This window comes from Anabrus simplex, chromosome 8 (genome assembly GCF_040414725.1).
Source record: "Anabrus simplex isolate iqAnaSimp1 chromosome 8, ASM4041472v1, whole genome shotgun sequence".
Taxonomy (NCBI): domain Eukaryota; kingdom Metazoa; phylum Arthropoda; class Insecta; order Orthoptera; family Tettigoniidae; genus Anabrus; species Anabrus simplex.
In genome coordinates, this window is record NC_090272.1 from 231,730,189 (window position 1) to 231,874,367 (window position 144,179).

Sequence of the window (144,179 nt, forward strand, 5' to 3'; positions counted from 1 at the left end):
TATCAACTTCGATATCACAGAAGGGTAGTTCAGGTCAGCAAAATGTGGGAAAAACCTTTAAATGTAACATAGGTAACATAGGAAACTCGGTCGTGTCATTTTTGTAAGAAGCCAGGATATCTAAAAGAAAATTGCTTCCATTACGAACGCGAAATGGAGAAGAAGACAAATACAGAATCGGGAAAATCTTCAGTAACGGACACAAAGGATACAAAGAACTTCGAGGTGACGTTCAGAGTTGGAGAAACTACAGAGAGGGGTGAGTAATCAAAGTTGGTGCATAGATTCTGGTGCGTAAAACAAGATGGCACGTAACAGAGACAAACCAGTGAGAACAGTTTTGCTCGCAGATGGATCGTCGAAAAAGGCTGGTGTCGGAGATTGTTGGCTAAAATGTTCATTACCGAACAACTGCACCCAACAGGTAAAGTTGAAGCGGTTATTTCAACTTGTAGAGCGAACACGACTCTGTGTCACACCAGATAATGGTCGCACCGACACAGATATGACTTATGGCGACGATGGGATAGGAAAGGCCTAGGAATGGGAAGGAAGCGGCCGTGACATTTAATCGAGGTACATCCCCAACATTTGCCTGGTGTGAAAAAGGGAAACCACGGAAAACCATCTTTACGGCTGCCGACAGTGGTGTTCGAACCCACTATCTCCCGATTACTGGATACTGGCCGCACTTAAGCGACTGCAGCTACCGAGCTCGGTAATAATGTTTTTAACAATCGGTCCAAATCTACCAGCATAGCATATTTTAACATTACACTTTTAAAAGAAGTATCTCTCAATTATGTGGCCATATATATTCTTTGTACACATTTTATTAGGTGAAGCAAAAATATGCGTTATTCTTAACATTTACTTGTTTTTTTAATCATGTAATTTCCAGTGATGTTTGCAAAATAAAATGATGAAAGATTCTCAGTCAAATACGTAACTCAAGTTCAATGACGGTTTTCATGATGATATTAAAGAAAAAGTAACCGATGGCACAATACACAGTAATAATAATAATAATAATAATAATAATAATAATAATAATAATAATAATGGCGTGTGACCTCCGCAGACGCCTGCTGCAGGTCTTTTGATTTGACTCCCGTAGGCGACTTTCACGTCGTGACAAGGATGAAATGATAACGAAGACAGAGATGGAGCCACTGTTCTCCTTACAGGCACCATGAGCTGTGGACTCATTAAGGCACGCCCCTAGTGTACACACATCCCTCTCTCAATGAAGGTTGCATAACAGAACGAGCGGACATGTTTTTATCAGCGTCCCCCTTGTAGAATGATTCGTGTAATAACAATTGATAAGTCGACTGCTATCTCTCTGATACGGTAAATGATATAACAAATTTCGAAAATAGTGTGGACCTAACTTCAGTGGCGAGTCGTCGTAAAATGACCTGTGTATTAGAATTTTCCACTAAGAAACCGAACAAAGAAAGTTATGAATTGACAAAGATATATGAAGCCATATATGTTGCTCGCGTGTCAGTTTCGACGTTCTGTTTTGCTCCGCAAGATCGCAATAGTGAACCTCTGATGGGTGACCTACGGCTTAGTGTACCACTAGAGATCATACGACATGGAGTTTGAGGGCCGAGCCTTCGCAATCCGTCGCTGCTCAAGGCCACAACACGTTAAAGAAGCGACCATCAACAATGGCACAATGACTGGACACAGCCGCGGGTTGGCCAAATCAGGGGTAGACAGAGCCTGTACCCAGTAGACGAAGTGCAAAGCTGCGAAAGCCTCTAATATTGGTGAAGGATACAAGTTCCTACCAGAGGTCTTAACAATTATTTTTCCCTGAGGTCCGGTTTGATGATGATATTGGAATAAAGCAGGCTCTGGGATCCAAATAGTTCGTTGAGTAAGACAGGTGCTGGTCTTGCTTACTGTGACTGTTACTCCATACATTAATTACACAAAAAAAAATACGGTGTATATTAATATCAATTAGCACTGTATTTCCACGCAAACATTTCAGCCAGAGGATTGTTTATTTAAACAATACAATCACATACATACTAAAAACAGCTTCGCCCGGTGGGTTCGTCCGTTCTACCGTATTTTTTTGTGTGTGTGTAATTATTATACGGAGTAACCAGTCACAGTAAGCAAGACCAGCACCTGTCTTACTCAACGAACTATTTGCTTTATTTTTATTTAACTCTCTCCAGAATTGCTGCCGCTGAATCGCGAGGCATTGATACGTCTCTTTAAGTTCAGTCAACTTGCGGAGAGGTTTGGAATTTAACCCAGGTTTTTGGCACGCAGTCTTGCAGTGGGGAGGGAGTAACATGTAAAAATTAAAGAAAAGCGATCTACATTAGTGTTGATCCATTATTTTTGGAGTCGCTGAGATAGTGACACTCCGGATGACATTGAAGACCAAGTTCAGCGATCATCGACATGGGGTGGGGGTGAAAAACATATTGACCGAAATGACCGAGATTATGTATATTTGTGTGTATGTTCCAGTATAGCTCTCAGCCAGACTTGGTGCACATATTACTCACCATCATGTGAAAAACACGGTTGGGGTAAATCACCCCTAGCACCCCTCGGTTGGGGGTTGGAAAAAATGAAAATGAAAAACTCATCGAATACGACGAATATTGATGTGGAATCCACACCATTCGGGGTCGCTGAAATGAACTGTGACGCTCTGGATGGCGGATACGTCCGGCTTCACCGGCATGGGAGTCAGAAGGGTTGAAAAAAAGAAAATGTCCAAAATAACCGAATTAGAGTTAAATCCACAGTTTTGGGATTCGCTAGGCTCATTGGTGACACTCCCAATGGCAGTTGGATTTAGGCACATCATATCTACAGCGCGACGCTTGAATACATACTGTTATCACTTATTTTTACTATCTGAAAGGATCAACAACTTCCCAGACACTATGGGATGCTCCACGCGAAACACAATAATCTGAAATTAAAACTTTAAATTAAACACAGAATAGTTCACAATCAACGTCACTTCACGCACAATTAACAGGTAGTAGAAATGCTAAAAACTAAACATTCAGGAAAGTACCCGGGCAGCGCATGGAGCAATTTCATACTCACCTCTGTGGAACAGCACAGGTTCTCTAGTAACTCTCTTTAAATATCGTAACTTGTTCTCTTTCTTTCTTAGTCCTGACATCGTATAAACCGTGCAGGTCCGGGACCACTCTAGTCAATTATACAAAGGATTTCTTGATTTCCTATGAGCCCAATATTTTTTCACTCTGAGAGATGCTGCCTTCCCTTGTTCTGTTGAAAATACCCTCCCATTATACCTCTGTAGCCTAGTGTGTGTGTGTCTTGAAATATCTTAATTTTTTCTTTTTTGTTTTTAGACAGTCTATTGTTATTCGTAGTTCTTTAATATTCTCCTTAATTTCCTTGATCCATTTAATCTTGGTCATGCTATTCCATAATTTTTCAATTCTTCTTCTGCTAATTCTGGTGTCGGGTGTTCTCTGATAAGCTGTCCATAAAATTATACACGTTTTTTTTCCTAATCGTGCTCAATACTGGTTCATTTTCCTTATAAACTGTTTTATTTGATGCTATTCTCCATTGTCCATTAACTTGACACTGTTTATTTATGCATGTTCTAATTATTATTCTTTCTGTCTTAAGTATTTTGTCTGCTTCAGCTGCATTAGTAGTTTTAAAATTGGTTTCACTAGCATTAGTTATTTCTGGCTTTTTTTATTGTATGTAGTCTTGGTATATAATTTGCTTTGTTTAATTTATTTATTCTGTTATGCCAGGCTGGTTTCTCTTTCAGATTATAAGTTATGATTTCTCCTAAATAGTTAAATGTATCAACTATTTTGATTTCTTGCCCATCAATTATTGTTCTATTTACCAGTAAGGAATGTGTAAATATGATCTCAGTTTTTAAAGGATATTGTAAGAACTATTTTTTGTGCTATTTCGTGTCGATTTTCCTGAATATTGTTGGACGATAGAGCAAGGTGATCAGCAAATCCTAAACAGTTCAAACTTAAATTTTGTTTCGAGCTTCCAACTTTTATGTTCTTTGGGTTGACCGTGTACCATTCCCTTATTATAAATTCTCATGCACAATGATATAGTAATGGTGTTAAGCAGTCTCCTTGTCTTAAACCTATTTTATTAAAAAAATGGTTCAGAAACCTCTCGTCTAAACTTTACGTTTGATATGGTATTAGTTAAAGTGGGTTCTATCAGTTTAATTTATTGATATAAACTTAACCGAATACACCATCACTTGTACAGAGCATGTTAACTCAGGGATTGCCACGGCCCGACCAACACAGCACATCGCCGATGCTCAAATCTTCCGTTTTGTGCAAGTAAAATGACGGTGAAGTATTCTTAGGGAATCTTTAATGATGTTAACTGGGATCGTTTCGTAAATCGTGGCCACTGTGTTAAAGCAGCCGTAATATACACTGACTTAGCAAATGTCATGGGATAGTAACCTAATAGCGTGTGGGACTTCCTCTGACCATGCGAACTGCAGTGCGACGCCGTGGAAGTGAGTCGACAAGTCCCTGGTAGTCCTCTGGACGCAGCTGACACCAAATCGTTTGCAGAGCGGCCGCCAATGCTGGTCTGTTCGTGGGTGCAGGATCCATGGCATGGAGCCTGCGTTCCAGGACATCCCAGATATGCTCGATAGGGTTCATATCGGGGCTCCTGGGTGGCCATAGCAGTCGTTGGACCTCCGCTGCATGTTCCTAGAACCATTCCCAGGCGACGTGGGAGCGATGTGGCGGCGCGTTATCATCTTGAAACACCGCAGAACCGTCTGGGCGCTGGAAGGCCAAAAATGGGTGAAGATGGTCTCCGAGCAGCTCAACATACCGCGTACCATTCAAAGTCTCTTCCAGAACAACTAGGGGGCCCATTCCATGTCAGGAAAATGCACCCCAGACCATAACAGAGACACCAGCGCCCTGGACCACACCTTCGAGCCAGGCGGGATCCATCGCTTCATGTGGTCTGCGCCATACACGGTGCCTCCCATCGGCATGTGCAGTTGAAATTGTAATTCGTCCGACCATATCACGTTACGCCATTGTTCCAGTGTCCATCCCTGGTGACTGGCGACAAATGCACGTCGTTGTGCCCGATGACGTTGAGTTAACAGTGGCACCCGTGAGCTGCGCCGGCTCCCATACCCCATAGAACCCATGTTCCTAAGGATTGTCCACTGGGAGACGCGTCTAGCACGGCCTGTGTTGAATTGAGCCATGATTTGTTGCACGGTTGACCGTCTGTCACTATTGACAATCCGTCTCAGATGTCGCCGGTCACGGTCATCGAGGGTGGCTGGACGCCCGGTCGTTCGTCTGTTGTGGACGGTGACACCCGCATTCAACCATTCACGATACACCCTGGACACGGTTGATCGTGTGAAGCCGAATTCCCGCAACACTTCCGAAATCGCACTTCCCATCCGTCGGGCACCGACAAGCATACCCCGTTTGAACGGTGTCTGCTCACGACGACGTTCCATGTTACACCTGTCACATGCACAGCCACTGCTCACAAGGTATCCTATACAACTGCCGCTGGCACAGGGGGCGTGTGGTGCGCAGACAACACACCTGCGCATCAGTGCTCCACTATCCCATGACATTTGCTCAGTCAGTGTAAACCTACGTTATGCTTTTGGAGGCCACTGGAACATACTTCACCATACTGAGTCCAGATATAGCAGCTAATGGCAAGGAGCTTTCCAAACGAAAGTAAACAGAAATCATTGTTTAACTGTTTGATACTCAGACGCCACTTATATTCGCCAGACTGAGACATACACTGAAGAAAATGGAAATTGCAACACCCAGAAGGAGTGGTGCTACATTGTTGCAATTGAACATGCAGGACGAGTGTTCGGTTGTGATTCGATGGTTACACCTTCAGGTCCCCCTGACCGCAAGTTTGGACAACAATGAATACAGAATGTGCCCAACACGAGCTGCAATACATTGATGAATTCGTCGAGGCATGGAGTCAGTAAGGCCCTGGATCGCTTCCTGGTTAATTGTGGCCCATGCTTGCTACACTGCACGTTCCAGTTGTTCCAGAGTTGTAGGTGGCTGAGGACGGTTGGCCAGTTGTCGACTCATCATGTCCCACACATGCTCAATAGGACTGAGGTCCGGGGATCTGGCGGGCCATTCTAAGGTTGTGGTGTCGTGGAAAGCTTCTCTGGAGATGCGTGCAGTGTGAACCCGGGCATTGTCCTGCTGAAACATCCCATTAGCAATGTTCGCCATCATAGGGACAACCACTGGATTCAGTACCCTATCAACGTACTGTCGAGCAGTCATAGTGCCCTCAACAATCACTAATTGTGATTTCACATTAAAACCAATAGCCCCCCAGACCATAATGCTTGGTGTTGGCCCTGTGTGCCTCTCGACAATAAGATCTGGGCGGCCCCTCTCCCCGGTACGTCGGCGCACACGATTCCGGCGATCACTGCGGGCAAGACAGAAGCACGATTCATCAATAAAGACGACCCTGTGCCATTCGTCGACCCACGTCGATCTTTCTCGACACCAGGCCAGCCTTACACGTCGCTGCTGTGGGGTCAATGAAACACCTTCTACAGGGACACGGGCTCGTAAGCCAGCTGCACGCAGGCGATTACCAACTGTTTGTTGTGTAACGTGGGGTGCCACAGCTGCTCGAATTTGCGCTGCTGTTGCATGGGGTTCCATCCGGGCCATCCGAATGATGCGGCGATCCTCTCTCACAGTTGTCTGTCGCGCTGGGCCTGTCGGCCAACATGTGCAGCGACAGTTCTTAGCGATAATCCAGCCTCACACAGCCCAATTATCCGAGCCCTCTCAAACGGCGACAGTTGTTGATAGCGTGCTCTTCTCTTCTCTGTCGTCGAGGCATGTTTGACGGGGAACACTCCACTGCACAGACTGCAAGTCAACTACGCTACACCAGAGTCCGTATGCCGGAGTTGAATCCTCCGCGACCAATCACGTGGGGAGACTTGTAGCAACAATCCAATTGGTCTGAAACTTTTACATACCTACATGGCATCGTTCCATATCTTGAAAATCAACACAAACGACCAATGCCTTCATGGTGTTGCAATGTCCAGTTTCTTGAGTGTAATTTACTTTAACGGTTTTATTTTCGAATGAAATTGTTTTTGTGTATTCTTTGTCTTAGGCAGCCTCTGAGTGGAGGAAGATTTTGAAAATAAAAAAGGTAGCTTTAAAAATCTATTTTATATTAATTTACTGCTTAATTGTTGAATGTACTTGTACATTGCTCGTAAAATACAATACGTTTGACATGCTCCTACTTTCACGAGGTAGGGCGTGGATGTCAGAGCTTGCTCGCAGTAAACCCAGAGCCCTTGCTCTGTGCACGCGGCCGCAAGTCGCTTCCCCTCACTCGGCTTGTACTTCCCCACGGTGCTGACACAGAGCTGTGCACGCTCCAGTTACCTGGCAATGGGATAAAACATGCAGTTACACAGGCTGTAGTATAAGTGTTGACACAGGAATTTGTGAGCATGTGTTAGTATTTTATTTTACAAGTTTTTATGTCACACCGACACAGGTAGGTCTTATGGCGACCTATTTGTCATATTTGCCTGGTGTGAAAATAGTAAACCACAGAAAACCCTCCTAAGAGCTGCCGACAGTGGGGTTCCAACCAACTATCTCCCGAATGAAAGCTCACAGTTGCGCACCCCTAAGCGTACGGCCAACTCGCTCGGTGTTTGTATTTCTGTACTTTTGTATCAGCACGATTACATGAGGAGATGGTTCTTCTATCGAAGCATATTCTCCTTTCTTTAAGTTTATACATACACTGACTGACAGAGCAAATGCAACACCAAGAAGGAGTGGTCAGAACTTTATGCCAATTGCAGGGTAGACTGACGTCACTGAGGTATGCTCATGATGTGAAATGCGCCGCTGTGCTGCGCACGTAGCGAACGATAAATGGGACACGGCGTTGGCGAATGGCCCACTTCGTACCGTGATTTCTCAGCCGACAGTCATTGTAGAACGTGTTGTCGTGTGCCACAGGACACGTGTATAGCTAAGAATGTCAGGCCGCCGTCAACGGAGGCATTTCCAGCAGACAGACGAATTTACGAGGGGTATGGTGATCGGGCTGAGAAGGGCAGGTTGGTCGCTTCGTCAAATCGCAGCCGATACCCATAGGGATGTGTCCACGGTGCAGCGCCTGTGGCGAAGATGGTTGGCGCAGGGACATGTGGTACGTGCGAGGGGTCCAGGCGCAGCCCGAGTGAAGTCAGCACGCGAGGATCGGCGCATCCGCCGCCAAGCGGTGGCAGCCCCGCACGCCACGTCAACCGCCATTCTTCAGCATGTGCAAGACACCCTGGCTGTTCCAATATCGACCAGAACAATTTCCCGTCGATTGGTTGAAGGAGGCCTGCACTCCCGCCGTCCGCTCAGAAGACTACCATTGACTCCACAGCATAGACGTGCACGCTTGGCATGGTGCCGGGCTAGAGCGACTTGGATGAGGGAATGGCGGAACGTCGTGTTCTCCGATGAGTCACGCTTCTGTTCTGTCAGTGATAGTCACCGCAGACGAGTGTGGCGTCGGCGTGGAGAAAGGTCAAATCCGACAGTAACTGTGGAGCGCTCTACCGCTAGACAACGCGGCATCATGGTTTGGGGCGCTATTGCGTATGATTCCACGTCACCTCCAGTGCGTATTCAAGGCACGTTAAATGCCCACCACTACGTGCAGCATGTGCTGCGGCCGGTGGCACTCCCGTACCTTCAGGGGCTACCCAATGCTCTGTTTCAGCAGGATAATGCCCGCCCACACACTGCTCGCATCTCCCAACAGGCTCTACGAGGTGTACAGATGCTTCCGTGGCCAGCGTACTCTCCGGATCTCTCACCAATCGAACACGTGTGGGATCTCATTGGACGCCGTTTGCAAACTCTGCCCCAGCCTCGTACGGACGACCAACTGTGGCAAATGGTTGACAGAGAATGGAGAACCATCCCTCAGGACACCATCCGCACTCTTATTGACTCTGTACCTCGACGTGTTTTTGCGTGCATCACCGCTCGCGGTGGTCCTACATCCTACTGAGTCGATGCCGTGCGCATTGTGTAACCTGCATATCGGTTTAAAATAAACATCAATTATTCGTCCGTGCCGTCTCTGTTTTTTCCCCAACTTTCATCCCTTTCGAACCACTCCTCCTTGGTGTTGAATTTGCTCTCTCAGTCAGTGTAGATTCAACAGATCCGTTGATTTTATCTTTGTGAATGTTCAAAAGAGTTAACACCTTCAGTCAACTTTCACTTGTTTGTTGTCGCTTTCTGTTTATTTTCTTTTGTAAAAATTCCATGGGAGGGCTTCTAACTCTCAGTAACCCCCACCCCCTGGTTACACACCTGAGATAATGCTTCACCTAACCTAATTCTCTGCGTTCTATTTTTTAGAAATTTAGCCACCCATTCAACCACTCTTTTGCCTAGTCCTTGTTGCTTGTTGTTTTAAGGGGCCTAACATCGAAGGCAATCGGCCTCTTTGCCTAGTCCAGTAGTCGTCATTTTCATCAGTAATCTCCCATGATCTACCCTATGGAAAGCCTTAGATAGGTCAATAGCGATACAGTCCATTTGACCTCCTGAATCTAAAATTCTAAATGTCGAGCCTTACTGGAATAATTCCTGAAAAATCCAAACTGCCTCCTATCAAACCAGTTAGTAATTTTGCAAATGTGTCTAACTTAATCAGAAAGAAAGCTTTCCCAGAGCTCACAAACAACACATTTCAAGCCAACTGGCCTGTAATTATGAGCTTTATGTTTACCAACCTTTCCCTTGTACACAAGGGCTACTATAACAACTGTCCGTTCATTTGGTATTCATGTAGTCAGTAATAAGAATACATATTTCAGATATAGCACTATATCCCGACTCATTGCATATTTTTAGCATATCGCCAGAATTTTACCAATCCCAGCTGCTTTTCTAGCTTTCAACATCTGTATCTTTATGCAAATATATTTTTTATTGGTAAATTTCAGAACTTCCCTAATATTTATAACTTCCTCTATCCGGATATTATCTGCCGCCCTTCTTAAAATTACGTAGGCGACGGTTCAGAATGTGCTTTGACTGTGTGTGGGGTCTGCCATTTGCCTGTGTTGTCAGTGTTAGTACGAAGTATACCGAAACAGAATTTAGTGCAGATGGTATTCAGAGCAACGGGTCTGTTCTGACGTGCAATGGTTGTTATATATCCATAAGAATTTATTAAAATCACATTATAAAGCATATAGCTAGCTCAAAACATGTGAAGAAAAAGAACTAAAATGTAGCAAGGGTGCAGTGTGACAGAATTCATTGGCGAGCAATGGCTTCTTCAAATTCAAGAAATATATAGGCCCTATGTATGTATATTTACTGAAACAGCAAAGATATTTGTGGCATGTGGTATTCATCTTTCCCAGCTTACCAACCCTATTATGAAAAGGTATTTGCAGAAATATAGTGGGAAGTCTGTTCCAGATGAGAGCACATTAAGAAAATCAAATCATCAGAGTCAGCATGTAGAAAAATGACAGCAGATAAGGCAAGTAATAGATGAGCATCCATTATTTTCTATTTTTATGAAACTAGAGAAAGGCAAAACAGATATATTCTAGACCTTTTAATAGCGCCCCTAACTGGACTGCAAGTGAAATCCATGCTGTTCAAAATGTACTTTCTGAATTAAACCAATAATTCAAATGTGGTCCAAAGTTTTAATGATGCATGTATGGAGTGTGGCTAGCAATTACGGACCAATCATTTTACAAGTTATCGGCATTTGCGAACCTGAAACCTACATGTGACCTGCATTGTACTGAAATATGAATATTTATATGCACATACATTGCATCAAGAGGTTACTAACATGGCTCCTGCTAGGAAACAAACGTATGTTGAAAATACAGGACATCCTCTTCTAACTTATCTACCTGCGTAAAGGCTGAAGTGTTTATTTGTAATCATTTTAAGACTATGAAATGTCCTAAACAGGTTGTTGTGATGGGTGTGAAGGAATCACTGGAGGGTACTGCAAAGCAGATACTTTAACAGAGCTCACAAGAAATCCTTTCCATCTGCTAATCTCCGATCTGACTAAGATTGGATACAACGACTTCAGTAGGAATGTTGTATTCAGCCGTATCAAAATTAGATGACAAATCATATAGTCCTGACGCTCAAAGCATACCCACGCGGTATCCTCTGATCTCAAAACTTGGCCCACCCTGGTAATAATGAGGGTTGTCATTCTGCCAGTCCTAGTGATAATGAGGGTTGTCAGTCGGTTTCTTTCCTCTGGACACAAGAGGCGCGTGTCGTTTAAAAGGCAAGTGAGCTCTGTCAAAAGCAAGGTTGTCATATTTTGCGTCGATTATTTAAACATGTTAACATTTAATTTATTGTAAAGTCAAAATATAAATATAAAAACTTGATCATGAACCACAGCACACACCGATATAGCAGAATAATTTGTTTCGTGGTTAACATGTGCGGTGATCGCAGATGTTGAAAGAAAGAAAGAAAGAAAGAAAGAAAGAAAGAAAAAACAGGAAGAAGGAATTGGCAAATAAACTCGACAAAGACTAAACTTAAATTGATACCAAAGTAGGCCTATTAAAATAGTGTACGTAATTTCATGCTGCTAATATCAGTGTCTCGCTTTCAGTAAAGAAAGGAAAAGTACAACAATTATTTACAATTTGTTTTATGTCGCACCATCACAGATAGGTGTTATGGCGACGATGGGCTAGGAAAGGCCTAGGAGTGGGAAGGAAGTGCCCGTAGCCTTAATTAAGGTACTTCCCCAGCATTTTCCTGGTGTGAAAATGGGAAACCACGGAGAACCATCTTCAGAGCTGCCGACAGTGGGGCTTGAACCCATTATCTCCCCGATGCAAGCTCACAGCGGCGCGCCCCTAACCACACGGCCAACTCGCCCAGCAAAGGAAAAGTAAAATCACGAACTAGGGACTGGGATAATAATAATAATAATAATAATAATAATAATAATAATAATAATAATAATAATAATTGTCCGCCTCTGTAGTGTAGTGGTTAGTGAGATTAGCTGCCACCCCCGGAGGCCCGCATTCGGTTCTCAGCTCTGCCACGAAATTTGAAAAGTGGTACGAGGGCTGGAACCGGGTCCACACAACCTCGGGAGGTCAAGTGAGTAGAGGTAGGTTCGATTCCCACCTCAGCCATCCTGGAAGTGGTTTTCCGTGTTTTCCCCTTCTCCTCCAGGCAAATGCCGGGATGGTACCTAACTTAGGGCCACGGCCGCTTCCTTCCCTCTTCCCTGCCTATCCCTTCCAATCTTCCAATCCCCCACCAAGGCCCCTGTTCAGCATAGCAGGTGAGGCCGCCTGGGCGAGGTACTGGTCATTCTCCCCGGTTGTATAATTTCCATGTGTGATTCCCATGATCTCCACATCACTGCATGAAGTGAAATGAAAAGCAACACACTTCACAAATATTAATTAACGAAGCAAAGAAATAATCCAAAACTTTCAAACAGCGAACAAAGCAAGTGTGCATTGTCTGAGCTGAAAAAAGAGACTGACGTCTATTTAACACGAGGTGCATTGGCAACAGAGTTGTGAGGATTTCTGAAGGAGAATGCGAACTTCCGTTTTAAAGCCCACTGCCGTCATAAATCACCCCCTGCTAGGCAAGTGAGTGGCCAGGGAGATCAAACGTCTGCCGCTGGGTACGCTTTGCCCGTCTCAGCTGTATATTTAGTACATGCTTTGAGGTGTCAAGGTTCGTTCATTTAAGCACCGTATAGACAGGAGTGGAGCACCGTTGTCAATTCTCTGCTCCCGATCACAAAATGTACTGTAGTTACTTGCACACTGCTAAGGTTAAGGTCTGCAATAGACTGAAAAATATGGCAAGTTTTCTTCTAGCAAGTCTCGTCTCCAGAGTTATATTCCTGCTTTCTAGTCTGTCCTGATTCAAGAACACTGATGCTCAAGTTTTCAGTTTGGGTTGTTAAATATTCCGGGCAGAGTGGTGGGAATGTTTTTGTAGGAACAATAGTACAAGCGAGTGAATATTTCTTTAGAGCGAGTTTTTCATGTGCCAATAAACCTGCGCTCTCCTTTAAAAATACGATGTATTGTTTTATATAAACATAATAATAATAATAATAATAATAATAATAATAATAATAATAATGTTATTATCTTCATATCCCACTAACTACATTTATGGTTTTCGGAGACGCCGAGGTGCCGAAAGAAAGTGCCGCAGGAGTTCTTTTACGTGCCAGTAAATCTACCGACACGAGGCTGATGTATTTGAAGTTGTGACACTTGTACGGAGATGGAATGTGTTGACATTTGCACGGAAAGCCAAAAATTCCCGGAAATTACTAAGCATGGCTATTTCAAACAGTAACACTTGCACGGAGGCCCAGGGGGGGGGGGGGTGGAATGCAGAAACAGGGGAGGGAAAGGCCCACCCGGTAAGTGGAGTTCATTGTTACAGTTGATACACTGTAGAGATGAGAAGAATGCAAGAATGGGGAATGTGGCCTGCAAGCACGAACTTCCTGTTCTACCCAGACAGATCGGCACTTATCTGCTACACGAAAACATTGATTCACACTTTGGAGTTTGCTGGATTACAACTGACAAGAGCGAAGAGCTGTCAGTAGAAGATAATATAAAGTCGCCTGGGTAGTAGCGGAGTTGCTATGGTAACCATTGCGTCGCTGGCTCTGCTGGTGAAAACCCCTTCGCCCCGTGCCTCATCGGGCACGTGCATTCTTCTGATCTCCCAACAATAATTGTTCTGCAGCTATGGAGTTCACTAAGACCACCAAGGGAAAGCCTTTATTGATTTACGACGGTCATCAGTATATTGTGGACTATACCAATAAAGACCAACTGACTTATTGGATGTGCGTATATTTTAAGAAAAGTAAATGTAAAGGAAGAATGACAACGAAAGACAATACAGTTTTAGGCGAGACAAGTCATGTTTGCATTCTGGACGACGCGGCGAATGAAGTGAAAAAAGTGTAGTAAATGCAAAAAAAAAAAAAAAAAAAAATCATGCAAGGGAAACAGGCAGTACGATTTCAACAATTTACACCGTAGAAGTAGGCCAGATCTTCAATAGAGGCTATGACCTTGTGACATCGCTGCCATCACATAGAAGTGCCAAACAGTCATTACATCGCATTCGACGGAAAAGAATGGGACCTACAAAAGACCCGATCGATTCTGGGGGTGTAATAATACAGAAAAGAGACATAGCAATGAACGACGGTGGAAAATTCCTACTTGAAGACGACAACAGGGGGCCTAAAGACAGGATATTAGTGTTTGCCAGCGAGAAAGGAAAATCTGCTTTATCAAGTTGTTCTTCATTCTTTGTCGACGGGACCTTCAAAAGTTCAAGCAAGCAGTTTGGGCAGTTATTTATCATCCACGCCGATCTTGGAAGTTCTTGGGAAGAAACCAACACGATACCAGCTGTCTACGCGCTGTTACTAAACAAGAAACGGGAAACATATGTTCGTTTCTTCGAAGCTGTTAAAAACAACGTACCAGGATGGAACCCTGTGACACTTATTATGGACTTCGAAATCGCCATCGTTCAATCAGCTAAAACGCTGTTTCCTCAAGCTGAGATTTTTAGTTGCAACTATAATTTTAATTAGTGTCTATGGAGGAAAGTACAAGATTGTGGCCTTGTTACTGCGTACAGGGAAAATGAAGAAATTAGACTTCATATTCGAATGTATTCAACACTAGCGCACATTCCCCTAGAAATGATTGATGATGGTTGGCTATGTATTCAGGAGAGCTCGCCTGAAAATCAGAATCTACAGGTGTTTTACGACAATGTCGTCGATCAATGGCTGGATAACAAGTACATGCCAAGGAATATGTGGAACTGTTGTGGAAGGCGGCATCGGACCAATAATGTTTCTGAAGGTTGGAACCAAAGAATAAACAGTTTAATTTCGAAAGCGCACCCGAATGTATATTCGCTTATCAAGACTCTTCGAGATGACGCAGAGTACTACGGTCACTAATTTGATAGGATTGTTTTGAATATCGATGGGAAGAGAAGAAAGAAATCAGCAGTGAAGATCGATGAGAGGATTTCAAAGGTCTTGAAGTTGATGACAAACTAAGGTCATTCCTAGTCTGTGTTGCTTACGCTCAGAAACTGCACTGAAACTACCCTGGAATATTACAGGATTTGTAAATCATGTAAATATATAAATAATCTGAATCATAATTAATAAAGAAAAACGTGACAATGGAATATCACTGGATAATCATGCAAATACTGTATGTTGAATCAGCACTTAAAAATTAAAAACTTGACGAACTTGCATAAAGTGAAAGAAAATATATATGGGGAACGCAAAGAAACTACCTCCCCGTGGTGTTCCCTGGAAACGGCGCTAAGTCGGCTAAATGTCTCTTACAATGTATAAAATTAACCAGAAAAACAAACCCCACGGCACAACAGCCCATGAAGGGCCTTGGTCTACCAAGTGACCGCTGCTCAGCCCGAAGGCCTGTAGATTACGAGGTGACGTGTGGTCAGCACGACGAATCCTCACGGTAGTTGTTCTTGGCTCTCTAGACTAGCGCCGCTATCTCGCCATCAGATAGCTCCTCAATTCTAATCTAATCACCTTGAACCAGCACTCAGATTCAGGTAAAAATCCCTGACCTGGCCGGGAATCGAACCCGGGGCTTCCGGGTAAGAGGCAGGCACGCTATTCCTACACCATGGGGCCGGCATTTATAAAATTAACAGTTACTTTTAAATTCCATCTAAATTCACTGCCGTGATGATTTTTTATGACATGTCATGTCTAAATTGGTTCTAAATAGACATTGCTGACTCGTATAGAAATCCTTATCATAGTTCCCACGTTGTAGAAATGCTAATTAAAGAGCAAGTGGCCGTGCGGTTAGGGTCGCGCAGCTGTGAGCTTGCATTCAGTAGATAGTGGGTTTGAACCCCACTGTTGGCAGCCCTGAAGATGATTTTCCGTGGTTTCCCATTTTCACACCAGGCAAATGCTGGGGCTGTACCTTAATGAAGGCCACGGCCGCTACCTTCCCAATCCCCCACCCTTCTGTCGCCGAAAACCTTCCATGTGTTAGTGCGACGTTAAACAAATAGCAAAAACAAAAAAAGAAATGCTAATTTATTTGTCATTTTTTGCTATTTTCTATTGTTAGGTCATTTTATAAAGTTGTAAGTCATTATGTAGTCGTTTTATGGAACTTATTAACCGGCTCCAAGGCTAAATGGTTAGCGTGCTGGCCAATGGTCACAGGCGTCCCGGGTTCGAATCCCGGCAGGGTCGGGAAGTTTAACCATAATGGGTTATGGGTTCATTCCGCTGGCACGGGGGCTGGGTGTACGACCCGCAGGTCACCTACGGGAGTCAAATCAAAAAGACCTGCACCTGGCGAGCCGAAGACTATTTTGTAATTTTTGAGTCATTTTCTTACATGTTAAAGCATTTACGCATGTGGTATTGGATTTCCAGGAAGGCCAGTATTTATGTGCATCTTCGTCAATGTACCTATCTAATTAGATTAGGTATCCAAAATTTATGTCAGTATGACCATCCTACTTCTGGCTCATCAGGTGAGGTGAAAGTGTTCCAACCCCGATGTATTTGCTCACCTTCAAATACCACCGGACTGAGCCAGCATCGAACCTGCCAAGCTGGGGATCCCACTGTGACTGGGAAATCGTCCAGGGAGAAGAATGAAAAACTTAATAAAGTAATTTTGATTTCACTGGAAAATGATGAAGTGCAAATCTTTCACGAATGATGTGGATTACATGATGGGCTCCTGCGTATATAAGAAGTAAAAATATACAAATATTGTATATCACGAAGAATTAACGGTCTGTAACAGGCCTCTTTGCAATCCACGCTTTGATGGCAGGAATTGCGTACACCTTGTCGGCGACAGCTTGGAGGTGCGGATATTTCCCAACCACATTGTCCTCCGCATAGAAGTTGATAGTTTCGTGTAAGCCAGCGAAGTGAACATCTGCCCAGGTGAGCTGCAAACAAAAGAATAAAACACACACATTAAAAGTGCACATGAGCGGTTAAATTTACCCAACTAGCAATATGGACATATCGAAACCGACAATAAAATTTCGCTGAGAGGATATGGGGGCCATAAGAAGCAATGTACAATAATTTAGGAGCCGTTTCGAGCTGTAAGGTTCTGAAATAAACACAAAAACAGCTGGACGTGAACAGCCCTGGTGACCAGCTGAGGCGAGCATATTACCTTAAGCTGGCAGTTAACACATGTTCCTTTGAGAGAGCAGTCATGAATCTGGCTAATTTAGAAGAGTTTGTGCGAAAAAGGATTCTCTTCTTCCCGTGAAATAACTTCGGAAGAAAGGGAGATGAGTCGACATGTGATAGAACTAATTGAAAATGAAATGCTGTGTGGTTTCCGGAAAGGCCTGGTGCAGGTCTTTTGATGTGACTCCCGTAGGCGACCTGCGTGCCGCCATGAGGATGAAATGATTATGAAGACGAACCAGGGGAATAAACCAATTATGGTTAAAATTACCAAGCCTGCCGGTAATCGAACGCGAGATCCCTGTGACCAAAGGCCAGCACGCTAGCCATTTAGCCACGGAGCCGGAAGCGGTGCAGCTCTTTTCAGGCACAGGGGGTGAGCTGCATGTACATACCAGCCCACCTGCCATCCTTGAATTTCTGGTAGTACCGGGAATCGAACCCGGGCACCCGAGGACGGCAGCTAATAACACTAACCGTTACCCTACGGAGGCGGACAATTGAAAATCATCCCATTGGTTCCAGCGTTGTCTGGGAGTCAAGACTGGAGATAAATAGTGATATCGAAAGTGACAGTCGAAGCAGCAACACCTCATCTCCACACCAGTGCCAGGTACGAGAAGTGTTACGGGGGCCTCGAGTCTGATTCATGTCAATCGAGTGAAGCGACGTCGCAGTTACCTGACATACTACCAGTTACAGTCCACAGAAGAAAATGAAACACACCGTAGAGGATAGCTATATATTTGTGGTTCGCAAAATTTGCATGCTGAACCACTACGACAACATTCATGTAGAAGAACCATTTAGAATCTATGTCAGTAAGTCCCGTTGAACACAATAAATTGATGTACAAAAATCACTATTTTCGCTTTGCAGAAACAAGGAGGTTGAAGCGGAATGTTTGCGAAGAAGACCTGCAACTGTGCACCATGGAGAGATGAAGAGAGATCTCAATAGGGCAAAGTAATTTCAGCGCATCTACTGGTTGGTTGAGATGTTTCAGAAAAATAGTACCGAATGAAAAGTAGAAGAATCATGAAATTAGTACCCCGTACATATCTGAAAGAAGATAAAGTCGCCAAGAATTGCGAAGGAGCAGCTATAGAGTGATTTTTGGATCACACACCTTCTTCATTATACAATACAGATCAAAGTGGTTTCGAACTAAAAGCGAAAAGGACTCAATCAGTTAGTGCATTTACCCATTCGTACACATTTATGCCTACTGTTCGTATGACCGGTACACTTTTCCCGAAATTATTAATTGTACCACAGGAGACAACTGGAACTTCTGGTTCGAGAGTTTTGAAAGAAATGCTTCTTTCCGAAATTTTAATTACAACAGCCACAAAATTAGTGAAAATTTGGATAAAAGATCTAAAGTATTGGTTTAAAGAAGGTTTCTTCCCAATCGCAGAAGACAGGTGTTTGCTACTGCTAGATTCCCAGACTACTGATAGTAATAAATGCTGCCTTGAAGATATTCCCCCTCGCAAAAGTATACTGTAGAACGATGTTCTCCAGATGCCTCCCTGCACTACAGGGAAAATACAGCTGGTGAATGAGTTTTTCACCGTTTAACAGAAAGGCCTATTATACCATCTTGTGAAGACTTCCGGTGTTATGTTTATCGGAGAAACAGTATACTGTATTTAAAATGCAATCCTTCAATAATTTTCAATTTTCTTCCCCATGGTTCAAGGATATGATAAAAAAATCATGGTTCGCAACCAATTACACAACGGAGATATCTTCAAACAAGTAAGGTAAGCTGTGAAGAACAACGTGGCGTTAAAGTGCATATTCGTTGTGCATGGTGCCAGAAATAGTTGAGTTTTTATCATGCGATTAACACACCACATTTAGATTTCATATTCACTCCCTAACATTAAAGTGACCTTGGCGCGCTGTGACCTCCCAATTCGTTCTATCTCTCTGCAGAACAACTCCAACTCCACTCCGCTGTGCGCCACACCAGCAAGATATAAGGGTTGTCCAGTAGCTGCATTTTTAGTACGGAATTTGCAAGATTTCGACAACTTCCAGTTCGAAATGGCAGTTAAATTTTTGTAGGCTACATAGCCATGTTATGGTTTCCTCATCCTCTCAGGGAAAATGCATCATCAGTTTCTATATGACCTTATCGATAGTTCCCTTCTAAGGACTTAAGTTATTAATGGAGAACAAATTATTCACCAGAAGATTCAAAATCATTACCCATTTACATTACATATATAATTGATTATAATTGTTGTATTATACCACTACATAAAATTTTAAGAAAAGGAACATTAAGCCGGACGGTTATATCAGAAGACTAGACAACGGACTATGATTTGGAACACTGAACATTACGACATTAACGAACAAAGTGGACGAAATTGTGGATGTGATGGAGGAAAGGAAAAGGGATATATTATGTTTGGCTGTGATAAGATGGAGAGGAGAAAGTATTAAGGACTTAGAAATAGTTTCTGGCAGTACTGATGTGGAAAGGAAAAAGGAAGGGATAGTGGAGTAGGAGTAGTACTGAGAAAGGGACTGAAAGTGGAACGTAAGGGAATAAGTGACCGAATTATGAAAATAAAATTATTTGTAAAAGGAATGATCATGGAAGTTCTTCAAGTGTATGGCCCTCGGGTAGGCTGCACTCAGCAAGAGAAGAAAGATTTTGAGGAATTAATTGCAGAAAAAGCTAAATGGCCAGCACATTTTAGTCGCGGGAAATTTAAATGCCCAAGTAGGTATGGACAGGAGGGTATACGAGAATGTGCTGGGTCAAGAAGGTTGTGGAAAGAGGAATAATTAAGGAAGGTTATTGCTGGAGTTTTGCAAGAGGAGTGGGTTGATGGTAGGAAACTCATAGTTTAAGAAGGAGGGCCACAAGTAAACATGGTATTACAGGGATTGGTCACCGAAATCAGTTGTGGAATATTTGTTCTGAGATGAAGAGGAACATCACAGATGTGAAGACAATACGATCAGTGGCCTTAGAATATGGCCATCGGCTATTGGAAATGAATCTCCGAATACCGAAAGAAAGAAAAAGTACAGAAGCCCAGGAAAGGAAATGGAAACTCAAAGAGAAAGAAACCAAGAAAGAGTATCAAGAACTAATAAGGAAGAAATTACCAACAGACGAACCAAGGACAGGAGAGGAGGAAAGGGAAAGATCCAAAACTGCATTAGTAAAAGCTTTGGAAACAACATGTGGAAGGACATGCGAAAGGAAGAAATTGAATAAGACATCATTGTGGAATTACAGAGTGAAGGATGCAGCAGGGAAGAAAAAACAAGACCTTTCGGGTGTGGTTCAAAGAAAGAACACGGGAAGCTAAAAAAGCGGTTACAGAGGAGAGGAGGAAGTGGATGGAGAACTGGACACAGATGATGGAGGAAGATAGGAAAAGCAGTCGGAAAGTATTGTATGGAATTGTCAGAAATAAAAGGAAGTGCAGGCAGACTGAAGTGGACAGAATGGAGGATAAAAGCGGTAACCTAGTGGAGAAAAAGGAGGAAATTAAACTAATCTGGAAGGAATATTTTGATGACCCACTGAATGTGGTTGGATTAAGTGAAGTAGATTATATTGAAGAAATTGATGACAGGTGTGATGATAAAATGGAGGAGTTAATCTGGGCAAAAGTGGAGGAAGCTGTGAATAACATGAAACTGGGAAAAGCACCAGGAGCGGATGCGTTAAGTGTGGAGACGATAAGAGCTGCAGGGGAAGTGGGTATACATTGGCTATACAGGATGATGCGGGTAGTGTGGAATGAGAAAAAAAGTACCAGGAGATTGGAAGAAGGGTGTGATAGAACCCACTTTTAAGAAAGGAGACAGAAGAAAATGTCAAAACTACCGTGGTATAACCATGATGTCTCACTGTGCCAAGATATATGAAAAAGTACTAGGAAAGCGAATAAGAAAGGCAGTGGTAAATGAATTCTGAGAAGAATAGTATGGTTTTGGACAAGAAAGGTCAACTATTGACCTGATATTGACAGTGAGGGAGCTACGACACTATGAGTACGGGGAAGAATTTGTGATGGCATTCATGAACATAGAAAAGGGAGTGTCCGTAGAAACAAGGTATGGGGAGCCATGACAGTAAAAGTAGTAAATGATAATAATAATTTCGTGTGGTTATTTTTAGCCGAGTGCAGCCCTTGTAAGGAAGACCCTCCGATGAGGGTGGACGGCATCTGCCATGTGTACGTAACTGCGTGTTGTTGTGGTGGAGGATAGTGTTATGTGTGATGTGTGAGTTGCAGGGATGTTGGGGGCAGTACAAACACCCACCCCCCGGCGCCACTGGAGTTAACCAATGAAGTTTAAAATCCCCGACCCAGCAGGGAATCGAACCCGGGACCCTCTGAACCGAAGGCCAGTACGCTGACCATTCAGCCAACGAGTCGGACAAAGCAGTAATTGAACAGATAGTGACGTGGGTGAGAAATATGTATGACGGAAGAGAAAGCTGTGTCAAAGTCGGAAGTGAAAGAACTGGATGGTTTAAGTTAATAAATGATATAAAGCAAGGAAGTGCCCTCTCACCTCTACTATTTATAGTGGTGATGGATGATATAATATAGAAGTAGCACAGAGTATTGGGGAGAGAAGAATGAAAGCAGTGTTGATTGCAGATGATCTTCTAATATGGGGAAACAGTGAGAGTGGCGTGCAGGAAGAGTTAAACTTATGGGAGGAATGGAATGAAGTTCTCAGCACAAAAGAGTGACGTCCTGGTCACAAAACGAAACAAGAACTGAACGTACAATGCTATGGCATTAGTAGGGGAGTAGTTGAAAAGAGCTGAAAACTTCAAAAAGCTGGGAAATGTAATTGTAGAAAAGGCAGGAAATAGGATGGAAATAAATGAAAGAGGAAGGTGTGCAAATGGATTCTTTAAGTGTGTGGGAGGATGATGCGGAGATGTAAAGGAATTATCTAAAATAATTATTTTGTGTCGATTTTGACGTTTGGGTCAGAAACACGGGTGATGGGGAGGGATAAGAGTAGAATACAACCAGTGGAATTGAAGTTTCAGAGGTGTCGAGGAGGTTTAACAAGAATGGACAGAGTAAGAAATGAGAGAGTTCGGGAAATGGTAAATGAGGTACTCGTGCAGGAAAAGATAGAAAAATCAAGGATGCAGTGGTATGGACATGTTAAGAGAATGGGAGAAGAGATGATACCAAGAAATATGTTATAAATGGGTTGAAGGGAAGGAGACCTCGAGGAAGACCGATGCACAGCTGGCTGAAAGGTGTAAAGAAGAGCATCGAGGCAAGAAGAGAGAACTAGACGACAGTGAGAGAAGAGAAGTGGTGGATGGAGAGGCTTATGTTCCAAGCAGACCCAGCCTGTGGTTGGAAACTGCTCATGATGATGATGTCCACTACATGGTTCAGTATGGATGTGAAGGAAACTAGAGCTCTCTTCAATTAGTCTTTACAAACATGAGACAGCAAATGAAGTAATGTACTGGGTCAGTGTAGCAATGAATAGAAGAGATTCAAGCTGTATACCGTGTGGTGGGAAACAACGTGAACTGGTACATATATATGTAAGGAGACGATCTTGACGGTGATAAGTTAGTTATTGGGAAGAGTGATTTGAGAGTAACTGTTAAGTGAGTTGTTGGAAGAGAGTTGCTGGGTAGTAAACTGACAGCATCTCGTGTGCCTCTTTGTGGATACGTTACCTTCTACGTTCATATACAGAGTTCACGATGTTTTCCACCACCCTGTGTACGGACTCGGTTCAGTATGACTGAACCTCTCATATATTGAATTAAAAAAGGAAAATATCAATACAATAAAAAACGTACCTTGCCACCTACAAAATATCCTCCATTTTCCTTGACTCTAGCATCAAGTTTGCTGAGGTATTGTGGCACTGTCTCCTTTACAGCAATCTCCTTTTTCTTCTGCTTGATTGCCTCATCCACCTCGTAGTAATATTCTCCCACGCCTGGAAGAGAGAATCAACACTGCTGTTATCTGTAATGCCTCAGAGTGCATGAAGAGTGATACAATACTTAGTAAACAATCTCATGTCACAAAATACAGGATTATACTTAAGCTCCCCAGGGTATCGTGAGTACATAGATATGCCCTTGATATTTTCACTTGGGTGAAAACAGCCTACTTCTATCCTCAACTAGTTCCTTCTCCTACTGCTTTTGTCTTTCCACGTAATTCCGTAGCTTTTAACAGGGAATCTCGACAAGACCTTTTGAATGTGGTTAATGAATCACTGTCCCTGACACGGAACAACAAGTAAGTCTCAAACAGGTCACATTAAATATGTAAACTCAGCGAGGGCTTACAGTTTTGAAAAGAGAAGTGAAAGTAAATTTAGAGGAAGTATGCTGAGATATGTTGGTTAGTACTTTGTGTATTAAAACAAGTATGTAATATTTACATCTTTTATCGGGTTTTAGGCAGTTCAATTATTGATAGTAAGGCATTGTATGCACATCATCACTAGAGTTAACAATGAATCTACGACAACAGTTCAAAACACACTGCAGTTTCATCCTATATATTATATATTTCGTATGGCATGAGGATACAATGTTAAAATTTGTTTATTAACAAATATGTACAATTACACGAAAAACAATTTCATCTATACACACAGAAAAAGTACGTAATAAACAAACTATATTTATATATTTGAGCTCATCAATATCTATATTGCTGCTAAAGATGAACGTCCAGTTTTGTTAGCCAACTCACAGCTTCATCACTAGCCTCGTGGATATCCTTTATTGTCCCACTGAATCTTCGGAGTGGGCACTCTGTGACGATATGTTGAACGGTCTGAGGCACGTCAGAGCAGTCGCAATAAGCATCGCTGGTAATCTTCCACTTGTGTTTCCAGAAGTTGCATCTGCCATGTTGAGTTATGATCCGATTAAATGATGACCAGATTTTTCTGGGTAAGTTGAAACCAGAAGGTTGCACAACTGGATCCGAAATTAGACCTAATCTGTCAAGGTTTGAAGCTGTCCACCCATCGCGCCAGGCAGTGTTAGTATGAAATTCATCATGGGCTAGCCTCTTTCCTAGTAACCAAGAAGGGTTCCTAGATTTCAGCCTGAGATCTTCACGTAGGCAGTCTTGATGTTTTGGTAGAAGAGGATTGTCACAGCAATTAACCCATTCTTTCTTCAGTGCCATTTGTCTTCGGAGATGAGGAGGTGGAATATTTGAAAGAACTGGTAACCAATCCAAAGGTGTGGATTGGATGGTTCCTGATATAGCCCTCATTGTATCGTTTAACTGAGTGTCTATCTTCTCTGTATGGGCACTGTTGAGCCATACTGGGCAGCAGTATTCGGCCACTGGGTATACTAACGCAAGTGCTGTAGTTCGGAGGGTGGATGCAGATGGGCCCCAGCTTGTTCCTGTGAGTTTGTGCAGGATGTTATTGCGGGTTTTGATCTTGGCAGATGTTTTGCGTACATGTTCGCTGTAAGTCAAAGATCGATCCAAGGTAACGCCTAGATATTTTGGATGAGGATTGAACTTCAGTATATGACCTCTGAATTGAACCTGAGGGACATAATTGGCTTGTCTGTTGCTCAAATGAAAGCAGCTGACCTCTGTTTTTGTTATGTTTGGTTTCAGTCGCCAGGTTTTAAAATAATTACTAATTCTGCAGAGATCTTTAGTGAGTGTAGTTTCTGCTCCAGCAAAATCACCAGACTGGGCTGCCAAACAGATGTCGTCAGCGTATATAAACTTCTTAGCATTAGTTGAAAGTAGATCTGCTGTATATACGTTGAAGAGCAATGGGGCCAGTACCGATCCCTGTGGTAATCCGTCACTCAGTTCGTAAGTTTTACTTATGTTGCCATGTAGGTGTACTTCAATCATTCTATTAGCCAACATATTATTCAGCAGGGTGGCAAGCGTCTTACAAGGGATTAACTTCAGGAATTTGAGGATCATTCCTTTTCGCCAGACTGTGTCATAAGCTGATGACAGATCTACGAACACTGCTACGGTCTTCTTTCGATCTTGAAATCCCCTCTCAATATGGGTGGTTAGGGCTAACATCTGGTCGGTACAGCTGCGGCTTGGTCTGAAGCCAGCTGGTTCAAGTGGTATGTGCTCTAGGATTTTGGCTGAGATTCTATTGTATATTACTCTCTCCAGTAGTTTGTAGCAGACACTTAAAAGGGCTATGGGTCTGTAATCTTCTGCACTGTCTCCACTTTTCCATGGTTTAAGGATTGCTACTATTTTTGTTCTTTTGAGTATTGATGGTAGTTGTCCAACATGTAAGATATTGCTGTAAAATTTGGCAAGCCATTCGGTTGTTCGGGGGCCACAATGTATAAGGAATTCTGGGTATATTCCATCCAATCCTATGTTCCTCAGTTGCATTCTCTAAGGTGGAATACGTTTACTGTGTCTCACGCGTAGGAACTTCCGAGAGCCGACAATGATTGCTTGTGTTTTCGATGGATTTGTGCGAATTTTGTTTCATCGTACGTATTCAGTTATTTGTTTCAAGTCAGCATTTACGCTTTGCTCACCATGTGATAATTCGTTTATTCTGGAGTACCTATACCGTGTGATTCAGCCGCCCTTTCCAAAGTAGTTTTATGCAACCCTTAATATTAATTCCGTCCTGAAAACATCTGCCCTGCCGGTATGGTAAGACAACACAACCGGATATCTTGGTATGTACCACCTCAGCATGACAAGACGCCGTAATATTATACTCGCATTAAACACTGGAAGGCAAGCGTGTGCCTCCTAGATCATATGAACCTGACAAACCGGCTAAACTCGAAATTGCTATTGTGACCGCAGTAAACCTAATGCATGCTATAAGATACACACTATGCCGTATGGAACGGTAGCGTAAGTGCTATAAACGAGGCGGATGGGACTTACGTGTGGGGTTGGAGGTTGGAGTCCGGAACGAGGTTTCCATAATTCTTAAATAATTTGCTTTATATGTACCGCGTGTAATGTAAGATCAATTCCCGATTTCATGCAATTTGTGTGTGAATGAATGTGTTTGTGGCCTTAGGAAGGGCCGATTAGTTAACAGGCTGGACACATACGGACCGGTATTAATAGGAACACTACTGTCCTGACAATGTTTTATCGCAGCAAATGCTCGATGTCATGACCATTTTTGTCTTTGCACATTTGGGCCCGGTGTTCTATAGATAGGCTTGCGCGCTGAAGCATTCTAGGTGTAATTGCTCTGCAGGCGTTCGTGATGACTTGCCGGAGCTGGTCGGGATTTTCCGGCGCTTGAGTGTAAACGACGTTCTTCAAATGCCCCTACAAGAAGAAGTCTGACGGCGTTAAATCCGGTGCTCTGGCGGGCCCAGAAACAGGGCCTTCTCGTCCTATCAATTTCCCTGTAAGTTGCTCGTTCAGATGATTGCGAACGGCCAAAGTCGAATGTGCTGAGCTCCATCCTGTTGCAACCACATCGTCAAACGATCGTTCAAGGGCACATCCTCCAGCAACAGTGGGAGGTCCTGACGCAGAAAGTGCAGGTAGTGTGAGCCAGTCCAATGGCCCTCAAAGAAATAATGTCCAATCAGGTGATCAGCGAACATTCCACACCAAACATTCACTCCCCGTCGTACTTGATGGGCCGCCCGTCTCAGCCAGTGAGGATTGTCCGGACTCCAATAGTGCATGTTCTGGCGATTGACGTTCCCATTATTGTGGAAGCTCGATTCGTCCGAGAACAAGATGTCCGATACGAATGCTGCATTACTGTCCTGCCTACCGAATAGCCAACGACAGAACTCTATTCGAGCTTCGAAATTCCGCCCATGGAGCTCTTCGTGTAGCTCAAGATGGTATGGTGAAATGTATGTTCCTGCTCTATTCGCCAGACGGACGTCTGGCTCGTGTTTACCTGTTGTGCTAACTGCCTTTTACTAATGTGTGGACTATTACGAGCTGCCTCCGTAACGAACTCTTCTGTTTCACCCGATGTAACGGGCCTATCGCAGACTTTTGGCTTCTTGTAAAACACGTCTGTTGTCCTTAGGCGTCTTCCAACACGGCGGAATAATTCTAATGTTGAAGACGGCACACACAGGTACAGAGTCCACGAGCCGGACGAATTAACAAATTAGGGTTAAAATCCCCGAGCCGGCCGGTAATCGAGCCCGGGACTCTTCCTTCCAAAGACCAGCATGCGAAATATTTGGCCATAGAGTCGGATAATAATATACTGTCAACCAGACAAAAGACGTCCGGCAAAGGAATACTTCATTTTACACCTGCACAATCTGTTCATCCCATCTCAAAGCAGTGTCATCTTCTGGACGAACAAATTTTGTGTGTTTCAGTGGACATAGGAAGAACAATAGGCAGATCGGCTTTATGAAAGATAAGTTCTCTCAGGAACAACATGTTATTTTAGTACCAAATACTTCATCTTACCCATTACAAGATCAACGATGGTATCAACAACAGAATCAATCTCCAAGTCCTCCAAATCGTCTTTCCCAGCAAGGCCGACTAGTTTTGCCACGTAACGAGTAATAGCAGCTCCTTGAGTGATTCGTTTTCCATCAATGTCAATATAGGGAAGCAATCCATAAGGTGTAGCTGTGGAGAGAAAAAGTTTTTAAGTGACAGGCTTTATTTTGGAGACATGGTTACAAGAATCTCACAGAATATAATATACAAGTCTAGAGAAGCCATAGATTAGTACCTTACATTAACAGGAAATCAAACAATTAAATAAACTTTAAAAAGAAGAGAATCGCGAGCTTCTCATTCCGTGGTTAAATATCGTCAACTGTCAGTCATTGCAATAATAGGCTTTCTACTGGCTGGACGTAAAGTCAGGGTAGCACACCTTAGCTGTGGAAATTCGGGACGTGGAATCATAATTTCTTTGATCAAACCCCACTGTCTGTCTGCGGAAATCACCCAGAACAAATCGAGCTGCTTTTCTTGTTTTGTTTTTTCAGTTCATTGATCAAGAAATCCTGGTGAGAGACCCATATACTGGAACCATAGTCTTGTTGGGGTCTTACCAGAGACTTATACGCCCTCTCCTTTACACGCTTAGTACAACCCCTAAATACCCTAATAACCATGTGCAGAGATTTGTACCCTTTATTTACAATCCCATTTATGTGATTACCCCAATGAAGATTTTTCCTTACATTAACACGTAGGTACTTACAATGATACCCAAAAGGAAGTTTCACCCCATCAACGTAGTAATTAAAACAAAGAGGATTATTCCTATTCATGAAACTCACAACCTGACTTCTAACCCCGGTTATCATTATACCATTGCCTGCTGTCCATCTCACAACATTATCGAGGTCATTTTGCAGTTGCTCACAATTTTGTAACTTATTTATTACTCTGTACAGAATAACATCGTCTACAAAAAGCCTTATCTCTGAATCCACTTCTTTCCTCATATCATATATATATATAAGAAAAATAAAGGTCCAATAATACTGCGATGAGGAATTTCCCTCTTAATCATTACAGGGTCAGGTAAAACGTCGCCTACTCTAATTCTCTGAGATCTATTTTCTAGAATTATAGCAACCCATTCAGTCACTCTTTTGTCTAGTCCAATTGCACTCATTTTTGCCAGTAGTCTCCCATGATCCACCCTATCAAATGCTTTGGACAGGTCAATCGCGATACAGTCCATTTGACCTCCAGTATCCAAGATATCTGTTATATCTAGCTGGAATCCTAAAAGCAGAGCTTCAAAAGTCAACGGAACTGAAATACATTAATTAATTAATTAATTAATACTGTCACCCGGGATGTTTTGCCATTTAAACCACAAATATGATGTATACTCTACCTCGACCTCACTCCTTAACCGACCTATTGAAACTGTACATAATGGCGGAAATTGGAGTGCTTGCATGTGTTTCTTTTGATTTGTGTTGCACCGGCTCCTTACCATCTGGTATCCGGCGTAAAATCTTCAGGGTCACTTACGGGTTAAAATCAAGTGGGCATCAAATATTAAAAACTTAGCTGCGTAAAGGGTAGGAAAAGAAGGGTGTCATACCTATATTAGAATGAGGACATGATTTTATAAATTTTTAATTAAACCAAAGTGATTAATTAAATCCTGGTGGTTATGAGGAATGATACACATGCACAAGTGATTTACAAGAATTGATTTTACATCGTTTTGGATTGTTTTAAAATCTGATATTGAAGGATAAGACCGAGTACCCACCATTCGTAAAGCAACTATGTTATGACTTAACGTGTACGGAAACATTTAACATAATTCACTGAAACTGTTCCCACATAACTGGGCAATTAAATTAAACACTCAATGCAGACAAGTCTGAATGGCATAAACAACTATTGTCGACGCTGAATAACAACATAAGCAAGACACGAAACACAAAAAACAAACATGAGAAACACACATTTTTTATGTACACAAAGCATGTGAGACGCACATCATTCATCGCAACACTGTGAGATAGCTGTTCACAAGCCCAGGAGCGAAAACAGGTCCACGATGTCTCCAGGGTTCCTGAAACGCTACTAGCCATTTAATATGCAGGAAAACAATAATAATGAAAATAATAAATACAAAACACCGGGCCGCTTATTTCCGAAGTTGATCTAAATCAGCTGAGGCAAAAAATCAATCGACTCGTTCGCAAGAACAAAACGCAAGTCAGACCAGAGGCACACGTTAGGCTCGAACCTCACACAAACAAACACTCCACACGAGTCTCAAACAAGAAAACGGTTTCCGTCTGGGCCAGCCACCCCTCCGGGAAACTACGGGATTGGAAAACGGTCGGGATCCCGGGGTCGAATCTTCTAGCCAGACCTCGCAGCTGGTGGGGCTGAGGAACATCCAACCGCTCGTTAAAGGAAGAACAAATGTCGTCCTTTTAAAATACCACATCAAATCAAACTTATCATAACTTCGTCATTACCATGAGGTACTGTAATTCCCCATTCATCGCTCAAATCACAAGCATCTACATGTGCAATTACAATCTGACAACAATATCTCACATCGTGAGTCCTGACTTCGAGTTATCCTAACTTCGTAAACTACATCTCCGCATATGGTCTTATACACAGCGGATCCGATGGCAATCAAACAAATATATATAATATAATTTAATATATTATAATATTATTATAATTTATATATATATTATAATATATTATAATATTATTATAATTTATTATTATTATTATTATTATTATTATTATTATTATTATTATTATTATTATTATTATTGCGGATCTTTTAAAGCTGGGTCTACTGTCTATCTGACGTGACTACGCGATTTACGTACCACACACGCGTTAATCAAAACAACACACGCGTTAATAAAACAACGAAAAAAAGCACAATGATCGTTTCACATTGCTCAAAGCGTAATATCAAACACGCGTTAAATGAACACAATAAAATGAAATAGTCCTAGCTAAATGTCTCATTGGAGGTCAGGTTCGGTCCTCTGGGCGATTCTCACAGTCGCAATTCTTCTCTCACACAACTTATTCTACAATAATACCACTACTGCCTCCGCTGGTTAAGGATGAGCTTCTCCTGCATCATCAAACCCAGAATCTATCAAAACTACTCATCATATAAAACGATTAGTGAAACGTAAGAAACACCAAATAAAATGGAAAGTAAAATACTTTTCCCCCCACAAATAAATTTACCCATATTTACAGTTAAAGCCACTGACTTGTTACAAAGGGAAAAACTCTGTGCTATGCTTAGGCACATTTACATTTTAATAAAATTGAATCCCTGACAATTTATAGCTACAGTTTAAAACAAATTCCCGTACCCCAACGTCATGCGTAAAGAATGGTGCTGCTCAGTCTTATGTCCCTAGATACAACTTCGTCAGCTCAGGTTTAGCGCCGGCTCATCTCCATTGTAAAAAATGAAATGTCGTATGGCTTTCAGTGCCGGGATATCCCAAGGCGGGTTCGGCTCGCCAGGTGCAGGTCTTTCTATTTGACACCCGTAGGTGACCGGCGCGTCGTGATGAGGATGAAATGATGATGAAGACTACACATACACCCAGCCCCCGTGCCATTGGAATTAACCAATTAAGGTTAAAATCCACGACCCGGCCGGGAATCGAACCCGGGACCCTCTGAACCGAAGGCCAGTACGCTGACCGTTCAGCCAACGAGTCGGACATCTCCATTGTGACGGTCGCTGATTCCACATGTTGACTGCTGGGTTTAATCTCCATCGTCCTTGGCGAATGGAAACTCTTCAATATAAACTCAGAATATGCACAGGTTGAATCCACGTTAGGCACGTCTGCTTTACCACGCACAAACCGACGCGATCTTTGATTAGCAAGTCGCGAATCAAAGAATACTGATACAAGATTTTACGATACGACCCACATGAAAGTATACACGACATATTATTGAACTGTCACACAATGGGTTAATAATAAAACGGAATATTTTGAGCAATACCAAATGAACAAGAAGAAAGATCGAACCCAGTACCTCAAGATGAAAAACTTTGAACACACAAAAACATTATTTCTTTTTCTTTAGGTTGTTTTTAATTGTGACATTGACCCATAAGTTTGTGAACTTGTAGAAATATGAGACAATAACTTTGTATTTTATTTAAATGTAATACATTTTAATATAAGGTCTATAGGAGCTAGTGCTACAAAATGTTATGTATTTTTATATTTTAATTGCCAGTTTTTCATGACTGTCATGCATCTGATGATGGCGCCAAAGTAACGCCGAAATTAGTACTGCTAAATAAAGTTAATATGTTGTAATATATTCAGGCGACATTGTTTTGTATTGAATAGGTGGAACCCCTAAAAACTTTATAAGTATTTGTGATCTCGGTTCAATACGGATAAAATAAAAGATGAAATGTCTTATGTTAAATCAAATTTGTTGTTAGGGAAGATATCGATATCCATAGAAAGTGGCGATACTATTAGAGTTATGATGCCTATCGTAGTATTTTCCACTATCAGCCAATGCAAAGTCAACCAGTCCCGGAAAGAGCCAGAAAATAGTCACCAACAGTTATGATTGGGAGGCGAAAACAATTTTAAACGGTGGTGCAAGAATGATGCAATTAATAATTTTCATTGTTTTACAAACAAGGTGCGTAAACTAAACCTAACCCCATTCCTCGTGAGTGAAAATGAGGATTACGTTCCTTTTCATAAATTAAAAGAGGATGATTTGCCATCAACTCCGGCGAGTTCTAAGGTGACAAGTGCTTTAGATATTCAAATGTATCATACAAATATCACTGTACCTACTCAACAATTCGGGTGCATTTTGGAGAGTTGAAATTTTGTTCGGAAATGTATTTGTTTGCATGTTTCGCATAATGGGCTGTGTTTAATGGTGACTTTGCATAGTATTTCATGTATGGTTAATAATATTATTGTTTACATATATTTATCTTATTTGCTGTCTGGAATTTCATATAGAAATACTTTTAAAATGGGGGTCTGTTTCAACCTGACGTCGATAAAATAATTCTCCCTTCGTTATTTTCCCACTGAAATTGCAATTGGACTCACAATAGAATTCCGCGATAGGGCTACACTTGGTGTAGTCATATTTTGAGCTAATAGGTTGCATTTCATGACGCTTAACTTGTGATGTTTCTATTGGATGACTCGGAATAAACGTGCATAATCTTCTCCTCAACCTCTCATGTCGCCCACCCATATCCGCCATGTTTTTCTTGGGTTACGGTCTGATGTACTGTAATTGTAGATTTGTTATTTATTTACACATTATGGCATTTGGTCTGTAAGACCATGCTTCTCAGCTCTGTACATTTAGAAAACAGGAAGGTCAAAGAGCAACATCTTTACCACTTGGGACCTTTCATGGCATTGTGACTAATTGGTGATAGAAAGCCACGGTACAGGAACTTGGGTTGGATGAGGACATTTTAAATACACACTATAGAACAAACGTATCACAATGTTAAATTGGCTTCACTTAAAAATTTGGCTATTGCTTGATATATACGGATGCCATAGCTGCTGAACAAAGACGAAACTGAAGTGGGAAGTGGAACTTTGATTTGTATAACCGTTTTATATAGATTGGTTACTTGTGGTTTGTATCTAGTGCAGCCTAAAATTGTATGGTTGAGGTCTGCTTCTTGATTGGGGTCAGAGGGACAATTTGGGGAGTTTATAACTTTGAGTCAGAACAGATGACTGGGGTAAGATGCATGTCCAAGTCCCATTCTGATAATTGACGTGATATGGCGGCGAGTTAGAGATAGTAGATTGAACCATGGTTTCTGTGGGATTTGTGTCTGGATAGCGGCGTAATGCTTGCCTTTGATGAGTTGAGATGTTGCCCAGTAATTTGACCATTCTTTGTAAGCCTGTTCCTTGATGTGCCGTTGGAAGTCCGTCTATGGTAGGAGTAGTGCATGGAACTGGCCTTCTGTAATGCTCTGCTTTGCCAGTTGGTCTACGGTCTCATTGTGTATAATTCCAGTGTGACCTTTGATCCACATAAGATGAACTTCTTTCCCGTTTTTTTAGCTTGGTATATGCTACTTAGGTTGCCCATGATGTATTTATTCGGACGAATGTTCCTGCATGGTTGTTCTAGTTTTTGAAGTGCACTCTTGGAGTCCGTGAGAATTAATATTCTGCTGAAGTGCTGGACGCCGTACGTGATAGCTGATTTAATGGCAAGTATTTCAGCTGTGAATATTGAAGCTTCGTGGGGAAGGGAGAACATTTAGCAAGTGTTGACTGCAGGGCAGAAGTACGCATAACCGACTCCTTCTTCGGTCTTAGACCCGTCTGTGTATATTTGAGTATAAAACTGACCCAGTATGCATCGATGAAGTTTGTTACTTTGTCGTTGATGTTTGTATTGCAGATTATAAAATCTTGAAGATGAAATGTGGATGGTTGAAATACTGAAAGTTCATACCTCTGTCGAAATACTGGAAGCGATGTATCTTGAAGAGTAAAGGGTATTATGTACTGTAATTTCTTGATGCTTTTGACCAATAGAGGTGTCCGTAGTCTTCTGTTTGTTCCTCTGTCGCACAGTGGAAGGAGGTGGCGCAGTTTAGATGTGAGAGGGTGGCTAATTATGTACGAGCGTTGCAGAAGAAAGTTGTTGGCAAGCAGATCTCGTCTTATCTGAAGGGGCATTTCTTTAGCCTCTACCAGTAGTGCGTTAGTAGGACTTGAATTCATGGCTCCGAGACATATTCTGAGTGCGCGGAACTGTAGGACATCTAGTTTTCGAAGAACATACTGCGGTGCGTTGCCGAAGAAGATAGAACCATAATCTAGTACAGATCGTATTAACGATCGATATAATAGTAGTAGTACGGATGGGTCAGCTCCCTACCAGACTCGACATAATTCTCTGATGATGTTTAACGTTCGGCCCACTTTAGTTACCAGGTACTCGACGTGGGTTCTCCATGTAAGTTTACTATCGAGGTATAAGCCTAGTGGCTTAGCTGAAGTCCGTAATGGGAAGGAATATGGCCCAAGATGTACAGATGATGATGTTGAGTGGAGTTTATTTCGAGTGAAGACAATAATAGAGGATTTTGTTGGGGACAAATTAAGACCTGTTTGAAAGGTCCAGGTGTGGAGTTTCCTTGCAGCGTCGTCTAGCCATAAACATGTTAACCAAAGTGACTGAGATGATGCGTAGATACATACGTCATCTGCATACTGTAGAACTTTGACTGTTTGTCTAAACATGTGATCGAGATCTGCAGTGTAGATTGCATACAGTAAAGGACTCAGTATAGCACCCTGAGGGAGTCCTTCTGTTACTAGTCTGGGCCCATACAAGGTGTTATCTTGGGTTCGATTACATATTGTCCTCCGAAAAAATAAATTATATATACCTCGCACATATATTTCGGGAAAACCTAGGTCTTGTAGCTTTTCGGAAAGTACTTGTATAATAACGCTGTCGTATGCCCCAGATATATCGAGGAATATGGTGGTAAGGTAACCATGGTTTAGAAATGTACGTTCGATGTCCGTAGTCAGAATGCTGAGATGGTCGTAAGTAGATCGACTTTTCCGGAACCCATATTGAGAGCGAGGCAATAAATTGTGAAACTCTAAACACCACTACAGTCTAAGTTTCAACAGCCATTCAAAAGTTTTAGCGATGCACGAAGATAGAGCGATGGGTCTGTAAGAAGAAGCTTCGTTCGGATCTTTACCTTGTTTTAAAATTGGGTCAATAATCTGCGTCGTCCAGTCGTCAGGAAAATTGTTTTCATTCCAAATATATGTGAAAAGTAATAGCAATATTTCCTTGGCGATTCCAGATAAGTTAGAAAGCATGTAATAATGCATATGGTCATATCCAGGCGCAGAGTTAGCAGTAGTTTTTAAAACTTGTTCTAATTCATGTAACGTGAAAGGTGATGTAAGAATATATTACGTAGGGCGGGAAAGTTTCAACTATGGACGCTGTTTTGGGGGAAGCAAGGTCGTAGGTGGAGCAATAAGATCTGAAAACTCTTCTGTCCAACATTGGTGTGCTTTAGGGGCTGGTGGTTTTTTCTTCATTTTGTTAACCATTGACCATATTTGCGATAGGGGTGTATCCTTAGTCAGTTTTTCACAATAAGATCTCCAGCTATTCTTCTTTACCCTTTTCAGAAAGCGTTTGACTGCCGCATCTATATTCTTGTAATTGAGGAAATTTTCCATTGTAGTTGCTCATTTTAACTTGCTGAGGGCCTGATTTCTCTTCGCTATCTGTCGGAATTCGGAATTCCACCATGGACTAGGAAATCTTTTTGAGATGTTGGTTTGTTTTCGTTCAGGAATGGATATGCCGGCAGCTAAATTAATGGTGTGTACGAAGGCGTTGTATTTATCAAGCGTGGTTTTTTGATGTAACACAGAGTGTATATTTGCGTCTATCACCCTTTTGTATTTGACCCAGTCAGTGTTTTGAACGTTCCATTTAATAGTGGGTTTGACCAGCGAAGGACGAAATGGTAAAACAGGCGAAATGATGATAGCATAATGATTAGAACCCATTGGATACGGCAAGGTTTTCCAATGAAAATTAGATGAGATATTAGAAGAACAAATGGTTAGGTCGACAGCGGAGGGACGTTGTCCCGGTACTAGTAACAGGGTAGCCGATCCATCGTTTAACACAAATAAATTGAACTCATGTACTATTTGTAAGACTATTTGTAATACTATTTGTTCGTGGTGGGCTATATAATGAGACCAATGTAATATCTTGGTTGTTAATGCGAACTCTTGCGGCAACGGCCTGAAGACTTGTAATCTGCGAATGATCAATAACTGGTTCTATGTATGGAATTGTATTCTTTATTAATATTGCTACCCTTCTATAACCGTCTTCTCGGTCCTGTCGGATGGCATTATAGCCAGGAATGGTTAGATTAGAATCGTACTTAAGCCTAGTTTCACTCAAGGTTGCTAAATCAATACCTTCAGTGTATAAAACTCTTCGTAAGATCTCTTTATTCACAAGTACGGATCGTGTGTTCCATTGAAGTATTTTATTCATTATCTGAAGTAAATATACTTGCGACCATGTTATGTATTATGGCGGGGTTAAAGGCCTCGGGCGTTGTAGATTGAGCTTGAGTAATGAAGAGCATGATAAGGTTAAATATCTTTCCGATCAGATGTTCATAATTTTAAGGCGGTTGTCATGATGTTATATGGCTGGGGGGATAGGGATTGTGAGATATTGATGTTACAAGCAAATGTGGTGGAATATACTGACATTGTTGAATAGATGGATAAGTCGGTTTCGGTGTAGATGGGGGAGGAGATCTCTGGAGCCGATGCAATTGCTGTGGTGTGCGAGGATGCACTCTCATAGGCGTTAGTTGTCTTTGAGGAGGCATTATTTCTTGTTAGTGATGCTGTGAGATTAACGGCGAGTTGGTCAGGTTGTTTACTTGCTGAGAAACCTGTTCTGGATGCCGAGGCTGCATGTTAGCCGGCGGGATATCCGAGCGTGGTACATACGGCTGAAAGTCAGCTGGAGACGGGACCGTTGATTGTGAGAGAGGAGGGAATTCTTCCCTGCTCTGCCAATTGAAAGTCGGGGCCATTACAGCAGTAGAATAATTCCTATTATGGTACATATGGATTGCTACTTCTTGAGATACATTATTCTGAGCCATAAGGTATTTGATTTCGGACCATTTCTTGTACTCGGGACACTCCCTATCCGTCGCTAAGTGTGGACCGTGGCAATATATGCATGTTGGTGGTGCAATGTCAGTACAAATTCTTACGTCGTGGGGTCCCGTACACCTACTGCAGCGTTGTTGTCCTCTGCATTGCGATACTGAATGGTTATATCTTAAACAACGGTGACACTGCATCACTGGAAAAATGTGAGGTTGAACTTCGCATCGTGTTCCTAGGATATAAATATTTTGAGGTAGGTATTGGGCACGAAATGTTATGAGGCAGGCTGGAATTGGTCTAGTGTCTCCATTGGGGAGCTTCTTTGTAAATCATTCCACTTGGGAAACGGGAACAGCACTCTGAATTTCCTTTAGAATTTTATTTTCACTAAATGTCGTGTCGACATTTCTAATAATCCCTAGCCTGTGCACAACACTACTTGGAATATAGACATCAAGATGTTTTTCCTTCAAAAAGTTTGATTCAACTGGCTTGTTTGCTGCCATTCCGGATAAAAGTCTCGATACGAAGTCTATTCTTACCACAAGGTTTAATGTCCAGAACTTGTTGACGGGGAATTATATTTTCACTAAAGATCAGTCGTCCAATTGACATCGGATGTAAGTTCCCTATATTATCCTTAGTCCCTTCAACAACAACAAGGAACGGCCCATTATCAGTATTATTGTACCCATTATTTTGACTGAGACGGGATGACGGCGGTGTACCCCCGGTAGAAGTTGCTGGAGCAGCTAATGGGGTTTAAACAGAAAGTCGATATGATGCATTTGTGTCATTAGTTGTGTCGGAAGAGTTATTTTCATTCTCAGTATCCATATCTATTGAATGTTCCATATGTAAATTGGGATCGGCACGAAAACGCTTCATATTAGAACTATTATGACTATGTGTACCTATACTTGATTCTCGTTCTGTTGATAAGTTGTCGGTGCTGACGTTACTCTCTTCATGACGTCTAGTACGTAAAGGGTGATGTTGCTAAACTGGAAGGGCTGGTTGCTGTTGATCTTGAATATCTGATTGAAAATTAAGAGGATTTATTCGTAAAGGTGTTGTAGCTGGATCTGCGTAACAAGTCTGCAGGGCAGAATTAATAATCTGCCCCGAATCGGGCGGATCATTCATAGTCCAGTTGATAATGATAGCTGCAGTTCAAGGAATATAATTACCCTACACTAACACTTAAGTCCGTACGACTGGAACACTAAGTTACGGATGGAACACTAGATTATGGAAGAGTCACACGTAGCGATCAAGAAAGTGACTGCACTCCACGAAGCTAACCGTTAAATATTGCATTTTAGTGTAAATGTCTGTGTGAACACAGAATTCACAATATATTAGCACAAATTTTTGTTTATTCCATTCTTCTCTCCGACAGCGAGAGCTTACTGCATATCCGCTGCCGCCATTTTTCTACAACTCGCGTAATTGAAATGGTCTTGACTCTAATTTCTATTTATAGCGTTGCCTAGGTCACAGAGCCTGCCCTTACTGTCAGCCATCTTTAAGACGGGAAATGTGCTTATTCTGCATGGCGCTGCCTATAAAAAACGGCAAAGCCGCAGGCCCAGATAGTGTGAGAACAGGGCACTTAAAACATTTGCCCCCCCAAAGCATTGAAATTTTAGGCAGATATTTTCAATGCTTGCATTTCCCTTGGCTACTTCCCTAGTGAATGGAAAATAGCAAAGATAATGATGATCCCCAAGCCCGGATACGACCATCTTTTCCCTCAAAATTATAGACCCATCTCATTGCTGTCCCATATTTCAAGGATACTTGAGAGATGCGTCTTAAGACGCCTCAATTCTCACATCAACAGTCATGACATCATACGACCCGAGCAGTTCGGGTTCAGGACAAAACGTACTACGACTGGTATACGGCATAACAACTGCCGGCCCCGGCTGTATTCATGGAAATCGAACACGCATTTGATACAGTGTGGCACCCTTTGTTGTTATGTAAAATGCACTTTGATGCCCATGTACCGCCTTACCTGACTCGAATGGTAGCCAGCTTCCTGGACAGAAGATCGTTCTTTGTGAGTGTAGATGGTGAGCGGAGTGGAAGCGGGAGAAGCCCAAGGCAGCACATTTTCACCGGTGCACTACAGCCTCATGGTGAACGATCTTCAAAGATTATCGCACGTACGTACAGCGCAATACGCAGACGATGCTGCTAAACGACATCTGACTCTAAATATTTATCTGAATGTTTAAATCTCTTTGAGGACTGGTGCAACGTTAACCGTGTTAAGGTTGACGCGACGAAGACGGTTTCCATGAACTTTACTAGACTCAAAATAGATTCCCCGCCACTGGCTTTTAACAATACCTCCCTAGCATGGCAAGATATTTGGGAATGACCCTGGATAGGAAACTTTTATGCAGAGATCATATTGCCCAGGCCATCGCTAGAGCGAAAGTCCGTACGTCCGTTGTGAGTTTGTGTATATCTGGAGGGTAAACTCAGTAACTAATGGACCGATTCTAAACATTCTTTCACTAATAGCAAGATACATTATCCGTGACTGCTATAGGCTATATTTTATATTGTTAAATATACGTTTTCACCGACTGCCAAAGGCGTTTAAGGGGTGTGGCAGAAAAAATCAATTTCCTAATAAATTAATCAGGAAAACTCCGCAACCATTAAACCTAAATAAAGCATTTTACATTTTACGATTATAGATTTCCTAGGAACGCGTTTTTTGGAAATTGACCCGCAAGGGATAGGGGGCAAGGTTAAAAATTGAAACCTACGAAAAACAGCAGAGTGGGGTATCAAATGAATGAATTTGTACATTACAAAATTAATTTTGAACTTGAGCAGAATCGAGGGGTTGGGGGGAGTTACCGAGACAGGGGAGGCTGAGGGGGAGATGAAAAATCGAAACTTAGGAAATATGGTCGAGTGGGGGTATTATATGAAAGAGCTTAATTTGTACATTACACAATTAATTTGGAACTTGGGCAGAATCGGTCGGGGGGTTAGCGAGGCAGGAGTGCTGAGAGGGGGGTAGGTAGAAATAGAAACCTGTGAAATGCGACCGTGTGGGGATATCATATGAAAGAGATTAATTAATTAACTTGTACATTACAAAAGTAAGTTCGACCATTGGTAGAAAGTCACTGGATACGTGTAAATACAACATGTATAATAATCCATAATAATATAATATTTTTAAAAGGGAGCGTGAATTTTGTGAGTTTGTTTATATGTGGAGGGAGGGTACTACTGATCCGGTTAAAAAATTATTTCGCTAATGGAAAGATACATGATCTCAAACGTCAACAGCATTTTAATAGGTAAGGATGTTCATGAAATAGTGAGAAACAGCTGACGCGGCCAGCAGCAAAGACATCGGAGCACTGGGACGTAGATCTGCACTTAAACGATACGCAGCGCTGAAGTGTCGTTACTTTCTGAGTCAACACCAGGGGCGGTGCGTGGTGTTGTTGTAGTGTTGCACAACTCCCAATTATTTTACACTACATTTGTCGTCTTGTCTTCTGATGTTTTAGTTTAATAAACCTAATATATATTCGAAAACATGTTAAAATCAACCATCTTTGGTCGTTCGCTGCAATAATGCTTCGTAACGGACCAATAAACGGTGCTGGCTTCGAATCAAACTCAGGGGGTGTGCTTTCCTACGGCAACTCCCTAGCGGACAGCATCAGGGAGCATGCTCGCCAGTATCGGTCTCAGGGAGTTGCACGAGACTAGCAAGTCCCCTACCGAGAAACAGTTCCAAATTTCCCCGTTAGATTGCACCACACTGCGGAGATTACTTCATTCCTACTTTCTCTCCTCTCGCAAAGATAATTTCATTTCATTTTTTTTTAATTTACAATTTTTACTTTACGTTGCATCGACGCAGGTAGGTCTTACGGTGATCCTGGGATTCGAAAAAACTAGGAGTTGGAAGGAAGCGACCGTAGCTTCAATTAAGACACAGTCATAGCATTTGCCTGGTGTGAAAATGCGAAACCGCGAGAAACCATCTTCAGTGCTTCCGACAGTGGTGTTTGAACCCACTATCCCCCGAATGCAAGCTCACAGCTGCGCGACCCTAACCGCACGGCCAACTTGCTGGGTAATTTATTTCCCATGTCATACCACACCGACATCTTGCTTGAATCAAAATCAGGAGGGAAAATTTTCAATTAATAATAATTTCGTGTGGATATTTCTAGCCGGGTGCAGCCCTTGTAAGGCAGACCCTCCGATGAGGGTGGGCGGCATCTGCCATGTGTAGGTAACTGCCTGTTATTGTGGTGGAGGATAGTGTTATGTGTGGTGTGTGAGTTGCAGGGATGTTGGGGACAGCACAAACATCCAGCCCCCGAGCCACTGGAATTAACCAACGAAGGTTAAAATCCCCGACCCGGCTTGGAATCGAACCCGGGACCCCCTGAACCGAAGGCCAGTACGCTGACCATTCAGCCAACGAGTCGGACAAACTCTAACTGTGCCAGGCTGAGTGGCTCAGACGGTTGACACGCTGACCTTCTGAACGCAACGTGGCAGGTTCGATTCTGGCTCAGTACGGAGGTATTTGAAGGTGCTCAAATACGTCAGATTTGTATCAGTAGGTTTACTGGTATGTAAAAGAACTGCTGCGGGACTAAATTTCGCACCTCGGCATCTCTAAAAACCTTAAAAGGTCATTAGTGGGACGTAAAGCCAGTAGCATTATTAATAAGAGTGTCTGTAGTTATATTGTAAAATTAGCCTCTTATTTTCTGGGTTGTAATTGCCAGATATATTTCAATTTTAGTAGGAATGTAGTTAATTATTTAACGATAATAGAGTTTCTTGTTATTTCTATAAGCTATGAAAATGTTACACTGAAAATGTTGGTGCAACACCCAGCTTCAGATACCACCAGCCGCCAAAGGTAAACACTCAAAAGGTTGGTACTTAAACTACTCCTGAATTACGAACCTCTTTGTCAACAGAACGAAAAAACAGTCGTGCATCTTCTTCTTCCTGAGCGGTGCGGTTGGACTCAAGGATTATTGTTCAGTCACAAAACAGTAGTGCATCGAAATAAATAATGGGAGAGAACAATTTTAAGCCTTGCTAAGGTTAGCGTCGTTGCTTTCTGTGTAAACACGCAGATGGTTGGCACTTGAACCACTCCTGATTTACGAACCTCTTTCTTGGTAAGATTAGTCATCAAAACCTATAAAAATTATTTAGTAACTGATACCTACCTACTTATGTTAATACTTAAGTACCTACCTTACGCACGCACGTCGGAAGTTGTCCTCGAAACGAAATCAAGCATGCCAAAAAGAAATTCTCACCTTTCTAGGAATATGTTTTTCTCCAACTTTACATATCTGCAGTCTAAAATGGTCAAATATACCAATATCTACGTCCCTAAGGAAATACCACTGATAATGTCCTCTTAGTTGCACGAAACCAGTTTGTTTTATCAATCTACCTATTTATACTAATATAACAAAGAGACGGTGAGAATTTTGTGAGTTTGTATGTATATATTATCACTATTCACAAAACTACTTCATCACTTTACCCACACGCACCTTTATTAATTAATATACCTATCATCATGGGTTCCGTGCGTTATTACCACGGGCGAAGCTGTGACGAGTGTGCTAGTATGTAATAAAGTTCGTAATGTTTTCAACCGTAAGGCTGGTTGGATGCTTGAAAAGTACCTCCTTATGCCATGTGGTTCTTTTAAATCATTTAAGAAAAGCCTAGGAAAACAACAGATAGGGAATCTGCCACCTGGGCGACTGTTCTAATTGCAGATCAGTATTGATTGATTGATTGATTGATTGATTGATTGATTGATTGATTGATTGATTGATTGATTGATTGATTGATTGATTGATTGATTGATTGATTGATTGATTGATTGATTGATTGATATCAGTGGTGCCATAATGGGTGAGGCAGTTTGGCATTGCTTTCCTCACTGAGCCAGAATGTGCTGTTGCAGCATGATTAGCCCAGTGAGTAGCATCTTGCTCAACCTCCAGATGCAATACTCGTGCTCTGAACGTCATTAATCCCCACCGCCCACTCTGTCACACCGTTAAGGCTGGACCAACACCTTTGGGGATCCAAAACTGTCATTCTTCAAAGAAAAATCTTCATGAACTATCTTTCGGAATTTGGCCGATGTCTACACTACTTTCAACGTTATGACCTAAAGAGTGCCGGGCCATCACTACCTTAGCCATTTAAATTCTAGAAGCTTTCCAACACGTGAGCGAGTTTGTCGCTCGTTTTGTTTAAAAAGTGCTTTTCAATCCTGTTTCCCCGATAACTTCCGGAGTTTTCAAGGCACTCAGTTAAAATTATATACTCTTCTACCTAGACAGCAATCATTTCACATCGAGCAACTTCGATAGTTCAAACTTTAGATGTATTTCCGTCTATGGAAAAAGTTTGCCAATTTTTTTGAGCGAGTGCTGACTGTACTCCTTTTCCACCGACTTTATATAATAAAGAATGTTCATTCCACTAAGAGACATCCCCTGTTATATTGTTGTTGTTCAGACCGACTTACAAGTTGGAATGAACATTCTTTATTATAAAGTCGGTGGAAAATGAGTACAGTCAGCACTCGTTCAAAAGGACAAATTGCGGGGACCTACTAGGAAATTGAATCTAGCAAAGACGTCAGCTAAGGATAACATGGTGGCAAGCATGATTGGCGGTCATACATAGTGTGTATGCGAGGATCCTCAAAAGGCAGAAGTACGCAGTCAGCAGTATGTAAAGATTGTTGGTTACAAGAATAATGTCCAGATAGAGGAGTTGACTAATACTAAGGAAGTATTCAAATTTACCTATGACAACAATAGCGTTTAAATAAGATACAAAAGTTGAAAACTAGAAAAGCAGCTGGAATTGATAAGGTATCGGGAGATAACACAATGGGTTGGGATATGGTAGCATACCATATCTGAAGTACTTGATTATTGTATGGTTGAAGGAGCTATACCAGTTGAATGGAGAGTTGCTATAGTAACCCCTGTGTATAAAGGAAAGGGTGATAGACATAAAGCTGAAAATTACAGGCCAGTCAGTTTGACATGCATTGCATGTAAGCTTTGGGCAAGCATTCTTTATGATTATATTAGACATGTTTGTGAAATTAATAACTGGCTTGATAGAGGGCAGTTTGGGTTTAGGAAAAGTTATTCCTCTGAACCTCAATTTGTAGGATTCCTACATGATATAGCAGAATCGTGGCTCAGAAGGTCAAATGAACTGTATCGCAATTGCCCTATCTAAGGCATTTGATAGGTAGATCATGGGAGACTACTGGCAAAAATGACTACAATTGGACTTGTCAAATGGGTGACTGAATGGGTGGCTATGTTTCTACAAAATAGAACTCAGAATTAGAGTAGGCGGAGCTTTATCTGACCCTGTAATAATTAAGAGGGGAATTCCTCAAGGCAATATTATCGGACCTTTATATTTTCTTATATATATATACACTGACTGACAGAGCAAATGCAACACCAAGAAGGAGTGGTTCGAAAGGGATGAAAGTTGGGGAAAAAACAGAGACGGCACGGACGAATAATTGATGTTTATTTCAAACCGATATGCAGGTTACACAATGCGCACGGCATCGACTCAGTAGGATGTAGGACCACCGCGAGCGGCGATGCACGCAGAAACACGTCGAGGTACAGAGTCAATAAGAGTGCGGATGGTGTCCTGAGGGATGGTTCTCCATTCTCTGTCAATCATTTGCCACAGTTGGTCGTCCGTACGAGGCTGGGGCAGAGTTTGCAAACGGCGTCCAATGAGATCCCACACGTGTTCGATTGGTGAGAGATCCGGAGAGTACGCTGGCCACGGAAGCATCTGTACACCTCGTAGAGCCTGTTGGGAGATGCGAGCAGTGTGTGGGCTGGCATTATCCTGCTGAAACAGAGCATTGGGCAGCCCCTGAAGGTACGGGAGTGCCACCGGCCGCAGCACATGCTGCACGTAGCGGTGGGCATTTAACGTGCCTTGAATACGCACTAGAGGTGACGTGGAATCATACGCAATAGCGCCCCAAACCATGATGCCGCGTTGTCTAGCGGTAGGGCGCTCCACAGTTACTGCCGGATTTGACCTTTCTCCACGCCGACGCCACACTCGTCTGCGGTGACTATCACTGACAGAACATAAGCGTGACTCATCGGAGAACACGACGTTCCGCCATGCCCTCATCCAAGTCGCTCTAGCCCGGCACCATGCCAGGCGTGCACGTCTATGTTGTGGAGTCAATGGTAGTCTTCTTAGCGGACGCCGGGAGTGCAAGCCTCCTTCAACCAATCGACGGGAAATTGTTCTGGTCGATATTGGAACAGCCAGGGTGTCAGGGTGTCTTGCACATGCTGAAGAATGGCGGTTGACGTGGCGTGCGGAGCTGCCACCGCTTGGCGGCGAATGCGCCGATCCTCGCGTGCTGACGTCACTCGGGCTGCGCCTGGACCCCTCGCACGTGCCACATGTCCCTGCGCCAACCATCTTCGCCACAGGCGCTGCACCGTGGACACATCCCTATGGGTATCGGCTGCGATTTGACGAAGCGACCAACCTGCCCTTCTCAGCCCGATCACCATACCCCTCGTAAAGTCGTCTGTCTGCTGGAAATGCCTCCGTTGACGGCGGCCTGGCATTCTTAGCTATACACGTGTCCTGTGGCACACGACAACACGTTCTACAATGACTGTCGGCTGAGAAATCACGGTACGAAGTGGGCCATTCGCCAACGCCGTGTCCCATTTATCGTTCGCTACGTGCGCAGCACAGCGGCGCATTTCACATCATGAGCATACCTCAGTGACGTCAGTCTACCCTGCAATTGGCATAAAGTTCTGACCACTCCTTCTTGGTGGTGCATTTGCTCTGTCAGTCAGTGTATCAATGATATGTGTAGAGGAGTAGAATCAGGGATAAGGCTTTTTGCAGATGATGTTATTCTGTACAGAGCAATAAACAAGTTGCAAGGTTGTGAGCAAATGCAAAATGACCTCGATAGTGTTGTGAGATGGACAGCAGGCAATGGTATGATGACAAACGGGGTTAAAAGTCAGGTTGTGAGTTGCGCAAATAGTAAATGTCTTCACAGTTTTAATTACTGCGTTGATGGGGTGAAAGTTCCTTTCGGGGATCATTGTAAGTATCTAGGTTTTAATTTAAGGAAAGATCTTCATTGGGGTAATCACAAATGGGATTGTAAATAAAGGGTACAGATCTCTGCACATTGTTGTGAGGGTATTTAGGGGTTGTAGTAAGGATGTAAAGGAGAGGGCATATAAGTATCTGATAAGACCCCAACTAGAGTATGGTTCCGGTGTATCGGACCCTCACCAGGTTTACTTGATTCACGAACTGGAAAAAGTCCAAAGAAAAGCTGCTCGATTTGTTCTGGGTGATTTCCGACAGAAGAGTAGCGTTACAAAAATGTTGCAAAATTTGGACTGGAAAGACTTGGGAGAAAGGAGACGAGCTGCTCGACTAAGTGGTATGTTCCGAGCTGTCAGCGGAGAGACAGCGTGGAATGACATCAGTAGACGAATACGTTTGAGTGGTGTCTTTAAAAGTAGGAAAGATCACAATATGAAGATAAAATTGGAATTCAAGAGGACAAATTGGGGCAATTATTTATTTATAGGAAGAGGAGTTAGGGATTGGAATAACTTACCAAGGGAGATGTTCAATAAATTACCAATTTCTTTGTAATCTCTTAAGAAAAGGCTAGGAAAACTGTCAGATCGGGAATCTGCCACTTGGGCGACTGCCCTAAATGCGGATCAGTAGTGATTGTTTTCTTTTTTTTTTGTTTTTTTCTTTGAGTCACGAGAAACTTGGTATAAGTTCTGGCAAGGTATTTATAGTGAGGTACCTTCTCGTTTGGCACGTTAATGAACTCGTGTAGGGGGTAATTCCGACATCTGGAGCCCCCTTTTCAAGTAAAAAAAGTTGATATAAGTAGTGATGGTGGTGATTCGTGTTAACTACAACTAGGTAACCTTCCCCATACTATTACCAAATACAGTAGAGACAATACGCGAAACTTCCGGATTTAGCCTTGTTAAAATGGGAGACAAGTCGCAAGTGGCTCCCCTAGTGTCTTGACCTGAAAATTCGCGCTAAATTCAAATATCAATGGAAATGTATATACGGAAATTGATAAATAAATTACAACTAGAAAGAAAGTGTTACTAAGATATTAACTTCAAACTTGCTAAAGTAATTCTGGATAAATGAATGAAGAATTATTTAACAGGTAACAGGTTAATATTTAAAGACTAGAATTAGACATATAATCAAGATGTGGAATGGACTGTTGTGAAAGGGCTTGATCTTTCATTTATGCATTACTTTTTTAGCTTTAGAATTCCTGCCTGAACGTTCACGACTAGATTTTTCTTTTTTCTCATTTAAAAGCATTGTATCCATAGTTATAAAACACTTGTCAACAAAAATATCGGCACATTCCTTGCACACATGATTCAATGAATTTATATTTAAGAGTTGGGCAATTTTTCTTTTAACTTGAAGCCTACTAACAGAAAGAAAATCTATAAATTTAGTCTCAAAAATATTCAAACTTTCGCCATAAGCAATACTTGCCATTATATTAGGGTGAAGCAAATTTACAGCATTATATTGGTTCAACAAAATATGTACATTTCTTAAATCACCCATGTTTTCTTCAGAGCTTGACAACGCATTACGGCATTCCAAATGGGTTAACTTGGAACACAACCAGCCACACTCATATGGATATGTATTTTCCTGAATTAAATCAAACCCACAGATCACACCTACAACAACACATCGGTATTGAAGGTTAACTGCTGCACTATACAATAATATATGCGTATTATATTTTAAGCCAGTTAAAATATGGGTCGACCACGTCAAAAGATTATGAAGTACTATAAAAATATCTTTGTCACTGGAAGATTATATATGCAAACACAATATTATTTAAATTTTCTTGTCACGAGGGAAGCAGAAGAAAGACCGTGCATGCTTCTCTACTTCATAGTTACTGCAGCCAAACACAGCACATACCTTTCCCCTCATGTTGAGAGGAGATATCAAGGAATGACACACGCTACTATTTAATTATGGCAACTCACTGAAAACGCATAAATAACACCAAAAACTTCACACACAAATACACGTGCTTTTATGTCAGAATCAGTAGTTCTCAGGTCTACCCGCTAGAGAGAGCTCTAATAGCTGTCCCTCGATATCTCGCTGAATGTCGCGTATTGTCTCTACTGTATTTGTTATTACTACCCCTGCGCCGTAGAAGTGGCCGATCATCACCATATCCTCTTGATTATATTATATTCGAATCCCGACGTTCATAGCGGCCATTCTTAGGTCGAATGTATACGAGCACGCTGTTCCCTGCGTACACAGTGTTGCGTATTCAGCACGCGGATACGATGTTATTCTCAGTATCCGCTGCCGATGAGGGAATCGAGCTCCTCCGCCTTGAGATGAATAGAGAATCAAGACGGGTTATGATTAATTTACCTAATATGCGACAGGTGATGAAAATTATCAAACTAAACGGAAAACGAATCTGGTCATGCAAGTGGACACTTGAGGATACTAAATTCCAGCATAAACAGTACAAATGCAGCTCGATGTGGTGCAGGAGACAACATCGGGTGTCTCGAGCTCGGTATTACTAGCTGCTGTACCCGTGCTTCGCTATGGAATTCTACATTGCATACCGAATTCTAGGCTAGGTAGTGTACACGTTGTGAGCAACATTGTATTATATTGCATAGCTCTTAACGTTACCCTAGAAACGCGACGGGGAAGTCACCAAATGCCTTTTCTCATATGAAGACTGGGTTAGGGAATTTTCATTGTAATGGTAGGCCCGCTTGCCTACAATCAGTCACAATCAAGTCGGGGAGTTTTCATGATATAACTCACTGTTCACCTCCTTTTTTACATCCTCAGAAAGACTGTCTTAGTGGGTTTTCCAAGTGAAATGAACACAGGTCATTACAATGACGTCAGTAGGAATGGCGCAATTAAAAGCAATATGAAATACTCGATCAAATGAAAAACCAAGCATTTTCTCACTTTTAATGAACAGTACTACGCAGTGGCGGCTGGTGCAGAAAATCGGTTGTGTGCTGTAACCCATCCCCACTCCAAAAAATAAAAATATTTTGAAACATAACGGTATATGGTTTTCAAGAGGCTCTCCACTGAGTTTTCCGCACTGAACAAACACGCAAACAACCCCGACACATACACACATTCCTCATAAAAAACTATAAAACTATATAATTAAACACACAATAACACATGCAATGGCAAAATATTCACGATCTCAAAACACTTTGTGTGAGCGCGCAAAAACAGAACTTCGCAATGTTACCAACATCATTGAAATAAAACCAGCAACGTCGTAATGCAAAATTATATGTTATGTTTTTATAGTGTCATTTATAAACTAGACATATTAATTCAAGAAAATCACAATATCATGTCCTTATTTTGACAACATAAAAAGTACAATTTTTATAGTTCATCGATTTACAAATGTGACTATGGAATAGGCAAGTTGGTAGTATTCTATCCTCTTTGGTATTAAAAGACCTGGCGCGAACAGCTCTATAGTATTTCGTTTTCCCGTTTGCTTGGAGCGATCCTCTCTTAAATACTACCGCTGAGTCAAGAGGGTGCCAGCTGCCACGTTCTCATATCGTTCGTAATGCAAGTGTGCCTAGTGCAAGTGCTGCCTGTCTGTGGTCGAAGGAAGAATCCCTGTGAAGTGATGTCTTGGCTGTTGTTTCCACAGCCTGTCGGAACCGATCGGAACACATTCTCTTTGTATCGGAAAAGTTCGGCACGCATGCGCAAAAGGCAGAGTTCCTGGTTTCTGTGAGCTGTGATCGCACAGCACCCGGCGTGGAGCGCACCAGTAGTTACCTGGTTGTGAGGGGAGTTGAATAATGTCCTATTCTTTGGCTGACGTCTTTTTCAATGCACTGTACAGTACAGTATTTGATTGTAGATAATATTTTTAAACTAATTTAATTTTCCCAATAGGCAATGTGCTGCAGCACTTCAGCACATAAGGTACGACCGCCCCTGGTACTACGCTGCCGATCTAACAGTCCAAAGTTCCAGAGGTGGAATGTCCAAGCCGCAGACAGCTGTGATCCGTGAACGCTCTTCGTCTTTTTTCGGCGGGGTGTGGGGAGAGGGGTGTTGAATAGTGGAGAGTCCCAGGGCAAATCTATGCCCCTTTACTGCTCTGTTTCCTAGGAGTATCCGATGAGTCGGAAAATCTCATTTCGCTACACTGGCGGTGAAAAATCTACCTGATTTGGAGGCAAATGTTTCCTCCAAGCCAGGGGAGAAAACCCCTCTTCACTGCTAACTTAGAATAAAATGAATGTAGAATTTAATAAAAGTGAAGAGGGAAACCCTTTTCTTAAGAAACGGCACTTTTCAGGGTTGAATTTGGAATTACAGTATTTACTGAATTGTGGTGCTATAATTTGAAATAGGCCTAAATTGTAATTCTAGACCAGGTCATTATTACTAAGTGAGCCTCTGCCAAATGTGCACACTGCTCATTCAAAACAGCGCGTCTGAGTAGGGATCGAATAGCTGGAATACTATGATGAACCTGTGTTTTACGTACCAGTAGTATCAGACAATACGTGAACCAGAGGAATGACATGCTAAAGAAAAACGTTTTCTGACTCCCCACCTATTTCCTGCCAATATTCAGTCAGGCTCTTATACTCGGTACGCAGCAGTAATCCCATCTATCGGAGTTGAGGACACCATAGAGACAAAGAAACATCACAACAATGGCCAATGCACTGTTATTGATCAATGTTACGCGCTTTAGATATTGTAGGCCTTCACATTTAGTTTTCATCCGACTCTGAAATACTACTCTTATCATAGTCGGTACGGTAAAACTGAATAAAACATAAATGATCGAAAATTGTATACTCTATAACTTTTGTTATGTACTGTAGTACGTTTCTATAGGACCAATAACATAAGTATTTGAAAATAAAATTTTAAGCGCCTACCCCTAAACTACCATTTCATCCAGGGTCAGTAAAATTGTTTATAGCTTACAATACACTTTCTTATTTTCCGACTCTATATACTGATTTTTATTACATTCTGTTCACCCATTTTCTCATGGCACGGCGTTGATGTGGACTTAGCAACAAAAATCGAAAATCATGAATATATGTTATCATAGCCGGTAGGTAAAAATGTATAAGACATAAATGATCGGAAATTTAATTCTGTGTGACTTTAGTTATGTAGTATTTATCTATAGGACCACTAACAATATAAAGATTTGAGGATTGAATTTTAGGTCTTCCCCCAAACTACCATTTCACTCAGCGTGAATAAGATTATTTATAGCCTAGATTGTAGTGGCTCATCCCCCGACTTCACATACCGGTTTTCATGAAATTCTCTTCAGCCGTTTTCACGTGATGCATGTACATACATACAGACGGATAGACAGAAAATTACAAAAAAGGTAAAAAGTGCATTTCCTTGTTACTGTGGACATGATCGATACAGAAATACTATTCTTTTCAAATTCTGAGCAATGTACAGACAAAACCCTTATTATATATGATCCCTCTAACGCCTAGCATACTGCCTACTCGTGCTGTGAAAAAGGCATCCTGTACACCCGGCCTTAGTGGCATGATTCCCAGATAACTCGTCTTAATAAATACCGACCGTTGACGTAGCTTCAAACAAAGAGTTCTTGTCCAAATTCGACGTCAAAAGTATTCATTAAATATTGTTTACAATAGAGGCAGGACGATATTCGCACATGACTGATCTGAAACCCCAGAATGAAAAGCAATAGCGTACCCTTATTGATAAGACACAATGAGCAAATTAAACTGTCCGGTACTTACAGTCTTTCACCTTAGACCACCAGTCTTCCTCTTCGATGCGAATGTCTTCAAACTCAATGCCTCCATAAAGAAACAGGAATCGAATAGGTTCACCGCGCCCTCTGGCATTGAAGTATGTGAGCTTGTACTTGGGAGCCATTGTTCTCCTTCCAGCTACCAGACACAGAACTGATCTGTGGGCTCGGCGGTGATGTACACCAATGAAGGTCAAGGCTCTCTGGATGAATATTGCGTAAGACAATGAGTGGACACTTTTTTTTATCAACGTCCTCCTTGTATAGGGTGACCAACCGTTCGGCATTTGCCGGATATGTCCTCCTTTTTTCATGTTTGTCCTCTGTCCGGCAGGCATTTATTATTTACTATTAAATGTCCGGCTTTTTCATATTGCATTTTTAGTCATTCAGTTTCCTTGCTTTCCGTTGCAAAGCTATTTTTATTGTACTTCCTCTATCTCAGTTCACATTCTGGATACCCCTATCAGATTACGTCATTTACTCAATGATAAGCTGTCTGAAGGGCCTGTCACACCGCCCGACGTGATCTGCACGTGCTCGGTCGGGGCCGGGGAATTCTCGGCGGGGATTCACCAGTCAAATAATGCTGCCTGCGGTATTATGTAGTTTTGTTTTAGTGCTAGTCGGATTCGGACCTTCTGAGTGAATGGAGTGTTTGTAATTTTATTATGAAATTTGAATAATATCAGTATGTCATCACTCAAAAGTAGCGAGACACAAAAGAGGAAATGTAAGTTCTCGGAGAAACTGAAACAGAAGTACCCGTGTTTTAGAGAGGGACGTAACGAAAGTGAGGCGAAATTTGATATTTGTGACGGTTATGTAGCTGTTGGAAACAAAGGTGCAGGTAATCTCGAGAGACATATTGTAGTGAAAAGCACAGAAAAATAATTAGAAGCATTTCTTCTAGCAGTAATATTGATTCATTTTTCCCAATTAAACATTCCCCACTAGACAGGAAAATTCGGACTACAGAGGCAACAATGGCATATCACACTGTTTGTTACCATCAGTCGTATAGGTCAATGGACTGCACATCAAAGTTGGATAAAGTGCTGTTTGCAGATTCTGAGATTGCTAACAAAATATCATGCGCTAGAACCAATACTGAAGCTATCATAAATGATGTAATTGCCCCTCATTCCATTGACATTATCACTAACACATTGAATAATTGTATTCCTTTGTTTGGAGTGGGTACCGATGCTAGCAACCAGTGGCGACTCGTGAAAAAATCGTCCTACGTGCTACATAAAACAAGCTAAATACGCTGCTTTAAATATGCATATTGCCATGATGAACATGGCATACTTCAAACTTGGTAATAATAATAATAATAATAATAATAATAATAATAATAATAATAATAATAATAATAATAATGCAACTTTTCTCACAATTTATAACTCAGAACAAACAAAAACAACATTAATTTGGAAGCAGATGAATTCTTCGACAACTGTCTACGAGATAAATAATTCATTGGAGAAATATTGTTTTTACTAACCTAATGGCGCAACTTACATCAGTGCAAATAGAATCGTGGGAATATAGATCCCCACTAAGAACACTAATTTAATTTCACTTTATATACACTGCAGTGGATAAATAATTTGATAAATCTTCGTATAAACTTTAGCACTAACACAATGACAGAAAAAAAAACGCACCAGTAATATAACCGCGAGAAAACAGCTAATGACGGAACTGAATAGAGTGAAAAAGGAAGCAAAAGAGAATTATATGAATGGCATACTTCAAGAGGGTAATGACCACAAAGGGAAATGGAAAAAGCTGTATTCATATATCAGGAACCAAAACCGCACAAAGCAACTGAAAGAGCTGCCAACTGATTCATTGAGACCTCCCCTATTACCAGAGTAAATGTCCGGCTCCATGGCTAAATGGTTAGCGCGCTGGCCTTTGGTCACAGGGATCCCGGGTTCGATTCCCGGCAGGGTCTGGAATTTTAACCATCATTGGGTGTACGTGTTGTTTTCATCATCATTTCATCCTCATCACTACTCGCAGGTCGCCTACGGGCGTCAAATCAAAAGATCTGCATCTGGCGAGTCGAACATGTCCTCGGATACTTCCGGCACTAAAAGCCATACGCTATTTCATTTCACCAGAGTAAATTACATTGTAATGCGGGATAACATTTAGGGTCAGTCAAAGATTCTTTGACTCACCTACGAATTTCTTATTTTTGACACAAAAGGAAGATGGATATTTTAATAAGCATGTGTGAGATAGATTGCCTCCACTTACGCTTTACTTTCGAGCCCAGACGATGCTACTCTCTAGTGGCAGATTCGCTTACCACGTTCAACATAAGCACGGCCCACTGGATCCCTCGCTGCGCTCCAAGGAGCTATTTACAGCGACGCATCAAGTCGGCCGTGAACATAAGGGTAGCAGGAGACATCGAGTACTTCTACCCCCTTGCGGGAGAGGAAGTAACTATAAACGGGATCAGTGAAAGTTGATCCCGGTTTACGGTATACTCCGCCGGCTAGGGGGAGTGTTGCAAGCTTGGCTGCGCCTGCGTATTGCCAAATAGCTTAATATGATAATAGTGGAAACAAGACCGACTACAATATATCAGACCTTAATGCTTCTCTCGATTGGGAGGAAAATGGCGACTTCGTGGTCGAGCGTTTGGGATATGTGGTTGGTTCATATCTGTGTTTACATTCTGTAAAGAGTGTTATTTTGATCGAGTTTATTGAAGTATAAAGTATATGTTTGATGAAATAGTAATCTATAACGGTTTATTATTATGGTGTTTTGTTAGGAGTTTATATGATGGTATTTTTGATGTATAATAGTGTTTATATTGCCGTGCTGTATTTCACAAAATGGGTCGTTCCTGCTGCGTTCGTGGTTGTAGATCTAATTATACCGTTGCTGAAGCTTTTACATTCCCTGAAGATAGATCTCTACAGGAGAAATGGATAAGGATTATTCACCGGGAGAATTTGGAAGTCAAAGACAAAACTATCGTATGCTATGTGTGTAACCAAAATTTGTGGTTAGGGAAGATCTCTTTCCTACCGATAATGGTGAGCCTATTCGTTTTTGTTTTCTTATTCAGTCGGAGAAATTTCATGTAAGTTGACGATAAGTATTAGTTTCTATGTAGAATATAAGTGTGTGAGTGTATTTATACGGGTCAATGGTCACTAGGATCTGTAATTATACGCAGTCATGTGAGAATATGTTTGTTTTGATCGAGTTGTGAACCGGATTTAAATCAAACTATGGCAATGCCTCTTATACATCTATTCTTAAGTTCTCTAAGGAATAAAACATTAAGAGAGAAGTGGATTAGGAACATACATCGTGAATATTTCTACAAAACAGTAGTGTGCATATGTCATCTGAGAGTAAGTCTGAGATTAGGGAAGACTATTTTTTCTAATTCTAAATCCCCCTGTGGGTGGGGGCGGTAGAATAACACCCACGGTATCCCCTGCCTGTCGTAAGAGGCGACTAAAAGGGGCCCCAGGGCTCTGAACTTTGGAGCGTGGGTTGGCGACCACGGGGCCCTCAGCGGAGTCCTGTCATTGCTTTCACTTACTTGTGCCAGGCTCCTCACTTTCATCTATCCTATCCGACCTCTCTTGGTCAACTCTTGTTCTTTTCTGACCCCGACGCTATTAGGTTTGCGAGGGCTAGGGAGTCTTTCATTTTCACGCCCTTCGTGGCCCTTGTCTTCCTTTGGCCGATATCTTCATTTTTCGAAGTGTCGGATCCCTTCCATGTTTCCTTCTGATTAGTGTTATATAGGGGATGGTTGCCTAGTTGTACTTCCTCTTAAAACAATAATCACCACCACCATCACCATCTAATTCTAAATTGTGGACCTATTCGTATTCCTCGAAAAAACAATTCATTTAGATAGAAGATAATTGATATGGTGATGTTCCTTCAGTGTCTATGTGCTTCAAAGTGTCGCGTAATTTAGATGCAATTGTATTTTGAAAGAATCTGTGCTTGCCTGCGGGAACATTTGGCTAGATCTTGGTGTATAACAAAACTTATAGTGTGACAGATGGAGCAATCTGTACACTGTTACACAAAAGAAATAATGACTTGCAGGGATTAGCTTCGTTTGTAACTCAGGGGTTTTATTGTACCAATACCTTCTGATTCATGCTGTGGATATCTGTTATCAAGCAGTCTACACCAAATTGAAGCTCGTCCATGTAGGCTAATGACATCATTGTTTAGAGTCAACAGAGTTGTTTTACTCATGTTCTTCAATGGGGAAAATCCTATTATATCTTTAGTGTCTGAACACTTCATTGCTAAGTTTACCATCATGGTTGGAAGTGCTACTATATCATATGTCAACATATGATTTAAGAGTTTCCAGTAAGGAAGGCTTAACATCACCGGGGCTGTTCATTGCGCTGGCGTAATCATTTCGGGTGTACTTCATTTTCATCGAGTGCTGAACATTAGAAATTGTCCACCACTTTGAAACTAAGGCAACGCGTTATGTTTCATCATTCTTATGAGAGTGCATAAATTGAGGAATTTCGCACCTTAAATTATTTTTAAACATTCAAAATGGTGTTATAAATATAATTTTAACAGTTTTATAATGTATTTCCATCTATCCAGCGAAGTGTAATCTAAGAGAAAACGTTATTTGACTAAGTGAAATTTCGAAATAATCAGCTTGTTGTTCTCTTTTGCTGTGGGGCTGTCCATCTATTCTTTTTTTTTTTTTTTTTTTTTGCTAATTGCTTTACGTCGCACCGTCACAGATAGGTCTTATGGCGACGATCCCATCTATTCTAGCAGAATATGTGTAATTCTAGTTGATTATATGTGACGAGTACTTGTTCGCGAAGCGTTTTCATACTATGATGTTACATTAATCATGTACCTACCTACCATTTACCTACCACCTTTTGCAAAATATGTACGTGATAATTTCGTAATTTTTCTGGCGGATTGAACCAGATATTGTGTAGCTCTTTCAGTGGTATCAACACACGTAATTTAATGTGACGCCGGGCTGAGTGGCTCAGACGGTTGAAGCTCTGGCCTTCTGAGTCCAACTTGGCGGGTTTGATCCCGTCTCAGTCCGGTAGTATTTGAAGGTGCTCAAATACGTCAGCCTCGTGTCGGTAAATTTACTGGCAGGTAAAACAACTCCTGCGGGACTAAATTCCGACTCTCCGAAAATCGTGAGTTGGTTTATCGTCGAAATGAAGTTATTGCGTGCTACCCTAAACTTCATCAGTCGGCAGCTACTGCGCCCACGACGTCCACCATCTTGGTTTTGATATTACGGTCTGATATATTGTAGTCGGTCTTGGTGGAAACTCCTGCGAGAAACTGGCGACACCGCTTCTGCGTGCCATCTAGCGGTTCGAGAGGGCAACTACTCTTGCTACTGCTGTCAGCTGTGTATGCCAGAAGTGTCTTATTTGTACTTGAGATAGTTTTGTGCTTGTTATGTATCACGATTTTGGAAATGGCAGGAAGAGGATTTATTTGTGCTATGTATGAGTGTTTTAATTACAGAAGACAATGTGATCGCAAGTCATTTTACAGATTTCCTGACAACGAAGTCCTGTGAGTATAGGTCTACCTGTGTCTGTATTTTTTTTCTATTTATGAGAACATACTTTCTTTAAAATATTGTTATGATTAAACCTATGCATTTAATCTATTTTTAGGTGTACTCAGTGGGTTGTGAAGAGCAGAAGGGCAGATTTAGATGAAATTCTGAGGACCAAAGGACCAGAACATTTATATAAAAGCTATGTAGTGTGCTCGGACCACTTCTCAGAAAAGGATTTCAGAAACAAAAATCTCTTAAGCCAAGGGTAGGTATATACTGTAATATTATATTTTCTTCTGGCTTTGCTTATGAACTTTCTTGAAGTACAAACATTGCATTTTTCGATCATTATAACTTTTATCACTAGTGAATGCCTGATTATTAAATCTTTATGTTTGTTACAGAATTTGGCCAGGTGCAGTGCCATCACTGTTATGCCACAATATCAAACAGACAAACTTGAAGAGTAGCCCGAAGAAAGGAAAACGAGAGCATGAATCTACCCCAGAAATTTCAGATGAGTTACCGGTACCAACAGAAAGTGCAGGCCAACCAAACCAAACCCCATGGCACTACAGCCCTTGAAAGGCCTTGGCCTACAAAGCGACCGCTGCTCAGCCCGAAGGTCTGCAGATTACGAGGTATCGTGTGGTCAGCATGACGAATCCTCTCGGCCGTTATTCTTGGCTTTCTAGACCGGGGCCGCTATCTCACCGTCAGATAGCTCCTCAATTCTAATGACGTAGGCTGAGGGGACCCGAACCAGCCCTCAGGTGCAGGTAAAAATCTCTGACCTGACCGGGAATCGAACCCGGGCCCTCCGCTACCCCTACACCACGGGGCCGGCTGAAAGTGCAGTCCAGGAAGATGATAAAGTGCCCGCAGAAGAGAGACTGAGTAAATGCTGTTCAAACTTAATGCTGAAATATAGGAATTCTCAGAAGTTGCTATCCAAGTACAGATCAGTGAATAAAAGTTTGAGAAGAAAATTGTGTGTGCTGCAGAAAAATCAGTCAAAGTGTAACTGTGAGAAAAGTGTTGTTGATAACAGTGTTACTCACAACTTTATAAATTTTCAACTAAACCAAGGGGACCGTAAAGCTCAGGGTCGAAGATATTCGAGTACTGATAAAAGCTTTGCATTATTGTTCACCAAAGTCATAAAAGTTCATGCAAGACCATTTTTCTTTGCCAAGTACCAGGTCATAAGGAAGCTGGTTACAAAATGCTCAAGTGGAACCTGGAGTAAATAAAATGGTTCTAAGCTTGCTGGAAATAAAAACCAAGAAAATGAGAATGGAGGAGAAGGTTATTTCTCTGGTATTTGATGAAATTTCCATCAAGTCATCACTGTCATATGATCCTCAGAAGGATCAGCTGGAGGGCTGAATGAATGTAGTGTACGTATATGTAACAGCTATGCAAAATTACTGACTAACAAGTATTTCAAAGCCCTTATAAAGGCATATGTGAATAGAACCAATGACTCAACAGTGAAAAATATTGCCTGTAAAAATACCAAGTTTAAAAAGGTATTGCATGTGTGATTTGCTCTTGAAGACTGTAGGCCCTAGTCATAACATGACGATCTAATGTTTTAACTTGATAATACATTTGTTTTATTCTTATTACTGGTTCACTCAGATCAACATCAACCTTTTTCCTTCCCTATATTATATTACAAGAACGACGCAAACGTCTTAAAGTCTGTATTTCATTGGGTTGGAAGTCGAAAAGTTTGTTCCCCGGGAGAACGGCGCTAGGTGTTCGACAGATCTCGTCCTGATTTTCACAAAACACAAATTCATATCGTACTCAAAACAACGAAAAGGCACCAGGATAATTGTACTGTACATAAATAATATTGCTTACAGTTCCAAGCTACGTGCTGGAGCCCGGTAGCACGTACTGACCGGCCGCCGCTGCTAGCAACCATGAGGCTTTGAAGCTTTTTCCTATTGTTATACAATATTTCAACTATAAAGAAAATGGTATTCAAACTAAAGTCTTAGAACTACAAACATAATATTTCTGCTAAATGCGCTGCTTTTAGTGGAGACAATGCAAATGTAAATTTTGGAGGGGTTAATCGTAGAGAAGGCAAAAACGTATTTTCAGCACTTAAAAGCAAATTAAATGAACCTATAATCGGGGTTGGATGCCCAGCACATGCACTCCAACAAGGTGCTGATGAGCTGCCAGTTAACGTAGAGAGTATAATTTTAAAAGTCTTCAATTATTTCCATATGTATACAATTTGCACTGAACGACTCGAAGAATTCTGCGAGTTTGTTGAAATAAACTATGAACAGCTTTTGTGTCACAGTTAAATAAGGTGGTTAAGTTTGTTTCCTGCAGTAGAAAGAATTCTAACACTGTCATATTTTCTTTCTCAGCCTTCAAATTCTGTTCCTGCTATAATTCGGTCCTTTTTTTTTTTTTTTTTTTTTTGAAACGAGTTTTCTGAGCTTTACATGTGGTTTGTTCATTCTACTACGCACATTTTTCACAACAAAATTTCATACATTTTAAAAGAAACGCTCTCTATAGCAGAAGTTTGTGATATATTAGGTTCAACTCTGGCCATACTGAATGATAGGATGGCAAAGAAATCCATACCTCTTAAAGTCAAAAAGTCTCTGAAATCCGTCACTGAAAATGGCTTCGAAAGAGAATCATTGCATTTGTAGAACATGAAACGTGCATTCAATACCTGTTAAGGTGGTGTAACCCTATGATGGAAGACATTCAGTTTGAAGATGTTCTTCCTTGTCTCGAATATTTGCAATCTAAAAGTGTGGAGATAGAGGATTCTAAACTTTATGACCAATTTCGCAATGTTCAGAATTACACTAGGAGTTCCGAAATCGATAAACATACAACATTAGACAAGCAGTGTGAGTTTTTCAAATATGGCCCTGACATTGAAACATTTTGTGAGCTGCTTAGAACCTGTCAGTTTTATTTCGCTATTCCAGGTTGCATTGCAACCGTTGAAAGAGTGTTTTCCCTGATTAATACACAGTGGTCAGAAGAAAGAAACCGTTTGCTGACCGAGTCGGTTAAGGGTATTATAATAGTGAAGTATAACTTTCAAAACATGTCATGTGGAAAGTTTTACAATTATTTATTACAAGAAAATAATTCATCTTTGCTGTCGAATGTGAGTGCAGTCGATAAGTATCAGCATAAAATAGCTACAACTTCAGCATCTTCATCAACATAACAGTTATAAGGTATGTAATACTAAATTTTGTATGTAAATATTAAAATTATACTTGACTTCCCTTTTAGAACATTTTAATGAAAAGTCCTCCTTTTATTAAGAGTCTGTCCTCCATTTGAAAATTTAGAGTTGGTCACCCTATCCTTGTAGAGATATTCGCATAACTGTAATTAATAAGTCGATTGCTGTTTCTCTTATAGCCTACGATAAATTACCTAACAAACTTCGCAAATACCGTAGGCCTAACTCCAGTACGGTTATCAAGTAAGAAACAAAAGTAAAAGAATAAACTCACAAAAATATATGAGAATAGCTCCTGTACCATTCACTAACGAGTGTTTTGTACCATTGCAACAATACGGGCATCTAGTGCAGATAAGTGGCTGCAATAGAATTAGGACTTCAATTTGTCGCTACATTTGCTTGTTGAGCCATTCATCACAATAAGAACACGTTAATAACAGGCGCGGTGCGTTAACCCGCTAGAAATAGGTAAGTCTTAGTAAAATGGTTTATTACGAGCCTGTTCCTGTAATTAGCTCTGTATATTCGCGATAATATTGACATCAACAGTCTGTTGCTCTGCAAAACCAGGGAAGGTTTCAATTTCTAGACTGAGGACGCGGGGCTATGAGACGTGAGGAAGGTGCGCAAGGCCAGGGACTATGAGGAACAGAAAAAACAGCCAGCGGTAGACACGGGTTACATCGAGCAGACCCGAAATTAGTCGAACTACTTTCATAGCGCGCGCGGTTAAAAATTTGCCGTAGGCCTATGTGGTAGGTTCTGAAGGGATTTTAGTTACACGTTTTTGCAGTTTTTATGCAACAGCAATGAACCAGAATATTTTGGTATCTACGAATTGTATAGCATAAATAGGCGTACGTAGCCTAAGTTTATGTAATTAAACATTTAATTAGCAAGACGTGTTTTATGAGAGGTAAGTAAAATAGCAAAATACACTAAGGCTACTGTAGTCAAGAGATAAATGAGGCGTGCAGAACACAAGTGGTGTAAGTCCAAAATTGGCAAATTTGTGATAATAGCATGTCTGTACACAATAAGATGTCTTCTTTTCGGAGGCAAAGATAAGCAAGTCCGTAGTTCTCCCTTTTCCTCACATGACGCAGCGCTCTCCTAGTGCTGTTACAGATTTCCTCCTTTCTTCAATGTAGTAGTAAATGAAATGGGGTATGGCTTTTAGGACTTTTCGTTGTCTATATGTTTTGATCCCCCCTCCCTCCCCCCCCCCCCACCACACTTCTAATTTCCAATTGCCGCTACTGGACAGGTCGACAGATAGATATACGTCATTTCATGTGTTATGTAAGAGGCGAGAAGAAGAGGATGTGTAGTACTTACTCACTGGTAGAAAATTAAATCCGTACGTCGCTAATTGTCGATGACTTCAGAGTTGAACCCCTCGATGCTGGCAACCATATTCTTCTCAATTGAGAGCATGGCAAGGACAATGACCCGAGGCATGGTGTTTCAAGGAAAGTTGTTCATTCCACTGAGGTTGAGAGAAGTCTTTCAAGAGTAACATAGGAGTTGTGGCTAATAATCTGAGAGAACGTGTCTTGTAAATTCCCTCTCGTGTGAAGTAGTGGTACGTCTGGTCTTTGATACGAAATAATGAATAATCCCTTTGTTCATATAATTTGACAATATATTTCGTTAGTTCGACTTGCTGTATGCTATAGGTTTTACGTTTTCTCCGAATTTTTATTTTGGCAAATGGGCCCGTGTCGCACTTCAAGGTTAAGCTTGCTCATCTGCAGGGCCAGAATTTTGATGACCTAAAAATGTTTTAAAATGATCAAGAAATGACGGCAAAAATCCAGTTAAATGATCCTAAAACTACTAAGAATTATATAAATTTTAAAATGAGTCGTTAGAATCAATTTACTAATCGATTGGGTACAGCTTGTGTTTGTGTTCTAGACATTACAAAAAGTTTGTGTGCTTTTGCCAAGTCAAGAAAACAAGGTTTACGATTTTACGTCTTTACATTGCCCGGAGAGCTTTGCTCTGCGTCAGTCATTACTGATCCACATTTAGGACAGTCGCCCAGGTGGCAGATTCCCTATCTGTTGTTTTCTTAAATATTGCAAAGAAATTGGAAATTCATTGAACATTTCCCTTGGTAAGTTATTCCAATCCCTAACTCTCCCTCCTATAAACTAATATTTGCCCTAATTTCTCCCCTTGAATTCCAACTTTATCTTCATATTGTAATCTTTCCTACTTTGGAACACACCAGTCAAGCTTATTCGCCTACTAATGTCATTCCACTCCATCTTTCCACTGACAGCTCGGAACATACCTCTTAGTGGAGCAGCTCGTCTCCTTTCTCCCAAGTCTCCCCAGCCCAAACTTTGCAACATTTTTGTAAAGCTACTCTTTTGTCAGATATCACCCAGAACAAATCGCGTTGCTTTTCTTCCGATTTTTTCCAGTTCTTGAATCAAGCAATCCTGGTGAGGGTCCCATACTCTGGAACCATACTCTAGCTGGGGTCTTACCAGAGACTTATATGCCCTCTCCTTTTCGTCCTTACTACAACGCAGAAAACTGCACCCTTTATTTTTAATCCCATTCGTATGATTACCCCAATGAAGATCTTCCCTTCAGAAGAAAATCTTGACTTTTCACGAGGAAGACACTTCTGCAATTGGAGGTCTCTCTCGTGGAATGTGAACATTTCCAAGAAGTAAGTGGTGAACGACAAAGCGTAGGATTCTCCCTTAAAGTTGCGATAATATCCAATACCACACGCGTAAATGCTTTACAATCCTCAAACGTGTAAAACAATTACAAAAAGTAGAAAATAGTCTAATAAATCTATAAAATGACCAAATAATAACGCATAAATGCCCTAAAAATACAAACTGTAAAAAAAATGACAAAAATGACGTAATAAATGAGCATTTCTACAACGTGGGAAGTATGATCAGTTAGCAATGTCTGTTATGAACTATTAAAAGATGACATGTCATCAAAATCTTATCCCTTGCTTATTTGTAATGAAGTCGAGGTGTATAAGCTCGACCTCACTATGGCCTTCGCGAATGTAGACTGGCATCTTACAATCTATCATTAACAGTTTGATTGGACACATGACGTCCTGCAGCCACTACAGACGCCGAATCGAGTTCCATAGCATTCATCTCGGGGTTCCTCCGACCCAACAGTCGAACATAGCGGCCATCGTTTGCAGTTATAAAGCATTGACGGCTGATAGTTAAGGGTAAGCAGAAGGTTAGGCTCTCAACCCCACAAAAATGTGTAAAATGCGTCAGAGGTCAATTTTTGGTCCTTTTAGCTTCAATAGTCGTAATGCCTCGACCGTGGGCATGTGAACCACATACCCGGTGAAACAAGTCCAAACATCGAAGCATGACGAATATAAGAACCAAGTGTGATGACTCATCGAGTTCAGGCGCGCCTCGCCAGGCAGCGCTAGAGTTTGGTAGCTCCACAATACCTATCAGCTGGTCTTAGGAATGGTGAAACAGGAAACGTGTTACTCCGTAACTGATAAGTATATACACTGTTTTTTATATTTAAAAAATGAGAGATTACAATTAAAATACCACGGCAAAGAACAATGGAAAAATATCATAAGTTACACGGAAATAAGAGCTACGACTTTCATCACATGTTGCGAAAAGCACAAGTTACTCGAGTGTATATATACATAAATAACACAACTCCCAGCATATTAAAAAACACCCATGAACTATTTAAAGGTAATACTCTACTTACCATCTCAGTTTGTCGGTTACTGGACTTTCGAAAGCTAGCGTGAAGATTTGGAGTATGTTCGAGATTGTAAATCTCGCCGGATTTCCTTCACTCTGAAGAAAAATCGGCACTTCAGATAATGATAAACAAGGCTGGGGATTATATCCATAACATGTTGAAGACAACAGCCAGCACCTGAAGGATCAACTGAAATTTTGTCTATAGAATCGATACAATCAAAAAATATTTCGCTCCACATCGATTTTGAGTTCAGTTTTTCACTAAATACTTTCTCGGCCTGGAAAAGAATGTCACATACACTTTTCGAAGGGCGTGTTAAAAACACTTCATTATTGCTTGAACCGTAGTCTTTTATTTCGGAGAGAACTGAAAATGTACTATGAGAATGGACACAGGGCGAACACTTAATAAATTTAGAAGAGTGCTTAACAACGTACCCAGCCAAATGGTTCACTAAACACTTCTCAATCGAAGTTTCGAACTGTGTATTTCTAACCTGCTTCTCCAATAAATTGATCCTTGATTTTGCTGAGTTTAGACTGGATCTAGCTCGATTTAAATTTCGATTAGCATTTTTAGGCGCCTTTTTGAGCGATAATATTGTCTTTTCAGCATCAGAAAGCACACTAGAATAACCCAAATTTTTATCAACATTAGACTGACCTTTTAATTCTCCACTTGCTGATACACTCCCGTCTTCAATCTTCGTTCTTCTTCTCCTAGTGGTGTCTAGATTCTTTTTTCCTGTTGGGAGTTTCACGGAACTTAATCTCACTTGAAAGGTATTTCGGCAAATTAGGGAAAATGTGAGGCACTGCTCCTGGACGTAATTTCCATCTCTCACGAGACATAACCACTTTTTCACCATTCACTATAAAGTTATCTGATTTTACTATCAAATCATCAGAGAAATGAACTTGACAAATTCTATTATTTCTTTCGTGGAATAGCTCTGGCCCATTTTTCAAATTTGTTTCTATCCTTCGGTGGTGAAAATAATTTTATACCATTAACTACTCTACCATAGCCTGACTTACAGCCAGGCACAAAACAGTACGGCATGTTGAACTATTAATTTAATCAGGCCACATAACACACGTGCTTCAAGTGCTCAGCACACAATGAACTGAGTTTAGGAACTGAAAGCAAAGGAAATTCAACTTGTTGACTTGAAATATCTAGCACAATAGCATATCCCGCCCTTTCCAACACATGGTTTGCCGGTCTATTCCAGCACGTGTTGGCCACCGACGTTTGCAGTGCTCCCAGTGGCGGGTCCACAAACTACCACGCTATAACAGTTGAGTCATCACACCTGCCGAAGTAATGACAGCAGTATATTTCCTAAAGAAAGAAAAGTCTTACCGCAGGCGGCAGACATTATCACAAGAACTAGGAATTTTAGGTGCTGCACCAAAATACTTGTTCGCTATTAAAATGCCCTAAGTACCTGGTCTTGTAAAGAAGACATAAAATGAACAACCCTAACTGTGTTTTAGTTGTACCTCTTCTCAATGCAAGCTCATTTTTGCACCTTTCCTTAATGTCACTACCTTTCGCACTTTTCTAATACTTTATTTGGTTCATTCGCTGCATTTTTCTTACAGAAATTGAACAAGAAAACTGAATGTTTCTTCTGTTAAGCTTGGTTCTACGTAGTTCCGCAATTCGCCACTAGCATCGTAGGCTCCCTATAATGCACTAATCGGCAGCTTAAGTATGAACTTCGTGACTGTTGAACTATTACCTTACCGTTCTCCATCAGCTGCTTGTCTGCCGCCCTTCTTAGTATTACGTAGACGACGGTTCAGAATGCGCTTTGACTGTGTGTGGGGTCTGCCATTTGCCTATGTTGTCAGTATTAGTACGAAGTGTGCTGAAACAGAAAATGATCGCCGAGAAAATACGTGAGTGCTAAACAGTTTAGTGCAGATGGTATTCAGAGCGACGGGTCTGTTCTGAGGTGCAATGGTTGTGATATATCCATGAGAATTGATTAAAATCATCGACGTAATCATGTTATGCAGCATAAAGCTAGCGCAAAACATGTGATGAATAAGGAACTCAAATGTAGTAAGGGTGCAGTGTAATAGCAATTCATTGGCGAGCAATGGCTTCTCCAAATCCATGAAATATATAGGGCCTATGTATGTATATTTACTGAAACAGCAAAGATATTTGTGGCATGTGGTATTCATCTTTCCCAGCTTACCAACCCTATTATGAAAGGTATTTGCAGAAATATAGTGGGAAGTCTGTTCCAGATGAAAGCACATAAAGAAAATCAAATCATCAGAGTCTGCATGAAGAAACATGACAGCAGATAAGGCAAGTAATAGATGAAAGTTCGTTATTTTCTATTTATATGAAACTAGAGGCAGGCAAAACAGATATATTCTAGACCTTTTAATAGCGCCCCTAACTGGACTGCAAGTGAAATCCATGCTCTTCAAAATGTACTTTCTGAATTAAACCAATAATTCAAATGTGGTCCAAAGTTTTAATGATGCATGTATTGAGTGTGGCTAGCAATTACGGACCAATCATTTTACAAGTTATCGGCATTTGCGAACCTGAAACCTACATGTGACCTGCATTGTACTGAAATATGAATATTTATATGCACATACATTGCATCAAGAGATTACTAACATGGCTCCTGCTAGGAAACAAACGTATGTTGAAAATACAGGACATCCTCTTCTAACTTATCTACCTGCGTAAAGGCTGAAGTGTTTATTTGTAATCATTTTAAGACTATGAAATGTCCTAAACAGGTTGTTGTGATGGGTGTGAAGGAATCACTGGAGGGTACTGCAAAGCAGATACTTCAACAGAACTCACAAGAAATCCTTTCCATCTGCTAATCTCCGATCTGACTAAGATTGGGTACAACGACTTCAGTAGGAATGCTGTAGTCAGCCGTATCAAAATTAGATGTCCAATCATATATTTAGTGCCTGTTTTGGGGTGTCAAAGGTTTTTCATTTAAGCACAGTATAGACAGAAGTGGAGCACTGTTGTCAATTCTCTGCTCCCGATCACAAAATGTACTGTAGTTACTTGCACACTGCTGAGGTTAAGGTCTGCAATAGACTGAACAATATAGAAACTCTCGTCTCCAGGGATATATTCCAGCTTTCTAGTCTGTCCTGATTCAAGAACACTGATGCTCAAGTTTTCAGTTTGGGTTGTTAAATATTCTGGGCAGAGTGATGGGTATGTTTTTTGTAGGAACAATAGTACAAGCCCGCGTTTTGCCATTTCTTGATGGATGCAGTATTTTTGTATCCGTCTCTTGGCACAGGCCAGAGCAAAGTGTAGCTTCCACCGAAGTCCCAGTCTCATCCATGGCTGTGACAATATGGAAGCTGCTGGGGTATGGGTGGTGGTGAGTAATGACATTTGGAGCACAACTAGTGTCTGAGTGTTGTGGACGGTATTGTGCTCCAGTGGCACCTTCTGGTCCAGTGAGGAAAGCAACGGCAAACTACCTCACTCCTCATCTCGCCTAGTACGCCTCATTCGGGCTCTGCAATTGGTTTTGTGGTTTCCCTGTAGCTGCATAGCCTTCGGTGCTGCCATTTGTTGATCCAACCAGCCTCTGGGCTGATGACCTAACAGATAGTACAAGCGAGTGAATATTTCCTTTTCCACCCACCGCACGGCACATTTATTTAGAGCTAGTTTTACATGTGCCAAGAAGTCTGCGCTCTCCTTTAAGAATACAACCTTTGTTTTATATAACCTTAATAATAAACATATTATTAGCTTTACAGCCCACTAACTACTTTTATGGTATTCGGAGACGCTCATGTACCGGAACATAGTCCCGCAGGAGTTCTTTTACGTGCCAGTACATCTACTGACACGAGGCTGACGTATTTGCGCACCTTCAAATACGACCGAACTGAGCCAGCATCGAACCTGCCAAGCTGGGGATCCCACTCTGACGGGGAAATCGTCCAGGGAGAAGAATGAAAAAGTTAATAAAGCAATTTCTATTTCACTGGAAAATGATGAAGTGCAAATCTCTCACGAACGATGTGGATTACATGATGGGCTGCTGCGTATATAAAAGTAAAAAATATACAAAGTTGTATATCACGAAGAATTAACGGTCTGTAACAGGCCTCTTTGCAATCCACGCTTTGATGGCAGGAATTGCGTACACCTTGTCGGCGACAGCTTGGAGGTGCGGATATTTCCCAACCACATTGTCCTCCGCATAGAAGTTGATAGATTCGTGTAAGCCAGCGAAGTGAACATCTGCCCAGGTGAGCTGCAATCAAAAGAATACAACACACTGTGATAGTACATATATCACACCCCCGAATTATATGTAGAAGTTAGAGATATTATTGTCAGTATTCGATTTATTATTATTATCATTGTTATTATCAGTATTTCATTTGTATATTTTGCCATTTATATTGGTAAGCTGGAAGATATCCACATATGTATGTATGAGTAATTTGTTTTGCACGAGTGGGAAAACGTTGCTTTAATAACTCTGGTAATTTGGTTGAGTCATATGGCTACCCCAGTGTTTGTTGTGATGTACTTGTGTCGGGAAATTCATGAGTCATGTATATATCCCAGCCTGATGAGATGAGCTTGTTGTTGTATTAGGAAAGTTTGGTGACTCATGGAATATACCCCAGAGTTTGTTTATCTCTTGGGAGCAAGGTCGTGACTAGAGATCACTTATGATTGGTGGGCCAGGACCAATCCAGACGTATCATCTGAGAGGAGGGGGATGTTGATGTCTATAAAGGTTGACGGCGGCAACCAGTGACATTGTAAGGGTGATTGTAAAGGTGATTGTAAAGGAACGAGAAGGAAAATAACTACAACCAGTGACACTGTGTAAGAGAACTGCAACTGACGCACTGTACGGGAAGGAAGTGGTGCTGATACACGGTACTGGAGTGACACGGCTGCAATGGACTGGACTTCAAACGTTCGTGGAGCGTAGTCTTGTTATGTTCGTGGAAAGTGGCTGATGTGGAGAGTGCTTGCGCATTAAGTATTGTAGCACTTGTGGCTGCCTACCATTATATGTTGGTGAAAGCTATCTCAGACTTTCCATAAATTTATGTTGAGGATCGACAGACGTGTGTATATAACTTTACAACAAGTGTTAAAATATGTGAACACAGTAGTACAAGGTACAGTATCTGTGTGATGTGATAACTGCCGATTATGAGAATCGGTAAGTCGAATTGATATAGAGACAGTGAAGGGTATTTATCTACATGTATGTACATTGTTCATCGGACCATCTACAAATGGTAGCTTAGTTCTCGCTTTCGTTTTCCCACGATTTTCATTATTGTTGTTGTTGTAAATATGGAGTCTTCCAGCAATATTTTATGTGTGTATTATATGTATAATGTTGTATGTTGATGAAGTGCTCATGCACGGAATTTGTTAAGAATATAGTTAGCTATTTTAGAATTAGTGTTATTGATGAACCTAGGTGCAGTTCCTACCTAATTAGTCGTTTTCAGGAGGTTAGGTAAGGCCTGCAGCAGATGTACCAGTACGCAGCATTATGTACACGCCCTGGGATGTACAGTTTATCATGCTCTTATCTAAATTCGAGGGATCCATTCTGGTGAACTCTGGCGCCCATACTACGGTTATTTCGGTTAATTATGCTTATTAATTTTATTAAGTTTTGAGTAATTTTATTTATATATCTTTATTCATGATTTTATTTATTATTATCATCAAAAAGTTACAACACACATTAAAAGTGCACATGAGCGGTTAAATTTATCCAACTAGCAATACGGACACATCGAAACCGACAATACAGTTTCGCTGAGAGGATATGGGGACCATAAGAAAGTAATGTACAAGAATTTAGGGGCCATTTCGAGCTGTAAGGTTCTGAAATAAACACAAAAACAGCTGGACATGAACAGCCCTGGTGACCAGCTGAGGCGAGCGTATTACCTTGAGCTGGCAGTTAACACATGTTCCTCTGAGAGAGCAGTCATGAATCTGGCTAATTTTGTAGAGTTTGTGCGAAAAAGGTTTCTCTTCTTCCCGTGAAATAACTTTGGAAGAAAAGGAGATGAGACGACATGTCATAGAACTAATTGAGAATGAAATGCTGTGTGGTTTCCGGAGAGGTCTGGTGCAGGTCTTTTGATTTGATACCCGTAGGCGACTTGCGTGTCGTGATGAGGATGAAATGATTATGAAGATGAACCAGGGGAATTAACCAATTATGGTTAAAATTACCAAGCCTGCCGGTAATCGAACCCAAGATCCCTGTGACCAAAGGCCAGCACGCTGACCATTTAGCCATGGAGCCGGAGCGGTGCAGCTCTTTTCTGGCATAGTGGGTGAGCTGCATGTACATACCAGCCCACCTGCCATTCTTAAATTTCTGGTAGTACCGGGAATCGAACCCGAGCCCCTGAGGACGGCAGCTAATAACACTAACAGTCACCCTACGGAGGCAGACAATTGAAAATCATCCCATTGGTTCCAGCGTTGTCTGGGAGTCAAGACTGGAGAGAAATAGTGATATCGAAAGTGACAGTCGAAGCAGCAACACCTCAACTCCACACCAGTGCCAGGTACGAGAAGTGTTACGGGGCCTCGAGTCTGATTCATGTCAATCGAGTGAAGCGACGTCGCAGTTACCTGACATACTACCAGTTACAGTCCACAGAAGAAAATGAAACACACCGTAGATCTTGCGTACAAGAGGAAAGCTGTATATTTATGGTTGAATAGGGAGGGGGGGTAAGAAGTGGCTTTCATTAACCACTGTTCGCAAAATTTGCATGCTGAACCACTACGACAACTTACATGTGGAAGAACGATTTAGAATCTACGTCAGTAAGTCCCGTTGAACACAAGAAACTGATGTACGAAAATCACTATTTTCGCTTCGCAGAAACAAGAAGGTTGAAGCGGAATGTTTGCGAAGAAGACCTGCAACTGTGCACCTTGGATAGATGAAGAGAGATCTCAATAGGGCAAAGTAATTTCAGTGCATCTACTGGTTGGTTGAGATGTTTCACAAAAATAGTACCGAATGAAAAGTAGAAAAATCATGAAATTAGTACCCGCCGCATATCTGAAAGAAGAAGATAAAGTCGCCAAGAAATGCGAAGGAGCACCTTATTCATTATACAATACAGATCAGAGTGGTTTCGTTCACGAACTAAAAGCGAAAAGGACTCTATCGTTTGTTGGTGAGAAACATACAGAAGCAGGTGCTCAATCAGTTAGTGCATTTACCCATTCGTACACATTTATGCCTACTGTTCGTATGACCGGTACACTTTTCCCGAAATTATTCATTGTACCACAGGAGACAACTGGAACTTCTGGTTCGAGAGTTTTGAAAGAAATGCTTAATTCCGAAAATATAATTACAACAGCCACAAAATTAGTGAAAATTTGGATAAAAGAACTGAAGTATTGGTTTAAAGAAATTTTCTTCCCAATCGCAGAAGACAGGTGTTTGCTACTGCTAGGTTCCCAGACTACTGATAGTGATAAATGCTGCTTTGAAGATATTCCTCCTCGCAAAAGTATACTGTAGAACGATGTTCTCCAGATGCCTCCCTGCACTACAGGGAAAATACAGCTTGTGAATGAGTTTTCTCCGTTTAACAGAAAGGCCTATTTTACCAGCTTGTGAGGACTTCCGGTTTTATGTTTATCGGAGAAACAGCATACTGTATTTAAAATGCAATCCTTCATACATTTTTAATTTTCTTCCCCATGGTTCAAGGAAAGCTGTAAAGAACAACGTGGCGTTAAAGTGCATATTCGTTGTGCGTGGTGCCAGAAATATTTGAGTTTTTATCATGCGATTAAATCACCTCATTTATCTGATTTCATATTCACTCCCTAACATTACAGTGCCCTTAGCGCGCGTTGACCTCCCAATTCGTTCTACCTCTCTCCAACACAACTGCAACTCCACTCCGCTGTGCGCCGCACCAGCAAGATATAAGGGTTGTCCAGTAGCTGCATTTTTAGCACGGAATTTGAATCAAGATTTCGACAACTTCCAGTTCGAAATGGCAGCTAAATTTTTGTAGGCTACATAGCCATGTTATGGTTTCCTATTCATCTCAGCGAAAATGTATCATCAGTTTCTATATGACCTTATCGATAGTTCCATTTAAGCACGCAAATTATTAATGGAGAACAACTTCTTACCAGAAGTTTTAAGATCATTACGTTATCTATTTCATTGATTGTAATTATTGTATTATACCACTACATAAAATGTTGCTTTTAAGAAAAGGAACACTAAGCCGGCCGGTTATATCAGAATACTAGACAACGGACTACGATTGGGAACACTGAACATTACGACATTAACAAACAAAGTGGAGGAAATTGTGGATGTAATGAAGGAGAGGAAAAGAGATACATTATGTTTGGCAGTGACAAGATGGAGAGGAGAAACTAATAAGAACTTAGGAATGGTTTCTGGTGGTACTGACGTGGGAAAGAAGAAGGAAGGGATAGTGGAGTAGGAGCAGTAGTGAGAAAGGGACTGAAAGTGGAACGTAAAGGAATAAGTGACCAAATTATGAATATAAAATTATTTGTAAAAGGAATGATCATGGAAGTTCTTCAGGTGTATTACCCTCAGGTAGGATGCACTCAGCAAGAAAAGGAAGATTTTGAGGATTTAATTGCAGAAAAAGTCAATGGCCAGCACATTTTAGTCATGGGCGATTTAAATGCCCAAGTAGGTATGGGCAGGAGGCTATACGAGAATGTGCTGGGTCCAGAAGGTGGAGGAAGGAAATTGCTGGAGTTTTGCAAGAGGAGTGGGTTGATGGTAGGAAACTCATAGTTTAAGATGAAGGAGAGCCACAAAAAACATGGCATAGCAGGATTGGTCACCGAAATCAGTTGTGGAATATATGTTCTGAGATGAAGAGGAACTAATGTTAAAAACTTCATATTTGGTCCGTATTGAAAGGAGATTAACACATAAAAAAAGAGAGTATAAATGATCCACCTTATATCAATACAAATTGTGTTGTTAATACAAAATCACAACATTTTATTAAGGACCGGTTTCGATGTCTTTGGACATCATCCTCAGCCATAACAGGTTAAATGAACAAAGATATATATCTTACAATACATATATTATCACATTATTAATGGTTTATATTCTGTATTGTAAGATATATATCTTTGTTCATTTAACCTGTTATGGCCGAGGATGATGTCCAAAGACATCGAAACCGGTCCCTAATAAAAATGTTGTGATTTTGTATTAACAACACAATTTGTATTAATATAAGGTGGATCATTTATACTCTCTTTTTTTATGTGTTAATGAAGAGGAACATCACAGATGTGAAGACAATACAATCAGTGGCCTTAGAATATGGCCACCGGCTATTGGTAATGAATTTCCGAATACCGAAAGAAAGAAAAAGTACAGAAGCCCAGGAAAGGAAATGGAAACTGAAAGAGAAAGAAACCAATGAAGAGTATCAAGAACTAATAAGGAATAAATTACCAACAGACGAACCAGGACAGGAGAGGAGGAAAGGGAAAGATCAAAAACTACATTAGTAAAAGCTTTGGAAACAACATGTGGAAGGATATGCGAAAGGAAGAAATTGAATAAGACATCATTGTGGAATTAAAGAGTGAAGGATGCATCAGGGAAGAAAAAACAAGTCCTTTCGGGTGTGGTTCCAAGAAAGAACACCAGAGACAAGAGTAGAATATATCAACAAACGGGTGGAAGCTAAAAAAGTAGTTACAGCCGAGAGGAGGAAGTGGATGGAGAAGTGGTCACAGATGATGGAGGAAGATAGGAAAGGCAATCGGAAAGTATTGTATGGAATGGTCAGAAATAAAATGAAGTGTAGGCAGAGTGAAGTGGACAGAATGGAGGATAAAAGAAGTAACCTAGTGGAGAAAAGGGAGGAAATTATACTAATCTGGAAGGAATATTTTGATGACCTACTGAATGTGGTTGGATTAAGTGAAGAATGTTATATTGAAGAAATTGATGACAGGTGTTATGAGAAAATGGAGGAGTTAATCTGGGCAGAAGTGGAGGAAGCTGTGAATAAGATGAAAATGGGAAAAGCACCAGGAGCGGATGCGCTAAGTGTGGAGACGATAAGAGCTGCAGGGGAAGTGGGTACACATTGGCTATACAGGATGATGCGGGTAGTGTGGAATGAGAAAAAAATTACCAGGAGATTGGAAGAAGGGTGTGATAGAACCCACCTTTAAGAAAGGAGACAAAAGAAAATGTCAAAACTACCGTGGTATAACCATGATGTCTCACTGTGCCAAGATATATGAAAAAGTACTAGGAAAGCGAATAAGAAAGGCAGTGGTAAATGAATTCTGAGAAGAATATTATGATTTTTGACAAGGAAGGTCAACTATTGACGTGATATTCACAGTGAGGGAGCTACAAGAACGGCACTATGAGTACGGGGAAGATTTTGTGATGGCATTCATGGACATGGGAAAGGAATATGACAGTGTCCATAGAAACAAGGTATGGGGAGCTATGAGAGTAAAAGTAGTAAATGAACAGATAGTGACGTGGGTGAGAAATATGTATGTTGGAGAGAAAGCTGTGTCAAAGACGGAAGTGAAAGAACTGGATGGTCAAAGTTAACAAATGATGAAAAGCAAGGAAGTGCCCTCTCACCTCTACTATTTAAAGTGGTAATGGATGACTTAATATAGAAGGTAGCACAGACCATTGGAGAAAGAAGAATGAATGCAGTGTTGATTGCAGATGATCTTCTAATATGGGGAAACAGCGAGAGTGATGTGCAGGGAGAGTTAAATATATGGGAGGAATGAAGTTCTCAGCACAAAAGAGTGAAGTGCTGGTAACAAAACGAAACAAGAACTGAACGTACAATGCCATGAAATTAGTAGGGAAGCAGTTGAAAAGAGCCTAAAACTTTAAGTAGTTGGGAAATGTAATTGAAAAATGCAAGAAAAAGGATGGAAATCAATGAAAGAGGAAGGTGTGCAAATGGATTCTTTAAGCGTGTGGGAGGATGATGCGGAGATGTAAAGGAATTATCTAAAATAATTATTTTGTGGCGATTTTAACGTTTGGATCAGAATCACGGATGATGGAGAGGGATAAATGTAGAATACATGCAGTGCAAATGAAGTTTCAGAGGTGTCGAGTAGGTTTAACCAGAATGGACAAAATAAGAAATGAGAGAGTTCGGGAAATGAGGTACTTGTGCAGGAAAAGATAGAAAAATCAAGGCTGCAGTGGTATGGAGATGTTAAGAGAATGGGATAAGAGAGGATACCAAGAAAAAATGTTGTAAATGGAGTTGAAGGGAAGGAGACCTCGAGGAAGACCGACGGACAGATGGCTGAAAGGTGTGAAGAAGAGAGAACTAGACGACAGTGAGAGAAGAGAAGTGGTGGATGGAGCGCCTTATGTTCCAAACAGACCCAGCCTGTGGTTGGAAACTGCTCCAGATGATGATGATGATGATGACAACTGCATGGTTCAGTATGGATGTTGAGGAAACTTGAGCTCTCTACAATTGGTCTTTACAGAAATGAGACAGCAAATGTAGCCTACTGGTTCAGTGTGGCTCCTCCAACTTTATACCGTGTGGTGGGAAACAGCGTGAACTGGCCTTATGAGCGTCAGAACGTTGGTCATACCGATAAAGAATTTGAAAAAATAGATATCTCGCACCGTTGTCATATCAGCTGCTGAAATGGGCCTATTGGATAGCTTCGCGGGCGAATTCAAATGGGCTTTGTGAGGCGGTGTTGCGAAATCTGCACATGTCTTAAAACTGGCTTGAAAGAACCAATCGAAGAAGGCCATGTGAGTCCAAGTCCACTGTCCTGCTGCTTAACGAACACTACCGAGAGTGACCGATCGCCCAGCAGCTAACAATATCAACAAACACAATCACATCGTAGCGTACTTGTTATGGAGTGATCGTCGCAGCATGGAGGTCCGTCTTCAAATCCCTCTTCCAGGCCAAGGTTTTTCTTCAGTTTGTGCTCTTAAGCCACGTGCAGGTTTAACAAACGGTCTCACAACGCCCACTTGAATTCGCCCGCGAAACTATTCCATTGGCTGAATTCAGCTGGTGATAAAATGACAGTGATGCGAGATACAGATTTTTTCAAATGATTTTCAGTACGAGCGAACTTCTACGCTCATATACAGAGTTCACGTTAGACCACCCTGTGTGCCGACTCGGTTCAATATACGTCTCATATATTGAATTTAAAAAAAGGAAATTTCAATACAATAAAAGGCGTACCTTGCCACCTACAAAATATCCTCCATTTTCTTTGACTCTAGCATCAAGTTTGCTGAGGAATTGTGGCACTGTCTCCTTTACAGCAATCTCCTTTTTCTTCTGCTTGATCGCCTCATCCGGCTCGTAGTAATATGCTGAAACACCTGGAAGAGAGAATCAACACTGCTGCTATCTGTAATGCCTCAGAGGGGATGAAAGGGGGATACAATAATAAGTAAACAATCTCATGTCACAAAATACAGAATTATACTTGAGCTCCACAGAGTTTCGTAAGTACATGGATTTGCCCTTTATATTTTCACTTGGGTGAAAACAGCCTAGTTCTTTCTTCAACTAGTTCCTTCTCCTATTCATGTTTCTGTCTTTCCACGTAATTATGTAGCTTTTAACAGGTAATGTCGGCAAGACCTTTTGAATGTGGTTAATGAATTACTGTCCCTGACACTGAATGACAAGGAAGTATCAAACAGGTCACATTAAATATGTAAAAGCGGCAAGCGGGAGTGTTTACAGGTTTGAAAAGAGAAGAGAAAGTAAATTTAGAGGAAATATGCTGAGATGAGTCGGTTAGTACTTTGTGTATTAAAACAAGTATGTAATATTTACATTTTTCATCGGGTGTTAGGCAGTTAAATTCTTGATAGTAAGGCGTTGTATGCACATCATCACTAGAGTTAACAATGAACCTAAGGCAACAGTTGAAAGCTCGCTGCAGTTTCATCCTTTGTTCCTTAGTTGCTTTCTATAAGATGGAATACGTCTACTGTGGCTCACACGTAGGAACTTCCGAGAGCCGACAATGATTATTTGTGTTTCCGATGGTTTTTGTGTGAATCTTGTTTCATCGTGCGTATTCGGTTAGTTGTTTCAAGTCAGCATTAACGCTGTGTTCACCAAGTGATTATTTATTTATTTATTTATTTATTTATTTATTTATTTATTTATTTATTTATTTATTTATTTATTTATTTATTTATTTATTTATTTATTTCAATGAGTCCCAACAGAGTTTTCCTCTATTATTAGACCCTGTGCTATATGTACTGAACTGGTCGAAACCAGGTTAAAATTATGATATGAATACTAACACAAACTACTACTACATTACCCTAACTATTTGTATGAAACACGTGATAAAATGTAAGTAACCTGTAAACAAGAGGTTACGTAACCAAAAAGCAGAAACATACGGCAATTGGCAACCACAGCAACTTGGCAAATAATCTAAATTAGAAAAAAATGGTTACGATACCCGTAAACATTAGGTTATGTAACAAAAGGAAAAGAAAAGGCAGCCTGGTGTTGACCCACTTCTTGTCGTTCATCTGACTGAGTCAAATTGTCTGGTGTTACGATGCACCAATACAAGCTGACCCTATCAAAACATTACAAACAATTGAATGCACATTGTCCACCTTTCTATTCGGTACTGTCTTCCTTTCTATTTAAATTCCGAACCGCCTGTGCGACTACGTAATAACATCTTGCTCTTCCAAAGCCTATTATTATATACATTGTTATATCCCTAACCCACTAAGTTATTCACTTTTCTTGAACAAATTTTTTTGACTGCACTTAAAAACTTGTTCAAGTTTCCTCCAAAGTTCCACTCTTCCTATATCCACGCTAAAATTTTTGTTCATCACTTTGTCTGCACTTTGCTGTCTAGTACTTAACAAATTTGCCCTTAACTTCTCTGTTTCCTTGCAAAACCTACTAAATGTACAACATTCGTCTTATTCCCACACAAAATACGTTCCGAGCTTTCTTTACTCCTAATTCATCCCTTGTTTTATATAACCCTATAAGCCACCATATTAAACCTCCTTTCATCGTTCTACCCCCATATCTTATATTTATCTTGGAGAGTTGAAACTCCTGATAAAATAAACTAAGCGAAGCTCTATTCCTACATTCTTCTATCAGAATTTGCATTTGTGTATCTTTGGCTGCTACTACCTTTTCCCTTCCATATCTCGAACCAGATATAACCCATACCCATATTATCGACATGGGTTTTAATTTTTGACAACCAACTCTCAGCATACATACCTTTCAATTATTGCTTGTAAGCTTCTTGCAGCACACAACCACCCTCTCCTCGTTTCAGTCGCGTCTAATATTTCAAAACTCTTTTAACGCATTCCACTTCTAAATACTTGCCGCATATTAATAACGCCCCCACATTCACTGTACACTGTGGTAGTCTCATAACCGTCTTACTAAATTTGTAAATAATTTGATTTCAAATATCCCTTTTCTCTTCTAGTCCACATGATTTTGCCCCATATAAAACTCTACTTAATACTAATGTCTTTAACACTATTCTCATTACCTTATAATTTATCCCTGGGTACTTGGCCTCTAGAATTTTAATCACCGAAAGGGCTGCAAACCCTCTCTATTAACTTTCTTAATATGATCATCCCATCCTCCTCTTCTATTTATCAGCATTCCTAGATACTCTGACTTCTCAACTTATTATATTCTCTTTCCCTGTATCATACATTTCCTTCCATTTTCCTCCTCCTACTCTTGCGTATAATTAACACCTTCGATTGATTACAATTAATTTTCAGTGTCCATTTCTTTGCGTATTCCGAAGTCTCATTCAAACTTCCCTGAAAGCCCCCTCCTGGTAAATCCATTAATATTATATCGTCTTGGAATATCAATCCTGGAATCTCTAGTTTGTGTACTACCGATACTGCTCAATTTTCTCCTCCGTGCCCTTCCAGTATGTCATTTATGAATAATAAAAATAATATCCGCGTTAATTTACAATCTTTCTTTAACCCAATCTTGCAGTCTATCGACCTACTAATTAGATTCTCTTCTAGTTTAATACAACAATATACATTCTGGTAAATCGCCTCAATCGCGCGGATCATCTTTCTTGAAACTCCCATCCTGCCTAATTTTTCTATTAGCGCTTTTCTGCTCAACGTGTCAAATGCTTTTTCGAAATCTATGGCTGCTAGATATACACTGCTTATTTCCCTGTTCAGGTATCTTTCTATTATCATCCGTTGCTCGCCTCCACTTTCTAAATCCACCTTGAAACATAGATAATATCGAGTTCTCATCGGCCCAATTCCAAAGCCTATTTACCAAGACTCCTGTGTAGATCTGCTCAGTGAGTCTAGTAGACTTATCCCTCGGTAGTTGTTTGGAATGTTTTTGTTTCCTTTCCTTTTGTATATTGGGTAAATAATTCCAAATTCCGACTCTTTTGGTACTATACCACCATTACCACCATTGAAAATCCTGTTAAATAATTTTACTATTCTCTCCCACACCTGGCTGTATTTACTTATTTCTTTCCAAAATAAATTGTTTATACCATTTCCCCCCACTGAACTAATCCTATGTTTACCTATCACCGGGGGGGATTTCCTTATCGACTTCATATATGCTTACTTCTATATTTCTCCATACGCCCCTCCTCCCTTCCCTATACCCCCATTTTTCCTTCTCTCCTAATAATTCGCTGAAGTATATCACCTACTGGTCGTAATCAATACTCGACTTGACGTACCTCTTCCCTCCTTTATTAATTTTATTAATTCTTTCCGAATTTCTCTCCGTTTGGTTCACCCTGCATTCTCTATTTATTAACTCTGCTTTTTCCTTCATCCATAGCTTCTTCCTCTCAACAATTTTAAATTTGTATTCTTTCCTTAATCTTAAAAAACTTCTCTTTCTTCATTCCTTCCGTTTGTTCTATAATCTTTTAACGCCTTAATCACTGTTCTCCTTAATACCTCACATTGCATATTATACCAGCCTCTCACCTCTCTCTTCTCTCTTCTACTACTTTGATCTATCCGCGCAACCCTCTTTATTGGATATTCAGTTAGCTCCAATGCCCTATCAATATTAGTTTCCATCAATGCCACTTCCCAACGACAGCTAATTAATTGTATCTCTTTTTCTACGAGGTCATCTAGTTCCCGTTTTGTATACTCTGTCGATTTATTTTAATGTAACTTCTACCCTTCTCTAAAATCATATTTATGTCTCCCTCCCTTGTCTCCTCTATACTTCTCTCTATGCACACCCATACTGGTGCCAGTCTCTATCCTTTTGATTTTCCCTAACATGTCTTACGAACTCAATATTAAGTCAATAAAACTTCCCCCCTGAGCCGTAATACAAGTCAGTTTTCCTGCTTTGTCCCCCTCCCAGCAACCATTTAAAATGAAGAATTTTCCTACCTCGCAGAATTCCAGGAGTAACTATTTATTTCCTTATCATTACTTCTTCCTCCCTTTGTTGTCATCTCGTCTTTCTTACTGGGCTTCACTCACCTATTATGGCATTCCAGTCTCCCAGTAATAATATACTATCTTCTTCATACTTCCCTCTAATAATACTAGTTTCTAATAATAACTCATCAAAAATTTATAATTAGCTTATAGGGATCCCTTGGGGTGACCGTAAGTATAAGCCAAGCACACCCTTCTCTCTCTCCTTTTCGCCCTCCCCATGTTAAATCTTAACAAAACTACTTCTTCCAAATCACTCTATATACCCTCTACTAATTCACTGATCTCTCCTTTAATTAATACCACTATTTCCCCGGGCAGTACTTTTCTTGACTTATATTTAACTGTAACCCCCCGCCCCCAACTTATCTCCTTTCCTATCTCTAGCCACGTTTGCAAGAGTGTCACAATGTGAAAATTTTCCAGCATTTTTTTACCTCTGTATACCTATTTTACTTAACAAACCTTCAATATTTGTAAAACCTACCTTCCAATCTAGTTAAAACTTATTCTCCCTTTTTTCTCCGTTTCCTTCTTTATTTTTGCTTCTCGTTACTATCTCCCTCGGTCCTTCTACCTCCATTCCTTCAAGCTTTGACACTTTTAGCGTGCCCTTTCCTTTCCTTTCCTTTCCTTTCCTTTCCTTTCCTTTCCTTTCCTTTCCTTTCCTTTCCTTTCCTTTCCTTTCCTTTCCCTTTCTTCTATACCTTTATATCTCACAGATCCTTTAGACTCCTACTTCTCCCTTTCTCGATAGTATCTCTGCCTTTCTTTTCATCCCTAAAACCATCACTTCCCTTATTATGTTCTTGTCCGCTTAACTCTATATTTGAATTTTCTTAAGAAACACTCTCCAACCCCGCTTCCTGTGTCCTCGTATTTGATCCCACCCTGCACTGACCACTTTACCCTTCATTTGATTCAGTTCTTACCTCGCCACCTCGCTCCTCTTGATCAGCAACCTGCCTTCCATCTTTCCGTGATACCAGGTCCTCCTCCCGTTTAAGCGTCTCTTCCATAACTTTCAATTCTGCCATCGTCCAGACACGCCGCCATTTACCGTTAGATACAACGAACTATTCTCAAGTTCTCACTCCCTTCTCTTCCCATGTCTCTCTCGTCCCAAATTTTTCCTCTTGTGAGTTACTTGCATTTCTTAGTACTATTTCCGTCATTAAGGTAGATAACAACTTAACATTAATTGATCTACACCCTTTCATTTTACCTACCCTCTCAGCTTCATCTATGTCTACTGCGTAAAAATTAATTTTCACTTTGTTTTGGACAACGTCCACCACTTTGTATATGTCTACGTTCTTCTCAATCCCTTCTTCCTGCAGACCGTATATGTACATACATGTCTTCATCCTTTCTTGACTGATAGCTTCCGTCTCCTTCCTCAATATAGACATCTCATTTTCCAAGTTTTTAACTTTCTCTCTTAAAGTCTCAATTTCTTTCTCATCACTTCCTAACGTTTTCACTGTCTCTTCCATTTTGTTTTGACACCATTCCTTCATAATTCTGAATTCGTTAACTTGGTATTGTATCATTTCCTTTATCCGTTCAAAAGAGCCGTTTCCTTTAATTTCTCTCACCAGAGGTGGTCTAATATTCTCCACGTCTTCCCAGCTGATGTTGCCACTAGCAAATGGACCGGGTTCCAACTCCACGCCCCCGATAACCAGTAGAATGGTTATCACCGACGCCACTAACAGCACCTCGCCCATCTTCCCCTGAACTCCCTTGCTTGTCGTCCGTATCGTAGTCTTCTTCAAGCTCTGCTACCAGCTCCGGATTGCCGCCCGGTATTGCTCGACCCCCACCATGCCTCTCCTCACTCGCCACTCCACATGTCCGCACCTGTTCGTTCATTCTGCAGTGGCTATACCGTGTACCTTTCCAATGTACTTTTATGCAACCCGCAATATTAATTCCGTCCTGGAAACCGCTGCCCTGTCGGCATGCTGAGACTACACAACCGGATATCCTGATATTTACCGCCACACCATGAGAGGACGCCGTAATATTATACTCGTATTAAACAGTGGAAGGCATGCGTGTGCCTTCTAGATCATATGAACCTGACAAACCGGCGAAACACTAAATTGATATTGTGACCGCAATAAACCTAATACATGCTATAAGATGCTCACTGTGCCCTATGGAACCGTAGCGTACTTGGTAAAAGCGCGGCGGAGGGGCTTACGTGTGAGTTGGAATGTTTGAGTCCGGAGCGAAGATACCATAATGTTTAAATATTTGTATAATACGTACCGCACGAAATGTAAGATCAATGCCCGATTTCATGCAAATTGGATGTAAATGAATGTGTTTGTGGCCCTAAGAAGGGCCGAATAGTTAGCAGCCGGACACACAGGACCGGAAATAATATGAACGCAACTGCCCTGACAATGATTTATCGCAGCAAATGCTCGATGTCATGACCATTTTGATCTATGCACATTCGGGCCCAGTGTCCAATAGATAGTCTTGCACGCTGAAGTATTCTAGGTGTAATTGCTCTGCAGGCGTTCGTGATGACTTGCCGGAGCTGGTCGGGGTTTTCCGGCGCTTGAGTGTAAACGACGTTCTTCAAATGCCCCTTCAAGAAGAAGTCTGACGGCCTTATATCCGGTGATCTGGTGGGCAAAGGAATAGGGCCTTCTCGTTCTATCAATTCCCCTGGCAGTTGCTCGTTCAGAAGGTTACGAACGGGCAAAGTCGAATGTGCTGGAGCTCTATCCTGTTGCAACCACATCGTCAAATGATCGTGCAAAGGCACATCCTCCAGCAGCAGAGGGAGTTCCTGACGCAGAAAGTGCAGGTAGTGTGGGCCAGTCCAATGGTACTCAAAGAAATAATGTCCAATCAGGTAATCCCCCAAGATTCCACACCAAACATTCACTCCCCATCGTACTTGATTGGTCGCCTGTCTCATCCAGTGAGGATTGTCCGGGCTCCAACAGTGCATGTTGTGGCGATTGATGTTCCCATTTTTGTGGAAGCTCGATTCGTCCGAGAACAAGATGTCCGATACGAATGCTTCATCATTGTCCTGCCTGCCGAATAGCCAACGACAGAACTCCATTCGAGCTTCGAAATTCTGCCCATGGAGCTCTTGGTGTACTTCAAGATGGTATGGGTGAAATTTATGTTCATGCAGTATTCGCCAGACGGACGGCTGGCTGGTGTTCGCCTGTTGTGCAATCGCCCTTGTACTGATGTGTGGATTATTACGAGCTGCCTCCATAACGGCCTCTTCTGTTCCACCCGATCCAACGATCCTATCGCAGACTTGTAGCTTCTTGGAAATCATGCCTGTTGTCCTTAGGCGTCTTCCAACACGGCGAAATAATTCTAATGTTGAAGACGGCACACACAGGTACAGAGTCCACGAGCCGGACGAATTAACAAATTGGGGTTAAAATCCCCGAGCCGGCTGGTAATCGAGCCCGGGACTCTTCCTCCAAAGACCAGCACGCGAACCATTTGGCCATAGAGTCGGATAACAATGTACAGTCAACCACACAAAACAAGTCCGGCAAAAAATACTTCATTTTAGACCTGCACTATCTGTTCATCCCATCTCAAAGCAGTGTCGTCTTCTGTAAGAACAAATTTTGTGTGTTTGTGTGTATATAGGAAGAACAACAGGCAGATCGGCTTTATGAAAGATAAGCTCTCTAAGGAACAACATATTATTTTAGTACCAAATACATCATCTTACCTATTATAAGATCAACGATGGTGTCAACAACAGCATCAATCTCCAAGTCCTCCAAATCGTCTTTCCCAGCAAGGCCGACTAGTTTTGCCACGTAACGAGTAATAGCAACTGCTTGAGTGATCCGTTTTCCATCAATGTCAATATAGGGAAGCAATCCATAAGGTGTAGCTGTGGAGAGAAAAAGTTTTTAAGTGACAGGCTTTATTTTGGAGACATGTTTATAAGAAGCTTACTGAATATAGTATACAAGATAGTTGCTGCAGGATGTTCAGCCAAAAATTAGTACCTTATACTTACATTAACAGAAAATCAAACAATTAAATAAACTTTAGAAAGAAGACAATCGCGTACACATTTCTCATTTTGTGATTAAATATCGTCATCTGTCGTTCATTGCAATAATAGGCTTTCTACTGGCTGGAATTAAGGTCAGGGTTGAACACCTTAGCCGTGGAAATTCTGGACTTGAAATCAAAATTTCTTTGTTCGAACCCCACTATCGGCAGCCCTGAAGATGGTTTTCCGTAGTTTCACATTTCCACACCAGGAAAATGCTAGCGCTCTACCTTAATTAAGGCCAAGTCCGCTTCCTACAAATTTCTAGGCCTTTCCTATCACATAGTCGCCAAAAGACCTATCTGTGACATTGCGACGTAAAGCAGATGTATTCGTGTCGGTGACGCCAGGAAAGGAAAGTGCTAGGAGTGGGAAGGAAGCGCCCGTGGCCTCAATTAAGGTACAGCCCCAGCATTTGCCTGGTGTGAAAATAGTACATGTCAGAAAACCACCTTCAGAACTGCCGATGGTGGGATTCGACCCCAAACTCACCTCGACGCGGCTGTAACCTAACGGCCTACTTTCTCAGTAAATCGTTAGATCTACAAACATGCATTATTTGATATAAAATTAATTCCTGGACAACAAAACGCATTCAGGACACTTCACCTTTCAAAAGACTTTAATCCTCGATACAGGGAATGTTGTTCAAATTCGGAAAAGCCTCGGGAAAAAAAGGGACAGGCAGCTACTGCGCTAACGACGAGACCCGGGTCGGCTCTGCAAGTTTTGTAAGGAGAGAATGGTTGATCTTATAGCAGACTCAAAGAGGGATTGAACAAGTCTGGGTATCACGGCATGACCTCGCTAACGTGTATATTTCACAAACCTCAAGCTCTTAAACCAGGAGTTAAAAGGTATGATTTATACCAACATCTCCAAACCGTCTCAATAGTACAGAAAAAATCTTGAATTTCTTGAAAATTCAAAGTAAATATATTTATTTTCAAGATGGAGAAGAGAAATGAAAATTCAAACTGATCGGGACCCAATAGAATATTCTGAGCTATGTAAGACCTTAAGAAGAGAAATGAAAGCTGATATACTGAAGTTCAATGAAAAAAACCTTAAGAACAAGCGTGGAGAACAAGACAAGTTTAAAGGCAGCTAAACGTAAGCTCGCAATTGGTAAAAAAATCAGATCATAGCAATATTGATGGAGACAATGGTCGAATTACTGAAAAAGAGGAGATTTTGAATTTTATTAGAGACCTGACCTAAAAAGTGTAACTAAAGTTCCAGATATACTTCCTTCGGAAGTCAGATATGCTAGAGACGACATGAAGAAAGGAACTGTTGCCGGTGATGATGATCTTTCTGTTGATATTCTGAAGCTTACAGGTGATGAAACAGTAAAGCACTTGGCTAAACTCTTCACTTCTTGTTTACATAATGCTTCAATCCCAGCATCATGGAATAAAGCAAAGGTAGTATTATTGCATAAAAATGTAGTATTCACAATATCCAAAACTATCGCCCTATAAGCTTGCCCTCTGTTTTGTACAAACTTTTTATGAAGATCTTGTTACACAGAATCAGCTCTACCCTGAAATCCACCCAGCCAGTTGAACAAGCGGGATTCCGCAGCAGCTTTAGCACAATGGACCACATTCTGGCTCTACGTGAAGTGATTAGCAGAGCAAATGAATACCAGATGCCTCTGTGCATAGCCTTTGTTGGTTTTGAAAAGGCATTTGATACAATCTGATGACATTGCATTACTGGCAAATGACAATGACGAACTCGAGACATTAGTTACTGATCTTGCCATGGAATGTCAGTCAGTCGGCTTGAAGATGAACCTTTCCAAAACAAAAGTCATGTCCAACAAGCGGGTCACGGCAGGAATTGTGAACATCAAAAACATGCCGTTACAGAAGGTCAATTAATATATCCATCTGGGCCAGTTGATGAATATGAAAGGTGATATAAGACCAGAATTTTTTCGACGCATTAAGCGTATGGATGGCAGGCGTATGGAAGAAACTCAACTGTCTTCAGGTCAAATATCCCAGTAAATCTGAAGAAATAGTTTATGATCAGTGCATTCCACCTGTGCTGACTTATGCCTGTGAGACCTGGACACTGCACGAATTTACGAGAGGGATTTTCCTATGCAATGAGGTGCATTGGGAAAGGTAAGAAATCAGGACAGGTATTTTGTTCCATTATGAACCTGCCACCCCCATCAAGTACATTTGTTAAAAACAACAACGTTTTTATTTTCATTGAAACCTGTTTCCTTGGGTTGTGCGGTAAATGCAGCTAAAGAAGCCAAGCTTCTAAATGACAATAGTAGTCATGTTGTTGTTGCTTGTGGTGGAAGCTGGCAAAAACGTAGTCATACATCACTGAATGGTGTTTTAAGTATAACATCTGTAGATTCTGTGAAAGTATTGGATGTAGAATGCCTGACAAAGTACTTCCATGGTTGTGCTCTAACCGAGAATGTGAAAATGTGAAAATAATTTTGTTGGGCCTAGTGGTCACATGGAGGCTGCAGGTGCTGTGGCAATGTTCAAACGTTCTTGGTGTGAGCGAGGTTTGAGATATGTGAAGTACCTAGGTGACGGTGATTCCAAGGGAGTAATATACACTGACTGAGCAAATGTCATGGGATAGCGTAGCACTGATGCGCAGGTGTGTTGTCTGCGCACCATACGCCCCCTGTGCCAGCGGCAGTTGAATAGGAAACCTTGTGAGCAGTGGCTATGCATGTGACAGGTGTAACATAGAACGTCGTCGTAAGCTGACACCGTTCGAACGGAGTATGGTGGTCGGTGCCCGACGGATGGGAAGTGCGATTTCGGATGTGGTGCGGGAATTCGGCTTCACACGATCAAACGTGTCCATGGTGTATTTTGAATGGTTGAATGCTGGTGTCAACGTCCACAACAGACGAACGGCCGGCCGTCCAGCTACCCTCGATGACCGTGACCAGCGACGTCTGAGACGGATTGTCAATAGTGACAAACGGGCAACCGTGCAACAAATCACGTCTCCCAGTGGACAATCCGTAGAAACATGAGTTCTATGGGGTATGGGAACCGGCGCCGCACACGGGTGCCACTGTTAACCCAACGTCATCGGACCCAACGACGCGCATTTGTCGCCAGTCACCAGGGATGGACACTGAATCAATGGCATGACGTGATATGGTCGGACGAATCACGATTTCAACTGCACCATACCGATGGGAGGCACCGTGTATGGCGCAGACCACATGAAGCGATGGATCCCGCCTGTCTCGAATGTGTGGTCCAGGGCGCTGGTGTCTCTGTTATGGTCTGGGTTGCATTTTCCTGGTATGGAATGGGTCCCCTTGTTGTTCTGGAAGAGACTTTGAATGGTACGCGGTATGTTGAGCTGCTCGGAGACCATCTCCACCCATTTATGGCCTTCCAGCGCCCAGACAGTTCTGCGGTGTTTCAAGATGATAACGCGCCGCCACACACTCCCATGTCGCCCGGGAATGGTTCCAGGAACATGCAGCGGAGGTCTAACGACTGCCATGGCTACCCAGGAGCCCCGATATGAACCCTATCGAGCATATCTGGGATGTCCTGGAACGCAGGCTCTGTGCCATGAATCCTGCACCCACGAACAGATCAGCATTGGCGGCCGCTCTGCAAACGATTTGGTGTCAGCTGCGTCCAGAGGACTACCAGGGACTTGTCGACTCACTTCCACGGCGTCTCACTGCAGTTCGCAGGGCCAGAGGAGGCCCCACACGCTATTAAGTGACTATCCCATGACATTTGCTAAGTCATTGTAAGTAAATTACCGTAAACCATATGGAGACAATGTAAAAATTGAAAAACTTGAGTGTGTTGGCCATGTGCAAAAGAGGTTAGGGACTAGGCTTAGGAAGCTGAAGAAAGATTGGGTAATCAGAAACTTTCTGATGGCAAGTCATCAGTGGTCGAGGGAGGTTATCTGATGCAGAAATGGGTAAGCTGCAGATGTATTTTGGGCTTGCTATATGAATAAATACAGGAAATGTTCAAGCAATGAAACAAGTCATAAAAGCAGCATTATACCACAAACTGTCAAGAGACGAAGAACCAAGAAATGACCTGTGTCCAGAAGGTGTGGATTCATGGTGCGGCTTTCAGAAAGAAAATGCAGGGGGGCCTGAAAACCGCCATAAGAACTCACTTCTATTGGCTGTTTTGAATGTCATAAAAGCCTGTATATAAGGAACTTAGTGATGACACTCTGTTGTCTACATGTTTACATGGTGGCACACAGAATGTTAATGAAAGTTTTAATCACTGTATCTGGCAACGCATTTCAAAAACGGAATTTGTAGGCTTCAGAACCCTTCAAATAGTTGTATTGGCTGCAGTGATATGTTTCAATGAGGGCATGATATCAAGGAAATATGTTCTTGAAGGCATGGGTATCGAGTCTGGGGCAAACATCTTGAAGGCGATGAGGGACTTTGACAGTGAGCGTGTGAAAAAATCCCAAAAAGGAAGTGCAGAATCCACAAGGATGGTAGAATTAAAAGAAACGTTGCTTTCCTCACCAAGCCAGAAGTTGCTATTACATATCAGTATGCCAAGCCCACTGAAATGCATGCAACAACCGACTCTATGAGCAACATTCTCATACCATTCATAGCAGGGACTGGCTGCAGAAGGAATGGCATTACTAGTATCGCTCATACCTCATTCACTTTCATATTGTCTAAGCCAAGGATAAGACAGAGACAGACCTATGAAAGTAACAAAATTGCTCTAGCCTATACCAGTAGACATAGTGTACTGTAAACACTAAGTCCTGCCAGCAAAGGCGCCGAAAAAATCAATTCACTGATAAGTTAATCAGGAAAAATCCGCAACCATTAAACCTAAAGACTTGAAATTTGGAAAGCATTTTACTTTCTCCGATTACAGATTTCCTAGGAACATGTTTCTTTGAAAATCGACCCGCAAGGGTTTGGGGGCAGGGTTAAAATTCGAAACCTAGGAAAAACAGCAGAGTGGGGTATCAGATGAATGAAAGAATTTATACATTACAAAATTTATTTGGAATTTGATCAGAATCGTGGCCGGGGGGGGGGGGGTGGGAGTTACCAAGACAGGAGAGGCTGGGAGGGGGGGGGAGATAGAAAATTGAAACTTAGGAAATATGGCCAAGTAGGGTATTATATGAAAGAGCTTAGTTTGTACTTTACACAATTAATTTGGAACATGGGCAGCATCGTTCGGGGGTTAGCGATGCAGGAGGGCTGAGAGGGCGGGAGGGGGGGGGGGTTGAAATCGAATCTATGAAATGCGGCCGAGGGGGATATAATTTTGCTATTTTCTTTACGTCGCTCCGACACAGACATGTCTTATGGCGACGATGGGATGGGAAGGGCCTAGGAATGGGAAGGAAGCGGCCGTGGCCATAATTAAGGTACAGCCCCAGCATTTGCCTGGTGTGAAAATGGGAAACCACGGAAAATCATCTTCAGGGCTGCCGACAGTGGGGTTCGAACCCACTATCTCCCGATTACTGGATACTGGCCGCACTTAAGCGACTGCAGCTATCGAGCTCGGTTTGATTAATTTTTACATTGCAAAAGTAAGTTCGACCATTGGTAGAAAGTAATTGGATACATGTAATTACAAAATGTATAATAATCCATAATAATATAATATTATAAAGAGAGAGTGTGAATTTTGTGAGTTTGGTTATATGTGGAGGGCAGTACTGATCCGGTTACAAGATTACATACATGAGATACATGATCTCAAACGTCAGCAGCATCTTCATTGGTAAGGATGTTCCTGAAATAGTGAGAAACAGCTGACGCGGCCAGCAGCAAAGACACCGGAGCAATGGGACGAAGATCTGCCCCTAAGCGATACGCAGCGCTGTAGTGTCGTTGCTTTCTCAGTAAACGCGCGAGTGATTGGCACTTGAACCACTCGTGATTTACGAACCTCTTTCTTAACAGAAATAAAAGAACAGTGCTGCATAGAAATAAGTAATGGGAGAGATTAATTTGAAGACTTGGTAAGGTTAATCAACAAAACCTATTACAAATTATTTAGTAGTTGATACTGAACCGTATCACATGTTCACGGTTTAGTAATCATCATTATATTCTATGATATAGTCATTTTGAAGCATTTATTCAACATTTATTCAATGTTCGTATTTCAAATACACCACCAGTTGGACACCGGACTCCCTCTTTTAGGGGGTGTCACCCACCCTTCGAACCAGTGTCCGTTCGTGGGATTACTCTTTAAATCCCCGGCTGCGAGCGGCCGTTTACTACAAATTATTTGAACGAGCAAGCGAGACACAGACTGCTGAGTTCTGAATGAAACAGATAACTTGGAAATTGTTACGTGGAGGCGTGTGCCAACCCTACGTAGCCGAATACCAAAAATCCAGGCTAGGCAGATCGTCAGATGTTATTGGTATGCGATTGATTCCATGTGTCAACTTAATTTTTGAAGAGGTTATAATACCATTAAGACGGGATCCTAATCGATCTGACATTTATAGGTTTAAAAGAGAAAGCCGTTGCCGGCCAACCGCCTTCACATAGGAAAATTGACGTCACCAAGGGGAATTCCCTGACCTAACCGTCCAAGCCGATCCTTATCAAACACCGGCAGACGTGAAGCCTGCTCTCATTCATTCTGATTATTTTGTCAAGTGCGCTCGTCCGTGATCGAGAGCGTGACGCCCGTAACGCTTACTTTACCTTTGTGAACGCGTACTTTCATCTAGCCTAACTGGTTGAACTTCTATCTGAGCAGTGAATGTGATTATGTGATTAGCTCCTCCGAGCTTAGACAGTGACATTCAGTTATTATAGAGAAATCGAGCTCGCGTGTACTTGAATGCGCGTCGCGGTGACCGTAAGCCTCATGAACTTGTCTGTCATTGGTCTGCCTTTAACGGACTAAATTAAAGGTGGTGAGACTTGCTAATTTGGTCACGCCTAAATTGCAGCTCCGTGCGGAGATTAAGAGGAGCAGGAATGGTGGGTGCATCTCTCAGCTTATTAATTCGAGCAGAATTAGGACAACCAGGTTATTTGATTGGTGATGACCAAATTTATAATGTAATTGTCACCGCCAACGCATTTGTAATAATTTTCTTCATGGCAATACCTATTATAATTGGGGGTTTTGGAAATTGATTAGTTCCACTAATACTCGCAGCTCCTGATATAGCCTTCCCTCGAATAAGCAATATAAGTTTTTGGTTACTTCCCCCTTCGCGAACCTTATTACTTTAGTGGAAAGCGGTGCAGGTACTGGTTGAACAGTGTATCCCCCTCTCTCACGCTGGTGCCTTTGTTGATTTAACGATTTTCTCTCTCCACCTAGCGGGAGTTTCATCCATTTTAGGTGCCGTTAATTTTATTACCACAACTAGTAATATTAATATTTATCTTCTGCAGCTGATGATTCCAGAATATAGCTCAAACAAGAAGACGACGGCAACGCGTGAACCTGTCCCGGAGTTCGAGCAGAGGAGTTCCAGACTGGAGGACCAAGCCAACATAATGTCTTAAGCTACTACGTGTTCCGGCTGGAGGGCCGAAGGCGATGGCGGACATCAATCAGATGAGTAATCTATAATTTTATAGATGACACGCAATAAAGACACGCGATGCCCTGTTTGATTTCATTTGTAATTACTCTTGTATAAACTATGTGCCGTAAGCATATGCTTGTTTCAATTTTATTTAACGTAATTAAATCTTGGGCTGACGTGACGCGTGTGTTTTTGAATAGAAGGAACGAGGGTGTGTTTGTTTAATGTTTATACCTTTGCTTTATGTTAGTTGGGAGCACCTGTTTTGGCGTGGTGCAGAGTAATCTTGTAGCTGTCATTAATAAATCCCTAGGTAAACTACCTCAAGTGCTTGTAGGGGAATACGGGGCAGATGTGCATGCATATGTTAATTTTTCAGCTCGAATCCAGACCAGCATTATAATTAAATTTTTCCACCGTTGTGAGCGAGTTCCATTTAAATTAAACCTGCGACGGATCGAACCGCAGTTAAGGCCTAATAGTATGAGATGATATGAGGCGAGATTTTATTAATATAGAATATATTTATTTTTCACCTACAGGATGTCCCAATTACAGATGATGTAATAGAAAATTAAATAAAAAATAATTAAATAAAAACTAAATTAAATAATATACATACAAATATACATATATACAAATAGATATAAATCTTCACATGTTTTGTACAGATTATTTACATAATTTACAAAATTATCACGTTCCATCCTTGAGAAGAACTTTACGAATTGCAGTGGAAGTGTGGTGAAAAATGTCGAGTGACCTTTCCGGCTGATTTATTGTCCTAAGGGATTGCATGAGCCAAGAATTTTCATGCGAACCGTCCTACATTTGGGCAGGTGGAATGTACATTTCTGCCTTGTTCGTCTGCTTGGAACATGAAGCGGGATCGACCCCAGTATAGCCGGACAGTACACTTCGCTCTTCAAGCATTTAATCGCTAACATTGCGTTCGCACATTTTCGGCGCGTTGCCAGCGTATTCATTCCAAGAATGTTTACAAATTCTTCATACCTGCCCAGGAATACGAAACTAATCCACTTCATGAACCTTATCTGTACTCTCTCGAGATGGTGTATGTGGCCTTTCTGATACGGGAGCCAGAGATAGGGTCTCACCAGGGAACAAAACAAAAGTTTTGGCACATGCAATATTATTGAAGTCTTTACAATTCCTTTTGACAAACCCCAGGAGTCTGAAATATTTCTTTATAACACCATGGATGTGCTTCTCAAAGGATAAGCAATTCCTGTTACTAAGAATTACACCTGGATCATTAAACTCCTCCACACGATTTAAATTTTCTCCACTGATTTTATATCTGTAAAATACAGGTGTTAATTTCCAAGTAAATGACATGACACCACACTTGAATTTATTCACTTTAAGGGACCAATTATCACACCACTCGCATATTTGCTTCAGATCCTCTTGTAGATAATCACCATCACTGTCTTCTTCTATGACTGTATAGTTTCAAGTCATCAGCGTACAAGAGACATTCACTGCTCTGAACGACTGTAGTAATATCATATAGGAACAAAACAAATAGAAGAGGCCCTAAGGGTACGAACATACCGAAGATGCATCGCAGCTCGCGGACGCGGTTTACATCGCGGTCGATGCCTCGATGTCACCTCCTGGTAACACAAACACACAGTTTTAAATGGAACAGTTCATGTCAAAGATGCTCGCTTCCATTCACCATAGCGATTTTCCAGGAGGTCTAGCGCGATGACAAGAAAGTTTGTTTCCATCTCTGTAGAACGGGAGGCATCGATATAGCTTGCTCGTGATTGGCTTGTCTGGATTGAGATCACGTGATATATCCTCCCGTTCTACTGTGCCCTTGATCCAGGTGTTCAGAGCCCGCGAGTGTATTCGTGTGGTAGTTATTGTACTTCACAGTATCAATTTTCGATTCCACATTGTTGTATATGTATTGGAACGTCTCAAGGGACATTCTCATGTATGAATGGCATCTGTCCGGGTAGTGTTTCAGTTCTGCAGCACCTGCCTTCTTTGATGTATAGGATGAGCATTCCACTGGCGGGCTGACTAATTTGAAAGTAGCCACCATCGTGTGCTTATGCACAGTGAATCACTATCTCCACTGTCACTTGAATACATACTCTATACTTGTAAAAGCTCAGTTGTAGAGGATAAATTATCTTTAACTTGAACGCGGAGATCTAAACATTACGTCCACTCACTGTAAACACATCTCAGAACACTGAAAGGCAAACCTCCCCGGTATGTTCACCCTCCATCGACCGCGACGTAAACCTCGACCGCGACCGCCAGCTGCGATGCATCTTCGGTATGTTCGTACCCTAACAGAGATCCCTCTGGAACGCCAGATGAAGGTTCATAGGGGTTAGAGATCAAACCCTCGGACTTGACATAACATATTCGTTTTGTCAAGTAGCTCTTTAGCCACTCGAAAATACTCCCGGACACTCCATAAGCTGACAACTTTCTCAACAAGGCTTCGTGTTGTAAAGAGTCGAAGGCTTTGGAAAAATCAGTATATATATCACATCAACCTGTTTACCTTTGTCCAATGCATCGGAAATTGAAGATAAATAAACTGCCAGATTGGTAACAGTTGACCTGCCTTTAAGAAATCCATGCTGTGATGGGTTTTAATAAGGCAAAATTGAGGCCCGATTGCGCCTACGGAATCGGATATATTGTTGATATAATTGGGATCTAGTTGCGAGACGACAGTATTTTGAGAGGCGGTATATTTAGCCGGGATATGAACCTGCGCACTTTCGATGTGAATAGCCACGAGGGCTGATGTGTGTATTCGTATGGAATACTGAGTGTTGTACGCCTTTGAATGGCCTTATTATTGACACAGTTGATGAATAGCAATGAATGCTAAGTTGTGTTTTGTTTCTGTGCGCGAGCCGCTAGGGCAAATGTATGTCAAGAGCCCGCATCGTCCCCGCGCGTGTTCGTAGAATCCCGTTAACTGGCAGGAGGAAAAACTCGGTCGGTCTCGCCTGCAAGTGAAAGTTTGTTTTCATTCTCGCTGCTCATTGTATTCTTCGACGAGCTGGTGAGCTTCGCCATGCGCATTCCAGAGGTCCACCAACATGGGATAGAGGGAGTGGATATCAGTCTCTGCTATCAAGTGTATTTCATGTCTTTATATTCCAGGCGGTGTCCTTAACATTGTGTTTGTGTATGTGCAAATATTTCTTGTTTGTGTGTTGTCTTTATGTTTGTACACGACGTTGCTTAAGCTCCCGCAGCACATGCTGTAATTGGTCGTGAGTTTTGACTCATTCAATTGCACTCGGGCGGTCCCGAGATTTAGCATTTGTGTGTGTTTTTTTTTGGGGGGGGGGGGGTTAGTCGGTCAGTTTCCAAGATTGTTGTTTGTGTTTGTATTACCGACTAGTTCGGATTTTCCGTGTAAATATTTGGGCGAGACGTGAGTCTTTTATTGTGTATCAATGCAAATTATAGATAACTCATTGGCTGTATGCCATATTTTACATATGCTCATCTGTTTAAGTCCGCGAAACGTAATCACCTCCGATACTCTACACTTACGGAAATTGTTGTCATGGGTTCGTGACCCGTTTTCTTTAACGCACATGCGTGACGTCGAGATATTTATCTCTGTAAATTTTGTAAATCATGTTATAGTTGCTGTAATCATATTTCTCATGCGCTCAAAGCATTAAATTTGTTCAACCCACTAAATTCAATGACTACTTATTACTGATATATGTAAGCATGCTCCTGTCCTCATTTTGATTTAAATTAAAATTTTAGATAGATTTTAGCTCACTTTTATTAACGGACGATGCACGAAGCTTCTCCGCTGAGCTAGGCCAAGGCATAGGACAGGTCAGGGTACAATACCTACCTACCTAAGTACCTACCTTACGCACGTACGTCGAAAATGGTTCTCGAAACGAAATCAAGCATGCCATAATTAAAATCTAACCTTTCTAGGAATAACTGTATGTGTTTTCTCCAACTTTACATATATGCAGTCTAAAATGGTCTAATTTGCCAATATCTATGTCCTTAAGGAAATACCACTGATAATGTCCACTTAGTTGCACGAAACCCGTTTGTTTTATCAATCTACCTATCTATACAAATATAATAAAGAGACGGTGCGAATTTTGTGAGTTTGTATGTATACAGTATATTATCACTAATCACAAAAGTACCTCCTAATGCCATGTGTTTATCGGTGGTGCCATAATGAGCGAGGCAGTTTGGCATTGCTTTCCTCACTGAGCCAGAATGTGCTATTGCAGCATGATTAGCCCTGTGAGTAGCATCTTGCTCAACCTCCAGATGCAATAGTCGTGCTCTGACCATCATTAATCCCCAACGCCCACACTGTCACACCGTTAAGGCGGAACCAAAACCTGTGGGGATCCCAAACTGTCATTTTTCAAAGAAAAATCTTCATGAACTATCTTTCGGAATTTGGCCGATGTCTACACTACTTTCAACGTTATGACCTAAAGAGTGCCGGGCCATCACTACCTTAGCCATTTAAATTCTAGAAGCTTTCCAACACGTGAGCGAGTTTGTCGCTCGTTTTGTTCAAAACGTGTTTTTCAATCCTGTTTCCCCGATAACTTCCGGAGTTTTCAAGGCACTCAGTTAAATTTATGTACTCTTCTACCATTTCACATCGTACAACTTCGATAGTTCAAACTTTAGATGTATTTTCGTCTATGGAAAAAGTTTGCCTTCTTTTTTGAGCGAGTACTGACTGTACTCCTTTTCCACCGACTTTATAATAAAGAATGTTCATTCCAACAAGTTAGTCGGTCTAAGCAACAACAATATAACAGGGGATCTCTCATAGTGCCCCGAAACTGATCGGTGGGAGTATATTTCAAACAAGAAGCAACTTTCTGGTGGGCTACATTTAGTCCAGTATTTCTGGGTATTTATGGATGAAATAACTCCATACATTAATAGGCCTGTTTTTTTACATTTTTCTTTATGTCGAACCGACATAGATAGGTCTTATGGTGACGATGATATGGGAATAGCATAGGAAATCAGCTTCGTGCACTATGAGACATCCCCTGTTGTATTGTGGTTGCTCGGACCGACTTACAATTTGTAATGAACATTCTCTATTGTAAAGTTGGTGGAAAATGAGTACAGTCAGCACTCGCTCAAAAGGAGAAATTGTGCGCGTAGAGGCGCGCGCCTGTGAGCTTGCATCCGGGAGATAGTAGGTTCGAATCCCACTATCGGCAGCCCTGAAGATGGTTTTCCGTGGTTTCCCATTTTCACAACAGGCAAATGCTGGGGCTGTACCTTAATTAAGGCCACGGCCGCTTCCTTCCAACTCCTAGGCCTTTCTTATCCCATCGTCGCCATAAGACCTATCTGTGTCGGTGCGACGTAAAGCCCCTACCAAAAAAAAAAAGGGAGAAATTGAAGGAAGTAACTAGGAAATTGAATCTAGCAAAGAAGTCAGCTAAGGATAACATGATGGCAAGCATAATTGCGGCCATTCAAATTTTAGTGAAAAATTGAAAAGTATGTATCGGTACTTTAAGGCAGAAACAGGTTCCAAGAAGGAATCATTGACGAACAAGGGGAGTGTGTATGCGAGGAACTTCAAAAGGCAGAAGTATTCAGTCAGCAATATGTAAAGGTTGTTAGTTACACGGATAATGTCCAGACAGAGGAGGTGACTAATTCACAGTAAGCTACAAAAGTTGAAAGCTAGAAAAGCAACTGGAATTGATGAGGTTTCGGGGGATATACTAAAGACAATGGGTTGGGATATAGTACCATATCTGAAGTACTTATTTCATTATTGTTTGCATGAAGGAGCTATACCATATGAATGGAGAGTTGCTATAGTAACCCCTGTGTGTAAAGGAAAGGGTGATAGACACAAAGCTGAAAATTACAGGCCAGTCAGTTCGACATGCATTGCATGTAAGCTTTGGGAAAGCATTCTTTCTGATTATATCAGGCATGTTTGCGAAATTAATAACTGGTTTGATAGAAGGCAGTTTGGGTTCAGGAAACGTTATTCCACAGAAGCTCAACTTGTAGGATTCCAGCAAGGTATAGCAGATATCTTGGATTCAGGAGATCAAATGGACCGTATCGCGATTGACTATCTAAGGCATTTGATAGGGTGGATCATGGGAGACTACTGGCAAAAATGAGTGCAATTGGACTTGACAAAAGAGTGACTGAATGGGTGGCTCTGTTTCTAGAAAAAAGAACTCAGAGAATTAGCGTAGGTGAAGCTTTATCTGTCCACGTAATAATTAATAAGGGAATTCCTCAAGGCAGTATTATTGGACCATTATGTTTCCTTATATATATATAAATGATATGAGTAAAGGAGTAGAATCAGAGTTAAGGCTTTTTGCGGATGATGTTATTCTCTACAGAGTAATAAATAAGTTACAAGATTGTGAGCAACTGCAAAATGACCTCGATAATGTTGTGAGATGGACAGCAGGCAATGGTATGTTGATAAACGGGGTTAAAAGTCAGGTTGTGAGCTGCGCAAATAGGAAATGTCATCTCTGTTTTAATTACTGCGTTGATGGGGTAAAAGTTCCTTTTGGGGATCATTGTAAGTATCTAGGTGTTAATATAAGGAAAGATCTTTATTGGGGTAATCACATAGATGGGATTGTAAATAAAGGGTACAGATCTCTGCACATGGTTATGAGGGTGTTTAGGGGTTGTAGTAAGGATGTAAAGGAGAGGGCATATAAGTCACTGGTAAGACCCCAACTAGAGTATGGTTCCAGTGTATGGGACCCTCACCGGGATTACTTGATTCAAGAACTGGAAAAAATCCAAAGAAAAGCAGCTCGATTTGTTCTGGGTGATTTTCCACAAAAGAGTAGCGTTACAAAATGTTGCAAAGTTTGGGCTGGGAAGAATTGAGAGAAGGGAGAAGAGCTGCTCGACTAAGTGGTATGTTCCGAGCTGTCAGCGGAGAGATAGTGTGGAATGACATTAGTAGACGAATAGGTTTGACTGGTGTCTTTAAAAGTAGGAAAGATCACAATATGAAGATAAAGTTGCAATTCGAGAGGACAAATTGGGGCAAATATTCATTTATTGGAAGGGGAGTTAGGGATTGGAACCATGGGAGATGATCAATAAATTTCCAACTTCTTTGAAATCATTTAAGAAAAGGCTAGGAAAACAATAGGTGGGGAATCTGCCACCTGGGCGACTGCCCAAAATGCAGATCAGAAGTAATTTTTTTTTTGAGTCACGAGAAACTGGGTATAAGTACTGACAAGGTATTTATAGTGTGCCCGTCCCTACACCTAATGGCTCCGGCATGATATCTACAGGGCGTTAACGGGTTGAAATAAAACAAATAGGCGCTTAACTCGACTAAGCTTAAGGGCATACAGGGTAGGAGACGGGTCATACCTAATTACAATGAGAACACATTCGGGTTAAAGTTTAGATTAATACACGTGGTTTATTAGGCCTTAATGATGATGATGGGAATGACGCATTTATATACAAATGAATTACATGGGTTATTATCAATTGTTGTTGTTTGTTCTCGACTTTCAGTCGTTTGTGATGGATCCGAGTATTATCTATCGCAGAGCGATCCATTATGACGAGATTCGAACGGGAAAACACTTATCATAGACACTGAGGCTATGTGATATCATTGACCAATAGGATTAACATGCATGCAACGAATCTGAGCAATCCCTATACTAAACACACAACTATTCCCCAACGAAATGCCAAGAACGAACTCATAAAAATGTGGAACAAACGCCCGGGTTTGAACCGACCCTCACTTGTATACAATTCACCACCCCGATGGTCAACACCATCGGCAACTCAATTATACTCACAACAAGATACATAAACCCTTAAAGAACACAAATTATATACAGTAAACACGTGAGACATCCAGCCTTCAGTTGAGCATTGGGGTACCAATGCCGCTGTCGGGAACTGAACTGACACCCGTTGGGATGGAAGTGGGACTCTGAAAACCCTAAACTACGTTATACTCAAGTGTGTAATGGCAGTAAACTAACAAGTACTGGTAACAATCGCCGTGTCATTTATTAGCGACTACATCAGTCTGGCGTGTTGAATATTTCATTATTAAGCGATTCTTTCGCCCTCATTCACTTCAACTCAAGGCTCCCTCTTACACGAGCGGACGAGAATACACAAAAAAAACCGACACTTCTCCTCAGTAGGTCAACTGCCCTCAGCCCCCACACGGCGGGTGGTCATTGGCCTCGGCCTTCACAGGCATAACGCCCTTTCTTAACAAAACACCCCATCTCGGGGATCGTTCACTAATAAACTGAGCCTCATTGTTCCTTAAACAAAATTACATCGGCTCTCAATACTTCACTTCAATTCAACACACACATTCATTTACAATATCATGATCCCGCGACGCGACATCGGTTCCTATGATACCAATACTTGTTTGATTACCATAACTACAATTTATTATTATTATTATTATTATTATTATTATTATTATTATTATTATTATTATTATTATTATTATTATTGGGTTCATCATTACACCATCTCCCTACACGACTTACCTGGAAATTAGACCATACTGCGTGATCATAATTAACTTCCTCGTAATGACGGTGTAATTAATCCATATCTAAATTGTGATTTCTGATAAAATCGTCACACGGTAATACAATTATGAATTAAATATTCCTCAATTTGCACTTAAATTGTGATAAGCCTGCCAATTAAAATCGTACACTTCCTATCTAAATATATGTCAGTGGAGGCCTGGGATGTCAGTTCCGAAGTCATATCTCGTAGCTCTGGGTGCTCACGGAATAAAATTACACTATTTACCAGCCATGCAATATCCTCGCTGGACTAACTACAACCTAACTTGAATTACTCTGAATTACTAAAAATTAGTCTCCTGACGCATCAATAATTACAAGTTTTCCCAAATAAAATGATTAAGTCAATCTATTACTGCATGCAAACTTATCGTGTTACCCCTTTATTTACAATTGATTGCTCAGACGTGTTACTAATTAAATAAAGTAAATAGAAGCTACGTGTATCATGGTAGCACATCTACATTACTGAAGTTACAATCTTTAACATTATAGCGTCAGGTAATGATAACTGTTCCCCGCCCAATCTGATTACGTCATATTAATTATGATTTATACTCATCTCCATCTCGATGACCCGTTGTCAGCTCAGGGAGTCCATTGTGGGTTTAGTGCTGACCCATAAGCACCACAGCAGTTACTGGAGGCACCATTCTTCTTTCCAACTGGGAGTCCATTGTTCTAGGTTGACGAAACCGCTGGCAATATTCCTGAGGCACACAACACGTCACTATTTATTCCAAGATTTATTTAGTTACATTCGGTGTGAACGTCCAGCCACGATACCGGACCTCACTCCGCAATCCGCGATTCAGTATCGGATTCCGCGTACCTTTGTCACTACTCGACACAGTAGCGCCGTAGTAATAATAATAATAATATTATTACAAATTATATTTAATGTTCGCGACACGTCTCTGATCTTTAAAGTTTAGACCCTAGCATCACGTCTATCCAATCTCTGCAATATTTACGCACAGTACGCGATTTCACTTGTAAATTAAATTGAAATTCACTCAAACAAAAGATCACTGGAAGCTCGACAACACGTAGCTTCGCCGCCTGTAAGCCACAAATCCCGACTGACGCTTCTTCCTTTCTGCAGTAGTTTTTACTAGGGAGCGATACCCCTTCCACTAATTTGCGTATCGCCTATTCCCGGCGTACTCGAGGTAAAATAGTACGATTGGTCGGTGACCAGTATCTAGTTGGTGCGATTGAGACATAACCACTCAATTATCCTTCGGTGAATCTCTTTAAATTAATTAAAATGTGTTCTGCTTCCCCCACCACACGGGGTGAAGTCCCGGTCTCGAGGAGCTGTCATGACACTAACCAGATGGCCCCAGTACTTTTCCACGCAGAAACAACACAGTATTCTTTCTCCTGCTGAAAGTTATCACGGAAGAGGACATTAAACACTCTAAATAAATGTCCCAGTAGCATTCATCCCTTTTAAATCGGGAGATGAGCCCCTAATTCGAGTTTTATTAATTTTCTACCTCGTCGGTAATTAAGTTGGCCAGTCCGATTCCAAGATGGCTCCTATATTCCGTTTCGAAAAAGTTAGTTTCCCCTCATTCTGTGAGCCTTGAGGAGGGATGTCTTCTCTCGAGTGATGTCATAGGGAATCCCCATTCGTAACCCCTCCCGGGTCTAAGTTGGCTTGGCTTCATCTGCGGGGCCCCCGCTACACAAAGGATAATACTGCGCAATAGGTCGCAGACAAAGAAATCTCATAAAATAATTTTAAAATACACAATTTATCTATCTCAATGGTATGAGTATTAATTATTTTCGGTATGGCCTCTATTAATGATATGAATATTAATCATTTTCAGCGTTCTTTCCCTTTAATAGCATTGCGTGCGTAATTACTGAGATCGATATCAACCCAAGGTCCTTGGATCATGTCCCTGTCGGGTTCAATAGTAAGGTACCTTCTCTTTTGGCACGTTAATGAACTCGTGTAGAAGATAATTCCGACATCCTGGAGCCTTCTTTTCAAGTCTAAAATAATTGACATGGGTGGTGATGGTGGTGATCCGTGTTTTAAAAAGAACTACAACTAGGTAACCATGCTCATCCTATTACTACTCCTTCACCGCAGAAGTGGCCGATCATCATATCCTCTTGATTATAGCGGCCATCCTTATGTCGAATGTATACGAGCATGCTGTTCCCTGTGTACACAGTGTTGTGTATTCTCAGTCGGTAGAAATTATCCGCTGCCGATGAGAGAATCGAGCTCCTCCGTCGTCAGATGCATAGAGAATTCAGACGGGTTGTGATTAATTTATCCAATACGCGTGAGGTGATGAAAATTATCAAACTAAACGGAAAACGAATCTGGTCATGCAAGTGGATACTTGAGGATACTAAATTCCAGCATTAACAGTACAAGTGAAGCTCGATGTGGCGCAGGAGACAGCATCGGGTCTCTCGAGCTCTGTATGAGTTACCGTTTACTACGATAAGCTGAAATTTATCTGAAATATGTGATCCCTCTAACGCCTAGCATGCCTACTCGTGTTGTGAAAAAAAGCATCCTGTACACCCGGCCTTAGTGGCATGATTCCAAAATAACTCGTCTTAATAAATACCGACCGTTGACGTAGTTTCAAACAAAGGGTTCTTGTCCAAATCCGAGGTCAAAAGTATTCATTAAATATTATTTACAATAGAGGCAGGACGATATTCGTACATGACTGATCTGAAACCCCAAAATGAAAAGCAATAGCGTACCGTTATTTATAAGACACAATGAGCAAATTAAACTTTCCGGTACTTACATTCCTTCACCTTAGACCACCAATCTTCCTCTTCGATGCGAATGTCTTCAAACTCAATGCCTCCATAAAGAAACAGGAATCGAATAGGTTCACCGCGCCCTCTGGCATTGAAGTATGTGAGCTTGTACTTGGGAGCCATTGTTCTCCTTCGAGCTACCAGGCATAGAACTGATCTGTGGGCTCGGCGCTGATGTTCACCAACGAAGGTCAAGGCTCTCCGGCTGAATATTGCGTAAGACAATGAGTGGGCACGGTTTTTTTTTATCAACGTCCTCCTTGTAGAGATATTCGCATAACTGTAATTGATAAGCCGATAGCTATTTCTCTAATACGATAAATGACATAACAAACTTCGCAAATGTCGTAGACCTAACTCCAGTGACGGTTCGTGCCAAAATTGAACTGAGTAATCAAGTAAGAAACAAAACTATAAGAAAAAACTCACAAAAATATATGAAAATAGCTCATGTGCCTTTCGTTAACGAGTTAGTTTTGTACTATTGCAACAGTACTGGCATCTAGTTCAGATAAGTGCTGCAATAGAAATAGGACAGCTTTAGGGCTTCTAAATTTGTGGCTACATTCGCTTGTTGAGCCATTCATCATAATAAGAACACCAGGCGCGGCGCATTAACCCGCTAGAAATAGTAAAATGGTTTATCAAGAGCCTCTTCCTGTAATTAGCTCTGTATATTCGCGATAATTTTGACATCCACACTCTGTTGCTCTGCAGAACCAGCGGAGTTTCAATTTCTAGACTGAGGACGCGGGGCTGTGAGACGTGCGGAAGGTGCGCAAGGCCAGGTGCTGTGAGGAACAGAAAAACATATCTAGCGATAGACACGAGTTACATCGAGCAGACCCGAAATTAGCCGAAGCACTTTCATAGAGCGCGCGGTTAAAAATTTGCCGTATTTGGTAGGTTCTGAAGGGATTTTAGTTTCACGTTTTTGCAGTTTTAATGTAATTAACAGCAATGAACCGGAATATTTGGTAGCTACGATTTGTATAGCATAAATAGGCGTACGTAGCCTAAGTTTATGTAATTAATGAAACTTTTATTTATTTATTTATTTATTTATTTATTTATTTAATTTTTGCTTTACGTCGCACCGAGACAGATAGGTCTTATGGCGACGATAGGATAGGAAAGGCCCGGGAATGGGAAGGAAACGGCCGTGGACTTAATTAAGGTACAGCCCCAGCATTTACCTGATGTGAAAATGGGAAACCACGGAAAACCTTTTTCAGGACTGCCGACAGTGGGATTCGAACCCACTATCTCCCGGATGCAAGCTCACAACTGCGCACTCCTAACCGCACGGCCAACTCACCCGGTAAAACTTTTAATATAGCAATGCGTGTTTTATGAGAGGTAAGTTAAATAGCAAAATACGCTAAGACTACTGTAGTCACGACATAAATGAGGCGTGCAGAGCAAAAGTGGTGTAAGTCCAAAATTCGAAAATTTATGATAATAGCATGTCTGTACACAACAAGTCCGTAGTTCTCGCTTTTCCTCAGAGGACGCAGCGCTCTCTTAGTGCTGTTTACAGTTTTCCCCCTTTTCCCAATGTAGTGGTAAATGAAATGGCGTATGGCTTTTAGGACTTTTTGTTATCTACATGTTTTGCTCCCTCTCCCCACACACCCACTTCTAATTTCCAATCGCCACTACTGGACAGATCGAGACAGATAGACGTCATTTCATGTGTTATATAAGAGGCGAAGAAAAAGATGTGTAGTACTAACTCACTGGTGGAAAGCGAAATCCATACATCGCTATTTGTCGATGACTCGATGCTGGCAACCATATTCTTCTCAATTGAGAGCATGGCAAGGACCATGGCCCTAGACACGGTGTTTCAAAGAAAGGTGTTCATTCCACTGAGGTTGAGAAAAGTCTTTCCGGTTCAACGGTAACATAGGAGTTGTGACTAATAATGTGAGAGAACGTGTCTTGTAAATTCCCTGTCATGTGAAGTAGTGGTACGTCTGGTCTTTGATAGGGAATTGAAAGCTCTATCGTGTTCTGTCAGGAACATGACTTGAGTATTCCTCAATGCTCTTGCCTCTGCGCGGTAACAAAGTACCTGTGACGTCTTGGCTGCGAGTTTACTACCACGCAGTGGGTGTATTCCGGCTTCCCGCGCATTTGGTGGCCAACGAGTCAAGTCTAACTTGACGCCACTGAGGTAAGGTAAGGGTTATTCTGCCCGAAGGCAGGTACAAACCTCCGCAGAGGTGTTCATGAGCCGGAGTTTACGTGCGGTAGGGTGGCCAGTTCCTTTCCACTCCTCCATTCCCTTACCCCCCACCAACAGCGCGTGGCAACCCATCCAACTCCTGACCACGCCCAATGTTGCTTAACTTCGGAGATCTCACAGGATCCGGTGTTTCAACACGGCTACGGCCGTTGGCTGACGCCACTGAAATGAAATGAAATGGCATATGGCTATTAGTGTCGGGAGGGTCCGAGGACATGTTCGGCTCGCCAGGTGCAGGTCTTTCGATTTGACGCTCGTAGGCGACCTGCGCGTCGTGATGATGAAATGATGATGAAGACAACACATACACCCAACCCCCGTGCCAGCGAAATTTACCAATGATGGTTAAAATTCCCGACCCTGGCGAGAATCGAACCCGGGACCCCTGCGACCAAAGGCTAGCACGCTAACCATTTAACCATGGAGCCGGACAACGTGACGCCACTGGGAATATATAGTGAGCTTTGAACTCGCCGCTCACTTTGAAGTCTTGGTTATGTTGAGTTTGTGGGTGGTAAATAGTGAGGTCTATGTTATAAAATCTAACTTACCAGTGTAAACACTTCGTTTCTCATTTAACAGGCGATTGGTTGCTTTAGTGAAAATCCACAGCCTGTTCCCAGTCATTTAAAAGGGTCAAGAATGGAATGAATGAAGCCCCCATCTAGCGGCGAGGATAGGAAGTGTGCCGGCTGCCGAAAGCCTGTCGCACTCCTCTGGGGCAATGATAAATGGCTGACAGATGAAATGAAGTGTTAATGGAGAGTGTTGCTGGAATGAAAGATGACAGGGAAAACCGGAGTGCCCGGAGAAAAACCTGTCCTGCCTCCGCTTTGTCCAGCACAAATCTCACGTGGAGTGACCGGGATTTGAACCACGGTGTCCAGCAGTGAGAGGCCGGCGCGTTGTCGCCTGAGCCACAGAGGCTTCCGGTTTCTGTAGTGTTCTACGTATTTAAGTAAAATAAAAATAGAACTAACTATATTATGCCGTTGCTCTGTGTAATAATATTGGTCACAAAACTCAGGACATACAGTAGTTTATCATCGATTCCCAAAGAATGAGGCAGTCCAAAATACATGGGTAGCTCGGTGGAAGCGAATGGACATGATTTATTTTAATATAATGCAAGAATATGTTCAGAACATTTTCTTCCGGATGATTATAAACGAGACTTAAAAAATTAACTGCTGGGTCTCCCATTACGGAAGGTATTGAAATCGGACGCTGTTCCTTCCCAGAAAATACCGAACTGGCATGGAAATCAAACTGAGACTAGTGCAGTAAGTCACATTAACTTTCATTAATCTCGGCTTTTATTTTCTGTTTAGGTTATAACGGAGCGAGAGCACCGCAGTGACACGTGATCAGTTAGGAAAAGGGCCGTAACAGCTTTAGACTTCTTATCTCCGAAGAAACTGAAACTAGATCGAGTAACCAACACAGAACCCGCTCCTCATTCAGATATATTAATAAAAGACCAGAAAGTGTTAGAGGTAAAGAAAGAATTAGTCATTCTGAGGAAGGAAAATACTCTCCTGGAGCTAGAAATTGCTGCTCTGAGGAAAGTTAAATGTAAGAAACACGTGATATCTGCCAAGAGACCTATGCCTTACAAAATGAGACGTGAAGCTATAAGTAAAGAAGTTATGGCTATTTACACCAGGTCAAATACGACGTTTGGTGAAAAGGAAAAAACATGTCAGATGGAGCCCTGAAGATATTGCAAAGGCACTCACGTTAAGAGCGCTTTCCCGCAAAGCGTTCGCTTATTTGAGGAAAAGGAAATACCCTTTACCCTGCCGGTCAACTCTTCAGAGGTGGACAAAAGAGTTAAAATGCACGCCGGGCATTTTGAAAGAAGTGTTAAATTTAATCAAAGCGAGGTCACAAATGTTGAAACCATTCGAGGCAATGGCTGTTTTTAATTTCAATTAAATGAATATTGACGTTCGCGTGAGTGATGTGATACTCGGGCCACACAAACATGTGCAGGTGGCGATGATTCGCAGTTTATTTTCAAAATGGAAACAGCCTGTGTATGACGACTTCGATGTTGCGATGACAAGCACGTTGTTGCAGACAATTATCAAAGTGCTTGAGGGGGCTGGAGTGCGAGTCGTTGCTGTTACTTGCGACATGGGGGGAAAATGCAAAAGTATGGAAAGAACTTGGGGTATCTACAAGCAAGACATATTTTTACAACCCTGTGGACAGTAATCGGAAAGTCTGGATGTTCTGCGACGTCCCTCACTTACTAAAACTATTACGTACGGTAATCATTTTCTTCATGATGGAATCACTTTACCAGATGGGACTACTGTGACAAAGATTTTAAAAGAAGACACCCTACGGCATCAGAAAAGTGACCTTTAGTAGAGAAGCTAGGTGTGTTCAAATACAATTTTTGTCTAAGCCACTGCCACCTCTAGTAGTGTAGCAAGGCCAGTTCTGATCCGAGATCATTGACCCCTTGTATGGTAGTTGTACAATGCCGATTTTGCGGGTTTGCATAAGAGAACAAGCCCAACCTCACAGACACTATCTTGGAGGGAACTAACCTCAGTTTTATGACTAGATGACCTTCCCGACGCTGATTTTGCCTAAGAGAGCAAGCTTAACCTCATAGTCACCATCTTGAAGGGCCTATCCTTAGTTTTACGGCAAGTTGCCCTTCTCGACGTGGATTTTACATAAGAGAGCATGCCCAACATCACAGCCGCTATCTTGGAGGGGCCTTACCTCAGTTTTACTATGAGAAGCCATTCCCGACGTGGACAGTCCGTATCTTGAATGGGGATAACCTCTGTTTTACGGCTACATGCCCTTCCCGACACCATCTTAAGTAATAGGGCAATGGGGATTCTCGCGACGCCATCTTAAGTAGTAGGCCAATGGCGATGCTCGCGATGCCATCTTAAGTAGTAGGGCAATGGGGATTCGCATAAGAGAGCACACCTAACCACATGCAGGAGCCTAACTACACAGGGCCCTAGTTTTACGGCCAGATGACCTTCCCGACGTGTATTGCACAAGATGGCGGCTATACAAAGGCTCTTATGAGACTAACTCCTAGAACCTGGGTCAGGGGTTATTGTGCAAGATGGCGGCTTTGCACAGGCTCTTATGAGACTAACTCCTAGAACCTGGGTCAGGGGTTACTGTGCAACATGGCGGCTATAGACAGGCTCTTATGGAGAAATCTAGCCTAGAGGCTACTGCGCAAGATGGCGGCTATACACAGGCTCTTATGAGACTAACCCCTAGAACCTGGGTCAGGGGTTACTGTGCAACAAGGCGGCTATACACAGGCTCTTATGGAGAAATCTAGTCTAGAGGCTACTGCGCAAGAATGCGGCTATACACAGGCTCTTATGAGACTAACTCCTAGAACCTGGGTCAGGGGTTACTGTGCAAGATGGCGGCTATACACAGGCTCTTATGAGACTAACTCCTAGAACCTGGGTCAGGGGTTACTGTGCAAGATGGCGGCTATACATAGGCTCTTATGAGATGGCCTAGGGGCGATTGTGTAGGATGGCGGCTATACACAGGCTATTGTGGAGAAAGCTGGCGCAGGGGCTACTGCACAAGATTGCGGCAATACATAGGCTCTTATAGAGAAACGTGGGTCAGGGGAGACATAGGATTTAAGGAGACTGCCTAAGGGCGCTTGCGTAAGATGGGGGCTATACCCAGGCTCTTATGGAGAAAGCTAGTCTAGAGGCTACTGCGCAAGATGGTGGCTATACATAGGCTGTTATGGCCTCCTACTCCTACTCCTCCTCCTCTTCCGACGGGGCATAAGAGGTCAGCTTATAGCTTTATGTCTCTATCCGACAAGTCTAAACATGCACAACTATGACCTGTCAAGATGACAACTGCCATCTTTAACGACGTGGGACCGGGCGAGTTGGCCGTGCGGTTAGGGGCGGTCGGCTGTCAGCTTGCATTCGGGAGATAGTTGGTTCGAATCCCACTGTCGGCAGCCCTGAAGATGGTTTTCCGTGGTTTCCCATTTTCACTCCAGGCAAATGCTGGGGCTGTACCTCAATTAAGGCCACGGTCGCTTCCTTCCAACTCCTAGGCCTTTCCCATCCCATCGTCGCCATAAGGCCAATCTGTGTCGGTGCGACGTAAAGCCACAAGCTAAAAAATAACGACGTGGGCGCGGAATTTTAAACAAGTGAACGTGGCTATCCTCTGTGCTGCCATCTTGACGGCGCTAAACCACACTGTTGCCACCTTATGCATGTGGTTGTGGGCAATTTAAAAATCCACGTGCTTTCTTGACACCTGTCAAGATGGCAGCTGCCATCTTTAACCACGTAGGCGTGGAATTTAACATCCATGTGATTTTTGACAGCTGTCACATCGTAACCACGTGCACTTTTTGAACTGCTGCCATCTTGACAGACCCTAACCTCACTGCTAACACCTTATGCGCGATGTGGCGCGGAATTTAAATTGATCTTGACTGGACTTTGCCACGCAGCTTTAAGGACATAGCCAGGGAACCTAACTACAGCCAAGCTTCCCTTCTCGATACTGCCTTTCCCGACATACTACCGTCTTAGTAGTCATAGTGTTAAAGCAAGATTCCCATCTCGATATACCTACCGTCTTAAGACAAACTGCCCTTCTCGACATACTACCATCTTATAGCAAGGTGCCCTTCTCAACACTCTCAGACCTTAACCTTACTGCTGTCATCTTAACTACGTTGTCGATGGAATTTGAAAATGTAACAGCTTCCTCCTCCTCCTCCTCCTCCTCCTCCTCTGATGTGCAGACGTGGCATGCTGCCCTTCTCGACTCGACCCTTCCCCAACATAGATTTTTATGCTTCTCGACATGTCCCTTCTCGACATAGCATTCTCCCTTTCCCGACATTATTTTGGAGAGAGGATTAAGCAAGCATTTGACAAAAGGGCTTCCTCCTCCTGGCAAAAGAGCAAAAGGGCTCCTCCTGGCCAAAGGACAAAAAGCACCTCTTCCTGGGAAAAGGGCTCCTCCTCCTCCACCTCCTGGCTAAAGGGCAACTACCACTCCTGACAGTTACTGAGGTTAGGTCCAACCCTCCTCCTACGGACAGATGCCTTCCTGAATTGAACAAAAATTTAGTGCAGATATACTTACGTTAGGTAGCGTTGTCCTCGTCGCATAAGTTTTTCGGCCTCCTATGAACTACTCTGTATACACCCGTTGCCCTGCCGACACACTTCGTCCCACACGAGCAACAATTACCCGGATGGATGCATCACGTCCTCTCATGCCAATAATGCGCCCTCTCTCAAATTCACTTATTTGACGGTACGGTTCCCTCATACGTCCGCGAGGCATCCTGCACGTCTGCTCAAGTCACACTGATCCACACCTTCGGTTTATAGCGACAACGACAGCCGCAGGCACATTTTATCAGTCGGTGGTGGTGCGCAGAGGTATCGATGTGAACTTTGAACCTGAGGGCCGACATGGTTCAAATGTTAATCATTTCTTCAGAACGCAGTAATGCACACGCTCTGTGAATATGAACTTCCTGTCTGTAGTATTTCGAGGTGTTCCGGTTTTTAAGAGCATGAGTTTACTTATTCCGTACCTGCCACTCTGTAATATTTTGAAGAATCAGTTAAATTTCCAATATGTTCCAGTCTCTTCATTAGTGTAGCCAAGGTATTTTTTAATGTATTCCTGTATGGAAGTTTTAAGCAACCATCTAATTAAAATCAGTCTAACTCAAGCTAGCAAAGGAAGCGGATGTGCTGAGTGGAGTGTGCAGAACAACGGTTGGTGTGGAGCAGTACCGAGCAGCAATAGGGAGGTGGTCACGGAAAATAAAATGGAAAAAACTGAGAATAGAGGGCACAAGAGTGATTTATGGAAGATAGGAGAGATGGTGCTGGTGGCTGTGGTGGTAACGACGTTCTTTGTTACTAGGGGCGTGGAACTTAATCCCGGCCGGAATGCTAACGGCAATATGAGTTGGGACGACATGGAGGCTATTAAAAGAATACTGTAGTCAGAGAGGACGTGAAGAATGTTTCCACAACAGACCAACTAAAGCAGATATTCCAGAAGCAGTCAAAGAAATTGGAAGAGCTGGAGAGATGGTTAAAGGACAAAACAGAAGAGGTAGCAGCAAAGACGGGAATAATGAAGAAGAAATCAGGAAACTGAAAGAGAAAGTAAACAATCTGGAAGAGGTGACGCAACTGAAGAAGGTAGAGGCGAACTGTGTTCAGGAACGTGTGAAGAAATGTATTTTATATACGGAGTGAAGGAAGAGGTAAAAGAAGCTAAAGTTGAACTCATATACAAGATGGACGAAGTAATCCAGGCTAAGATGAAGATCAACTTTAGCGAAGTGGATATCGACGATGTTGAAGGGGTTGGAAAAGTGAGAGGAACAGGCCTATCAGAGTGAAGTTGATATCAACTCTGATGGCGGAAATTAACGTGAGAAATGCGAACAATCTTCAAGGCGAGAAATTATCGGTGAGAAGAGATATGGGGAGTGAAAGCAGTAAGTGCTTAAATACTTTAAGAGTTCATCTATTTAGGGCAAGAAGTCAAGGGCTCAGAGCGCATATCAGGGGCCTACAGTTGATAGTATCAAACGGAAAGTGGGTAAGACGTTGGCAGGTGGAGAAGTTGCAGATGATCGACGAAACCTAAAACGAGAAGTGAACGTGGAATCAAGACTAGTCGACAGGAAGACAGAAGAGGAAGCAGTGCGGGACAACGAAGAAAGTAAGGGGTCAGTGCAGCGAGCAGTCCAGCGAGCAGTGCGGAAGCTGAAGTGGGGAGTCAGGAAGTGCCTACAGAATTTGACCCACAAGAGTTCAAATGTAAGTAGGCAAGTGTTCATTAAGGAGCAAGGAGTACGCGAGGAAATAAATGGTCGAGATGCCCTGAATAGAGGGAGAAGTTTAAGTCTAAAATACTTATGGGGCAAGAAAAGCAAGATAGTGGAAGAAAAGGACAGGCTGCACTCCAAAGGACAAAAGAAATAAGGAATGGGAATAGAAGAGGATAGGGCTATAAGAACAAAGACAGAAATATTTGAGAAATTATTGTAGACAACCTCGTATTTTTCAGTAGGCCTAATTAAGGACACTTTTTTTCTCCGTCCCGTGGAGTAGGGAAAATAATAGTAATCCACCAGCTGTAAAAATCACATAACCACATTTCAGTAGAATTGTAGTGAAGATAAGGTATAATACACTGACTGACAGAGCAAATGCAACACCAAGAAGGAGTGGTCAGAACTTTATGCCAATTGCAGGGTAGACTGACGTCACTGAGGTATGCTCATGATGTGAAATGCGCCGCTGTGCTGCGCACGTAGCGAACGATAAATGGGACACGGCGTTGGCGAATGGCCCACTTCGTACCGTGATTTCTCAGCCGACAGTCATTGTAGAACGTGTTGTCGTGTGCCACAGGACACGTGTATAGCTAAGAATGCCAGGCCGCCATCAACGGAGGCATTTCCAGCAGACAGACGACTTTACGAGGGGTATGGTGAACGGGCTGAGAAGAGCAGGTTGGTCGCTTCGTCAAATCGCAGCCGATACCCATAGGGATGTGTCCACGGTGCAGCGCCTATGGCGAAGATGGTTGGCGCAGGGACATGTGGCACGTGCGAGGGGTCCAGGCGCAGCCCGAGTGACGTCAGCACGCGAGGATCGGCGCATCCGCCGCCAAGCGGTGGCAGCCCCGCACGCCACGTCAACCGCCATTCTTCAGCATGTGCAAGACACCCTGGCTGTTCCAATATCGACCAGAACAATTTCCCGTCGATTGGTTGAAGGAGGCCTGCACTCCCGGCGTCCGCTCAGAAGACTACCGTTGACTCCACAGCATAGACGTGCACGCCTGGCATGGTACCGGGCTAGAGCGACTTGGATGAGGGAATGGCGGAACGTCGTGTTCTCCGATGAGACACGCTTCTGTTCTGTCAGTGATAGTCACCGCAGACGAGTGTGGCGTCGGCGTGGAGGAAGGTCAAATCCGGCAGTAACTGTGGAGCGCCCTACCGCTAGACAACGCGGCATCATGGTTTGGGGCGCTATTGCGTATGATTCCACGTCACCTCTAGTGCGTATTCAAGGCACGTTAAATGCCCACCACTACGTGCAGCATGTGCTGCGGCCGGTGGCACTCCCGTACCTTCAGGGGCTGCCCAATGCTCTGTTTCAGCAGGATAATGCCCGCCCACACACTGCTCGCATCTCCCAACAGGCTCTACGAGGTGTACAGATGCTTCCGTGGCCAGCGTACTCTCCGGATCTCTCACCAATCGAACACGTGTGGGATCTCATTGGACGCCGTTTGCAAAATCTGCCCCAGCCTCGTATGGACGACCAACTGTGGCAAATGGTTGACAGAGAATGGAGAACCATCCCTCAGGACACCATCCGCACTCTTATTGACTCTGTACCTCGACGTGTTTCTGCGTGCATCGCCGCTCGCGGTGGTCCTACATCCTACTGAGTCGATGCCGTGCGCTTTGTGTAACCTGCATATCGGTTTGAAATAAACATCAATTATTCATCCGTGCCGTCTCTGTTTTTTCCCCAACTTTCATCCCTTTCGAACCACTCCTTCTTGGTGTTGCATTTGCTCTGTCAGTCAGTGTATTCGTGTTTTTCTTCGTGTACGGCAATCCTTTTGATACTTAAGCATTTAACCAAACGCAGTATAGTGTAGTGTAGATACATTGTAGTATAGATACAGTACATTTAGATAGTGCCGTATCTTGCCTGCTATATTCGTGTGTTATCTTTCGTGTGTATCTGTTAGACCCTAATACTAATAATAATTTGTCTAAGCATTTAGCTTCGTTGGTAATCTTTGAGTACAGTAGTTCTTGCAAATTTCATTTCTGTTGTGCTTAGTAGTGACATACGGTACGGTACCGGTATCGTAATTAGGATACGTCTGAAAGTAGTTTAAAAATTACTGTAGTGTACTGTACAGTAGTATACGAGTAATATCCTATTAGAATTTAGTGTGCTTATTTTATTATTGTAAAATATTTGTGTAGTACTGGTGTAGTAGAGGTATCCGTAGAAACTCTTACTAAAATATTGTTGAAATTAGGATAGGCTTAATTGCAGTTTGGAATTGTGTAGTTCTTGTGTATTACTTTCGATATTCAGTAATTAACAGCAGTTTTCATCCTGTTAGGGGTTGTAGGATTTTAAAAAAATAGAGCACGACTAAGTACTATTGTAGTGTAGTCGTATATTAATTACCTTATTGTTGTGTACTATCCCAGACAATATATCCCTCCGTTCATTTATTTTTTTGCAAATAAGTTACTTTATTTTTTAATTTAAAATATTCCCCCCGTAAAGAATGGCTAAGGAGCGCGAGTGTACTTATTGTGGGTGTGGTGAGGCATTGAGGGGTATGAGGGAGGAGTTGGAAAGTTTGAGGGAGATAATTAGGATTCTCACAGAAGACAGGAAGGAAGATAGGACTCCTTCAAACAATGTACACGTTACAGTAGGTGTACAAGAGGGAGGGGAAGGAAAGGGAGGAGTTGTAGAAGACAGGTGGTCTAATGTTCTAAGGAGAAGGAGATTGCAGGCCAAGGGCTCTATTCAGGATCAGAATTCAGGACAGGTGTCTGTGCGAAATCGGTACGAGTCACTCCAGGTAGAACAACAGAGGGAAGATGAGGGACAGGGAACTGTTGCTGAGATGCATGGAAGTAGGAGGAAGGGAAAAGGTAGGAAAGGGAAATGTAGAGTAGAGGATAGGAAAAGACAGGTGGAACAGGGTCATGGGAAGGAGAAAAGGGAGGAGGAAGTAGCTTCTGCAGCTATCAGGAAAGATAGGGCTGACCAGGAGGGGAGGGGATCAAATGAGGTGGGTAGGGTTGAGGCTCTGGTCATGGGGGATTCCATCGTTAGACACGTGGGGAAAGTGTGTGGAGGAAAGGGAACCAGGGTAGAATGTTATCCAGGAATTAGGTTGAGGCAGATGTTGAGGGAAGTAGAAGAGAGGGAGGAGGGGAAGGAGAAGGTGGTAGTGTTTCACGTTGGTACCAACAACGTAAGGCAAGCTAATATAAGTACCAACATAGTTGGAGATGTGTGGGATCTGGTAAATGCAGCACGGGTGAAGTTTAAGAAAGCGGAGATTGTTGTTAGTGGAATACTGTGTAGGAGGGATACTGACTGGAGGGTGATTGGGGATTTAAATGAGACTATGGAGTGGGTATGTGGGAAACTGGGAGTGAAATTTCTAGATCCTAATGGGTGGGTAGGAGATAGGGATCTGCGCTCGGATGGCCTTCATTTAAACCGCAGTGGTACGTATAAGTTAGGAAATTTGTTTGGAAGGGTAATAGGGAGGTACATTCAGGGAAACGGGATGGCCTAGGGAGCGGTGATAAGGGAACAGGGAACTGGAAATCAAGTAGGGATGACATAAAATTGTTAGTGTTGAACTGTAGAAGTATTGTAAAGAAAGGAATAGAATTAAGTAATTTAATAGATATATATTTACCAGATATTGAAACAGGAGTTGAATCATGGCTGAGAAATGATATAATGGATGCAGAAATTTTCTCACGGCACTGGAGTGTGTATCGTAGAGATAGGATAAGAAAGGTGGGAGGGGGAGTTTTCATTCTGGTGAAAGAAGAATTTGTAAGCTACGAAAAAGTTAAAGATGAGACACATGAAATTCTAGGTGTAAGGCTCATTTCTAAAGATAATAGGCAACTTGATATATTTGGAGTGTACAGATCGGGAAAGGGTAGCACTGATGCGGATTCGGAATTATTTGATAGTATAGTCAGCTATGTGGGGAACGACATGGAAAGAAATGTGATTGTAGCGGGAGATCTGAATTTGCCAGATGTAAATTGGGAAGGAAATGCGAACGACAGGAAGCATGACCAACAAATGGCAAATAAGTTAATATGGGAAGGACAGCTGATTCAGAAAGTGATGGAACCAACCAGAGGGAAAAATATCCTGGATGTGGTGCTGATAAAACCAGATGAGCTCTATAGGGAAACTGAAGTAATAGATGGTATTAGTGATCATGAAGCTGTTTTTGTGGTAGTTAAAAATAAATGCGATAGAAAGGAAGGTCTTAAAAGTAGGACTGTTAGGCAATACCATGTGGCTGATAAAGCAGTTATGAGGCAGTTTCTAAAAAGTAACTATGATCGGTGGAAAACGGTAAATAAAAGTGTAAAGAGACTCTGGGATGGGTTTAAAGAAATTGTTGAGGAATGCGAAAACAGGTTTGTACCTTTAAGGGAGGTAAGGAATGGTAAAGACCCACCTTATTATAATAGAGAAATAAAGAGACTAAGAAGGAGGTGCAGACTGGAAAGAAATAGAGTTAGAAATGGCTGTGGAAGTAAGGAGAAATTGAAGGAACTTACTAGAAAATTGAATCTAGCAAAGAAGGCAGCTAAGGATAACATGATGGCAAGCATAATTGGCAGTCATACAAATTTTAGTGAAAAATGAAGGGTATGTATAGGTATTTTAAGGCAGAAACAGGTTCCAAGAAGGACATTCCAGGAATAATTAATGAACAAGGGGAGTGTGTATGTGAGGATCTTCAAAAGGCAGAAGTATTCAGTCAGCAGTATGTAAAGATTGTTGGTTACAAGGATAATGTCGAGATAGAGAAAGAGACTAAGGCCAAAGAAGTAATAAAATGTACATATGATAACAATGACATTTACAATAAGATACAAAAGTTGAAAACTAGAAAAGCGGCTGGAATTGATCAGATTTCTGGGGATATACTAAAGACAATGGGTTGGAATATAGTACCATATCTGAAGTACTTATTTGATTATTGTTTGGTCGAAGGAGCTATACCAGATGAATGGAGAGTTGCTATAGTAGCCCCTGTGTATAAAGGAAAGGGAGATAGAAATAAAGCTGAAAATTACAGGCAAGTAAGTTTGACATGCATTGTATGTAAGCTTTGGGAAGGCATTCTTTCTGATTATATTAGACATGTTTGTGAAATTAATAACTGGTTCGATAGAAGGCAATTCGGTTTTAGGAAAGGTTATTCCACTGAAGCTCAACTTGTAGGATTCCAGCAAGATATAGCAGATATCTTGGATTCTGGAGGTCAAATGGTCTGTATCGCGATTGACATGTCTAAAGCATTTGATAGGGTGGATCATGGGAGACTACTGGCAAAAATGAGTGCAATTGGACTAGACAAAAGAGTGACTGAATGGGTTGCTATATTTCTAGAAAATAGATCTCAGAGAATTAGAGTAGGTGAAGCTTTATCTGACCCTGTAATAGTTGAGAGGGGAGTTCCTCAGGGCAGTGTTATCGGACCTTTATGTTTTCTTATATATATAAATGATATGAGTAAAGGAGTGGAATCGGAGGTAAGGCTTTTTGCAGATGATGTTATTCTCTATAGAGTGATAAATAAGTTACAAGATTGTGAGCAGCTGCAACGTGACCTCGAAAATGTTGTGAGATGGACAGCAGGCAATGGTATTTTGATAAACGGGGCTAAAAGTCAGGTTGTGAGTTTCACAAATAGGAAAAGTCCTCTCAGTTTTGATTACTGCATTGATGGGTGAAAGTTCCTTTTGGGGATCATTGTAAGTATCTAGGTGTTAATATAAGGAAAGATCTTCACTGGGGCAATCACATAAATGGGATTGTAAATAAAGGGTACCGATCTCTGCACATGGTTATGAGGGTGTTCAAGGGTTGTAGTAAGGATGTAAAGGAGAGTGCATATAAGTCTCTGGTAAGACCCCAACTAGAGTATGGTTCCAGTGTATGGGACCCTCACCAGGATTACCTGATTCAAGAACTGGAAAAAATCCAAAGAAAAGCAGCTCGATTTGTTCTGGGTGATTTCCGACAATAGAGTAGCGTTACAAAAATGTTGCAAAGTTTGGGTTGGGAAGAATTGAGAGAAGAGAGATGAGCTGCTCGACTAAGTGGTATGTTCCGAGCTGTCAGCGGAGAGATGGCGTGGAATGACATTAGTAGACGAATAGGTTTGAATGGCGTTTATAAAAGTAGGAAAGATCACAATATGAAGATAAAGTTGGAATTCAAGAGGACAAACTGGGGCAAATATTCATTTATAGGAAGGGGAGTTAGGGATTGGAATAACTTACCAAGGGAGATGTTCAATAAATTTCCAATTTCTTTGAAATCATTTCGGAAAAGGCTAGGAAAGCAACAGATAGGGAATCTGCTACCTGGGCGACTGCCCTAAATGCAGATTAGTATTGATTGGAAGAAGCAAAAATAAGGGGGTAACTGCGAGGGACGGGAGGGTAGGTCATAGCTAGACTGGAAGATAGGGTTTATAAATATTGAAGGATTACTAAATAAGCTACGTAATGAGGCAGTTATTAAAACGATGGAAAGCTTTGACATTGTAGCGCTACTAGAGACGTGGCTTGAATTCGGGAAAGAGGTAAAATGGAAAGGGTATGAGGTAAAGTATAAATCCAGAAGGAAAAAGAGCGGAAATGGAAGATATCCGGGAGGAATAGCGTTACTGATAAAAGAAGAGATTAGTGAGCTAGTAGAAGATATTGAAAATCAGATGGAGGAAGTAATTTGGGTCAGGCTCAGTAGGAAGAAGTGGCAAGGAAGGGAAAGGAAGGGAAAGGAAGATATGTCTGGTCTTTGCATATTACCACCCACAGAACTCTGCTTACGCGAACGAAAATTTTTATGAGGAATTAGCACTAGAAACAAGTACCATAAGAGGGAAATTTGATGAAGATGGAATGTTGTTATTTGGGGACTGGAATGTCAGAATAGGAGAACTGTGCCCTGTTCACAGTAAAGAAGACGAGATGACGATGAGGGTAAGAAGGCGAATTGCAGATAAAGAAAGGAATGGGTATGGATCAAAGCTATGTGCCACAGGCAAATTTTATATTTTGAATGGATGGTGGGAAGGAGATGGGGCGGGGGGCAAGCTGACATTCATTACGAGACAGGGGGAGTGTGATCCATTTAGTATTGTGTTCAGAAGACATGCTAGAGTATATAAAAAGATGCAGGTTGGAGACTGGGCTAAGTCTCATCATGCACCGATATGGGTGATGATAGAAAGAATCGAGTGGAAAATAGAGAGGGGAGGGGTAAAGGGAAGCATGGGGAAGAGCATTAGCTATACTAAATACAGTGGACGGAAAAGACAAAACAGAAGCTAAATGTCATTTTAGAGAAGGAGCTGGATGTAAGAGAAGGTTAAACTGATAGAGCATTAGAGCTAATCGAATACCCAATAAAAAGGGTAGCACAGGCGAATAGAGTCCCTAGGAGGTGGAAGAAAAACGAAGAGGACTGGTACAACAAGGAATGTAAAGAAAAGGGAAAATTAGTGATGGTGGTGCTAAAAGAGTTTAGGAAGAAGGGAGGGTGCAAAGAAAGAATGCCATTCTATAACCTAAGAAAAGAATACAATTTAAAGATCGCAGAGAGAAAGAGAATATGGATGAAAGAGCAAGTATAGCTAATAAATAAGGAGTGCAGGATGAGACAATTGAATAGGGTATGGGACAGAATAAATAAAATTAATGAGGGAGGGAAGAGGGTTGGCAAACTGAATATAACGGACGGCCAATGGTTTTACTTTCCGGGAGCTGTTAGGGGGTGAAGACAAATGGAGCCAGGTAGAAAGGGGAATGACAGGAGGGAGAAATTTAGAGGTTCAAATTCAGGAACTTGATAAAGAGATTTCAAGGGATGAAGTGATAAGGGTGCTGAGTAATCTTAAGAGAAAATCAGCGGGAGGTTGTAATGGTATGAGCAACGTTTTCTGGAAGGAAATAGGCAAACATGAGCAAATAGTAGAGGGTATAGTTAAATGTTTAACAGGATTTTCGAAGGTGGGGGGAATTACCCAAAAGAGTGGAAAGTTGGAGTAATAAGCCCTATTTATAAAAAGAAAGCTTACAGAAATCTAGCAAAGAACTATAGAGGAATAACATTGTTGGACTCGCTGACTAAGGTCTACACAGGTGTATTGGCAAACAGGTTAAGTCTCTGGGCCGAGAGACAGTCGATATCGTCAATTTATCAAGGGTTTTAGAAGAGGACGTAGAACAATAGATAGTATAATGGCCGTCAAGATGATGATAGAAAAACATCTGGATAGGAAGGGGGGGGTAAAGTGTACTTAGCTACAATATATTTTGAGAAGGCATTTGGCACGGTTAGTAGAGGAGCATTAATAGAAAAATTAGGGAAGGTGGGGGTATCTAGGAAAATGATCAAAGTGATTCAAGCGTTATACGGGAAGGTACATTGTCGTGTTAGACTGGAGGAAAATCTGATGAGCACCCAAGTAGAATATAAAGGTGGGATTGAAGCAGGGATGTAAGTTATCGCCCATATTATTTTTTCTGTTCATTAACGACATCCTACAGAATCACGGTGGGAAACAACTGGGCAGATTACTTTCTTCTGTAATATTTTTGTTGTCACATTCTTCTCATATTTTAATTCTTTCAGTTCTGCCTAAGCTTATAAATATTACTTTTTTCATGTATCGATTGGCATCCTCAGCAAGATATATATAGTTTGCCAATGATATGATCCTTCTAGCCCTGACAGGGGGAGGCTTACAGAAAATTCTCAACATGAGGAGTTCGCAAGGAAATGGTCCATGAAAATTAATGGAAGTAAGTCGAAGGTGATGGTAGTAAGTAAGACTAAGAGAAGGAAGAATAAAAGGATATGGGTGGTACAGGGAGTGGAGATTGAAGAAGTAAGCAAACTGGAATATTTGGGAGTAATTATAATTATAAACATAATTATAAACAGGGGAGGAGGCTGGGAGGACCAAATTAAGGGGGCGAAGTGGCAGGGGGCAGCAGTGCTCGCGCTGGTAAACATCCTAGAATCAAAATTCCCTGGTATAAATTACAGTTTGCAGAGATTGGTTTTAAAAACTTTGGTGCTAGGCAGAATACTGTACGGGGTGGAACTATGGGGTTTAGAGGACAAAAAAGACATGTTGAAGCAGATTATATCCAGATTTAGCAAAACAATAATGCAATTACCACAGTGCACGGCAAATGCCGATGCATTACAAATGTATGGGGAGCTTATCAAAACAGATTGTGTTAAAAGAGTACTAAACTACTGGATGAGACTTAAAATAGGAGAAAGGGGTATGGTTTTGCAAGCAGCGTATCTCCAACAGTTGGAGCATATGTATACGGGGTGTTGGCTTGCAAAAATTAAAGCTTATTTGGATAGGATCGGTATGGATATATTTGGAAGATAGTTTGGTACCGGAAGGAGAACAGCAGAGAGATAGTAGGGCCTATGGAGAGTTAAAGACATCCGAAGGCGCGCCTGATAGAGGAATGTAGGGAGAAGTACTCTTAGCCCGTACAATAAAGTCACTAAAGTTGCAAGAATAAGCCTTATCAGTGTAAACATAGCAAAGAGAAGAGGTTTGTTATGGTGGTTTTTGGGGCTTAGATGGACAGACAAGTAACGGTGTTTATTGTGCGAGAAAGTGTCCAATGACCTTCACTTGGTGAAAGAAAGTGTAGCATTAGAAAAAGTGAGAAGTTACTGAATCCAAAGGAACAAGCCCTACTCAAACAGGGGGATGAACGGAAAATTATAAAATGGGTGGCGAATGAATGGACCATGGCCGCTAATTTAAATGAATACTTATGTACTGTTAAAATGTATGTGTGGTCAAAATAGAAGAAGGAAATGGCCAAGTATCCTAAAAACATTGTAAAAAGAAGGCTTGGCGAGCGTGATTTAAATACCGCTCTTCAATAGCGAGTCAGGGGTTTAGGATATTTCGAGTTAAAAGTAGTTAATGCGTAACTCATCAGGTTGAAAGAACGATATGTGTGTGCAGCGAAATCCAGTAATAGAGGACGTCATGATTAAGAGCAAGCAGACAGGTTCAAACATATGGAACATGGTTCAAGGACAGTGGCTGCTTGCTAAGATATATGCGTGTGAGGAGGGAGTAAATAGGCGAGTGTTGCTGACACAAGGAATGGGGACAGGTCATGTACCCCACAGAGTGCCTATGTGTTTTATTTATTTTACTGTTTTATTTCGCCGAAAGGCATTTGTTTTCTTTATTCAGTGTTGGCGTACTGTCATGGTCTCCGAATAGGAGCTAAACGTTATCTGTTTTTAATTAGTTTTTTATGTCTTAGGATAGGTGTAAATTAGTAACTATATTTGGTAGGAGGTGGTAGGAGGAATAGTACGTTGGGTTTTATGGGTATTGTGAACATGTATTTGGTCGAAAGCCTGCTATGTTCAATGTGTAATAAATAGAATCTAATTCAAATGTATCCATTAGGTGCTTTTCTATCCCACAAAACAGTTTTTTCAAAGTAGCCTCACCGAATTTGATGTTTTTTTTCCGTACGGATCTAGCTGTTCTACATTCTTCTGTAATCTTTTCTTGTTGCCACCTTATTCTCATACTTTAATTCTTTCAGTTCTGCCGAAGCTTATAAATTACTTTTTTTCGTCTATGAATTGACATCCTCAGCAAGATATATTTTCTTCTGTTTCTATTGTATTTAGCTCTTCGGGATGCTTTTGCAGTTCGGGTGATATTATAATTGCTTCCGTTGTCAATAGGAGGTTGAAGAGTTTCCCTGTAGGTAAAGCTGCCATTGGTTTAACTCTTTCTGGTTTAAATCAACCTAATCTGGGGTAGGATCACTTCTGCGTTTGGAACATATTTGTTTATGAGTGGGGTAACTACTATATATTGTCCCCATATGCCACCAAAATCTGGTTTTGTTCCGACTTTTGCTCAGTATCTCGTGGGTGACCGGTTCACGCCCTCTCGCGAACGTCTAACTAATTGTACTAGGCTGAGGTTTCGGGGAACATATACTTCCACTGACAGACATGAATAAGGTTGGAGCTATGCTAAAATAATGGCAACGTTTGGTAAATTCACTCTAATTTATTCAAAAGAAAATCAAAGCAATTAATTTGACAAAAACATACTATAATTGCGACCAAAATTCATGACATAAAACGAATAGAATTGCACTCAAATTCATCTCCAAAAACTCATAACATAAAACGAATAGAATTGCACTCAAATTCATCTCCAGGTGTATGTGCAGGCGAATGCCTTGCGAAGTGAACGTATTTGAATTCCAATATGTGCACTCAAAACTACGAACATAATTATCCGCCGAATATTTGATCACTTAGCCGAAGAATTTTCTTATTTCTCATCACGATGTGCTTATCCTCGATGAGTCCCTATCCACCTCGCGCAGATGTTTTAGGAGAACACTACAATTTAACCTAATCTACAATACTGTACATCCTGAGTAAATCGTTATCTTATCAACTACACATGCAACATCAAACAAACATGGATTTTAACCCTCGCGTGGATTTCATTTACCACACACAATTATTTACAAAGCAATGAATCACAACACAAATTAATACACATCAACACACACAGACCCTTAAGAATATAATGTCACTCCGTTATCGCGAATACACTCTCACGTACTCTCTCATTCAACATTAAGCAGATCTCCATTCATGCCGATAAAAACTGATAATCATGGCAGAAACTAAACAAACCTACTTCAATCTGACGTTCTTGCAATTGTTTCCTGGTCTAAAATACTCGTTTACGGAAATCAATAATATATACTCGTGAGTAGTGCGATGCTAATATTATCATCACATAGGCCTCTGCAAATCTGACACTCCTTGGGATCCTTCGCGGTCCAGCTGGCATATAACATCAGCTGACAACGATTACCAATACCACACATCTCCCGGGACGGGGATTCAAATACTTTCACTTCGTAAGGCATTCGCCTGCACATACACCTGGAGAACGACACTCCGTAATAACACACATGTGGTCCCAAGGCTTGTCAACATTATCATACCATCTTACCTCAATGGACTCTCTGAAAATCCCTATCTTATTATTTAATTATCAAATGCGCACTCTCAATAGCATTGCCTAACTGTAGATGACGTTGTTTTAAATAACACACAAAAACTCTATGCATTTTAGTCATCATGCTAACTTCAACCACGCTCAACACCCACAATGATACTAATTTCCATCTCATATCAACTGCATACGGTAATTCTTGAAATAACCTGCCTTTGTCAACTGCACAATCGTTACATTTCCTATCCGTGATTAATAAACTAACTAGATAATTATACCCATGATACAACACATTTTTAATAAATTTCTCTAAACAACGTTGACTCTGAAATACTAATCACATAATAATAACTTCTATATCTGAGTCGACCCTTTCATACTAACACAAATTCATTCATGCGTACTACCCTGTATGCATGCATTGCAATCAACATTCTCTACGGCTTGACATTATATTCCGTCCCATGTATGTCTCTGCTTTTATCCCTTGACTCCCATAGCATTTAAATATTTACTTCCCTGCATTTACATGTATAATTTATCTCAAGTGGTCCCCATGCATTTTAACTAAACCACCCGTCATAACACAAGATGAAATGAAATGAAATGAAATGAAATGAAATGAAATGAAATGAAACCACTCAGTTTACCTTTCTTTTACAACTTCCTATCAATTACTGTACCGTAAACAACGGTTTTCAAAACTTTATAATAACAAAATCCTAGTGTCTAATATTTACAAAATAAAACGTTCCCTCTAAAACATCTACGTGAGTTTTTACATGCTAAAAATTTTTTCTACTCATCCTTCGGCTGTCATCTCTCCTCCAGCGTAGGGTATCATTCCCTACTGCTTCTACTCCATCATGATGCCATCGCTGGGTCCCATTGGATCAACTGCTCCTTGGATGCTGGGCTGGGCCATGACGTCTCCTGTTCTGGATACGACACTGCTACTGCTACTGCTACTCCCCATCCATTTTCGAGCTCAACTCTCCATATTCGTTCCGCTCGTACCATATATCTTCCAATCCCGTCATTGATTTACCGCCTCCATGCAGGCATGGGTTGTGTGTGTCAAATAGCTTAATTTTCTTCATAGTGCAGTTTTACAATCTTTATCCGGCCCGTCTAAAATTTCTTAAAGAAATCCTTCCTGATACAACACTCCTTTCAAGAACTCCCTCCTTCTTTGGATTTCTAAAACTTTGTCTTCTCTGCTCGAGTAAACCCTGTATTTCCATTGTCTCGACATTTTCTAAAGAAGTCTTGCACTGACCCTCAAGTTTTATAGCGACATTGTCAACGTTCGAGTTTTCGTTACAATGGCAGAGCTCCTTTCCTAATTCCACAGAGATTACAATTGAGGAGCTTTTAATATAATGGCAGGCAACTTCCTTACTGCCAGTCAAAATTGAGTTGCGCTGTTGTCATTATAATGACAGACCCCTTTTCCTACTGCCAGTTGACCGTCACTGGTCTGGCCCTTCTAAATCCTTAGGTCTCATAACTATCAATCACAGCACGTATCTTCTACAATTATTATCCTAGCAAGGGCTCAAGGATATTTGATTTGGAAGAAGCCTCTTCTTTGTGGAGCTAACACGAAAGTCAGATTCAAGGAAATATTTGCTATACACTTTCAACGGTCTTCTTGGTAACCATGAAAATCTAGGTGGTTTCTTTTTTTACCTTACCTCGAAACGGCAATTTTCCTCTTCTCTAGTAAGGTTGGATCAGTAAGAAACAGATGGAATGTCACATTTTTCTTTCTTTTCACTGTTTGAAGCACATCTTTGAACAAAGCAATGAATCACTTTTATACTTTCCTCACATTCCCATATTGTGCACGAAATGTACATTACATTTCTCGGCCCTAAAATAATTATCATAGTATTGACAGTAACGCCACCCTATTCGTCGCTGCCATAAAGAAAGCTAAAGGTAGCCTTGGTGTTTTGGTACGGAAGTAAAAGAAGAAACAGCCTATAAATGTTCACTACTAGTAAACGTTTCCATTCTGTACTCTGATGGAGTAAGGCGGTCCTCCTAGAGGGTTACGCACTTTCTCAGGCCAAGAAGATATGAAGCCGTGATTTAAGGCGCGCAAACGGTGAGGGTGGTAGCCGTGGCCTGTAAAAATGATATGTACCAAAATTTGCCTTAGTGAAGGAGGATGGAAAATCATGGAAAACCATTCTCAGGTTAGCCGACGCGACGGTGGGAACCAGACACTCCGCCTCCCGATTGCAGACCTGCAAGGCTGCAAAATTAGCCGCTGTTGAACTGAAGGCCACTCTTCTCAATCAATATAAATTATATTCATAAACTACAAAAAGTAGGGGCCGATGACCTATATGTTAGGACCCTTTAAACAACAAGTATTATCATCATCATCATTATCATCAAACTACAAAATAACCAAGCGGATCGATGGTACAGACAGGATAAGATGTAATCAATTAAGGAAAAACGATAACAGCATGCATCTATAATGGTTCTATAATTCGAATAGCTATAGCACGCCAAAAGATACCATGAAAACCATTAATAAACTGCAAACATATCACACATGTAATGCGAATCTTATACCAAGTTACGGTTCTAATTCACTGACAACAGTCCATTACCCTGACATCTAGAGGTAAGACAACAAACATAAAGTGTCCCGCAATTCTTGCGGAAATTCGCCCGTTCTTCCAGGCCTTGTATATTACGTAGGCAACGGTTGAATACAATACTAGATGCCAGAGTACGTTTTATATGAGAATAAAAAATTGGCGATTCATTTTATAATCATTTGAGCCAATTATTTTGAGTTGTTCTTTGTTTTTTCAGTTTCGAAGACACTCTGCATTACATGTCTCATGAAAGAAAGTTATAAAGTGTGTTAATTACCTAAGATTGATTAAGGTAATACGTACGTTATGAAAGTTCCTATATGAGGAAAATATACGAGGGCAAATCAAAAGTAAGTTACACTTCCAAGTTATGGCCATTTATGAAACCACCTACACATAGGCGACACGGCTATGGCAACATACGAGGCAATAGTCCCCAAGAGACTGTAAACATTTCTCGGAACGGTCAACCAACTTTTCGATTCCCGATGCGTAGAAATCACCTCCATGCTATGTAACCACCTGGAAACAGCTGCTTTCACCTCCTCATCGTTTCGGAATCGTCGTCCACCGAGATCGTTTTTCAGCTTACCGAATACATAATAACTGCATTGCCTATTACACGGTCACAATCGATTCGGGGAGTTTTCTTTACAATGGCAGGGCCCCTTTCCTAATTCCACAGAGATTACAATTGAGGAGCTTTTAATATAATGGCAGGCAACTTCCCTACTGCCAGTCAAAATTGAGTTGTGCTGTTGTCTTTATAATGACAGATCCCTTTTCCTACTGCCAGCCAGCTTACTGCCAGTCACACCGAGTTGGTGAGTTTCCATTAAAGTAGCAGGCCACTGTGCCTAATGCCAGTTACATTTTAGATGGGTGCATTTGTTTATAATGTCCGGCTCAATGGCTAAATGTGTAGCGTGCTGGCCTTTGGTCACAGGGGTCCCGGGTTCGATTCCCGGCAGGGTCGGTAATTTTAACCATAATTGGTTAATTCCCCTGGCATGGAAACTGGGTGTATATGTCGTATGCATCATCATTTCATCCTCATCACGACGCGCAGGTCGCCTACGGGAGTCAAATCAAAAGACCTGCAACTGGCGAGCCGAAGTCCTCGGACACATCCCGACACTAAAAGCCATACGCCATTTCATTTTTCATTTGTTCATAATGGTGGGCACCCTTGCCTACAGCCAAACACAATTGCATTCTCCTTTGTCGAGAAGGGAATTATTCATTACAGTGGTAGACCCCCCTTACTAATGACATTTGCACAGGAGTTGGAGAAGGACCCCATTCCTACTGCCAGTCAAAGTCGATGTGGGGAGTACTGATAGGCATATTTACAATATTGCAGACCTTCATTTACAGAGTAACTGCTGCTAAACGGTATGTCATATTGACAAACGGATTGTACCAAAAGACACCGTATTTAGCGGTCTAAATGCCTGGTCCTATGAAATTTTCTCGAGTCTTATCTATTCATGGGTCAGACTGAGTTAGAAACGTTGAATAGGGTGAAATTTGGGTAAGATTGTCTCACAGTGCATTACGTTTCGGATAATTACAGTACGTGACAGCTACAAACATAGCATGTGGCTCACATATGACTACCGGATGAGCCGATGTTCGTGTACAATTTGATGATTCTATCTTACCTGTAAGTGATTCAAAGTATATATGCGTCTAAAATGCGCAAAATTTACTTACAATCGAGAAATAGAGACAAATATAACGTATAAGGGATAGAGATACGACAAAACGTAATAGGACCAAAGTTGTAGATCACTCCAAATTGAACCAAGATTGTGTCATCCGTTTTGTGATAGGTTTTACTGTTTAGCCACGAAATACCTCGAAACAAAGGTCTACACCGTAATTAAAATTGCCTCCAATTTCAATATTCGTCGGGAATAAAAAGTGAACAATTTAAAGATCTTGGATGTTTCCCGTCGGTTACAGGCTAAAACGTATAATTTTGGCACATTTCGACTTTCTAGCTCGTCTGGCAGATTGTGCCGCAATCTTGATTTTGAGGGGGGTGTTAAAAATTAGGACTTTCAGGAAACTTAAGCTAAAAAATATGTAGATGGTCATTATTACTCCTTAAACGAATAGCTGTACGAAAATTTCGCCAAAATAGTCAATGTACAGACAGACGGTCGTTACAATTTTATTTATATAGATAGATACGGAATCAGCTCCGCGTACAACAACTTTTGGGCTATGTCTGCTGGACTTAGCCTGCAGAACCAACCGTTCACGATATCTCCCTTATTAATCCTCCTGTTGAAAAAATGCACGTGAGAAAAAAGTTTTAGGAATGGATTTCTATCAAAGTGGGAGTGTAAAATCACTGTTTCGCTTCCCTATAAACCCCCAGTCCATTCCAGTAATATGAAACGGTATGGACCTTAAAACTATCTTTGGACAGGTGGATGCTAAATATAAAGTTTGGTTGAAATATCTTCAGTAGTTTTCAAGTTATAAGAAATACGCTTCACACGTACCCATTTTTGAGGTAAGTCCGGTGGGACTTTTGCTGAATAAACGTCCGTTAATGATATCTACCTTATTAATCCTCCTATGCACATGATGCACATGAGAAAAAAGTTTTGGGAATTGATTTCCATTAAGGATGGTAGATTTCCATTAATTTTGGATGTGCATATTTTGTGGGAGAGCAAAATCATGGTTTCGGTTTCGGATACACCCCCAGTAAAATTTAGGTATTCAGAAATAATATTGACCCTAAAACATACCCAAGGGCAGACGTATTCTCAATATCAAGTTTGGTTGAAATATATCCAGTAGTTTTCAAGTTATAAGAACTCAGACAAACAAACGGACAAATAAACAGGCAAACAGACACCAAAGCTAAAAAATATGTATACTGGGTAATTTAGGGCAACTATTACATAATTTGGTTTCACAAACAGATGTATAGATGGAATTGTTGGATGAGAACCTCCAGAAGTCACTTACCAGGTTTGAAGTCTCGTCCTCCCTACTTTCTTTGCATCACCGGCTGAGCTCATAAAGCATACGGGCAATGGAATGTTCGAAAAAAAGGCACTACATAAAATATAACGAAAGTAGGATTCTCTATAATATGAGAGGAATACACTAATATTATTAAATGAGAAGAATCTTCGTTGAAATATTATATGCTAAACATTTTATTATACTGATAAAATCACACGAGATGGTGTCATACTACAACACATGAACAAGAAACAGTCAAGAATAATACAAAAATTATATATATAGTATGCTTTCGTGTCCTTGTAGTTTATTCATAGCTGTAGTTGGTCCTCGGCATACCTTAAATCATTTGGTTAATTATCATGGTTGTAGAAAGTATATATTCCCATAAGTACATTTCCTTTAAAATACGAGATTGCATCGCCATATATCAAACACATGGTCCATTTGACCACGACAATTATATATTTACACTGAACACATCCTGGGTTTACCTAACAATATAGTCAAAGAAAAATCAGCCAACGATGGAATCGAACCCATCACCATAGAACACTTTGGGGAATAATAAAACACATAAACACATTACATAAAAAATATCAAACATATATCACACAATACATCTCGAAGATTATGGCTTAACCAAGCCATAGTATCTGGTTAAATTCTTCGCTCCAACATGGGTCGAACTCAAGTACTCCAGCTTCCAAGGTAAAAAAATTAAAACTCCAATCCCGAGCTAATTCAATGCATAAATATGGAAAGGGATCTATCCTTCGCAAAATCAGAAAATTATCCGCGTTACACACAACGTATCATTAGAATGGAATTGAGACTGCTCTGGCGAATGAAAAGATCTCGCAAGTAAACCCTAAGCTTTGCTGGAAACTACGGAATCTTCCTCGACCCTAAGTCGCACGTAGTAAAACTGTCAATCATGACAACAGCTGTGTGACCAGCTGCGTGGCTACTAAGACACACTGAACTCGTCGCTTCTTTCTTTCTTTCTTTCTTTCTTTCTTTCTTTCTTTCTTTCTTTCTTTCTTGCTTTCTTTTATATATCATCTCGGCTTATTCTCAAGTACGCATTCATCTGAGAGCCATTACTTCTTATTATTCATTATTTGGCTATATATTCAGCCCAATTCAATATATCACAACAGCCATAATTATTATTATCCTTTATCATTCCAACAACATAACATGTTACAGCTTCACCCTTCCATATCATACCACCGCATCTCAAATCCGTTCGATTAATTTACAGAGAAGACTCCATTCTTACAGGTTATTTAATTCTTCTCGCATATCTATATAATTCAAAATACCTCGGTTTGGGGCATCTTCAATGATCATCTATTATCATACGGGATTTATAATACCTGAATCACCTTGAAGCAAACATATAGTTTATATTCAAACTACTATGAAAATCTTTACCAGATAATAACATTACGAAGAAATTATAAGTTTAGCTAAATCGCTATTCTTCCCAAATATATGCTTCATATACACTAAGAATTTATGGGATCTATATAATAATTCATGCAAATAAACCTGCTAAATATCAATGAGCATTCTTAAATCACTTGAAAATCCTAACTAAAATAATAACTCTTTTCCCAGTCACACGCGTATAGTGTTCCCTACATTTAATATTGTTAATCATACATTTTTAATATTTACAAAATAAAAATTCCTACTGGCATGCAAATCTCGTGGTTTAATATATACAAAATCAGTTGTAATTATCAAATACTGAGTATGGTTTGCCGTCATCTCGAGGTACATCTTAGGTTTTTACTCCGTCATGATGAGCGGTCTTCTCTTTGATAGTCCTTGGATCCTCATCGTACTACCACGATCCATATCTTGAACTGTGGTCTTCTTAGTTGAGTCTCTGGTCGCTCCCTGTAGAAATAACTGCAGGCACTTAGGCGCGACTCTTGTAGGCTCCAGATCTCGGGTTCGACGACCATTCACGAACATACAGGCAAAATGGGAAATCAGTTATTAAACACTGTTTATGTACTTTCAAAGGGATCTACTGCTGATAAGATACACTGATAACTTTAAATAGATCAATGCAAATAGTGGCAAGTTTGTAGAAATTACTTTTCATTTCCCCATTAATCACACAGTCTATCACCACGAGTGTCCATGGAGTATGCAAACGCTAATTTTGTCAGGAATAATTCTTTAATTTTACTGAACGTCACTCACTCGTAAAATGCTTTGGATCGGTTATTGCTAATTACTGAACGTAATGAACTGTGTCACTACCTGTAAACAACCTAACGCGTTTACCCTTTCACTGGTTATTGCATCATGAGCCGCAACTGACTGTTGTTCGTATTTGAAATATTGAATGTTGAGATAAGACTTCTATTCACCAATACTGTACATTGTCTGGTACCACACGGCTTATTTCGTGATATTTTACATCGCACTGGTGTGTTTTTCTTCTATGACACAACACTTCATAAACTGATATCCAAGTTCACTCATAACGTGTTAGTACTGCAGCTACACAAATGACAATGGGATACTGTATCTAGGTCCTGGCTCTACTTATAGCCTCCGGACAAAATGATCAGTGGGGAGGTAATTATGCCCCTGCTGAATTTGAAGGTCCGGTAATCGGAATCTTTCAGCGATGTGAAAACACTCAAATTATAGCTTGTGACCTCTACTTTCTACTGATCGCATATAAAACTAAAGCGATCAGTGGGTCATTCACAATCTCAAATGCGTCCTTTTAGAAAATCACGTGTCATGGTTCATCACGCAAGATCTCCCACTTTTTTCCACACGTCGTTAGATTTCAGCAGTCATCTTTAATCTGTGTACTGCTGTATGACAAGCGTCATTACCGATCCACCATTAAAGTATTGCATTTATATGCATCAACAATTAGCATTAAATACATCGGTTCGAATGAGACCTGACTCATAAATTTCCAAAAATTATTTCTGATGAAGGTGTTCTTCTTCTTCCTCATTTTAATAAATTATGGTGAAGTGGCACCAATGAATGCGGTGTTGAATTAGTAGAGGACTTTTATTTCTCAGGGGTTAACACACCTTAACTGAGCCCACTCTTCGACAAGCTGCATTTTGCGTCATCCTTCCATCTCGCTCTCACGAAAAGAGAGCGCGATTTCAAGGTTCAGCAGTACTACGCTATCCCTTTCTCGTTACAGCGCAGAAAAATGCTCGCTTCGGGTTGGGATATCGCAAATCACATCCCGGTTCGGCATGTAGACTGCTAATTACTACATTATATGTCACAGAATGTTGCGGAAAACGGCATATATAATTGACTAGACGTCCTAACATGCCTATGGCATGGTGATGAACGGTTACAGTATATGATCATTATTACACCTGAAACGGATAACTGAGCGGAAATTTCGCCAAAATAGTCATTGTACAGACACACGGTCGTTACGTTTCATGTCCAGAGCTATGCTGTGAATGACGGAGAGGAAGGAGATCCATTTAAAACAACCGATATCAACAGAACCGTTTTGTTCTGTGTCAATAGTTCCTATTAATTTCCGGACCATTCTTCTCCACGTCCAAGAATCACAGTACCAACGTCAGACACAACATATCTATTAAACCAAACCAAACCCCGTGGCACTACAGCCCTTGAAGGGTCTTGGCCTACCAAGCGACCGCTGCTCAGTCTGAAGGCCTGCAGATTACGAGGTGTCGTGTGGTCAGCACGATGAATCCTCTCGGCCGTTATCTTGGCTTTCTAGACCGGGCAACATATCTATTGCCTTCATTAATATTTTGGCGAGCGACAATCATAACATAAACATTACATATTATGTAAATATTGCGATGAAGTTTGGTAGAAAATAATGTATATTCTTGTGCGTTGAAGGTTTTGGTGTAAGGATATCTTGATGAACTGAGGGGTTTCCATTGTACAGTGGATAATACTTCCAAAAAAGTGACAGAAATAGTACGCACATATATCTATATATATAAAATAACTTGTCCTGACTGACTGACTGACTGACTGACTGACTGACTGACTGACTGACTGACTGACTGACTGACTGACTGACTGACTGACTGACTGATTCATTACCGCCGAGCCAAAACTACTGGACATAAAGAAATTAAACTTTGGGGATACATTCATATTAAGGTGTAGATGCTCGCTAAGAGAGGGTTTTTGAATATTCCGTCGCTAAGGGGGTGAAAAGGAGGTTGAAATTTTAAAATGAGTGTATCTATATCTCAAAACTTTAAAAGTTTACAGATGTAAAAATTGGCTTCTTTAAAAATAAGGGAACACGTTTTTTTTCCGAAAATCCCAACAGAAGGGATGAAAAGGGGTGAAAACGGGGTTGAATGCCTTTAATCAGGATACCGGTACTTATATCTCAGAAATTGGAGATATTACAGACCTCAAAATTGGTACTTTTGATCTGTTTTAAAAATAAAGAAACACGTACTTTTTTATTTTGGAAAATCCAATTGATGGGAGGGTGAATAGGGGGGTGAATTTTTAAAATGAGTGTTTCTATATCTCAAAACTTTGAAAGTTTACAGATGTAAAAATTGGTATTTAAAATTTTCATTAAAAATAAACACGTATTTTTTTGTTTTCGGAAAATCCCAATAGGAAGGGTGAAACGGGGTGAAAAAGTGTTGAATGCCTTTAGTGATGATACTTATATCGCAGAAACTGAAGATGTTATAGACCTCAAAATTGGTGTTTGGGATCTCCTTTAAAAATAAAGAAACACGTATTTTTTGTTTTTGGAAAATCCAATTAATGGGGGGGGGGGATGAAAAAGGGGTGAATTTTAAAATGAGTGTATCTATATCTCAAAACTTTTCAAGTTTATAGATGTAAAAATTTGGTATTTAGAATCTCCTTTAACACGTATTTTTTTGTCTTCGGAAAATCCCAATAGGAAGGGTGGAAAAGGGTGAAAATGGGTTGAATGCCTTTAATGAGGATACTTATATCTCAAAAACTGAAGATATTACAGACCTGAAAATTTGTGTTTGGGATCTCCTTTAAAAGTTAGAATTTTTTTTTCTTTTGGAAAATCCAAATAGTGGGGGTTGAAAGGGGGTGGATTTTTAAATCGAGTGTATCTACATCTCAAAACTTTAACAGTTTACACACGTAAAAATTGATATTTAGAATCACCTTTAAAAATAAAGGAACACGTATTTTTTTGTTTTCTGTAAATCCCAATAGGAGAGGTGTAAAAGGGTGAATAATAGGTTGAATGCCTTTAATAAGGATACATATATCCCAGAAACTGAAGACGTTACAGAACTTAAAATTAGTATATGGGATCTCCTTTAAAAATAAAGAAACGCGTCATTTTTTGTTTTTGGAAAATCCAGTTAATTGCGGTTAAACAGGAGTGACAAATTGGGGTGAATTTTTTTAAAGACTGTATCTACAGAATATCTGAGAAACGTAAAATGTTACAGACGTAAAAAGTGGTATTTGGAATCTCCTGTAAATGTAAAGAAACAGGTGATTTGTTTCTGGAAACTCATCTTAAGGGGAACTAAAAAGGAGGTGAAATTTTAAAATGAGAAATTCTACAGTATATCTCAAAAAACTTAACATGTTACAGAAGTGAAAAATTGCATTTTTTATCTCTATTAAAAATAAAGAAACGTGTATTTTTAGTTTTCGGAAATACCACTTGGCTGGAGGGGGGGTAAAAGTGACTGAAAATGGTGTTGAATTCTTTTAATTAGGCTACTGATATCTCAAATATGAAGATGTTACAGATGTGAATTTGATATTTGGAATCTTCTTTAAAAGTAAAGAAACACCTATTCTCGGAAAATCCAATGAAAGGGGGGTTGGGTGGAAGGAGGTGAAAGAATTGAAAAATTAATTGGCTTAATTGTATGAGAATACTTATATCTAATAAAAATTGAAGTTGTTACATATGTGAAAATTGGTATTTGGATCTCCTTTAAAAACAAAGAAAAACGCTTTTTGGGAGGGAAATCATCTTAGGGGCGGGAGTGAAAAGGAGTTGATTTCCTTTCATGAGGACACATAAATCAAAAACTGAAGTAGTTAGAGTCGTGATAGTTGGTATTTAGAAGATCCTTTACTATTAAAGAAACACGTACTTTTTGCCGGAAAATTCACTTGGTGGGGAGGGGGGTGGAAGAATGTGAAAGGAAGAGAAAAAAGTGAATTATATTTATGGGGATACTTATATCTCAAAACTGAAGGTAATAGACGTGAACATTGGTGTTTAGAATCACCTTTAAACATAAAGAAACACGCTTTCCTTTTTTTTGGGGGGGGGGTAAATAAACTTAACGGCGGTGGGATGTAAATGGAGGTGAGAACAATTGATTTTACTGTTCATAATGTACTTATGAGGAGCCTCCGTTGCTCAGGCGGCAGCGCGCCAGCGTCTCACAGCTGGGTTCCGTGGTTCAAATCCCGGTCACTCCTTGTGACATTCGTGCTGGACAAAACGGCGACGGGACAGGTTTTTTTCCGGATACTCCGGTTTTCCCTGTCATCATTCATTCCAGCAACACTGTCCAATATAATTTCATTTCATTTGTCATTCATTAATCATTGCCCCAGAGGAGTGCGACAGGCTTCAGCAGCCGGCACAATTCCTATTGTTGCCGCTAGATGGGGGCTTTATTCATTCCATTCCTGACCCTGTCGAATTATTGGAAACAGGCTGTAGATTTTCGATGTACTTATTCTGATCATAAACCGATCATTTTTAATCTTTCCTGGGTTCGTTTTCAACAGCCATCTTTTCCTTCGGAGAACGTTCTTGGATTACAGTAGATTCTCCTGGCATATAAATAAAAATTTAAACACATTTGAAATGAACGATAGTAATGAGATTGACCGTCCAATTGTTCACCTCTATAATAAGGTCAATAATGCACGGAAGTACAGTATGTCATTCGTATCGCCAGAAATCCCGAACACTTGCCTACGCGCGACGTGCTGGTCACATTGCCAACAATGACAATGGCAGCAGATGTAATTTACCGCCAAGTAACGGTCTTGCATCTTGCTGTGGAGTCCAGAACATCTATAATAATAATAATAATAATAATAATAATAATAATAATAATAATAATAATAATAATAATAATAATAATAATAATAATGTTCTGGACCGTCATCAAATGTGCGGACCGCGCTGGAAACGGGTCCTGGACGGGTACTGACCAAGAATGCAGTCCGGCCGCGGGTTCAATACCGCCAAGGCACCCAAGATGACACCACACCGGATCTCCTGAAGGATTTGATCCTTATTAAAAATGCTTATAAGAAAAGATGGCAAAGATTTAGGAACCCAACTGACCGGGTGGAATACCTGGACCTAGCCCGGGAAGTACGAAATCGATTGCTGGAAAGAAAGATTGAAAAATGGGAGGAAACTTGCCGTAATCTATTAGAAAACGAGTCAGATCGCAAATTTTGGCGGATTCTCTCAGAAAACGAGTCAGATCGCGAATTTCGGCGGATTGTATATAAAACAATAAGCATTCAATTATAAATTTCAGTATAATACCGTAGCGAAGCACGGGTATCTTACTAGTATTTAATATTTCTCAAAAGTATTTTCCATAAAACGAAAAGCTCACATCAAGGTGTCTACATATGCCGAAAATAAAGCTGAGCAACATCTAGGATTTTTATCATCAACAGTATCCGAGAGAAAGTTATATAGAGGCGCGCAGCTGTGAGCTTGCATTCGGGGGATAGTGCGTTCGAGCCCCACCGTCGGCAGCCCTGAAAATGGTTTTCCGTATTTTCCCATTTTCACACCAGGTAAATTCTGGGGCTGTACCTTATTATGGCCACGGAAGCTACATTCACAGTCCTAGCCCTTTCCTACCTTTCAGTCGCCGAAAACCTGCAGTGTTTTAGTGCGACGTTAACTGTATTAACGTGATCTTCATACGGAGAATGTAACCCGAAATTTTTACCGTGTGCTTTTGTTGTACCTGACGGAAGATGATAAAGTCAACAATGACAAGAACTATTTAATTTGGAAAGTGTCCATCTGTCTGTCACTCGTAGGGTCGACGAGAAAACAGATCTCAATCCTCACCAGGATTTTAAAAGTATTTCCCCCACAAACACCACAATGCTGCCCAGTAGTCCCGCCAGCAAAATCAAGAAAATGAAATTTAAATCTTGAATTGTGAACACTTTCTCCGTCCTTATTTCTTCTTCTGAGACATTTTGGGCACCGCTGAACAGTTTAACATATACTTTAAAGTTCGCTTCCTGCCAAAGCTGTAACAGGCCAGCTTCTTGCAGATTAAACAGGATTTTGTTAAATTTAAGAGCAAAAACAGAGCCTTTAAGGAAGGGGTATGCATAGTACATCGTCTTACTTTCCTCTGCTACGACGTGAATATTTGGGAGATAGATTGGTAACGATTCTGAATACAATTTGTACGTGTCTTTCGAAAAAAGTACAGCTTTCTTCGTCCCACCAACTACTTCCTTAAACAGCATGAGAGGGGAATCATTTCTCACCTTAATTTTATCATGGACACGCACTTCCGCCGGTATCCCTGTATCTTTAAACACTCGTTTAGGAACAGATTGGTCTGTTTCTATAGGGATACCAGATAAACACAATTCTTCCAATGTGTTGATATCTGGTAATCGTGGAGGATGCACCATAAGATGGAACAGTACCCCCTGAAATGCACTGATCATGACAACACTTATGCAGAGGAGTGGCATCGACAGGAAAACACGGTGGAAAATTAAATTATAATACTTCATTCCAGACCAAGAAGCTCCTAAATGGACCTTCAACTGTTCGACAAAACTTCTGAACAAACTATCTCTACTTGTTATTCTACCCAGACTGTACCAAATGACAGAACATGAAACGTAAGTTAGAATAATCGAAACCCACGTACCCCACCTAAAGCAACAGAATATAATTGAGAATGAGGAATATAATTCAGCCTTTGGAACAACAAACACAAAAGTATAATAATCCACAATAATGGAAGAGTAATCGTAGTGCGTAATTGAAAAACTGCTGATGGGGCAGGTGTTCAGTGATAAATCGATATAACCTAAATTCAGTTCAATTGCAGAAATCATGCCAGAATAAGTCCCATACTTCGCGATGTAATTAGAAATAACTGTCATGTTCCGAGTGGACTTCTTTTGTGTTACGTTTATCTGCTTTAATATTGCGTCCCCCAATAGAATATCTCTCCCTTTGTTGTGAAACTCGCCGATAAATTCGTAGTTAACTCTTTTAAAACAAGTGAAAACATTGTTCTGACAAGACATACGCAATGGGTATCCATTTAAGTTCTGAAATCTACGTGCTAGCCTGAAATACAGGGACTGGTTGTCTAAATTGTCCACAAGTGTTACTTCTCCCCTCCAAATAGATTTCTCCAGTACAAAGGGGTTATAGGTTAGTATTACCGTACGCGCTCTCCTCACAAGCATGTTCTTGATGATCACAATCAGATTAAAGTACCTCTTCGTGTACCAGATAATTCTAAAATGTGGCCTATAATAAATAGTGATTCCTTGATTAATTTGTCTCTCAGTTCCTTCGTTCAGGATGAAAACAGCACAAGACGCGTCCTGCCTCCAGCGTTGTCTCCTCAGGAGCTGCATCGCCCACAACATGGAGTCACATACAATGAGATAGCTTTGTCTTCTTTTTGGCGGCCCGTCGAACAATAAATCGCGAAGACTAACGAGCACTGTGAGACGTTGATGAATATCGCTCAATAACTGGTCTGCGTAAACACTAGATTGGAGTAGGAGATCAGTCTGAAAGATAATCACTACTTCTGGACCTTCCTCCAGGTAGGAGTAAACGTAGCGAAAGGAAGGGTCAAACCCATTCCATTTAGAGAGAGTTCTGCCACATTTAAAGATCAATCCGGCTGTGCCCGTAGATTGTGCTTGTACTGGTGCGTACATACAAAATAATATGAATACTATATTCATTATAACAGGAGCGTACATTTTACCGTGCAGTCTTGATGAGTTGCTCAGCGTTTGGTAGTTCCTAGTTTATTACCATGGGATTACTCCTGAGTTCGCTCGTCAAGAGTTCTTCTACCGTTTTCTATTCACAGTGAATAATGTCCTAGAATTCTTTGTATACAAATACACTAATGACTTATTATGTCACACTGTACGGAAATCTAAAATAAAATCGTTAGGCTGAGCAGAACACTAGCATGTATGGAGGAGACTCTTGACAGTGATATACAGCTTAAGCCATCATTTCATGCTTTCTTGAGATAATGTCAGATAAGTTTGTCATAGTCGTTTAAATATAAGTTACAAATGTTTGTAGGACTTTTTTCCACTGACGCAAGTTAAACAGCTAATCGATGATAATAATATACGGTGCATTTTCTATGCATTAGGAAATACACTGGCAGAAAAAAATATCCAACACCATGAAATACGGAACGTAGAATACGGAAATTATGGCAATATATTTGCCGAGATAACATATTTAATTGATTAAAAGTACAAGTACAAGACTACAGGTCAATATCCGCGAGAAAAGCAAATGTACCATGCTGGTCCATTAATAACCGGTGTAATCTCCTGACTGTTGAATGCAGACATGCAAACGTGCAAGCATTGTATCGTAAAGGTGCCGGATGTCAGCTTGTGGGATGGAGTTCCATGCCGTTGTACTTGGTCGTTCAATACAGGGACGGTTAATACCAGTTGTGGATGACGCTGGGGTTGTCGTCCAGTGATGTCCCATATATACTCGATTGGGGACATCGCGGGATCCGGCAGGCCAAGGCAACATGTCGATACTCTGTAGAGCACGTTCGGCATGGGGACGTGCATTATCCTGTTGGAAAACACTCCCGAGAATGCTGTTCATGAATGGCAGCACAACAGGTCGAATAGTCAGACGGACGTACACATCTGCAGTCAGATGCGTGGGATAACCACGAGAGTGCTCCTGCTGTCATAGCAAATTGCTCCCCAGAGCAAAACTCCCGGTGCAGCTCCAGTATGTCCACGCCGCAAGCAGGTAGAATGCAGGCACTCAACTGGCCTCCTTCTAACCAACACACCGCCATCACTGGCACCAAGACATTCATCGGGAAACACAACGGACCTCCACTCCATCCTTACAATGAGTTCTCGCTTGACAACAATGAAGTCGCAGACGGCGGTGGTTTGGGATAGGGCGTCTGGCTCGCAGCTGTCCTTCAAGTGACCGATTTCGAACAGTTCGTTGCGTCACTGTGGTGCCAACTGCCGCTCGAATTGCTGCTTCAGACGCAGTCCGCTGCGCCACAGCCATACGGCGAATACGGTGGACCTCCCTCTCGGTGGTGCCACGAGGACGTCTGGAGTCCGGTCTTCTGGCGAGCGTACCTTCTCGCGACCACTGCTGCCTGCACGCATGCACAGTGCAGACATTCCTACCAAGTGTTCTGCAATAGCGCGGAAGAAAAATGCACCTTCACATAGCCATATTATACGGCCTCGTTCAACCGCAGTGAGGTGTTGATACTGAGCTCTTCGCCGTCGTAAAGGCATCCTCGACCCACTCACAGTCACTACGTCCAATCCCACGGCTACCTAACGCTCTCGCACAGTACAGCCCGTATTTAAAATAAACCGGATATGCAACGTCATGGAGCCTCTACTAGCGCCACGCTAATGCGATTTGCGGGAAATTGGATTCAACTTCATCTTTCAGTATAAACACACCTACCAACGTTTGTTAATCTAGCACAAGCCCTTCTTGGTGTTTGAATATTTATTTCCGCCAGTGTAAGTTTAGATGGGCCAAGGTAACTGTGCAACTCGTGACGGTTACTCTGCGAGAGGGACAATATTGAGAGAAGAAAAAGACAGAGATTCTGCGCATGCGTAGAACAGTCAAGCACCTCCCCTACTATCTTTTCTACTTCTGTACGTCTGCCGGTCTCTGTCAACGTTTTCATCTCACAGCAAAACTCTACCTCAAAATGAGCCAACACTTGTTGACTTCACCGTGCCTGGTAATTATAACTTTGTTGAAGCGATTAGTTTGCCAAGGAGATGAGTAAGTGAAATGTGTTCATCCCGCTTTATTAATAATATTAATATATTGCCCATTTGTAGCCGAAAGAAAAATAGGTCCTAGATTTTCTCTATCACGACATGAACAATAAACTAACACCAAACTGTGTTAGAATAAGGTAAGCTCCTTGACCAGTTTGGGTGTAATAATTACAAATTAAGAAACACAAATATCTGTCGTCGGACAAGTGTTGGAAAAATAATGCTCATTCTGCCATCTACTTACAGGCAGTATAACTATAAGAACACACCAATAATACCACTGCCTTCGTGAGGTACAGGCCGTACTGTAGCTCCGATGATGTCACGCAAAGAGGCGAATTGTTTCCTGCAAGGACATGATACGTCTGTACTTTGTAATTATGAAATATTCACAAATGCTGTATTGATATAACGCGCGAGATCATCAACACCTTTAATCACATCATAACTCAAAAGTCAGGT

At 41.4% G+C, this 144,179-nt stretch overlaps 2 protein-coding genes across 2 annotated transcripts; both read right to left on the reverse strand.

Annotated features, from left to right (window-relative positions):
• Positions 1 to 16,851: 16,851 nt before the first annotated feature.
• Positions 16,852 to 52,803, reverse strand: LOC136878740 (glutathione S-transferase-like). The gene is made up of 4 exons (XM_067152197.2): positions 52,606 to 52,803; positions 27,846 to 28,013; positions 23,237 to 23,379; positions 16,852 to 17,144 (listed from the first exon to the last, which is right to left on the reverse strand). The coding sequence occupies exons 1-4, from the start codon at positions 52,742 to 52,744 to the stop codon at positions 16,977 to 16,979; spliced, it is 618 nt and encodes a 205-aa protein (XP_067008298.2). The 5' UTR covers positions 52,745 to 52,803; the 3' UTR covers positions 16,852 to 16,976.
• A 16,379-nt stretch (positions 52,804 to 69,182) lies between these two features.
• Positions 69,183 to 104,968, reverse strand: LOC136879388 (glutathione S-transferase). Its single transcript, XM_067153204.2, has 4 exons — positions 104,822 to 104,968; positions 85,501 to 85,668; positions 77,503 to 77,645; positions 69,183 to 69,482 (listed from the first exon to the last, which is right to left on the reverse strand). Exons 1-4 carry the CDS (start codon positions 104,958 to 104,960, stop codon positions 69,315 to 69,317), a joined length of 618 nt encoding a protein of 205 aa, XP_067009305.2. The 5' UTR covers positions 104,961 to 104,968; the 3' UTR covers positions 69,183 to 69,314.
• Positions 104,969 to 144,179: the final 39,211 nt, after the last annotated feature.

What these genes read in the sequence shown, in the direction of transcription:
- LOC136878740 (XM_067152197.2), bottom strand. Translation starts at nt 52,744, where the DNA reads ATGGCTCCCAAGTACAAGCTCACATACTTCAATGCCAGAGGGCGCGGT. An exon ending in GTGGTCTAAGGTGAAAGACT is followed by an intron (nt 28,014 to 52,605) that starts GTAAGTACCGGA and finishes TTCTCTCCACAG; the next exon opens with CTACACCTTATGGATTGCTT. An exon ending in GATATTTTGTAGGTGGCAAG is followed by an intron (nt 17,145 to 23,236) that starts GTACGTTTTTTA and finishes TTTTGTTTGCAG; the next exon opens with CTCACCTGGGCAGATGTTCA.
- LOC136879388 (XM_067153204.2), bottom strand. Translation starts at nt 104,960, where the DNA reads ATGGCTCCCAAGTACAAGCTCACATACTTCAATGCCAGAGGGCGCGGT. An exon ending in GTGGTCTAAGGTGAAGGAAT is followed by an intron (nt 85,669 to 104,821) that starts GTAAGTACCGGA and finishes TTCTCTCCACAG; the next exon opens with CTACACCTTATGGATTGCTT. An exon ending in CATCGTTGATCTTATAATAG is followed by an intron (nt 77,646 to 85,500) that starts GTAAGATGATGT and finishes TCTCTCTTCCAG; the next exon opens with GTGTTTCAGCATATTACTAC.